The sequence below is a fragment of the Scomber scombrus genome, chromosome 6 (genome assembly GCF_963691925.1).
Source record: "Scomber scombrus chromosome 6, fScoSco1.1, whole genome shotgun sequence".
Lineage (NCBI taxonomy): Eukaryota > Metazoa > Chordata > Actinopteri > Scombriformes > Scombridae > Scomber > Scomber scombrus.
Genome location: NC_084975.1, coordinates 12,669,600 through 12,798,831, shown reverse-complemented (window position 1 = coordinate 12,798,831; position 129,232 = coordinate 12,669,600). Strand labels below are relative to the sequence as shown.

Below are 129,232 nucleotides of genomic sequence, written 5' to 3'. Positions count from 1 at the left end.
TGTGTGTGTGTGTGTGTGTGTGTGTGTGTGTGTGTGTGTGTGTGTGTGTATGTGTGTGTGTCACATATGTATGTCTAAATATGTGTGCTTTCAGATTTGTGTGAGGATGTGCATTAGCCTGTGAAAAATGACTATTTATTTGCAGGGACCCACACCTCTGCCCTTGCCCAGATTGCATGTTCTTGTACCATTCAAGAGAATGTATTGCTTGTCTCACAGTAAATGCACTTTCTTGTTCATCTTTCCCCTTGGCATCTGCACACACAAACACACAAAAACAAGGATATAGGCATCAGTCAAGGGACGCTTGCTCACATTTTTTCATTCCCCCACTTGTTTGCTTTGGGTTCAGCCAGTCTATGAAACCAGACATGACTATTACATTATCTGATGGTGTTATGAAGACTCAAAGATAGCATCACCTTCAAGTGTGATATTTTTTCTTATGTTGACTTCTGGTTGAGGGTTTCCGATGTTTGTTTGCTGTGCATTTTGGATACAAAAAAGGGGGTGAAGACCCGGAACCATTAGCATATCGACTAAGAAGATATCAGCAAAAGAGTGGAACTTCAAAAACCCATCCAATGTATAGAGTTAGTATATCAGAAAAAAGACATATCAAAATCGAATGATATCTATATTTTTAGTCACAGCCTGCTCTAACACCTCCAGTTTGTCTCTTTTTGTGTAAAATATTCAACAAAGGGCTAAAACACCTCTGAGAAAGGCTAACAGAAAAAGAATCAATCTCTTCCCAATCGTCAATTTTTGTCTCGTGAGATCCAGCAAGCGAGAAGGTGACGCAGACTATGGCCCATCCCAGACTGACTGACAGCAGGCATCTGTCAGAGGTGGCAGGTACCGACAGCTGTCTGGCAGCCCTAGCTCATGAACAATGACTGGGTGGAGACGAGTTGGCCAGGGAATCCATCTCTCGTCTCGACAGCCTCCATCACTCTTACATCCCAGAGTCAGCAAAGACACCTTAGTGCCTCTATCTTTAACCTATGTGCAATATTTCCCTGCTTGAGCATCTCACTTGGACAAATAAGGGATTTGTAGGGTAACAATGAGAAGAGACTGAAGAGGTATTGTGATCAAAAGAGCAGCAGATGGGCAGAGTACAGACTCATACCAGGGTTTAGAATGAGGATTAGAGTTTAAAATGTAGCTTGCAATGGGGAGACTCAAAACTGTTCACATGCAAGGTAATAGAGATGGGGATCATGATGGCGTGGTTGCAGTGGAAAGGAGCCAGGATGCTTGGTTTCCTCCAGCTGATAATGGAACGTGCCTCTGAATAAAATGAACATCCCGCCTAGATAACACCTACTGCTGTTGCTTCTGGGAGCTGTAACACATTATACTCTCTCTGTCACAGCTGTGATGAATCATCCGCACAACAAGGATGAATGTAGAATGTAGAGAAGTGGGAGGAAAAATATTGTATTTGCAGGCTGGCTCTCTAAAATCTTTGCCCAAAGGAACTCAGAAGTGAAAACAATGTGTCTATATTGTAATATCAAAATGGAACATTACATTTTTTGGTTGACACAAATATGTCTACACGTGTGGACATATATAACTATATAAAAATGATATGTAGTATTAAAAACCTCCAGTCCACCTGTTTCCTTCCACAGAAAAAATTAGTTTGACATCTGCCTACGGTAACTGTTCACTTAAACCTGGCAACCTGGCTTGATCGACGCATGTTTTCCCTCCCTCTCCTCCTCGGTACCATCCTTCCTCATGCCTCTCATCATTCATGCTGTGTACACAGTCTGTCCCTTTCTGGTTGCCCAGGCTCCTCCGGAGCTTGTTAATTGCGTTGGTGACACAGGTTTGTGTGTGAAGCAGCAGTAGTAATTGCTCTGGCCTGGCCTGAGGAGAGGAAGGGTGCAGTAGTCTGGCCCCCAGGTCTGCCCCAAGGCTACAAGATTAGATACACGCCTCCATGTTTGATGAGATGGATAGCATTAGTAGTTTTATCAGGGACAGGGTCTACCATAAAACGTGTGCTGCTGTCCTCTCTAGACTTTACTGCAGATACTGCATAAATACAGCATAGATGTTCTGCGGTATATACTTTGAACAGTTTACCAGCAGCTGGACAACAGTTTGTACAATATTGTGATGACCACTGGATTACAGAAGGGCCATACAGTTAAGCCCAGACCAAACTACCACCAAACTGGCGTGCATCAAAACGGCCACACATAATGTTTTTTTTTGTACAGCCTGCCACACCGACGACTAAGTGTGCATCAATCTGCTGCCCCTCCACACTTCACTCCACCGTCCTATTTAAATCCTGAATAAACACCTTTTTCCAGAGAAAATGCTGTTTTATACTTTAATACAATGCTGTCCCACCTGCAGACATCATTTACTAGTTTGTCACTTGCATTTCCCTGTAGTAATTGTAACCATATCACTTGTGACTCTATCTACAAGGTAAAAATTAATTAATTGTTGGTTGATGTACTGCTTTCAAAAAATAATCTCACTGCACAGAGTACAGGTCAAGTTTCAATATCCCTGTACTCAGAACTGGAGATACATCCAGGTAACTACTACATTGACATCATGCAGTGCAACGTTGCCTATTGGTGCTGGGGCAGCACCTCATATGACGCGCTACAGTGGAGGTGTGTCTCAGCTTTTTCAATTTATTTTGTTTCTCTTTATTCTAACACAAGGAGATTAAGTACCATCAATTTGTCTAATTTGTGGAGCCACATGCATGAGAGTGGCAGTCTTAAATGCCTGCTGTTGTACAAATAGCTTTCTCTTGGTTCGTAGCATGGTGTCAGTGGCCCCCATTCATCAGGCTATTCGAGGAAAGACTGGAGATTCTGCTGTGGAAATGATCCTAAATATATGAAAAGCAGCATTTGGATAGAAACCAGTGAAATCAGTTGATCATTTATGTATGAAACACCCAAAATTAGGCTCTTTACCGTACTGTAAAATATGCATACTTTGATGAAATTTACTGAAGAAGAAGTTGATCACTTTGTTTCACAGGTTGGGATTCTCGCACAATTTGACTCACTGGAAAGATGAATGGAGAAGTGGGAAATCCTAAAGATGAAATCTTAAGCAACACGGATAGTATTGAAATATAAAAATAGATGAAGGCACAGTAAAGGGGACTGAATATAAGAGGCCAAAACCTGCCAAGGTAGCTCAGTCATTAGCACTGTCGCCTCACAGCAGGTGACTGGGGACTTTCTATCAGGGGTTTTCCTCCTACCTCGAAAGACATGCATGTTGGGTCTCATTACCCTAGACCATAGCACTGACCTCATAACTGGATTTGGTTCGTGGGAGTTGCTCCATGGCTACTAACTGCTGCTAAATTGTCTGAATGGGTCAAATGCAGAGGACACATTTCCTCTCAGTGATTAATGAAGTATGACATAACAGGTGTTGCTTGGGTTTTCTACTTCAAGGTTGTGTGAGTTGCTGCCAAGAGTGGTGCTCTTTGGCAGTCTGAAACATGGACTGAAGGGATGTCTTTGAAATTACATTTTGGAAAGAAATGTAGAGGTAGGCGGTATTGTTTCCCTAAAACTAATGCGATCCAAATTATTTTTGTCCCCCCCTATCATAACCCTTCTCAAGTCAGAGAGGAACAATCTGCTCTATTTCACAATTTGCTGTACAGTTTTGACTAACTTCTACCGTGGAATAGCACATTTGAAATTTGCATATACCACATGCATAAACCTACCAAACGCCCATGCAGTTTGGTATATAGAGCTTGTCAATTTCTTCTGTGCAGGCTGCTCTCAGTCAGGTACTAGAAGTGTTGCTTTTGATTTGTGTAAGACCAAGCAGTTTGAAACATGATGTGTTTGCTTGACAAAGGTTTGTCCCTTGCAGCATGTAGTTGCAGTACAGAGCAACGCTTGTGTGAAAAAGCAACAAGGGTATCCATTGAAAACTTCTATTAGTGCTGGTAAATCCCTTTCATCCAATCAGCTGACTCTAAATTTATGAACGTGTAGCATACAATTACTGTTCCACGTGTGCTTTTGGTGGATTTGCCCTGATAAGCCAAACTTTAATATATGCTTCTCCATAGTGGAAGATGGTCATGTTTATGATGTGTAGTCCAATATTGCATTGAAGCAATGTCAGGTTATAATGCTAAGAATTACAGTAATATTTGCAAAAGTCAGCTACTTGTAAATGTGATTTCAAGGCTATGAAAAGCTTTTGTTGCAAAACTCTAAAATCAGATTTTACCGTACAGAATAGCTGTAGAGTAAAGATAACTAAGAAGCAAGGAAATTAGACACAAAAATGGAGAAATATCTATAAAATATGGTACAGGAAAGAAAATATCAGTAAGATTATTTGTACAGTCAATATGATATTATCCATTTAGTACTTTACTGACATGTTGAATTACTGTCTGTCCTTGTGCTTCCCGCCTACACTAAATGTGTCTTCAGCAGACTCCCCGCGGTGAGTGCTTAATCAAGATGACAAGTAGCTTTAAAATCTGATCCTAATTGGTTGTAGTGATGATAAGTCATTAACTAAACATGCACTCTTTTATGTATTCTCCAACCAAAAAAAATCTCACTCAACAAGAGCTTTTCCCTGAACTAAAACCTTCTCTCAATGCATGCTGTATAGTACTAAATATAGAAGACAAATTGCAGCATTAATTTGTCTGAAACTGTTCCTCTTCCTCATAGCTGAAGACTGTAGCACCTTTCAGTTTCCTGTTTTTTTGTTGATATATCTGTCACCTCTTTGGTGCTGCTACACTTTCACCCCAAAGCTCCTTCACATATAGAAGCAACACTTGCTGGCATAGCTGATGTGCTAATGACCCCTATTCAGTGAGGTGTAAGATAGAAGCTTCTGTCTCTGCAGCACTTCAACACTTCCTCTGCGTACTAGAAATCCAGACATTGCTCATAATACTGCTGCTAGAAGACTACAATCAAAACACTACAGTGTTATATAGTATTTCTAGATTACTAATACTGTAGCCCCAAAACTTCCAATAGACATCTGTTCACTAAATGTATATATATATAGTTATTTTTATATATATTTAGTTATTTATATATATGTATATATGTATATATACGAGCCACAAGAGGAATCAAAGAAATGAAAGAGAAATCATGAATTTTTTTCTTCTTTTTTTAACCTAGGGAGTTATTTTTGATGGATTTCTCCAAAACTAGAGCGTTAAATTGGCAGAGTAGATATTTCAGTCTGTTATGTTTGTGATTTTGCTTCTCCCTTTTAAGGGAGAGAATAAAGGTGTGGTCTCAAGGGGTGATATATTTTCTGCAGAAAAAAAACAGAACTACATTACAGGCAGAGAAAAACATAATAAATATTGTGAAGTGCAGTTTGAAAGACATGAAAAGTAAAGAAATAAGATAAGATCGTAAACAAAGCATGAGCACCTGGATCAGAACTCTACTACAAATAGAAAATGTCTTATGATGTGTAGATATGGCTAAAACATAAATATGGGTGTTATTGCATTCAAGGAGCTTTAGAATCAAGTTCATTCAGTATGCCTTTCCAGCCACACAGCAAGAAGTTTGTATTCAATCATCCTTTAATATCATTGATGCATCTTTTATCTGCAGTGGAGGAAATGGGACATTGGACTTATAACAAAGGGCAGACAATGGGAAGATGGAGCAGAATGAAAAGTAATTCTATTCTTCAAAATGATTGCAGTAAACTAAACTTATCAGGGCTCCTGCGAAACAACGGTAGGAAGCATGCTTGCTTTCAAGGCTGAGAAGCGACTGTTGTTGAATTCAAATCATGTATAATACACGCAAGAGCAAAAAGGGATTAAATGTGTTTGTGTTTCTCACTCCTGTCCACATACACCACCGGAGGCTGGAATCCTGTCTTTCTTCGATTTCATTGTCTCTCCAAAACAGGCTAACATCCATTAGTGCTGGCAGGCAGGGGATTGAGATGAATGTGTTCCAATTTTAAGCACCCCTCTGAGTGCCCTGCAGTTTCTCACAGTATACAGGAGGACTGTGAAGTGAGAGCCGGAGCTGTCCCAAGGTAGCGCGGACTGTTTCAGAGTGGCCTTGCGATCTCTACCTGTGGGTGGAATACCAAACACACATCGATGAATTTGCTTGTGAGATGTCATATGAATAGTTTCTTTCTCCTGTCCTTTCTCTATCATGTACAAACACTCACACTGTATCCCTTGAGCAGTGGTGAAAGTCAGATTTACTTAAGTAAAAGTACAATACTATACAAATACTCCATTACAAGTAAAAGTCCTGCATGGAAAATAAGTGTAAGTATTAGCAGCAAAAGGTAAACTACTTAAAGTCTTAATGTAAAATTATTCTTCCCTCTGACTGGTACAGAAGTGGACCTAATATTTTGTTGCACAAATTCAATCAGTACAAACAAGCAACTTCTGTAGCCAGCAATGAGACTTCCGCACCTGCCTGCAATTAGTTTGGCCCACTCTTCCTTAGCAAACTGCTCCTGTCTCAGGTTTGAAGGGTGCCTTCTCCAGACTGCATGTTTCAGCTCTTTCCATCGATGTTCAATAGAATTCAGATCAGAGCTCAAAGAAGCCACTTCAGAATAGAAAAATGTTTTGTTCTTAGCCATTCTTGGGTAATTTTAGCTCTGTGTTTTGGGTAATTGTCCTGTTGGAGGACCCATGCCCTTTGACTGAGATTGATCTTTCTGATATTGGGCAGTACATTTCTCTCCAGAACGCCTTGATAGTCTTGAGATTTCATTGTACCCTGCACAGATTCAAGGCACCCTGTGCCAGATGCAGCAAAGCGGCCCCAGAACATAAGAGCCGAGCCTCCATGTTTCACAGTAGGCTCGAAAAGAAAAGAACACCTTTCATTTGAACATCTGAAGTGACTTGTCAAAAAGCTCTAGTTTTGTCTTATCTGTCCAAAAGACAGACTTCTTCCAGAAGCATTGTGACTTGTGACTTGTGAATTGGATTTTAGCAAATTCAGGTCTGGCTTTTTAATGTTTCAGTGGAGTCTTCCTGGGTCTTCTTCCATGGAGCCCACTGTTGCTTAAAAAGTGACAGATAGTGCAATCAGACACTGATGTACCTTGACCTTGAAGTTCAGCTTTAATCTTTATGGAAGTTTTCCTTTGTTCTTTGTCGAGCATTCACACTATCCTTCTGTTCAATCTGGTTTCAATTTTCCTCTTGGGGCCACGTCCAGGAGGGTTGGCTACAGTCCCATGGACCTTAAACTTCTTAATAGTATTTGCAACTGTAGTCATAGGAACATCAAGCTGCTTGGAGATGGTCTTATAGCCTTTACCTTTAACGTGCTTGTGTATAATTTTCTTTCTGATGTCATCAGACAACTATTTCCTTTGCTGTCTCTAGTCCATGTTCAGTGTGGTGCATAATATGATACCAACTACGACTACTTTTCTCCATTTAAATAGGCTGATTGACTGATTACAAGATGGAAGACATGTGTTACACAAAATGAGAAAACGGTTAGTTTGAAATATTAATATAATCCAATTAATATGACATCATTAGATTATTAATACTTACACGTTAGTGTGTAAGCATCATTTGAATGTAGCAGCTGTAGCAGTTGTACAGTTAGCTTGTTTAGTTCAGTGGTTCGCAACCTAGGGGTCGGCCCCTCCTAAGGGTCACAAGATAAATCTGAGAGGTCACAAGATGATTTTTGGAAGCGTGAAGAAGAAAAAACAAAGTTCTGATATACAAATCTGTTTTCAGTTTGTGGACTATTCATCTAATCGCTTATTCTTGGTGAAATATTGTATCAATTACACATTTATTGTGAGAAGTTTAGATGGGAAAAAAATCACTATTAGGTGGAGCTGTTAACAACCCAGACTACAACACAAGTCCAAAAAAGTTGGAAACTTTGTGGAAAATGTTGTATTTTAAAAGCTTATATTATGTCAATTTTTCATCTGTAAAGTAAAGCATTCAGATAAATGCAGTGGAGTAAAAAGTACAGTATTTCCCTCTCAAATGTGAGCAATAATGTGCATGTAGACACTGAGAGCCCTGAGTGGTAACTCTTTCTTTCTGAGTGGCAGGATCTGTTTATTCAGACTGCACTTGAGTCACAGTCAAACTGTATATAGAATCCTTTCTACTTGAAAGCTTTGTCTAGGACTGAGTGGAATAATGAGTGGATACAATAAAACTTGCTTCCCTCCCCCATATTTTAACATCTACTTCGTGGCTTCTGTGGTCTCTTCAAAAGTATGTTTTAAGCCTCTGGAAGCTGTAGCCAATCACTATGCTCATTTAACCCTGTGCCCACCTCATCGCACTGGAGGCCACAACTTGGTGAGCGGGGTTTGACTAACCATGATATATGAGTCGCCATTAAGATAATGATAATAAAATGGCCGTCTTATTAAACGAGCATTGAGTCATGTTAATTGTTCTTATGATGAAAGGTCAGGCTCGGTCTGAGCCCAGGCGCCACTAGCAATGGCATTTAATGAGACTTTCTCAATTAAATTATCCATGGCGAAACAAAAACAGGTGACAGCGTTTTCTACTCATAAGGAGGTTTGTTGCCATATCAAATGTTACGGCAGATAGATTGTTTTCAATCTTTTCCAAAAACCACGAACACTTGAAGCACACATTTCAAGTATGTGAAGTTCAGCTATTGTATCAGCACAAGACGCCACATAGGCCTGAACATGCACCAAGGCTCCCTTCTTCCTAAATGCTGGATTTGGCCTTCCCCTGACAAAGTGCTGAGATGGCCCCCTCCTTTGAGGCTTAGAAACTATCAAAGTCATGCTCATTCCACGCTCACATTTCCTCCCTCCCAACAGCAGGTAGGAAACCCCCTTCGGCCCACACACACCTTTGTATCAGCCAGCAGGGTAAGCTTCAGGCATGCTTGAGAGGGTATCGGTGACACAGAAACAAGGGCATAGTCACTTTCTATTACTGTTCATAAATTCTCATAGCATTTCACTGTGTTATGGCCATGTCCTGTGTTCATCAAGGGACTCATTTAAAGGTGGAATGCGTTTTGTTTGTTTTGAATTTGAATGGCTTCCTACATGTCGCTCTGAGGCAGCCAGAGACATGTTTAGACTCTGAACCATGTAATCTTCACACTTCAAAAGAAGTCCTATATTTCAGTGATGTTCCACTTTTCTCCTGCTATTGTTTAGATGCCTCTGATGGCCGCTCTCTTTTTCAGTCTCAGTGTGTCGGTGCTGGCTTGATGTGTGTGTGTGAATGTGTGTGTGTGTGTGTGTGTGTGTGTGTGTGTGTGTGTGTGTGTGTGTGTGCAGACTGACATCACCCCTTGTCACTGTGTGTCACAGTTCTGTAACCCCTCAGCAGTGACTCTAATGAATTAGCCAAAGGCAAGGCAACAGAACAAAGCGATTTATTTGTTTGTGTTCAGGCTGTGAGTGTGAATGTATGTGTACGTATTTCTGTCTGTGTGCATGCCAATGAATGAATCAAAGATGTGCAATGAAAAAAGAGTTGATATTTGAATATAAATATTTCCCGTGGTGCTTTGGGGCTGGGGCCCAGCAGCAGTGGGCATTGAGCTGGTAATTCTTCACCCAATGATCAAAGGCCCGGCCCTCAGCAGGCCCTCTCTACCACTCTCTCTCTGTTCCCCTTATTTTCTCTTCCCACCCCCTCTCCTTGCTGCTCCAATCAGGGGCCAGAGCAGCCAGGCGTGAATTATAACGCAGTGGTGGTGCTGCTTATTATCCCTGGGTCTTGCAGATCTTACTGGTCCTGCCTGACAGGTAAACCATCAATGTGCTGACTCTAACCCCTTCAAAACCAACTTCCTTCCCTCATGGTCAATCTGCATGCTCCAGCTACACCCAGACTTAAACAATCTCTCTCAGTCATAGCCTTTTCAGAAACCTTTAGACAGCTACTATACTGCAACACTGCTGCTACCTCTATCCATACTCCCCTGTGTTTGGTCTCTTGAACAGTCTCTAACCCCACCATAATCAAGTCTATCACGCCCTTGATGAAACCTCTCTTAGTGCCCAGAACTTTCAGTTTGGTTAAGATATTTCATGCTCTCTTTTCCTCTTAACCCCATTCTCACATATCCATCTATATTTATGCACTTGACTGTTGAATCTTACCTATGGACCAATTTTTTCTTCCCTGTTTGCTCCAACTTGCTGTCCGCTGCTCCTTCTATTCTAATTCACACTTCAATTGCTCAAACATGTCACTCACTTGCTGGTGCTATACATATTCATTCTTTTCCAGCATCTCAGAGACATATAGCACTGCTGTAAAATTCTCAAGGTTACTCTCAAAGTTACCGTCCCACAAATCTGGGTCCTTTTATCTAACACAAATATAGCCTGGAGCAGTGTGATGAAAAATGCAGAATAGAGCCAGGGCATAGCAGGGAGGCAGGGAGGCAGGGAACGAGTGGCCCAGTTTGGCCCATAAAAAAACACCTGCGATAGTTGGTGGTCCACTAAATGAAAGCAGCCTGCGGATGTGAGCAGTGGGCCAAGCCAGAATGATTGCTTTAAAACAGGCCAAACCTGCTGGGAGCACTGGTGATACTTTTCATCCTGGCATTACTCATCACATGACCTTCTGGCCTTGATGCTCTTGTCTGTCCTTCCGTGCCCCTGTGCTCAGACTTATGTATGACAGACAAAACTAAAGAAGTTTAGTTCTTTAATTTGGTTTAATTCAAAAACCATTTTAATCTGGACCTTTTTGACACACCGGGCTAAGGATGAGAAATGGAATTGAGAAAGGGGGGCAATGGGGAACAATGAAGCAAGACACAAGCAATATTCTTAAAAAAGTGTGTGTCAACAGAGGAATTATTTTATTTTATTTTCTGGTTGTTATGTCTCGTCAAATTTGTTAATGTCTTGTCTTGTGTCATGTGTTGGTCCTTTATGTTTTAATTAAGTCAAGTCACTCATGTCCCGTCCAGTCATGCACTTCCTGTTTTATTTTGTACTCACCTTTTCCCTCTTGTTTCAGATCCTGACTTCCTCCCTTTGTGTGCCTTCCCTCCGTTGTGATTGTCAACCCCGCCCCTGATTGGTTCCACCTGTGTCCCCTTACCTCATGTTCAAATAGTCCTTGTCTCCCTTGTCTTGTGTCAGTTCGTTTTGTCTTGTCAGCGTCACCGTCATGCAGCCCGAGAAGCCTTGTTTCATTCTGTCCTCCAAGTGAGCGTTTTTTGTTCCCCTTTATCATCCTCCTTGAGAGCGTTTTTTGTTTAATAAATTCCCTTCGAGTTAAGCGTTTGAGTCCTCCTTCCTGTCTGAGGTCGTTACACTGGTGACTGGTTTAATGCTTACAAATGCAGTTCTGGTGCACGTGAGCTTAGAGTTTTTGACCAACAAGTAAACAGAAATAATTAAATAGTTCGTTTGTCATTACCTTCCAAAATAACACAAATCAGACAAGGAACATTTTCTGATCTTCTGACGATTTTACTTGCAGGACATTGACAACATTGTTTGTCAGTGCCTTCCAAAATAACATGACCATTACAAAACCTAATCTGCCACTTCTACGGTTATGGTTCAGTTAAGTTTGGCCAACTAAAACTACTCGATTTTAAAGACCATGGTCACGATTAAAACAAACCAAATCTTACTTTTTTAGTAAGTATTTTATTTCATGACTCATCCTAGATTTTCTAGTATTTTGTTTTATGACTAAATATCTGACAAACTAACAATTCCGGCAGCATTACTCTCCTGAATTTACCCCCAAGCACCACAGTGTCTAAACAGAGCCTCACAGGAGACAATCTCATTTTCACATACCGCCCCTGGTGTATCTGCTCTCTCTAATCAACCATCATTTAAACTCAGTTGACAGTATTTTCATAATTTAGAGTGACATCTAAGATCATATGGGGAGCTGTTTATTTTATATTTTGCCTAAAGAGAAGGACTAAATCTGAGGGATGAAACCTTGATGAGTGCTCACAGTTAACTGATGTCTACTAATCATGTATGTGAGAGAAGATGGCTCATTCTTCAGCTGGACTTGACCTTGTTTGAGGCCAATATTTAGAAATGCCACTGCCTGTTGTTTGGAGACCAGATTTGATAGGCTAATGGACCATTGTGGTCTTGAGAGCCAGTTTGCCACAGAGAATAAATCCAGCCTCTTAGAGCTTCACATTTGAACTTATTTAGATATGTATCTCAATATTAACTGCCAGTTAGTCTTCAGTTAAATGACTGTGTAGTCCTGTTTTCCAGTGTATATTTTATTGTTAAAGATTGTTCAGTGTAAATTGTTCACTCAGTGGATTGCAACAAACACTTGCCATTAGCAGACCCAGCAGTGTAAGCAACCAACTCAGCCAAGGGATTGATCTTATCATTACATTACAAAAATGTGAAGCTAATGTTAATGTTGTTATATTTATTATCACCCTTGTATTTTGCAATTAGCTATATGTAGCCCATTCCACTCTGTACATCATTTTGTAATTAAGAAAGTAGTTGTTGATGCCTCAGGCATTTCCCACTCAAATTGTTATTGGCCCTTGAAATCCCACATCAATATCTGCTCCTCATTTGATTCTCAGCCTGGGCCTTATAGATTGACAGTTTTGTGTGTGCGTGCGTTCCCATCACTTCAGAGGACATTATATTGACTTACATTCATTTCCTGGAGACTTGTCCTAACCCTAACTATAACCACCACATGCCTAAGCCTTACCTTGACCTTAACATAACCTTAAACCTACCTTAACTTTAAACCAAGTCTTCACCCTAAAATTAATGATTTACATTACGACTTGCTTTTTGTTCTCATAAACCAGATGAATCCCCACAACATGACTGTGTAAACAGATTTATGTCCCCACAGTATCAGGAATACCTGGATCATACACATGCACACACACACATGTGCACACACAGCTACCCTTTCCATCTCTTTCTGATTCAATTGTTGCAGCCTATCTGATGTCCCTGCAGTGACACCAGGCAAGACGTCAGCTTTGCTAATGTCAAAGGAACAAGCCATTGATCACATAATTGAATGATTATCTAATTAATGCATTTGGAGGAGCATGAAGGAGACATGGGTGGACATGAGCGTGAGCAAATTTGTGCACGTATGTATAAACATGTGTGTCTGTGCATGTGTTTTTACACAATTGGTAACCTAAGCCAGTATGTGAGTGTGCAGCGTGGTTTTTGGAGAGGTGTGTTTAGCTCTGAATATTTGCCACTAAAGTCAACTTCATATTGCACCAGCAGAAACACTTACTGAAATCATTAGCGTGCCTTCCCTTGATGTGTCCTCTCCTTTTTTTCTCTCACTTTTACTTTCTGACTCTGACGCTCACACATAAACAAAGATGTCCTTCACATCAGAGCGCTGGTTATTAAATGTAAGATGAATGTCAAGAGACTTGCGCTAGAGAGTGAAACTGCCATTGCCAGTCCTTTAGGGGCCTTGGCATTTCACAGCTACCTCAATGGCACCCTGACATGACAAGGACATGTCATCCTGGAGCTCTCATGAGTTGTATTATTGCTCTCTCCCCCTCATTTCACGCTGTCATTAGATAAAGTGATATATTAGCAAAGCTCTCAGTGACAGTGGCATCAGCTACTCTTGCTGGCAAAGTTACAGTATTTATTTTTAGTTATACCCTAGAGCTTGTATGTAATTATCTGAAATATCATACAGCAAGACCGTAAGTATTTTTGAAGGTTTTATTCAACTACATTTCTCCTCTTTCTCCTGATATGTCTCTCTCTTCTTTTTCACCTTTCCTCTTCCACCTCCTGTTACTTTTCTTGCCTCTGGCTTCTTTACTCACTCACTCACTGTTCGGTAAGTGCTGTTTTCTCGCTCTACACCCACTCACACACACACACACATACTTGCACACACATCCACTCCATTTGTGATGCTCCTGTTATACATTCCCTTACTTCTTGCTACATCTCAGGCTAAATCTATCTCTCTCTCACTCTCTCTCAATGCCACCTCACACCCACAGGCAAAGTCATCCCAGGTCACTACGCTCCAGCCATTTTACCAATCAGATCGTCTCACTACCTCATTTCCCAAATTTGGCCCCTAATTGTGTTTCTCCTGCGATTAAGTCAATAACAACCTTCATATTAGAGTTTAATGTCCTCTAATGAGTCCATTTGTTGGCCAGTAGCTAATTAGGTCTGAGCTGTTTATAGATAGCCTAAACTAATTGATGGGCATTACTAAAAGACTGTGTGTCAATCATTAATGTAGCTGAGTCCATTTCTGCTTTTAGCCTGAAGCCCTCGTCGGCAGACGCCCCTAAAACAGATTATAGTAGTGCGGTTCATGGATCAGGCTGTAATTTGTTAGACAGTACAGCATTAACATTAATGATAACTCCAGGGGAGCAGAATAAAATCCATTTAACAGTGAGTGACAAATGTGCTTCCTTCTAAAGATGCATTTAGTTTTATTAGTGTTGATTGTATTCAGGGTTTGTGCTGAGGAGACTTGTGTCTGTTTTTGTTAACTGTGGCAATCATTGAAGTATTAATATCTGCCAACTGTAGACTATGCTTTCACAGTACACTTGCACAATCACTGAGCATCAGTGCTCATCATAACAGAATGAAATACATAAGGGCATTCAAGGACAACAGGCCCCTGCAAAAGCTATCGAGCAGGAATCTTTGACAAAGTTTAAACAGATCCGACCGACATGCCAAGACCCTCCCTTGGAGTTTACCTCTGCACAAGGCTTTGGCTTGATAAGGAACTGTGTAGATGAATATAAAGTGAGCTGCAGGAGTCTGATATTGGGATTCATCCCAATCGTATGCCTCCAGGTTAGCATGCTATCAAAAGGAGGGGTTTGTTTGAAGCGAGGTTGTCTGTTGCACACAGCTGCAGCTCTATGATAAAGAAGAGAGGTTTTGTAGGTGAAGCCTCCTGTCCTTCCATCCCACTATGTCTCCTCTCTCCAATCCATTTCAACTTAAATTGGCATGAAAACACCACTTCCAGCCTTGTATTTCCATATGAATGTACGTGTTGTGTGGATCTGTGCCTGGACAGTGATTGTTAAATATTGGATTTCTCACAATGTGGTTGTTGCTATAGAGCTAAGTTTGTATGTTTGTGTTTGTATTTTTTTCAAATCAAGGGTTGAAGGACAAAGGATGTTGAATGCTGGACAGATTGTATGGCCCTCTGATTTGTGATATTGGGCTATAGCTTACAAATACAACTGACTAGACTTGACTTGTGTGAAAACATCAGAAATACAATGGAAAGAAAGGAATCTCTTTGTGTGTGTCTTTCTCTTGCCTTCTCTGCCAGCATGCTCACACACACACACACACACACACACACACACACACACACACACACACACACACACACACACACACACACACACACACACACACACACACACACACACACACACACACACACACACACACACACAAAGCTTTCAGGCTTTGATTTCCTACAAGTATTTGCTTCTTTTAACTTTCATCAAGGCAAACCATCTGTTAAAAGATTGCTTCAAATAGTTTCCCCCATCTGTTGCCAGTTTCCAGTGGTGTAAGAAGAATTTAGGTCTTTTCCTCCAGAAAAGGATCAATACATCAATATATAAAGACCCCATTACAAGTAAGAATCCTGCATGGAAAGTCCTACTTAAGCAAAAGTACATAAGTATTAGCAGCAAAATGTACTTAAAGTATTACAATTAAAGTACTCATTGTGTCCTTGTAACTGATATATTATTATATATGATATCATTTGATTATTAATACTGAAGCATCAGTGTGTCGAGAGCATGTTACTGTTGTAGTTTCTAGAGGTGGAGCTACTTTGAACTACTTTATATACAGTTAGCTAGTTTAGGCCAGTGGTTCCCAACCATTAACGATATGTAAAATAATGGCCATAACCATCATGACAACACGCATTAGTTGGACTCCCCTTCTTAAGCCTCCAGTTTTGCCATTTCTATCTTGGTTTTTAGGAGCCAGAAGTGATGAGAAATGAGTATGTGTGCATTCCGATACCTATTATATTATAATATTTAGTATGCAAGAAACAGATTCAGTATGTCCTGATATATAGTATGTCAAAAACAGTATGCCAAAAGTACCACAGTGTCTTACTACATCCAGTCGTATTTTGCAGTATGCAAGTCAGCATGGTTTTCTGGCTACTGAGAGAGCACAGACCAGTGACGGCACATTGACAGAAACCAGTACAATGAGATAAGCCAAGATGAAAGATGAAGTAGTATGTCTATTGTATGTGTACTGCATGCAACTACTACTACTGCTACTTCGGTATGAACCGACTTCTTTTTGGAGTTTCCTCCTGCTGGAGATTAGATAGAATGCAGGTTTAAGGGGACTTTCACAATGGCTTCACTTTTCACACCTGAGAGGCAAGCAACCCGCTTATTCCCAATTTAGGGCTCGGGCCCCCCTAAAGGGTCCTGAGATAAGCCTAAATCTGAGGGGTTGTGAGATGATTAATGAAAAGAAGAAAGAAAAAACAAAGTTTTCATACACAAAGTGTGGACTTTTTTTGGTAATCTTTGATGTTTTATGATAAAAAAAAAATATGAAAGCTATATTGGACTATTTGGACATTTATTGAAATTAAACCATGTGAGAAGCTTAGAGAGGAAATCACAATTTAGTGATGCTGCTCACAACTCATAGACATCTGAAATTTGACCTTGACCACTATATTAAAAGCTTGTTATTGTTTTATCCACTGTGTCAAATCTCCATGCACTAAACTACCTAACTAAAGCTGTCAACATAAATTTAGTGGAATAGATATATTTCCCTCTGAAATGTAGTAGTGGAGTGTAAAGTAGTATAAAACTGAAATTATACTAAAAGTAGCCTACAAGTGCCTCAAAATTGTACTTAAGTAAAATACTAGAGTAACTGAACCAGGTTACTTTCCATCCCAGCTAGTTTCTTATAGTTTCCCTGAAGTTTCCAGACGTTTTCATTGAAGGAAACCTATCGACACTCCTCATGTGGTATCAGGTTTTTTCCCCAGCTTTATTTTTGTTCCATCCCTGTGTTACCTCTGCTAAATGAGTGGGTGTTAACAAACTTTTCTGTGATTAACCGAGTTAACGGTGAACTCAATTAACGTTACTCTCAGGTTTTGCTAGCAGGGACCGTTAGCGGAACCGCTATTCCCGAGCTGGCCGACCTCTGCTCTCCGGTTTTCTGCCTCCGACTCCGCCTCTCTGAGCAGCAACACACGAGCCACCGACTCCCCAGCCTGCCTGCCTGCCGCCACCAAGAAGCCCAAACCGGACTCCACACTTCTGACCCAATACATGCCACATATACTCCTAATTTTGCCGAGGAAAAACAAAAAGTTCCACTTGAAAAGTACAACAGGCAGCAGTGACTCCAGTTAGCTGCCCCGGAGAAGTTTTTTCTTCTTCTTTTACCCCCAGTTTTTGGCCCCGCGACGGGGCAGGACAGACGGGACAGGCCTGGGGGGGAAAGGAGAGCGTATGATGTGGATCTGGTACCTTCTGCTTGGTTCGGGGTCAGGCTCAAGAACTGTTGGTAAGTTTTTAAAAGCACACGGAAACTAATGTTGTTGTCACGGCGCGGACACGCTTCAGTGTACGGGTGGGTCAGAGGAAAGAGGAGGAGGAGGAGGAGGAGGAGGGGGTCAGTGTAAAATCCTTTGAAGTGCTCGCCTTGTGGGATAAAGCAATTTTTTCCTTCGACGAGTGCGCACGAAATGAAAAGAAGTTTTGCGACTTTTGATTTCCATCGAGTGAACTTGAGTTTCTTTTTCTTTCGTGTGTCTTTAAATTGGGATTTGTAGCTGCCGCTGCAGCAGTCTGAGAGTTTTTCGTACATGTCGAATACATCGCATTGGGAGCATGTCCCCTTCACTTCTAAATTAGAATAATTTTGCTACGGACACCCTCCATGTCATATGCATCCACTATTATGCTTTACTGAGATCTCCTCCGGGCTAACTCATGATCGAGAGGTTGTTGACAGGGCAGTGTATTGACAAGTCAATCTGTTCTCCAGCCCCGCCATGGCAGCTGGGGCCCAGTGGGGGACACTTGTACAGAAGTCCTTACTAAAGTTCATACACAGGACAGCCAGTTGGCACTTTACTCCCTTTAACCATGTGGATGCACTTGTGAGCTGGTTTTCCAATCAGAAGTATCAATGCACTGGTCATTATAGCATGCTGGGTGATTAATAATATATATGTGAAACACCTTTTGTGAAAATGAGCAATTTAGAGGAATATAGCAAACCAAATATACTGCACCTGCTTTAATGATAACTCATCTACATGTAAAGGGATAGTGACTTGATTTGCATGCATTAAAGCTAAGATACTCTTATGGCACATATTTAAATTGTATGTAACAATCAAATAAATCATTCATAAATATCACTTTTCTGTTAACATGCTTTTAGCCATACCACAATCACATCCACAGTGCATCCTGATGTGCTAACCAGGTATTGCAGGTGCATTAAATGGGTGTGGCTAATAGTCTCTATGATGCTCCTGGTACCATAGACCTTTTTCACAAAATACTGGTAGACACAAGAGCACAGATAAAAAATGAATGAATTCTAAATTTAGCTGCTTTGGTTTAAGGGTCCTGGTGTTGTGCATGCTGACTCTGTTTCACGGTTTACTGGAACACTTGAATAGCATTTTACTACTATGACGTTGTCAGACTCACAACCGATGGTTTTAAATCGGAATTAAAATTGAGGTAGTCTTTTTAACTCAATGCATAGTTTTTTCTTGTAAAATCTTTCCAACTGCAATGCAACTCAACTCGATTCAGTCAATTGTACAGATTTGGGGGACCTATGCGGCTAATTCAGCTTTGGCCACCTGAAGAGATGAGGAGCAGGCTACAGAGGTCTAGTAGCTGCACTTTTTCTAACTCCACACCCCTAGATTTTTGTAGTCTTAAGCTCCCACTAATGTTGACCCTATTGACATCACTTGAGGCAATTTGCAGACATTGTGCAGCTCCCTGTGGGGCCACAAAAGACTATATAGAACTTTTTTTCACCTATACAGCACTACACACCAAGACCTGTAAACGGACTTTGATGCTTACAAATCGATGGAATTCTCTTTTGATGTTATTTGTAAAACCTATACTTTTCCTGTTATGATAAGTCAAAATGCCTGCTGTGAAAAAGACCTGTTAGTTTAGTTTTATTTTAGGATATGCCTCAAAAAGCATTTGTTCTCCATCTAAACACTTCTAAAACAAAGATTAGGATGGAAAATTTGATACTTATTTTCTTCCATATGCAGGTGCATATCACTGTGTTTTAGTCAGTGTCAGTGGGAGTGAATTGTGAATATCATTATTTTCGGTGTGGAAGAGAGCTGTATTGTGGGCTGCAAATTCCACCGTGGTTTATTTTCCACTACAGAATCTCCTGTATTGGAGCAAAGGAGCTACACACATGATTGATGTCAGAAATTTTCTCTCGGAATATTACTGTAGTTGCAGTGTTTCCCCTAGGTTGACTGCTTTTGGCCGGGGGAAGGTGGGGAGGGGGCTGAGAGCACAAACTCAGAAGAGACTCAGCAGCCAGACATTTCTCTGTTTAAGAGCAGCTGAGATTTAAGATAAAATGACAATAGCTGGTCCATGTTAAAGGTCAGTCCACCTTAAGTTTTGTTTTGTTTTGTTTTTAAATAAGGTTTGATTGATTGATTTGATTAAGTGAGACTGGTCAGTTTAGGTTATCCCATTGGTGCTAATTCTGGGGCCAACCCCCTTCACTTTTTCAGCAGTTGGGGCAACAACAGACTTTTCTACTGCATTTATTAACTAACACACTGTAGTTTGTGCTGTACATTTTCTGCCAGATTGACAACTTTCTGCTAACCTTTTCCTCTGCTCTGCTTGCGTTAACCCTCGCTTTTCTGCCACTCGCTCAACCGCAATCACTACACACACACATTAAACACTGCCCTAGTCCTTAATGGAGCTCCGCTACTCTTACCTTTCATGTAGATGTCCTTTGAAGAATGAGGAGAGGGATAATGACTCAAAACAATTTGACGATAATGTAGGGTGTTCCATGCTCACAAAGTATGCCACTGAAAATCATTAGTAGGCCATTAATATTTATGACAGTGTGAAATTTTAGCTCATAGTTTTGCTACAGAATGGATATAAGGGAAATCTGATTTGGTTTGTTCAATATCCTGTTGCTATAATGTTGTCAGCTTTTGAATAAACAAATGGTGCTTCAGCATTTTATTAGCTCATACTCTGACCAGGGTAATAATAACACCAGCTAGACTTGAGTATGTGCTGTGTGTTGTATTTGTGCCTAGACCTATAAATTACATTAGAGCACAGATATTACCAGCCAGTGTTGTCCTCTCACAGGACTTTGCTATAGGTTATTCATATTCTAGCCTACATATCATGCCAATGATATTAAATTTGATGTTCTGTCACAATATTTTGCACTTAATTTGACATTTAACCAAGAAATAAGGTCTAATACATTTCAAAATTTATTTGGGTCCCGTGGCTCTGCAATACCTATAAAAATGATAATCACAATGTTGACATTTGAAGATATGGCAACAGGCAATTACACTGGCAGCATTTCCCACACCTCACAGATTCAGTGCTAAAAATAAGTCAAAATCTGTATGAATGCAATAGAAAATATATTTCGATGCTTTGTGCATAAGCTTCAGTGCTTTTCCAGTAAGTGCTGTATAATCTAAATATTTCGCTACCTACATATAATTGTTGTCGTGAATATTGCAGAGCCGCAAATACAAAGATGAGATTATAGTACAGTAATTTCTTGCACCAACCTCATGTTTCGATCACAGAAACTGTAAAGTGAGATTGGCTGATCAGCATAAATGAGTCCTTTTAGAGATGTATGGCTCACAGTGATACTCAACATAGTGTAGATATTTTGTAGACTAAAAACATCACAGTTTACGCTAGATGTTCATAATTCAACATAAATATCTTGGTAAATTGCACAGGCTCAGAAATGTCCTAACTTTTCATCTCAGCCAATGTCATTACCCAGTTTCCCTTTTTAGAAATACTTTTAGGAGATAGCACACTGTCATTATTGTTTCATATATTTTGTCTCTAAACAAATGGAGAAAAAAAACTGTGCTCCCATAATTAAATGAAATATTAAATCCAGTGAAGATGACTTTCTTTTCATTTTCAGAAAACAGATGTTGCAGATCATTTGCACTGACTCTTAGTCTAGCAGTCTGAAGCTGAACATACACACACACCTTTCCGCCCTTGGATTTGGGACTGCCTCCGACAATTTCTGTAACTTTTCAAAACATAAAATCCATTATTCTCAAGCACTTCTTGCAGCGATTGACCATCTGTGTGTAGGTGACAAAAGAGCCAGGGTTTGAACATCTGCACTACACATGAACTTACATGAACCGGTTCTTTTCTAGTATAACCTACTGTAGTACTCGCCCCCAAAGCTACATGATATAAATCAGTGCTATTATGTAATATGAGCTTTAGACACATGCTCCAACAATATTGAAATGTTGCAATGCAGTTACAAACAAGGCTTGTTTATGATATTCTGGTATGCAGCCTGAAAAAATATTTAAGCTGTTCAGCTGGTGTGCCTGGGCTTGCATCAGAGGAAATATTGATATAAATAAAATGAGGTAAAATGTGGGAATTAATTAACTTAGCAGACAGCAGAGGGTGATTCTTGTTATTTCGAATCAGCAGTGTGATATACAGGACTAGTCAAAAGTTTGGACATACCTTCCCATTCATTTGAATGAGAAAGTTTATTGTACTGACCGTATAAACATTTGATTACACTGCAGTCATCCAGGGCTGCTTGGATCAAAAACTGTACTCTTTAATGTAAAGTCTTTTACTGATATGTGTGTGTGGCAATCAAATATACTGCATACATATTTTTTTAACTAACTCATACATATTTACAATCCATGCATGCATGTTATTGTCCGTCTCTCTGCGCTTGTAAAGCATCTGTGCATATGAATACATGCAGTAACAATTGGACTGTTTCCCTTTGATCTACACACACTAGGAAAACCTGGGGGTAGAGTTTAGCTTGCTTCCATGCGTTTAGGCTTTAAAATGAATGGAACATTTGATCCTCATGACTATTTTCTATCATTCATCATGAATAGATACTCACAGAGCTCTAAAAGCCCAGGTCTTGCTCGAGTGAGGAATTTTGGATGAAACCTTGATGACTAACATGCTGCTGTGATGCTCACCTACTGGAAGAGTTAAGGGTTTAGTCGATCCAATACAGCCATACAGTAAAATATACAAAACAACTGTCAAAGCTCATATTGGAGTTTCTGTGTTTTGCCAGTGTCTTGCATAAAACGGTGACAGGCATTACGTCTGCAGCTGTGTTACCAGGCTACACACATATCACAGGTGGTAGGATATTTTCTTTCATGACCAAAGACAGACTATTTGTATCATTTTCCCCCCGTTGGATGGAGAAGCAAAATCACATTGTCTCCTGCTTATTGTGCTTTGTTATTTCTGCACTGTGGCCTCCCAGATCCGGGCCAGTTAGCACAACAAACGGTTGTGTGTCTGTGCCCATCTTTGCGTGTCTTTGGAAAAGTAGAGAAAGAGAAGGAGATATTGTGTTTTTGCGCTGGCTGACACGGTTGATCCGCTTCCAGCCTTAGTTGCACAGAGCAGGACAGTGATTAAGGAGGAGCTTCAGTTCCCAGAGTTGTTAAACAAAGCCACATGACTGGAGTCACATTTCAGACCTTAGTAACAGTGTGGCTTTAAATGCTGTAAACACATCATTTGCGGTTTCTGTTTCATTATCCACACATTGCGTGTTTCGTAGCTTTGACCAATAATGCGTGTTTGTACATCACAGGTTGTTTGACCATTAGTTGTAAATACGGTGGTATTCTCTCTGTGTGAGATGGAGGCTCTCTGTCCATTCTCTTTGAGCATCTCTGATCTATAAGTCATGAAGCTAAATGTTTCATGGAACCTGGGGTACATGGATAGGAGGAGACAGAGAGTGAGGGGTAGAATGTACTGGAAAAAGTTAGAAGACAGCTCATTACATATTGATTTTGTATTGATCTTAACTAATTTGCCATGCAGTGATGCAGAGGCTTTGTTAATCCCAGGTGGTTGCCTCATATTGATCTAGAACGTCCTTGTTTGCAAAGATCAAACGTCGGTCTTGGATGAATCTTACTTGTTTACTGAATAGTAGAGTTGTTTTTGAAAATACAAGCTGTTAAATTGTGAATTGAAGCTTTTGTCAACTTTTGGATACGTGGTACTCTTGTTTCTCAGCAAATACAGTGTTTACCCAGTACAATGTATACTATCTATAGTTATCCTCAGTGGAGATAGATTTGAGGACAGTTTGTTCTAGACATCGATTTTAACTGTCTACAGCGACTGCCCCAAAGGGTAACTTGACATGTGCTGAGAAGTTTGTTTTAAAGTAAAACCAATGCAATGAATGTCTTGGGGGTGGGGGGACTCTGTGTTATTGTGCTGCAGACTCTGTGTTATTTTCAGCTCATGCAGATGTGTTCATACACACACTACATAAACTGTATGTGTGGCAGAACAGTTGAAAGGGGACAGCAGACTTACTTTTTCGGCATCAAGGTTTTTAGTAGACTGTAGTAAAATGGGAAAAGGGTAAACTCAACACTCCATTTGGCTTTAAACTCTGCTGTGACCGGAGGAAAGTCAGCTGAACTTAAGACCCTGTGAAATGGAGAATTGAAGTTCTCGGAAAGTTGTTACGTTCTGCTAAAAACAGTGAGCTTCACCACCATGATGTAACCAAAAACCTTTGCAGATACAGCCACCGTACATTTTTAATAGATCCCACCGCTGTGCCCTTGTTATCAATTCAAACCCCCTTTCTCCTAACCTGATATCCTATTGTTGTTCACTTTAGAATAATCCTGTAGGGTAAAGACACCCTGCATCGGCAAGATAGGAGGAACTACAGCTTCCCATTCATGGTCTTTGTGAAGCAGCAGACCACTCACAAGAAGCACAACAAGGAAGAAACGAGCATGAAGATGTTTGACTTTGATTTATTATGCATTTAATGTAAATTCAGGTCAGTTGTAACATAGTATTTTAATGCAGGAAAAAAAAACAGCCCATATGTTTCTGGTGCAGTTTCTGCATTGATCTATATCATTTGTGAATATAAACTGCAGCAAACATGGAAGCAAGCTGCAAAATGGATGATTCATCTGCCCACAAGTGGAGGTTTGTGGGAGTTCTCAGAAGCCTGGCAGCTTCCAATACTTTAAATACTAAACAGACACATAGGCGGTGTCTCCATGTCAGGGGCTGGATCCACCAAACGACAACTCATGATGAACATGATGGTAATTGTTACAAACCATTCTGCTCCTTGATGTTTTTTTTAGTTCAAAAGTGTAATTAACCCATCTGCCACTAACATGTTTTTATTTTCATTATGGACTCAGGCTTTTTGATTTATGCACCATGAGGGTAGTTAAACTTGTGGATGTGCTCCAATTCTCCCTGTAAAATATCAAGGTAAATGACCACTTAATTGTTCATTACCATGTTGACTTTTATAGTTGGACAAAACCTGTCCAGCTCCATTTGTATAATTACAGAGATTCTAGCTAGCTGATGATGTTGGATCAATGTTGGATTTTTAATTTGAAGCAGTCTGCAGCTGTTTTATCTGACCGGGGCCGAGCTGTCAGTCTGTTGTTGAGTTTGGTCCAAAGTTTTTTGTCTTTGAAATGATTAATTGTTGACCTTTTTAAAGATGCATTCACAGTATAGAAATGCAGACTTAGGAGGATCCAACCGCTGAATTAGGAAATAGCTCTAGAGTTATAGGTTATTTTGCTTACACAGCACATTTGTTCCGTTTTGCCCTGCACAGTCACCTTGGTTACCCTGCTTTTATCTTCATCCATGGTGTCCCCTCTGAGAAGAGGATGACCCGCAGGTTGTGTCCCCTGTGTTGCTCAGCCTGCAGACAGACAGGGAATGGACCCTGGCAGAATGACAGCTGGCTCCCCTGCTGTCCCCCGTCATCAGCAGTCATTTGCTGTACTGTGTCTCACAGCCACCGTGGCAGCCAGTGTGGACACTGACAGGCTATTTTGGACTGAAATTCCAGCATCCCTCTGTCAAACCAAACAAATACTACCTTAAAGGTCAACAAAAACCCAAAGAGAAACACAGATAACATCAGGGCATTTGATCCTCTGTTTGTTTGTCTACTCGGACGAAAATATACATGGTGTGAGTGCGGTTTCATATATTTGGATCTTTGTATGACTTTGACTTGTCCCTTGCGATACTGTGATGAGTGCGGCCTTTAAAATGAGCTTAGCATTGTCTAAAAAGTCAAAGAATGTCTCCTAATCACTCACTTTCTCCCATCATTAGGTGATGAGGTGTAAGTAATCTCTTATTGATTTCTGTGTTTAGTAGCAGCCTCTAAAGATAAGGTGTATAATGGGAAAGAATAATTAGTGTCCTTATTATTTTATACACTAACAGCACTTTAATGTCTACTTTTTACCATGTTTATTTTCCCGCTGCCCAATGCTGAATCATCTGCACAGAGAGATTAGCTGCCAAATGCCTGTGGTGATGATTATGCTGCAGTAAACTTTAGCGTGGATCTACCTTTTGCCCCATGCATAATTGTTTTGTAATTGTGATACAGCTCTGGCAGTTTCATCATTCCAGTAAGTGGGCTGCACTGTCCAGCAGCTTTGGATGTTGTAATTAAATGCAATTTTCCAAACATCTAATCATAAATTCATTTTGACTGAACAAGGTTTTATGATTGCAATCACAAAGACATTTTCCTCGTTTCTCTCTTGTGACTGCCAATTGTGATTACATAAGTATTCGGTGTCATGTGTGATAAATATGCAAATTGCCTTTATAGAATTGTAGGTGCATCCGGTTTTTAGAACCAGTGCGTTACTGCTAATTGATCTGTCTGCAGGATTAGATTTATCTGTAGGATTACGGAGACCCTTTCTCGTAACTCTTTTCTCCTTCTGTGACACAACACAATGATTTATGATTGCTTAGCAGGTCAAGGGTAAATTCTGTATCCGAGACTCACACCAGAGAATACTCAGATTCAGACTCTGATCTCCACATCTATCCAGGGGGAAAATCACAAGGGAGAAATGTGACCCTCTCTTCTTTTTGCACCAGATTGACATTTAGTTGACGGTGTCAGTGGGATTCTCTTCACCTATTACTGTGTGTTCATTCACACGGACACACATTTGATTTAGCAACCTCTCAGGTGAAATTCCAATCTAGGGACGCAGAGGCTATTATGCCCCTTGATGCTACTCCTCCAGGCAAGCGCATAGATGAACAAATAAGATCAATCTCAATTCAGCTCACTTGAAATAATTGCCTATTTGTCACAATTAATTTCAGAGCTTTGACTCAAGACCCCTTGATATTGATATTGAATTTCCCATTATTACATACCTTAAAATCTGCTCATTAAATGGAGCTGAATTCAAAGAATTAGTCTCTGTGTTAAATGGATGATAAAAGGGTCAAAAAAGTCAGGGATAAATCCCATGTCTGTTTTAAGGAGGAGAGGTGATCTGATCTAGAAGCTGGAAGTTAACACATGACTCCACCTCTGTCATGTCACAAACATGGCTTAACCCCTTTAGCTGTCGCTTGCATGCTTGTTCTTCTTTCTTCCTTAGCAAAGATTATGCATTTGAGTTAATGTATGTGTATGTGTAAGGTTCAGTGTGTATGCGGCTATGCGCAATAAGTATAAAGGGTAATCCTCTCTTGGACAGGGACCAAGGGAGGCGAGGCGCTCATCTTCACAGGAACTAATCACCCGATCCCGCCTGCTGTTTACAGAGGCAGTCTCGCCAGCCAAAATCAAATGCAAAGCTCATGTTAATTGCCTTAATGCTGCTTTGCTTCCCTGTCAACCATGGCTTGGCATCAGCCCCCAGCGCTAGGCCACAAAATGAATTCTTTTCACTTGTTCAATGAATACCAAAGTAGAAAGGAGGTTCCTGCTCTTCAAGAATGCAAGACAGGCATCCATTTTTAACCCTGTGATATTATAAATCAGGGAGAGCAGAACAGAGGTATGAGAGGGCAAGTGAAAGTGGATGTGGATTTGTTGAGGAGATGGTGAAATGCTGGAAGTTCAGCCCTGGCTTTGGTCATTATTGGGACCGAACTATTAGTCTTGCTTGGGTCTAGTATGTCAGAGATGGTAATTGAGTCCGTCTCTGTGCAGCCTCCTCTAATGAGGAGCTGCAGGCGTAAGATTTGACTAATTTCTTATATGCCCGGGACAATAAGTCAGCTCGGCCGTCCTGCGCCTAATGACTCCAGATAAGGATTTGTGGGATTTCCAAAGACCTGGATGGATTAATGTACTGAAAGAGTTAGTACACTCCGGTGACTTGTGTAATGACATTCTTTGCTTTTGATGTCCTGACAGGGCTCTGTGCCACTTATAAAAGTGGTGCGTGTAAAGTATATTTTATTGATTCTTGACATTTTTTTACCCATGACAGAAAAAGTAATCTATCCATGTCATATAGGTCTCTACTGTTTGATGGGAAGACAGCATATGAACTATGAACTCTTGCTTTGTAAAGAAGTTAATGGCCCATGTTAGATGTTTATGGAGCCAAATATTATGTGCCTCTGATTCTTCATGTACATCTCAGAATGCAAAATATATTTTCTAAATAAAAAAAGTGATGTGCTTGTTTGGAGTAAGTCTGGAGCCAAGTTATTCAGCTTAATAGTTGTGGCTGTTGATTAATTAGTTGCAACTACATAATTGCCAAAATTGCATATTGTATTCTCACATATTTGCTTAGCAGTAATGAACAATGGCTAGGGCTAGGTGTCAGTACTCAATACTTAACCAAAATAACCCAGTATCATGTCGTATTTAAATTTCTCCTGTCAAGCGATACCTGCATTCGATCCTTTTTGTAGCCAGATCTGGAAGAAAATGACAATTTGTGTGGTTTTGCTTGCAGCCAATTACTGCAAGTGTTCTCCGATGTGTGATTGGCCCACTACCATGGCAGCTGAATGAAGTAGAAAAAAAAACATATTCAATGAAGTATTGTATTGGTGTACCTGTCACTTTAAATATATTTCCGGGTCACTGATATAATATATTTGTTAAAGCCCTAACTAACTAAGGCACATTGATCACTGGTGATCGGATCTGATGTGCCTAAATTTCCCAAGCGACATTTCCAAGATGAAGAATACATACGTGCACCCAAAATGTCATATGCTCATTCAAAAACCACATGCTTCTATAGATGCTTTGATCTGCATGTGTTGTCTTCGTGGCCCCCAATAGAGTTTAAAATGTCGTATACCGAAACCAGTCAAGCTGGTAAACATCACATCTCACCCTCATGTGATTCTCATCTCCAGCGTGTCCGCCATGGGTCAGGAGCTCATCTGTCCTCAAGGAGCAGCCCAGCAGCTGATTATGATGGATTATGATAGATTCCTCCTTGACTGACCTCTACAGCGAGTCACTTTGTCTTTACTGTACTTGCACACACACATACACACACACACACACACACACACACACACACACACACACACACACACACACACACACACACACACACACACACAAACACACAAATATATACCTAGACACTCGTAAATTTATAGGAAGGGACAAGTGTAAATACACACGCTAAAGTGTGCACACCTGCATGTTCACCTTGCAAGTGTTGGGAAGGTACCTTCACACAAGGATGGACACACAGGACATTAAGTCACATATGGACACATTCTTCTTTCTGCATCTACACAAATACATGCACAAGGTCATGCATTGCCATTGTGCTGCTTGCAACCGTCCTTGCAAGTTAGTTAAGATCAGTATCAGTAAGTGTCTTGAACCAAACTCAATTAACTGAAACTCACATGAAAGCAAACAAACCTGCAGTGAAAAAAAAAACAATTTCCTAAACCAGGCCAATCGTGCAAGATGCTTTCTGAGCATCTGGGCCATTTGTTTTCATTTGGTTTGGTGTCTTTACTGGTGCTGCGCAGAGCACATTGAGCAGTGTGTCTCTGTCAGAGCAGCCACCTCCGCCTCCACCCACAACCACCACCCCTCGTTCCTTTACAGCAGATGGTACTGGTGTAGGTGCAGGAAGAGAAATGAGGTGGATGGCGCTAATCGCTGGTGCAGACTGACGCATCAACAAGCCACCAAAGTGCTGGACTTTGCATTTTGTCCTGCTTTTGAAATGGAGTACAGGCCGTCAGACACAACGACTTTAGTGGAAGAATGTAAGAGTAGGTGATATTGACTCAGGCGAAGCAGCTCAGGATGTGAGTCTGCATGTGCAGCAGCAGCACTCAGATGTTATGAAGTGAGAAGCAAATGTCCATCTTTGATAACATGAGCCATGTAAATGAATGAAGCTTTTTCTCAGTACATTGAGCACACTTTTTTAGCCATTACCATGACAACGTAAAGGTCCAGGGCTTTCTGTGTGAGCGAATTAAATAGAATCATGGTTCTGAGTAATGCAGCTGATTTCTCAAAGCGAAAGTGAAGCCAGATGAAGTGGACTCACCAAAAAAGAAGAATGGAGTGGCAGCGAGGACACAGAATAGGGGCTATCGACTCTGATCATTTCGAGATAGACGTAGATGAACAAATACTGTGCACACACCTGCTGGAGTACAAACAGTCAAACTCATGAACACACATTAAAGAGACAGATTAATATCTCTCACTTGCTATCACACAGAGGAAAAGAGATGAGCTTAGAGAGCCAGAGAAAGAAATATCCTCATGCTGTGAACTTATTGCCCTGACTGTAATTAGCAACTGGAAAAATTGGTGACCTAGTACTCTCATGACCTTTCTCATCACCATTCATGTATTTTCCTGTCACGTCGCTTCTATGTCTAAGTTGGCCTTTTACAGATAGCACATTGACTGAAATCTTATTGGAATGACCTTTAGTTACAACATCATCTGCCACGGTGAGAGAACTATTCATACACCGTCTACCTTTTAAACTCAGGCCCTCCATTTGACTTATTACCATTTTGACTCATTAGCATTCGGATGAGTAGATATTATATTATACAGCGAGATAGAGAGAGGGGAGACAAACGAAGAGAAAGAGGCCGAGAGTCCGGGCAAGGGCCACTGGCACTCTCTTTCCCTCATCTGCATTCTGTTGAAATAATTACATTGTAATGCCCCTGTCACTCCCCCTTTACCCTTCCTCCTTAATGTAGTGTCTCTATCTCACATCCCTTTATTTCTTCTCACGCTCACCTTGCGCTCTCTTCTCTCTGTTCCTCTGTCGCTCGCTCTGCCCCAGTGTTTTTGGCAGATATAGTTCATTTCCACTGCTTTTCAACCCCTGCAGTGACTCCATGGCCTGGCTCCACAATTAGGAGCTCATTACTTACTAATACTCAGACTAGAAGATAGACAAAGGCAGTCTGTGCCTTTTTTGTTGTGCACGCCCTGCTTCCATCAATTTGTCTCTGTCCCCAGGCACTTTAAGTAAAAGGGTGCTCTTCCTCCTTCTTCCCAGTCTTCTCATCCTACCCTCTGCCACAGTTCATCTTCTCCATGGTGCATAATGTGCTTGCGTGTGCTAAGAAGAATTAATAGTTCAATTTTAATTTCTTAAGCATTGTTTTTATGTAATTAAATGTACTCTCAGCCATATACCTATGACATTTTGAATATCTGCATGTCATTTTCCAGCTCATTTAACATCCAGAAAGCTTAACTGCTTTTTAATTCTGTTTACTTTATATTTTTTTACTAAGAGCACCGTTTGTTTTGTTTTTATTGAGAATGTCATTTCTTTATTTGTTTCCCCCCTGTCACATTCAGAGTGCAGACTGTGTGACTAGAGGCAAAGTGAAAAACACAAAGTCTGACTGGTGTTACATAAGGTCAGCTCTGGCAGCTTCCCTCTGTGCCGCTGTTTGCATCATTTTTCACTATCCGGCTAGCTCTGCGGAAATGCCAATTTGCTCAGTAAGGGGCCTCGCAGCGTAGCGGCGGATGAAGGTTGTGCGCTGTTTACCGGTGTGTTCTGCGACAGTCGACTGCATGATGAAAGAGACGCAGGGGAATGTTGACATTTAGTTTTGTGCCAGTGATGGGCGAATGTGGGGAATTGGAATTAATGGGATAGATGTGTTTGTTTGACACGAGAGGCTTCCTCCTCGGGACTGATGAGGAATACAAGCCTATAAGAAGATATTTGTCTGGCTGGTATTGTGTGTACTTTGGTGCAAAGCTCTGTGGCCGTGTGCGTTCTCAACCAGTGTCTATGTCTGTGTTTGTATGTGTGTGTGTCAACCAACACTGCTGTTTGTCTTAATTTGAGTGGTTCATCTGCAGTGCCAACATCTAAATCTCATTTTAGTCATTATTCTCCTCCTCATCCTTCCCCGCCCCCTACCCAATCTCCATCAGCTCCTCCTTTCTGTGAAGGTAATCCCAAGGTGATGTTAATAGGCTGGGATATTGTTAAAAAAAATGTCATCCCTAGGAGGATTAGACGGACAATTGCTTCTCTGAAACCCAAGCCAAGCTGTTAAAAGAAAACTACAACAAAACACCTTTTCTGAACGTGCCCTATACTGCCAGCATGCAAGCTTGTATTTTTTTTGTGCCTTAACATTACAGCGCTGGTTTTTATGTCTTCACTATAAACCCTGCATTTTAATGCATTCATCTTCTGATCCTCATTTTAATTTAACCACAGATGGAAGCATAAACAGCCAAAATAAACCAATGCTATGGGATTATAGGCTCAGTGTGATCTGTGATCCCAGATTAATGGGAGACCAGTGTGTGATTAATGGGGCCTTGCTTAGCCAAGCCAGGCTAATTTGGCCAGTCATTGTTCCAAAGATCCAAAAGCAGTAAGGCGGTCATTGCGAGGCCTGTTTGACAAAGGACAGGCTGCTAAACGAATACATAATAATAAGGCAGAGGCTAATGAAACAATCAGTGTTTAGCTCATGTTGCCAAAGAGCTGTGTGTGCATGTTTGCTTGCAAAGTATGCATCTTTATGTTTCCATTAACCTTTATGTATCCATAGGTGAGGACAGAGAAACAGCATCAGGGACTCGGGGCTAACTAATACTCTGCATGAGTTTATGCTTCAACTTGTTAAGCTACAATCTTTAGTATATGTGTGTGTGCATCATTATAATAAAAATAATAGCTGATATTCAACAGTGCTCTTCCAATGTCAACCAATTTTATTTCAAGGTTGGAAAGAATTTAATATTTACAATTATCTTAGCCCTTGACTTCCAAGGCTGAAGCTAATCATAATCGATTCATCTGCAATTTTGTCAGAAAATAGAGAAAAATAGAGGGAATGTCTTCAGTTGTCTTGTTCTATCAAATTAACAGTCCAAAATCCAAAGATATTTAGTTCACTGATTGATTGATTGATTTTTTTATTTTTATTGACGTGTCATACACCAGAAGTGCCCAGCCCAAATGGGCTTACAAGACACCAAAACAAAAGAAGAAAGGAACAAATAATAACAAATGAAAACCAGATAACAGACATTAGAGCAACTAAACATATATTTACTATTGTCTGTGATGCACATTTGAGAAGCTGCTACCGCTCAACATCTGGCATTTTTCCTTAAAGAATGATTAAAATGACTATTCGATTATAATTTTCTTTCAATTGGCTAATCAATTAATCAACTAATCATTGCAGCTCTATTGACTATGTGTCTCATAGCACATCTATAAATGGCTTTGTTCTCTGTCTCCAAGCTCTCTCTCTCTCTCTCTCCCTCTCTCTCTCTCTGAATGTCACAACAATACTGCCAATGCATCAAAAATCAATGAAACGAAATAACTAACACAACATTAAAATTGATATGTATTAATTATATATATCCTATATATGCTACGCACTTATCTGTGTATCTGTGAGTATGTGTGTGCGCTCTGCTCACTAGTGCTATTTCAGCCCACGGATGCACTATCAATAATGCAGCCTCTTTAACAAGGCTGAGGCTTTTAAGAGGCCCTTTTTAGATGCCTGCTAGTTGCTGGGTGGTCACATCTTACTGCCTACATAGCTGTAGGCAGAAATTAAATGGTAGCTAAAGCAAGAAGGAAAAACAGCTGCTCTATCATTCTATAAAGTTCATATTCTACTTGAAAATATTTAGTATGCATGTATGCAGACAGCAGAGGTCTTGTAAGGCATTGCAAACCCCAGACAGTCTCATGCAGTCAGTGAACTTTTCAGGCAAAACCCATGTGATTGCAGCCTGCTTAAGTTTTTGTGTTGTGCATGTGTCTGTTTGGATTAGTTACAATGAGACCTCAAGGACACAGAGGATGTTTGTTTTCTACATAATGCGCTCTAAAAATCAATGTTATCCCTCAACGTCTATGGTAATGCCATAAGCTATAGGAGGTTAGAATAGTTCCATTTATTCTGGCGTGTTGATTGAAAACAGCACCATGTTTGATGTGTGTCAAAAAGAGTCGCTCCAACGCAGGGAGGAAAAAAAGCAAACTTTCAGTTTCTCCCGCAGGCTGAAAACTTACTTGCGCTGGTGGCGTGTGATGGAGCGGCATGTGATGGAGCGGCGTGTGACGAATGAGTTCAGTAATAAACTTGTTAAGCAAAGGTTTATGAATAACTCTTTATATATTTTATATATATATATATATATATAAATTGAGCATATCAATAACTAAATATATTCAAGAGATCAAAATACTTAAACTTGCTTTTGATCCTGAATTGTTCTCCATAGCCTTTTGTCATGTGCCTATTTGCACAGTTAGCATTCCCTGTTGGACATTTAATTTTCCTTGCATTGAAAAAAAGATTTCTAATGCCTTTCTGTTTTTGGGGTGGGAAAAAAAAAAAGATTTTGCATTGTATCGCAATATTTCCACTTAATCTGTGCACTGGTACCAAGTATCAATAGGCTTACTTTTCTTTTTAAATTTAGGGCTGCTCAGAATTGATCCAGCTACTTTGGCTTTCCACTACCAGAGCGCCACTACCCTCTGCCTCTTTATGGAGGTGCTAATCAGACTGGTGACGGTCAGATGAACAGCAATTGTGGGTGACAACAAAGAAGAAATGCAAGTAAAAAAAACGACCATGAGCAGAGCTGTCAGACTCTCTGTGTCCAAGCTGGAAACACAGAGTCTGCTGGAGCTTTGACAGTCACCAGAGGCACATTAATGGCACTTTTAAAAGTTTATGGCTACCTGTGTTGTAGCTGAGCTAGAGGCTCTACAAGAAGCTGTCCGGTGTCTGTGTGTCTGTGGGGAAGTGTTAGTACATAGCTATGGCCCCGCTGTTTATAATGTTGATGTTTAGCCTTCTGGATATCTTGTTAAGCTCTGATGATATCACAGTTAGTTACCGGTGGGTCTTATGTTGTGTATACTGCCACAGAAAAAGGAATAAATCTTTTGGTTATTAGTGTGATGTTGCCCCTCTGATGTAATTCTACCAGCAACTCTGTGAGCACCAAACTGAGGCTACAGTCGTCATTGTTGTGATATGGATATTTGGCGTTTTTTCTGGGGCTGAAGGTCCGCTGGTGTGTATGCATTATGAATTTTGGATTTGATCTACCTGGGCAGGTCTTTATGCATGAGAAACACTGACTTAAATTGCACAGCCTGAGATAATGATTGTTTTCTGATGTTGCCGAATTATCACAGTTTTCAGACAAGCATTACACAAACAAGAATGAAAAGCCAATGACTGCCATATCAAGGGTAATTGCCATTGTTTGGAAAGTGTTGTTAATCCTCATGAGCATCATTGAATGTGTGAAATGTATGCTTTTATTGATGCATGTTTTTTATTCTTGACAGTTTCCTCTGTGTTTTATATAATAAATATGGGAAGAAGAACATCTGAAGGCTAGGCTTATATTATGTGTTTCTTCCTTGAGGAATTTACTCTGACTTACTGCCTTGAGAGCCACTGTCTTTATTTTGTTAAATAACAAGCCAAACAGTTGTCTCTGCTGTATGGCTGGTGAGTCATCTTCCTCTAGCCTATAGAGAGGAACAGCTTGTGGTCCTTTGTTTGTTCCTCTCCAGATGCAGACAGGATTTGGTGCCACCTGTGAGAGCTGGCCTGTGCTGTGGTCGATCCTGTTGAGAATCAATCACTCTGTTCTTGGCAGGCTGGTGCAGCCTTCCAAGGCCAGGCAGGACTTTTTTGGTTTGGTCAGTGGGTGTTTTTTGGGATGTCTTTGGACTACAATTCCACTCCAATTTCCCAGGGTGGTGAAGTCAGCTGGCAGCAATCAGCCTGGTTGTCTTGAGCTGGTCAAGACATGAACTTTCCATCTAGGCCATGCCAGTGTGAACCCTTTTCTGCAGTTTCTGTTTTACAAGTTGGGGTTTGTTTCATCTCATGTTTCCCCCTTTACATGTGTCAGACTTGTAATGTGTTACGCTCATCATGCATAGTTTATTTGCTAGCCAGCATTACACTTAACACGTAGAATCGACCAAACCCCTCTAGTGACATTTAAGACAAGTAAAATAATGAGTATTATGCAAAAAGTGTTTTTTTCTCTCCGTAAAAACCATGTTTGATATCCTCATCAAAAGTTCCGGTATTTATGAATATTCAAAAATGGTGATGCCTCTGGCTCTGTGGCGCATCATGTATACATTTAAGACAAGTTTAAAAATATATATATTTTATTAATGTTTTTCTGTAAAAACATTGGATATCTTCATCAAAAATTCACATATTCATGAATATTCATATATGGAGATGACTCCGGTGCTATGGGGCGCCATGTAGCACCCGCCACTTAATGTCACTGATAGGTTTACACTCCAATCTGAATGCAGTTACTGTCTTACACAGCCACACAAACCAATTGAATTTCAAATTTTGTTCCAAACCATGTGTGTTTCATGCCAATACAAGAACTTTGTGTTTTGTAATAGTTTAGCATTAAATGAGAGGAATATGTGGGTTGAAAAAGTATCTCTATTATTAATATACATTTATCCAAAGACAAAGTTGAAAGCTCTGCAAACAGCTATTCATTTGTAGTGGTTAAACAGCTGGGATCACTGACATCTGTGGACACTTATAGATTTTCCAAATCTGGTATTAACAGGTTCCACCCTGCAAAAAAACTTTTTCTCTTCACTCTTCAGGACAGCAGTGACCTCAGGGACACCAGCAGTTTCTCTGAGGTGGCCGATACTCTACAGTTCTTTTGCCTTTGTGCCTGTGCCTCCATTCTTAAGTATAATTGGCCAACAAAGTGAAATGACTCACGATTGTCCTCATAGAGTCCATGGGATATTCTGTCATTGCTCTCACATTTTTGAGTTTCCTCAGAGCACAGTTTAACCTCAGTGAAAGTCAGCCTTGTAAATGTAAAAAAAACAGAATGCGTGGATGAATATGCAGGGTGGTTAGGTTAGCCAGCAAGTTGCCCCTGACGAAGATCTCTGTGCAGTTAGATATTATTGCTTCTACAGGTGGCTAGTTTCACTTTACTTACTTTTAGACTCAGAAACAAACATTTGAAATTATTCATGTAAAACACATGTTTGGAAAGATGTAGGAGGCTTAGCAGCGTGCCATGATATATGTTGCTTTGCATGGATCCTCATTTCACCAAATCTCTATAATGGAGTAGGCGTATTGAAATTCACATGAGAGCCATGATGGCCACATTTATGGGAAATACGTCAGGTTGAAATAAACTGGAATTTCCCTTCAAATTGTGTGCATTGGACATTGAAATCATTTGTCTTAGATTATCTGCCTCAGCCACATATTGTTACTTATCTATATGCTCTAATACTGAATGCCATGTACCCGCTTAACTCAGCATCTATTATTTTGCTGGCTGGTAATTATTCCAAATTTTTCATGTTATCTTTTCTTTCCCAGTGTTCCTGTACTAACTGATAATGCAGAATGTGATTAATGACCTGTGAATTATAAAATCAGTTTAGGCAGAGAGTTTTTTTACAGAAGTGGCTATCCACGTTCCTCCCTGCAGTTTATTTATAAAGCATGAACCGCTATTCTTCATAAACAAAAAAAAAGCATAAAAGTGTTTGATTTACTAACCCCTAATTTTAATACTCGCATGTATATTCTGCTCATTTCCATTTTATCTCTCTATTTTTTACAGCTCTTTCTTTCACAAATGCCCCTTAATTTGCATCTTTATAAGAAATTGTTTCAATTTCTGCCAGAATGAGGAATGAAAGGTAATCCACCACATATGCCTGATTACCTATCAGTAATATTAATCCAATCACTCAGTCACAGTATTGCTGTGACATACTGGAACTGGGTGGCACTTGCACTAACCTATGAGTATGTTTTATTATTAAAATATCTCTGATATTTGTGTCAAATAATACTCGTTTTTTGAGAGTGTATCACGGCTTAGTGATGTGAATGAGCCTGTACAGCATACTGTGCATTGACAAAAATCAACAGCACATGCAAATTCATTTTAATTTATATTCAATGCAGCTTGTAGAATAACCAACATACATTCACAAATGGCCATTTGTTCGAGTATGTAAATGCTACACAAGTATTGTTTGCCTACTTGATTTTACACTTTTGTAAAGCCTAATTGCGTTTTGCATTTTCTTCATCTTTTGCTCTGTTTTGGATTTTACAGGGATTTAGTTGATTGACATGGGTAAACACAGCATGCATTTATTTCTTTGAACACTTCGACAATGATAATTATCTAACTTTACCTTAACCTTTCCTAAAATCTGCATTGTTCTCTCATTAAAATTTAAGTCTAAAATTAAAACAGTGTTTTTTGTTCAGTTGCTCATGCATGACTGTCATGGACGGGGAGTGCACTACTAAGGTGTGAAGCCTGTGACCCCTCCACCCAAACACACAGAATTAGGGAACCTCATCCCAGAAAATTGTTTCCATGCGTCTGTTAAGGGCTGGAAAGGCCAAACTGGCTGAAAGAGGCACAGCTTTAAATGTAGCCAGTATCATATTATTCAGGGTTTGCTGTCTGTTTCTATGCATGGCTGCCCTTTTCTGAATCACTCCCCATTAAGACCTTGTTTGCTCTGTTGCTCTGTGCTTATGCTGCCCTGCCTGTGTGTTTGGCTGTCTGTTGGGTGTCTTTAATTGATGCAGACCAGCTTCTTTACATTCATGCTTATTTTTCTGAACGCTTCGGTGAGCTGAAAGGAACAGGAAGGTGAATCTTTTTCCTCTCTCTGGGAAGCTCTTTCACTCTTTCTCTCTCCACCACACACACTGCTAAATCACCTCCACCTGCTCATTTAGCCAGCTCATTAAGAGTGGTGTGAAACTGAACTAGACTAGAGCTCCTTTTTATTTAGAGATCCCACAATATTGCCATAAAGAAGACTCCTCATCATTATGTCAGCATGACTTTTTCACACAGGACCAAACAAAGCCAACATAATGCTGTCCCCTATGTGATTTTTACACAAGATGCTGGCATTTCGGATTTAGAGATAACATTGTCAGCATATATTGTGACATTTAATATACGTGTCAGGCAGCAACATTGCTTTATAAACAATAAAGGTGGGTGAACTGTGTGTTCAGGGGCACATTACTTCAAACACAAGCAAAGCTGCTGTGTATCATATACAACAGGGGTATTCGATTAAAATTCACTGAGGTTCAGTGAATTTGTTTCTAATTATCTGTTTCTAGTGGGTAGATTGTAGACTGTCAAATAAATACAGTAGACTGTGTAAAAGGGGGTTGGATCAAAACCTAGTATATGGCTGCTATACTGTGTATGGTCATGGTGCAAAATTGTGGCCAATTTGTTGTAGGAATAGTCAGGGGTGGTGTCTATGTGAATTCCTGGATATTATGTGTCTGCTATTTTCTGTAGTAGTCCCAATATCATTTGTTGTTGTGTGTATTGTGTATTGATTAAGCTATGCTTGAATTAAAAAAAAAAAAGTTATAAATCAAGTTGCAAGAACAATACTCCCCGCTCTTGCCTTTGGATGTGTCATTTAAAAGAGAGCTTTTTTAAATTTCTAATTATTCTAACTATCTGTTAACTCCCCCTGCTCTTTCATTTGTTTATCTGCAGATGTCTATTGTTTTTTTAAGACTCAATCTGTATTGAGTGTTTTGTTTTTGAGTGGTTGTTATTCAGGATGCTTTGTCCGTGCGCTCTCCCTCATGCCTCTCAGCACATGGAGAGCTGTTTTCTCTCCTACCCTGAAAGCAAACCAATGCTGAAGGTTTTTAATGTTCAGCAGCCTCAGGCGCACCACTGGGTGAGCTGCCAACATCATCCCGAGAAGCAACATGACACTCCCCGCCGGCAACAAGGCCGCAGACCTCATGCGAGTTGGCCACAATGCCTCCACATGCTCCTCCGAAAGTCATACAGTGATGCCGTGGGAGTCCAGGTGCCGACCGAGGTAGGGCACCTGCTGACTCGTCTGCAGGGCGCTATTAACGTGTGGTAAATTTTGAATGAGCTGCAGTCAATGAGTAGGACTGCTGTTAATGCCCCCTGAGGACGTGATTGAAAACTTTTCATGCTGATTCATTTTGAAAGAGCAACGGCCAATGGGAATCTCCAAAATTTAGCCAGCTAACCAATCGTGTAACTTCATCACTCAGGTAGTCAGTCAGTCATGGACATCCACAGTTATAAGTGCTGGCCGCTCTGTTGTGGTACAGGCAAAAATAAGTTTCTATCCCTATCCGTGAAAAGGTCATTATTATTCTGAGTGAGGCCATATCGATTCACTTCTCCTTTATCCTCCAACACAACAGACCTTGTCTTCCATGTTTGTATTGACATTATCAGGCTGTAATGTAACTTGGCTTCAAATTTCACACAATTCACTTGATACTGTTTCACACCGCAAGCTGTATTATTGAGGACAAAAGCTGTGTTAAGGGATAGTTGATGAGAAATTGGGATTACTTTTGTTTACTATTATGATTGGCTGACAGGCCACAACAAAGGAGGGAGATGCAGGTCAAACTTAACAAACAACGTAACAAACTGAAATGTATTTATTTCAATTAAATTAAATGAAGATGCTGGCCAGGTGTCCCCTGGTACCTCTGTTCCACCTAGCCAAGGACCTGCAATACACACAAAACACACACAGTACACACAATACACAGGCTCTATGACCTTCACATTGACAAAAACTCCTCTCATACCCTGGCTGTTGCTTTTCACTTCTACTGAAGCTTTCAAAGTATACAAAGACCGTCCAATCATTTTTTTGGTGCTGTTTCAATCCGAGGCTCAACCTTTCACCTGGGGCTAATCAATGCAGGTCATATATCTAAGCCTGCTGTGAAAGATGGGGTTAAAGCAGTAAGAACCAAGCCAATAGTCATCTCATATATAGATTTATATGACTGACCTTTCATGCTCAGAGCACAGGGAATAGAACTCGCTTAGGGCGGCTATTACTAGGAATCTGAGGCCTGAAAATGATGTTACTGGCCACCCCTCTGTTTCTTTGTTATTGTTCCTTTTCTTTTGTATTTGTTTGATGCAACTCTTGTCCAGCTGAATCCTTAGTCTCCCTCCCTTCCCATTTGTTACCTTTCATCTCCTCATTTTTATCTTCCCTTTTCCTTCATGAGCTTACAATCTCTACATGTTTTCCGTTCGTAGTCTGGTGTTTACTCTTCATAGCAGCCTTTTTTATTCTTCCCTTCTGCCCACACTGTACTTCGAGATTAGGGGTTTTATATAGGATGTAATCAATATGCTTTAGGGTTTATTAAATTGTATTATATAGAATTTAATACCAAATTAGCAGAGCTTTCCATAAGCGACGGCCACCGGCCAAACAGCCAACTACTCAATTAAGTCCAGCCATCTACTTTATTATATTTATATTTGATTATAATAAAATATTTTTAATTAACATGCAATTCATGATGTGTGTACATTCACAACCACTAGCCTCCGCTTTCAAAACAATACGAGCATAATGATAGAGAAACGTGTCTATCTGTCTATCATGACGAGTAGAAAGCGATAGACGCCTTCGGTGTTTGACAAATATTATCAAAATAAATGAAGACAAAACACAGTAAGAATTGCATTGATTCCACAGATAGGGAGCATCTTCAATAGATGGGCTACTTTGGGAAAAACGGTGACAGCAACTTGACATTTTTGGTTATCCTGCTTTGTGTACATCATGCCATCTTACTGCCCATAGGTGTGGAGTATGTCAATAGAGAGGAAAAGGGACAGGAAAGATGCCACCCAAAAGGAAGCTAGCAAACTCATTAAAATATGCAATAATTAAAATCAGTGTATATGATGGTATAGTGGGGTTAGTATTTTCCAGATGCTACCAAATTTAAGCTTTAATGGCCCAAATGGTGCCTTGAGGGGCAAGCCCCCAGATGCCCCTAGCTGGCTACTTTTACCCACCGTGGTCTACTTCATATCGTTGTGGAAAGCCCTGAGTTAGGTATTCAGTGTTGGGGCAGCATGCTGATATTTGGTATGGAAATATTTATAAGACCTGAGAGAAACTAGCATATGTGGGTGGCTGGACCATGGGCTGCCTTGCAGTGCCTGTCTTTGCATATTTAGAGATTGCTCAGGGTGCACTGAAGTCTCTAAACTGCCATTTCCAGAATTATTATGTATGAAGTGCACTCCTGGAAAATCTTGAAATGAAAGTTGGGAACTTGCCATTAATGCATTGATTTGATTTGTGCTTGTTCAAATGGGCAACAGTGGTCAAAGATACTGAATAATTGACAACCCTTTTAAGAGATCTTTCTATTTCCAGTCATGAAAAAAGTTGAGACTGAGACACAACATTTTAATTTCATTATTGCACTTGCATGTGGGATGAGTAAGATTTTTTTCCCTTTGTTGTGACATCACTCAAAGTCAAATCTAACCCAGTAATGGTGGTTTTGGTTTAGGTCTGGTTTAAAGGTCAAAAGTGTGTTAAGCTTATTGTTACTTCACTTGGAAGTTTGACCTTCTCTGTGCAGAATGATGTATGTGCAGGTTGATGTGTGCTGATGTGAGGTGATGTGCAGACACACACATCTGCTGATGGTGGACATATTTTCTGTGTTCATCTTAAATTGAACACATGCATGCACAAGCATGACTTTGTTTCCAATGTGCAACTTACACAAGTGTGATGGAAATTTGAAGCCTCCAGTGCTCATACACTGAAAATAGAGTTTACAGGGAAGTAGGAGACATCTTGTGTCCAGTTGTTAAACTTTTAAAATAAACTATTTTTATATATTTAGAGAGCAGGATTTTTTAGGGAGGGAGTAGATTTAAAAAATTTGAACCTGGAAAAACTACATCAGACACAATTTATTATTCACAGTTTTTTTTTACTTTTGGTCTGAAAACATGCCAGGAGGGTCACCTTTAAACCTTGTGTCAACAGTGTGCTCATATTGCATGTTACTTATGACTCAACATGGGAAAAGGAAAGAATGCATTATGGAGGATTTTTGCCTTTAGAAAATATTGCAAAAATATTCAAAATTGAATTTCAATATTATTCAGAACCACAGGGAAATTAGAGTCATGTTTATGCTGGGAATTCATTTTTTATTTCATATTATAATTGAGGTAAGAGAGGTGCGCCATACAGTAACAGCAACAGCAGCTGAGTTGAAAGACGAATGAGGGAAGATTTCACCCTGGGTGAAACAGTGAAACTTGTCAAAGCTAATTAAAAAGTATCTAGCTGATGCCTGAAAGATTCTGATGATTTAACTAAATAGGACTTTAGTGGACAAAAGCATGGCGGAGGGTGGAAAAGGGTGGGAGGCAGAGGATGGATGTGCAAAGGCAAGAATAGTATAGTCAATATTTACCCTGAGTAATTGGTCTACACTTCCCCCAGCAAGATACACAGTCGTCCAGCGTCATCCCTGCCTTATCTCCTCCAGTTCTTACTCACACACTCACAGAGCCGCTAGCCATTTGGGTGCTTTAGGCGTAATTGCCAGGTTGTGCGCAACCACACCCCACCTGCCCCCCCTTCAAAAATTAAAAATTAAAAAAATTTGGAAGTGCAATCTTGTTTTATTTTCATTATAAATGTTTCAAATAAGAAAACTGGTATTATACAATAACAGTATACAACATATTGCACTATAGAACTAACTATATATCAGGCAGCAATCTATAATTATAATTCAATAATAATATAATACATTTAAAAATTATACAATAAACCAATTTTGAATAAGTAAATAGTATAAATAAACAAATACAAATAGAACTGAACTGTACCATTAGTCACACATAACAGAAGAAAAATCACAAAAGCCTATGTATATATAGGCTATATGTATATATATTTGAAAGTGCATTTGTTTTCATAAAAATAAGCCATGGAAATCTATTTTTCATTATCAATGTGACAACTGTTTTTCGGGGCACTACATTGTGTAAGAGCGAAGGCACTGAATATTTAAATTCACCCAAATTGTGTAAAAGCACATTTTTCCAAAGTGTTGCAGTATAACCAACAGGAGACCATTGATGTATGACGGGATTTCATACACTGCATACAAGAGTTACTGAATATTTTTGTAGTATGTCTTTTAGGTTTTACACATTTAGATTGTCCCTATGCACTTGTCTCACAGCCGGCTGTACATAGAGACCAATGTAATTAGTCCAGCTCAGAGGACGGTTCATTTGGATGAAAATTAGTTTTTAGCTTGTTGTCTACCTTTCTATGGTAGGAAAAAGGTGTGTGTTTTAACAACGTTTCGCTTATGAATTATTGATCCAGGACATTCAAATCTGTGACTATATTTCCAATTTTACAGAGTTGTGTTTGATGCCCCCTCTGGCACTTGGTGCCCTACACACACACTCACTGTGTGACCACAGTTGTACAGCAGTGCATAATGACTTGAGCTATCCACAACATAATAGTAAAAGCTTATAGAATGAATGAATGAATCACTGTGCATTGACACCGTCATGTCCATTAAAATTCCGTAGGTCACCTTGGGAGTGTTGCAGTGCCCACAGAGAACCTTAGTAAGTTTGTATTATGTTAACAAGCTTATAGCTGTAATGAGCTGTGTAGCCACACTTACTGTAGTAATGAGGCGGGCATGTTCGTTACCTCAACTCTAAACCACTGGAAGTAGTCAGGCTTATTACCGTATTGATGGAATGACAAGGGCATACAGAAATAATAAGGTGTGTCGAGTTTGCCAAAAGAGGGACACACAACGTGGACGTGTGGGCTGCTGCACAGGTTTGTTATTGGCATCATTGGAGACTCATGGGAAAAGATGAGCTGTCTGTCAAACTTCTTTCTTCATCACTTTTTTCGGCTGCCCCTCACACACACACACACACACACACACACACACACACACACACACACACACACACACACACACACACACACACACACACACACACACACACACACACACACACCACAGACACAGCCCTCTCTCTGTCTTCTCTCTCTCTTGTGCTCTCAAAGCAACTCTCCAATTAACCTGATGCCTCTCAAACAGCCAGCTCTTTGTAGTCATTTTACACAGCTCTCTCTTACACTTTGGTCTGTGTGGGTCTGAATGGACATTTTTGTGGTATTTTGTAGCAATGTGTTGTTGACATTGAGTGGCCTTAATCACACCACCTGCCTGTGCCTAAGTATGCACGTCTCTAAACTCTCACAAAAGCTGTTAGCTGCTGAGGGATTTTTAAGTATACACATAATGGTTGTATAGTTATGAAGAACTATTCAGAACTGGTAAACAATAGTGTAGCTACAGCCCTCTGACATTGCTTCTGTCTCTCTCTCTCTCTCTCTCTCTCTCTCTCTCTCTCTCTCTCTCTCTCTCTCTCTCTCTCTCTGTCTCTCTCTCTCATGTCTAAGTAAGAACTAAAGCTGTGTTAAAGCCATTACACTATTCGAAAACACCAATTTCCCCAGGTCTTACTCAAGCCCTCAATTAAGACATAAGGAACATGAACATGAAAGAAAAGAAAAAAAGCCTTCACTTTAACAGAAGAAGCCAGCAATGTTACAATATCCCATGTCTGAGATGAGCTTATGTTTCTCACCGAAGTGCAGATGTTTGCGTAGGTCTTTCTTTGTCAGGAAAAACACAAACAAACAAGGTGAAGCAGAGGGGGAGATTGTGTGAAGATAGTGGTGTTGTCTCACATCAAAAAAGAACTTGACATTGCAGTTTTTAAACACACCTGGATGGTTGTTTATATATCCAAGAGACTCACTGTGGTATAGTGTTGTCTACAACAAATGGTCCCTGCAGCATCATCTGGGATTCTATTTACTGAAATCGTTTACCATACAGGTGAAATTGAACTGAACTGAGAAACAGGCACAGTCTACAGTTTGTTTTAGGTTTGTGAAAGTTATAACCAGAAGTATGTGTAACAATTTTTGATCCAACGCACCTGTGATTTACACGCATGCCTGTCTAATACCACATATGTGTATTTGACATATCACATATGCGTATTTGACAGGTCCTCCCACCACTGAAAGAAATAAAAATTGGAATGCGTTCCAGTCTACATAAATTACAAGAACCTCTTCTCTTTACCAATCACTCCCCCTTTTCTATATTGCAAGAGACTAAAGAGGTGTTTGCATAATCCCCACAGAGAATCAGAAGTGCCGTGCTGTCTCATTTAAGAGAGGATCTATACATGGTTTCCACAAGCTGCTCCGGTAAAAGGGCAGCAGGAGGAGGATGATGTAAGCACAGGTGATTTCTATGTGCCAGTTACTCGGCCGTACTCTGAAAACCTGCTCCGTCTACACAGTGAATATCAACTAACTGTGCCGAACCTGCAAGCTATTTTTATGAATTCACAAACGTTCAAAGGTCGATGCCTTCGATTTGTGAGTGAGTACAACGGATCTCTCAACAGATGATTAATGCCTCGTCAAGAATGCGTCTCTGTAATGATTAAATAGAGAAGACAAACCGTTTTTTTCCTTCTGCACAAATTGAATTAACTTATCTGATTTGTTTTGAAATGATGGAAGAATAAAAGTCAAATGTTCTCTTTAAATAGTGCTACAATTGAATATAGCATCTTTATGAAAGACAGCATGTTTAAATGGACATAAACATGCTGTGTGCCATTTGTAGAAGATTAACATTAACATACGTCTGTCAGTGGTACATTTTTGTAAACCATTGACCATTCTCTGAAGTTGTGTAATGTGGAATCACAATTGTTACTGATGCACAGCATGACACAAGAAAGCTCTGCTGCTCAAAACTTTATTTTGCAAGTTTTTCATTTTTCAAAGTCAGACAGAGAATTATTGTTTCAACTCAATCATCCTATTCTGTAAAAACAGGATACAAAACACAAAGAAAGTGATACCAGATGAGGTAAAAATGACAGTATGTTCTGATATTTGAGTCTGTTGTAAACTAGTGTCAGTGGATCTAACTGAGTGTGAGATAGAGGCTGTCACAGCTGTAGTCTCATTTGTTTAGAGTAATTAAGCCAGCGAAATTGACAGTGATAATTTTCATGTAACAAAATTGCTCAGTGTAGCACCTTTCTCACATTTTTGCACCCACGCTCTTTGCAATTGGAGTCATTTAGGCAGGAACGATCTATAATGTGACCCAATCAGTCACAGTTCTGGTTAACCACACCGTCACCGTCAGGCTTAAAGGTCCAAACTTCTTGGCAGCAGGTGCAGCCCCTGCATCGGGCTCTCAAGTGTAATGAAGCTGCCTTCCAGTTGAACCGCAGCATGAAAGTGTTCACTGGTATGCGTGAGACTCCTCATTATTGCCCTATAGTTTTTTTTTTGTTTACGAGCTAAGCTGCCTCACCACATAGTGTCAAACCACAGCCAAAAGGCCATGTTTAACATTCCAGCCCATTATGCCGCAGCTGCACTGCGTCAAGTAGAAAATGCCCTAAACTAGTTCAGGGCATATGCTTTCTGCTGAATGTGTTTATTTCTGCACTGTGTGCGTATCTGTGCATCTGTGTCCCAAGGAATATGTGTGCTTTGTTTGTATGTGAGCTTTCTTTGGTGTTTGTGTCCTTATCTGCCCTATTATGATATTCCCTGGCTCTAAAGTGACGCTCACGCCCACAATACTGTTAACACTAAATGACATCCTCTGCTCCAGTATTCATGAGATTGTCCTCTGTTTATTTGCCCCTAGATTGATATGGCTTTTTAAATAGAACCACTGCCTTTTAATAATCTCTATCTTTAGAGAATGGAGATAATAACAGTCTTCCATTTTGACCGCGGTGATGAATATCGCTGGAATGCAATATCCCTCGACTTGTTTGATTTCTATACGGAGCGAGATTGTAATAGCCTGCTCTCTTTCTCCCTTTCCTTCCCTCTCTGTTTCTGTGTCATTCTGTGTGTGTTTTCAATCAGAGAGCCAGCTGCTCCCAGGGAACAACTTCACCACAGAGTGCAACATCCCTGGAAACTTCATGTGTGGAGATGGGAAGTGTGTCCCGGGCGGGTGGCAGTGTGACGGATTGCCCGACTGCTTTGACAAGAGCGACGAGAAAGGCTGCCGTAAGTCCAGTTTAGGCTTCATTATCACATCCTTTTCTTTTCTTTTTGTCTGGCCTCAGATGTGCAGTGAAGCCAGATAGCCAATTTAGAGTCACGTTATGTCTTCTGAACTCCACTCGCCATCCAACATTACAATTGTAACTCCTCTCCCTTCCCTTTCTGCAGAGCAATAAAGGCCATTTGAACCTAATTCTCTGCCAACTTCAACTTCCCTCCTCAATCCTTGGTTCTCTTTCCCCTGAAGCACACGCCTCCCCTCCTCCTCCCTGCCAGACCCTCAGCCCCAGGTTAGCACCAGGGCAAAGCTTAATAACATCAAAGCAAAGGCCGATTACTTCTGTGTGCAGGAATCGTAGCATGTGCATAATCTACGGCTACAGTAATAGTTCAGTTTTAAATCCTCACTTTTAGTTGGCTTTGATCTTTTCGGTCTGCTGCTCCTCCTTCTTCCCCATCCCTCCCAGCCAGAGCTCCACACATAGATGGGATTGCTGATGAAGATTGACTTTGAGTCCTCACCACACTGAATGGAAACACCCCCCACCCCGCACACACACACACACTGACAGACATCTCCAGATATATTCATCTCTCTAACGCTCTCACACTGGCATCCCATTTTCACAACCCTCCGCGCCTTCACTCTTTATCTCATCTGATGAATTTTGGCTTTTGGCTTGTAATTTGCTTCACAGAGGCTTGTTTTCAATTAGAAAAGCATAACCCTCTTCTTGCAGAGATTTGTTTTACCCAGCTAATTCTCTGCCAAAAGAAAATAATAATATGGTTTGTCCTCCATTCTGCCATCTTTTCTTTTCTCCTCCTCCAGCAGTCAGTTATCTCACTGTTCTCTCTTGTTGGCAGCTCAGCGCGCCAGCAGACTGCTTTTGACAAAGTTTTGTCCCATGGCATACCAGCACACACACACACGCACAGAGGCACACGCAGCCTATATAGACAAATTGCAGTCATCAATCTTCTTAGTTTGGGCATTTTATTGTATAAGAGGTGTCATAGACTTCTTTCTTTACTACACCTTTAGTTTTGAATGAAAGAAGTATGTTGCATGAATACAATTTTTAGATGGATTGGTTTCATCATTCACTGGCCTTAAACTGTCAACAACCATCAGACCTGGAATAAAATAATATTCAGCTGCATTTCAGGTAATTACATCAGAATTAAATAGTTAAATGTTCCTGTTTTATCTGATGATGCAGTTCAGGTGCCAGTTTGTCACATCTTCAATTAAATCCATCTCTGGTACTATCACTTTGAACCCACAACAAAGCAGGATTCTTTTTTTCTTTTTCTTTTGTCTTTCACTGACTCTACATGTCATACTGCTAAAGTAAAAAGCAAGTTATCATAAAGCATCACGCTCAAGCTGCCTGTCCTGATGTCAGAGGACTGTTTGTGTTTGTTTTTGTCGATCTCTACATTATCTGCTGTGGCATAAGTGGGTCTTATTATCCTGGCTTATTCTCAGTCGATATCTCTGGCGACTGCTTCACAAAATCCTCAAACCCCGGGCTCCATTAGGGGCTCTGCAGGGACAGACAGACAGACTGACGGGGGGAGGGAGGGACAGAGGGGAAACAAGGGAGTCAGGGACTGAGAGGAAGTAGAGAGGAACATTCATTATGGTGACTACAGCAGGAGTTCTGTCTGGATGTCTATTATCTGAGTAGAGCATAATGCCTGAAAACTTTCAGACTGCAGCACTGAAATGTCTGCGAGTGGAATCATAATTAGAGAAACTGTCCTCAAAGAAAACACACACAATCATGCATTAATATATATATATATATATATGTATTCAACAGAGTGGTATGGTAGATTTGCTAGTTTCATAGAAATTATGTTGACCACCAATGGTGAGTTTTAAATGCAGGCTTCTCAGAATATTCAGTTATTACAATTATTTTTATTTGTGGTAAAATTTCATCATCTGGGTGACTTTCACTACCTTTATAGAACCAAGCAGGAAATGACGCATAGTATCTGAGTTCTTTCCATCACCTTTTGTAATCGCAGTCATTACCATGGAGGCAGAGCAGTGTTGACCATCACAGGATATTAAATTTCCTCTAATCAGTAATATGAGCTGATGGCTTCTGTCAAGAGCTTTCAAGAAACATGAGCAGTGGATGCAGCTTTTATTGACCACTTTTACGTCAATTTGTGGAAAATGAGTCTGAATCTAGTGTCCACATCCATGTTAGGAACATGTAAGTGCTTTGCATCCATGCATATACACACAATAACTAAATATTTATAATAAAAAGGTGTAAACATGTAAAACTCTATGCCACATCTTTTGCTCAAGGACCAGTGCCTATTTTTACCGTGTACATTGCAGCAGAAGACAGCTGAAGTGAGAGAGTAGATCCCCTGTAAGCCCATGCTGTTGAGCCAGCAGATTGTGCTGATGTGGGTGTCTCTGATCCAAGGAATACTTGTGCGGAGCTGGAGGTAAAGGTCATATGTGGTGACATCTCCCCTGTGTCTCATTAATGAGAATTTTGTTTTTGTGAGCCATGTAGCTAAAGGGGAAACAAAAAAGAGAACAAATTGATTTGGACTTGCAAATTACATGCTAGAACATATAAGGATCAATTTTCTTTTACATCTGAATGAAACTGTAATAGCGCATACCGAGGTGCAAAACAGAACCACCCACACATGACCTTATGATCACACTTCCTGGCACGCTTTTATTTTTTACTAGCAGTTGCTTTGTCTCAGAAACTCCTTCATTTTTTTGTTGACTTGACTATATTTTATTCCAGTGGACATTCAGAAGAGAACCATGCAAACCTGGTCTACATTTACTTACTTATTGCTGACGTGTCCCAGTCTGATACGCCTGATAGGCCAGGGATTGTCTCTGAGGGAATGTTTATTCGCCTAGAAAAGACTGACTCTCTTTTCCTCCCAAGCCCTGCTGCTCCTCTCTTGTTTGTTTGTTCTTCCGGTCCCCTCCAGCACAAGGGTCAACTCAAGTCATGTAAATACTTTTGCTGGCTCTTAAATAACAGTCTTAGCTGAGAGAAGAGAGGCAACAGCTCCAGCTTGAGCCCTATTGCATTAAAGATGCAGCTTATTGTATTACTGTCCTGCTGTGCGATGCCAGGAACCCCCCACAGATCATTTTCTATAAAGTCCAATTTTTTACGCAGCGTAACCTCTGCTTTGTTCCATGTGAATTGAATAGAATTTTAGATGAAAACATTCCAGTAGTTTGCACACTATCCTCAATCTTCTCTATGCTGGTGTGCTTATACAGATATGTGTTGGCAGGTCTGAGGGGTCTTCATGCAATCATTCAGAGACATGCTGCTGACTAATTCTTCACACAAAGAGGTCAAAAGTACCATTCTGCTCTCTGGTGTCCATAACGACAGGCTTGGAGAGTGTTGGACGAAATAGATACTGACAGAGGAGCGAAGGAGGAGAGCTGACTGAGCTTACTGGGCCTCAGAGCTGGGATTAGCCCCTTTGCCCTTGTCTGAGCAGGCGACAGAGGAGAGATGTGCAGAAGGGCCGAAAGGGTGAATGGGCATGATGTAAAACGCAAGTAGGGGGGGAATCAAAGAAGGGGGAAAGGGGGTACAGAAATGCAATTGAGAGGAAGAGAAAAGACAGAGAAGCACATTTCAAAGAAATGACTGTTGTGAACTAGCGGCCTGCTGGCTGAGAGCATGGCCTCTCTGTGTGGAGTTGTCCATGTATTCACAGTTCTACACAATTTCTCACAAAACTTGTGTGCAACTTTAACTTTTCCTTAGCTTTTAACTGGAAGGGTCATCGACAGGGCCAGTGGCTCTTCCCAAAAAGATCGGGGCACATCACCCACACCAAAGGCCTGCTCATCTCCTCATAGTCTGCCCAAAACTAAGTTAAATATAACATATGTTTAATCAATGCTATTTTTCCTCTTTCCGCTTGCTCAATATCTAAATTACATCATCTGTGTTTTGTGTTGTGTTTTGCATTTAGAAGAATAAAAAACTTGTTTATTCTTTTTTTTTCTTTGTAATAATTCCTTTTTTCTTTTTTACCACTGTGTAGTTTTAACCTTTCAGGGAAGTAAGATTATGTAAGTTTTGAAAGGACTTTTGTCATGACAGCCATTTAGTCAGGTATGACCAGTGTGGTGGCTAAACTTTATATGGATATTGGATACAGATTGGATTACTGACTTCTTTACATGTTTCACTATTATCCTATGGTGGCAACTTGTGGCTGTTCAACGTTACATAGTTTGGCTTCATATGAAAAGTTTTTGAGAAGGTTGTGTTCACCACTCATAGATGAATCTGTTAAAGTTTCACACAGAAGTTTCTTTAATTGTATTCATAGTAAATGTAGAAAATAACAGTTAGAGCTAATAGTGAAAGTGAGAGTTTGACATCAAGCTAGTAAGTTATTGATACATGAAATGGAAAGTTGAGTTCAAGTAGCACTGTGTGTAACATAACAGTTTGTCTTGTGTGTCATCAGGTAGATTTTTTCATAAAATAAAGTCCAGGCAGCTCCCACTCTTTATCTGTTATATTCACACACAAAAAGGACAGTTTATTGGAGGATGTTCAGTTAGTTTAAAAGTCAATTATACTTCATAACAATGAAGGATAACCATTTGGAGTTTTCATTATGCAATGCACTGTTTATTGATCCTCTTTGTTCTTCACAACAATTAGGAGCAAAATATATTCAGCTCATTGGATTACTCGCATATTATCACATTATTGCTTTCCACAGTCACAACACAGCCAAACCCTGGAGCAACATCACTGCTGCCTTTTGTTTTTGGGTTTTTTTTGTTTTGTTTTTTTGTGTGCGCATGAATACTGACCTCCACACAATGCCCATGAGATATTAAGTTCAACAGAGCTTATAAATGCTTATCAACAACAAAGAACTCCTCGATAGCATGGGTGGACACGGCTAAAGAGACTCCTGAAACAAATTGGTTATGATGTAGATATCAAGGCTCACACACTCCCAATTTTTTACCGAACCCACCATCGGCAGGGTAGAGGTTTCTGCGTAGGCATTCTTTGCTCAGAGAGCGGGTTCATTTTTGTGTCTCTGTGTGTACATTTTAAGAAGACACTGTGGAAGGAAAAAACAGGCTGGATTGAATAGTTTGGGGTTGTTCTTTTTAGATTTGAGCATGTCTTGGTTTGCATGCGTTGTTTCAGCCTAGCTCAGAAAAAAACTGTCAACAGAGCAAAAAGAAAAAAAGGATCAAATGGAAAGAAAGTGAAGAGACTGTGGAGCATTAATAGTTGGAAAAGTACGGAAAGCAGAGGGAGGCTTAATGGGACTCAGTGTGGTGCATTCCATGTGCTTAATGGTTGACTGATCAATGAGCTGGTGTAATTAATACTAAGACTAACAGGGATGAAATATTGATTAGTGTCTTACATACAGTCTCTCTTACTCTGATTCAGTCTCTTGCTGCGTCTCTTTTTTTTTCTCTTCCTCTCACTAGTTTTCTATTTTAGACTGAATGCTATCCTTGTTCCATCGATTGTCACAAATTAGGCAAAATGATGCTCCGAAAATCTTCAAAGGAATAAGAAATGCTCTCTTGTCATTGTACAATATAACGTTGGGCACCACCAGATCAAACAAGGCAATTTTAACAGCACGTTGCTTTCTATGATGAATATTGCAGCAGGGTTATTATCTGACAAATCGCTTGCTGCTTTTTCAATATGCTCTTGCTTCCCTCCCCCCTTTTATCAGTACATGTTGAAATATTATTTTCTGCACATGCGCCTGCTGTATGGTGTATGAGCTGCACTTGCTTCCACATTTAGCATGAAGTTTGATGGCTTTGCAAGAGCACCCAGTGGCCCATGAACATATAGTCTTTGTGTTGAGGGCAGCTCTGAAATGTTGCAGTGACTCTTCCTGCACACAGAAGGTTATTGTATTATACAACTAGCGTGCAAGGCTTAGACAGTGAAATGTTTGGAGTGATTATTTTGATCCTGCAGCACCCCTAGTCTGAAACTACTCCTGCCCTTCTTGCTTACACCCTGACTCCATTACCTATTGATTTCCTCCCTTCAGAAATGCTCGGCAAGGTCAGAGAAACCTTTGAAGTCCTCAGCTGTCTCTTCTCTTTCTGAGCCTCTGTTCTCTCCTGCTCCATCTCCACTGTTTTTTTTCTTCCTTGTTAGTCTATCTTCCTCCAGTCCTTCTCCGGCATGCATCTCTCTTCACTCCGTCAATCATGCATGCCCATCACGGCCAAGCCTACCTGTGCTGAACAAGTTATTCTGTTCTCAGGGGAAGCGATGAAGGGGGGAGAAAAGGTGGGGAAGTGAGGAGAAGGGCATGGAGGTGCATATTGGGGAAGAGCAAATCATACTATCTGCAGCTGGAGCTACGCTGTCGGATTCTGCCTGACATGAATGCTGAAGTCAGGGGGGGGAGATAAAGACTGGGGAAGAAGAGACAACTGAAGTATTGTGTTTCAGCTTCGTGTTAAGTTATCAAATGATTTACTATTGAAGCCGAAGTGAGGTGCTACACTCCCTTGCCTAGATTTAAACTGTTTTGCTTGATTTGTTTAATTTGAAAATGTGTAATTTTTAATTTGCTTACAGGGACTTTTTAAAAAAATAAATAAGTATGTTTTCTAACGTCTGCATGGATATTCAGTAATACAGTATTTCCAATTAAATGTTTTGTGGAAGAAATTTTAAGCAGGTGTCAAAATAAGCCCACGTGTGCCTAGAATCGTATGGGAGATATAACAGGAAGAGAGAAGGCGTGCATGTGCCTTTGTTTGTGTGTCCTCCAGCTGTGTGTTTCGGTGTGGTGTGATCCAGCCATGTTTTTCTGTTAGTGATAGTCTTACCTCAAGGAATCAGCTTGACTGCTACCTCATTCGTTTTCATTTGTGCTGCTCTGCTGAACACTGGAACTAAGTTTGGAAGCCGTCCAACACCCTGCCTGCTTTTCGTAAATAACTTCTACAGAGGCTTAGAGAAGAGAAAGAAGATTTGGCATGGAACTAAAGCAGTTCAAACGAAGGAACAGAGTGATGACAGAGGGGATGAATATGGGATGAAATGGATGGTTATAGGTTGAAAAGTAAAGGCAGAGGTGCTGAAATTAATCAGCATTAAATGGATCAAGAGCAGAGCTTTATATTTAAACAGTAGGAGTCTAGGATGTGGAATAAAACAGGACACCTTTACAGGGAAACTTAATAAGTTTGTGCTTCTGCTATCTCTTCTGCACTGAACTCGCTTCCTGTAATTAATTTTTTGTCTCCACACTCTGAAAACTGCTCAGCTCAGGCTACAAAGGGCCATGCATTACCAAAAACAGCTAAGTACATTATCTCTATCCCTCCAACCAGCGCTGTCTCTACCACCCACGAATTTCCTTCCATGAGCGTGCCCTTCATGTGACTTTTGAGCTAATTTGAAACAGAAACACTGGGTCAGATCAATAGCAGTAGAAGCAAAAAAATTAACACCCACCAAGCATCAATGAGGGTAGATTTGCCGAAATAGTCAGGTAATAAAATATCTGGAATTATAGCTGGAAGGAAATTACTCATGTTTGTCCCTATACAGTATACACATGTGTACCATGTGTTTTTTTTTTTACCTGCGTCTAAACTTCAGGAGCGCTTGAAAGAAGCACCAGCCTCAGACAATCTAGTCCTAGTTTCACAGCACTGTTCACAATACAGGAGCTGTATTGCAGCTCTCCACCTTTGGCCGATAAAAATACGCTTGGCCGGTGGAATTATTATTTTTTTTTTTCATCTACCAGTCCCTTTGGCGAGTGAGTCATAACATTTATTTCAGACACTTAGTAGAAGTGGTAATGAGGATTGGGATGAGGGATGAAGGGAATGAGGAATCTCACATCAATAACAGAGCTGACTTTGCCAAGCCTGACAAGCAAATGGAAAGAAAAACAGTCAGTGTCTATGTCCATGAAGAGAAGAATATATTTGTATTTTCTAAGAAGACTTTATGTCTCCGAAAACACCAGAAGGTAAAAAGGTTTAAAAAATAAATAAAAATAGAAAAATACAGGCTGGCAAACATGTTAAATAAATAAAAATACTACATACAGCGTGATACTGCCTTTGTTTGTGGCTAAATTAATTTCAATTTCAGTAGCATGTTTTTGTATCTTGTCTTTTATGTGCTGCTACAGCTCAGAGGCATGTCTGTTTTTCTCCCTGGACTCTAATGAATGTGATATGCTATGCAAAATGAGCTTTGGGTGGTGAGGGCATCTGCTGTCCAGGTAAACAAAGGCTTCCCAGACCATAGACACAGAGAACGGGCTCTATCCCAGCTTCCTCCCGCGTTCAGTGGATTACATTTCATCCTGGAGATGGGCGCTTCAAACCCTCTTGGTTGTTATGCCTAGCCCTCCCCCATCGGCACACATAATCGCCGCAGCTTGAAAGAACTCATAAATCAGCCTACCACAATATATTGTAGAGGGAAAAATGTGCGCCCCTGGCATTTGAGACGGCACAATGCCAACCTATGAGCTGGCCAATTCCACCCTCTGTATTCAGCTGAGGTAAAAAAAAAAAAGACCATTTGGTGGTTCGCTTTGAGATGCTATGCTATGCCCACTCACTCTCTCCCTCCCTGTGTGTTCGAATGTGTGGGTTGCTCCATCCTATTGTTGCTCCATAGTATTTACAATGCTGTTCCCCCACTGGCATTAACTTCTAGTCTTATTTAACTAGTATCATTACAGTGTCTAAGCTGTAATTGGTAGCTTTTCCTTTCTTTGTCTCCGATGAAATACTATTACAACAAGAGCAGCTCTCACACAAAGCCAACTTTACAAGTTTAAACTGCTGTATTGTCATGCAAATTACTTGTAAGAAATATTCCATGACTAGTTTGACAAAGGCTAGAGTAGAGAGACAGAGGTCTGACAGATGACACTGTTTCTCATTCAGATGTGGGTTATTATCACAAACTAAATAGCAAAGGCTGTACACTGCAGTGTCTTTTGTACGTCTTTCTTTGTTAAAAGTCTAACTTCACAGTGATCGAGCCAAAACAAGGTCCTTTATTTTCTGATGTCTTTGCATGCATCTACCTGCTATCTTGTTTTTCTGCTTCTGCCAGGGAAGATCAATGTGTTTGAGTTAAAGCTCTGGGTTAGTGCTAAACGGAGGATGCCAAGCATTGATGTTCTGCAGGCTCGTCACTCAGTCTCAGGCCTGTCCTGTGAGATAAGACCCGTGGCCTGTTTAGGGTGATCAATGGCAGAATCCATACAAACACTCTCCCACACAATTTGCTCTCTTTGTCTTTGTCATTAACTCGTTTTCTTCTCCTATCAGTACTTTGTGCTTGGGATCTTACCTCCTTCTTGTCATACTTAAGAGAACATGAAGATAAGTCTTACATTACAAAATTGGCTGAGTAATTAATTTGTCTCCATAACACAGCAGCTGTGATTACTTGAACCTTGTACAATGTCTAGTGATTAAATGATTTGCTGTTTTAATTTTAGATATTCAGCTAAAAATTGTTCTGTCTGTTGCACCACCATCATAAAACTTCAACTTTTAGACGTTTCCTCATCTGACCATACTTAATCCCCTCATGCATCACAGCCAAGGCTAATTCTGTCAAAAAACATAATATACTGGGTTGAAATGTGCTCCATCTTCCCTCCATCACTCATTGGCTAATCCATTGTTTTACCATCTCTCTCCACTCTGCCCAACCCTCCTTCTCTCCTTAGCTAAAGTCAAGTCAAAGTGCGCTCCTACATTCTTCGCATGTTCTAACGGGGTCCACTGCATCATCGGACGCTTCCGATGTAACGGCTTCAGTGACTGTCCTGATGGGAGTGATGAGGAAAACTGCAGTAAGTCACCAGAATTCATGCAATACTATCATTACAGTTTATACTGCAGCTACTAACCATACAGCCAGTGGATGGCAGAGTGCTGAAAATACACTTTACTCAAGTAAAAAAACACATTTTCTTGATGAAACTGTTAATGTATTTCAGTGATATGCTACAAAAAGAACAAATTACTTAGCATTTTAATATTGTGTAGTTTGAATGAACCAGTGAGAGATAATCGAAACAGCACTCACTGATAAAAATGCTTTAATCTATTAAATTAAGGAGCAGCAAAGGTAGTCAGACAAATAAAGATAAACAATTCAAACAAAAGGCACCACACCCCTCTTCTCCTATCTTCTCTTCTTCCTTCCTTGTCTGTCTCACTTTTTCATTGTTTCCACTGTTTTTCCAGAGGCACAGCACGCACATCACCCTATACCTATTGCCTTTTTTTTAGATCTGTTTATGAACAGTGGGAGCGGATTTAGTTACAGCTTGTCTGTGGAAACTTTTTCAGACTTATGACCTCTGCCCTGTCTCAGTTTATCAGTTTATCAGTTTATCTAATGCCAGTACAGTATTTATTTTCTCGAGTTTGAAGAGGATATTCTTTATTTTCCTATTTTGCAGAATAAAATGAGGGAGAATTCAATTTCTCCATTGTTGCTGCCCCTTGCACTCACTAACAAATCCTGCTTTTAGTGCAGATAATAATAGTTCCAAAGTATAAATGTAGAAAAGTATGTTACCCTTTCAAAAAAGACTCATCTTTACTTGTTTTCATTGTTTGTAACCTCTGACCATCCACCCTCGGGTCTACCTACGCATTTTGTGCCTGACAATAGACAAGTTGCTGCCCATGTCCTTTTGAGCTGAACAAAGAGTGTAACAGCAGGATCTAGGTGTAGTCTACATATAACAGTATATATTATCAGAGATGTACCAGTGGGAAACATGCATCAAGCCAATCATGGTATTGTCAGAAGCAGTGTGCCTAGCCTGCAGGGCCCCATGCTCACAAATCTAATCTAGCTATTTAAATGGAGCTTTGCTCCATGCTCCCAGCACATCCTGCGTCACCACTGTGTAATTGTCTGGATCTTCTCACAAGATAATTCCACCTCATTTTGCAGAAACTACAGACAAAGTCAAAACCAGATCATATGCTGAAAAGAAGCAATGGTGTTGGGAAGGATTTAGTAATGTTTTTTTGTTTGTTTGTTTGTTTGTTTTGTTTATTTTTCTGTAGAGTTTCTGGTTGATTTTATCAAACTGACCAGATCAAAATTTCTACTAACTCACACTGTTTTTAATGATTTATTTCTTCTCTGAAAATCCTTCTGAAACCTAATATCTATGTTTTCATTTTAAATTTAATCACATCAGAGTGTTGTATTTGGGGTGGGATCAACAAGTACACAAATCATCTTCAAACAAATTGATCAAACAACCACTGGAGAATATTCATTTAATTTGCTTTCAAAAACTTTGTGTATGCACAAGAAGTTTATTTCTCAGAGGGAGAGTCACACACGTGTTCTCAAGTAACTTTGAACTGGAAACCTTTCACTGAAACCCTGTTTGAACTAACACTTGACCTCTGCTTTCACTCAACCACAGCAGGCAACCCACTGGTGTGCTCAGAGTCTCGCTTCAAGTGTCGAAATGGCCGATGTGTAGACCGCAGCTTCTTATGTAATGGCCAGGACAACTGTCAGGATAACAGTGATGAGGAGCGCTGCCTTACTACAGCAGGTAAGCCAATAATTCAAATGTAGGAGAAGGTCATGTAGCGATGAAAAAAAGTTATTTTCAAAAGGAATTTGGCCAGACGTAGAGCATCAGACACAGGAGCAGCCGGAGCACAGTGAAGTGTATCTGTATGAGACATTTTTAATCCTCTCATTGGCTTCATTGGAGATAAGATACTTTGTGATACTGGTACTCTTGTGTAAAGTTATGTGTAACATTTTGAGATGCCTGAACTTACTTGTATACTTTAACTTACTTGTATATAGTGTACTGTTACTTTTGATTATTTAAGTCAATTTTGCTGATACTGTACTTATACTTCCACAAATCTGTGAGCACATTAACTTGCTGCAGCAGGAAATTGTGAAAGAACAGAGCTAAATCCCTCACAATGCTACAACCAGAATATGTAAAGTAGGATTTCTTTATGAGAATGTGAAAAATGAATGGATTACAGCATTAAGAGGGTGTGCTTAATAGAGGCAAAACTGGCAGCAGAATTTATTTGAACTGATATAAATTAATGTACAGTATTAGTAGTATGAGAATGCTAAGATTCATGCAAAACAGTAATGGCTCATTGTATACATACAGTATATATGCAAAGTAACAAATAAGAGAAATATGAGAACATGATAATGACAGTTCACATACACTGGCATTATTATGACACCATGATTCTATTATGTGATGTACAAACATTAGACACTAAAGGCAAAATCCACAAAGAATGGATTGAAAGTAGATACTTTGTGTAGAGAATGTAAATAAGAAGCTGTTTACCCTACCTTCTTCACAAACCACACTATGAAGTTTCATTATCTCTACACAAATGTAAAATGTAGGAAAAAGAGCACATATGAATGAAAGGACTGACTGTGAAAACATTTTTTGTTTTATTTTAAATGTCTACATAAATTAGCATCATATTGACAATCACTTGATTGGTTAATGCCAAGAATGATTATGTACATGTTACTCTTTTATGGGGAGCTGTGAAGTCAAGATTGTGATTGGGAAAAACGCTGTATTGGGCAAACTGGCAGCTTCAATCTGCAGAATGCTTGCACCAAAGTTATCCCTATCATGGAACATGGCCACAGAGCACATTCACAAAAACAACAACTAAAATTTGAACTATTTCAAGAAGAGAACGAGCAGTGATTGGGTAGCACGGTGGTTCCGTGGTTAGCACTGTTGCCCCACAGCAAGAAGGTGGGCGGGCCTTTTTGTGTGAAGTTTTCATGTTCTTCCTGTGCTTGCATGGGTTTCTTCCAGATGCTCCAGTTTCCTCCCATTGTCAAAAAACACAGTTCTCCTGTCTGTGCCCTTGTCCAAGGCACTAACATATAACTGGAGTTGGTCTCCAGTCGATGCACAGTGGCTGTGACAGATAAAGTACCTTTTAACTACTGTCCCTTCAACAAAACAGACTTTGTTGAATTTAATCAGGTGGTAATTGTTGAAAATATTGGCAGTGAAGATTTCAGACAGACAAACAGATTTCAGAACAGGTGGAAGTTTGTAGACACAGTATTTAGCTTTTCTATTAAACTGGATATAATGATGACAGTGGAGCTGGAAGATTCTGTCACTCAATATGTCACATCATCTGATATTCCTGGTGCCATTACTTGGGAAATGTATTTTGCAGTCAATGCTTCATAAAGATAAAGCAGAGCAGCTGACAGATTAAATGTTATGCCAAAGTAGACATGCTGCTGTGATTTTACTCTTCCAACTTTGAGGAGCATTCTTGATTATGCCTCTTTAACACACATTAATACACCATGGCATTGTTCACGTAATGTTGTGAAACATGAGGCTTTTGATAATGTGAAACTTTGGATTGTAACATAAATAGTATCATCCCTGACAGTGAGTCTGATGCTTTCTGGTATAGAATGTCTGATTCACTGGCAGGCACCACTTACAACTGGCATACTATTCTTATTCCACTGGCAACCCTACCTCTCACAGAATGCTGCTGCCACTATGACTCAAGAGTCGACTTCTGTCAACACTTCAGCTGTACTTTCACTGGCAAGCAAGCTGACATGATTTCTGCCAGCAGCCCATCCCCGACGTGCGTATAACCTTAGGCAACCAAATGTGGACCATAGTCAATATGCCTTTTTCCCCCCCTTTTTTTAGATAGTTGCTTCAATTGGCAACTACTTTTTTATATGCTGTATCTGTATCCTTCTGTCGAGGTGCTGCTGTCACAGTGATTTATTCTGTTGGAAAAACAGTCTGTCAGAAATAACAAAACTGAGCATAGGTGTGGAATACCAAAAGAAAAAAGGTTGACGATATCAACCCATCAGCATCTGTAGCCCGCAAGACAGTAATTTTATTACCAATACTGAGATAGGCAAAGTCAGCAGAAACTTGATCGAAACTCAAGAGGCAAAACATGTCTGATAAACAGAAGAGGAGCTCTACCGCAGTCGTACAGTAGACTTTACAGTAAGTGCATATTAAATCCTGGTAAAACTTTTAACACCATTTATTCTCTAAAATAAAAACCCTGTTCACCCTGTTTGATTGACAAACTACAGATCAGATCATGGTCACATTAGTCAGTCATATTTTAAATGTTGCCAAATTAGTGAAGCTGATTCACTGATATTCTTATTATTTTTGTGTGTGTGTGTGAGAGAGAGAGAGAGAGAGAGAGAGAGAGAGAGAGAGAGAGAGAGAGAGAGAGAGAGAGAGAGAGAGAGAGAGAGAGAGAGAGAGAGAGAGAGAATCTATCCATCATCACAGACTTCACATCTCAATGCAGAGCCACAGCATGCTGAATAGAACTGTATAGTGATGCCGAAATATTGATTGATATCTGTGTCCAGTGCACTCAATTTCCTTGTAGACAAGTAAGCAGCTCCAATTCTGGTTGGCACAATGTATCTGTGTGTATTTATAGCATTTTAGGCAATAGATCTCAGATCACAGCCTTCACAAATATTTCTGGATACTGTATGATTAGCTGAAACCATCGCTCAATTGACTTTTAACAAAAAGTAATTTTCTGAGCCATTATCAGATGAACTTAAAAAAGGTTTGCTTCAATTAACAATCGAGATAAACATAGCATCCAATAATTAATTTGAATTTATTTTCCTTTGAAGTGGCACATTTTTGAAAATGCATTTTAAAGCAAACACATAAAAAATTCAGTCAATTACAACTCAAACACATTACATTATACAATGTTCATGCACCTCATCCTGGGCTCTGTGGAGATCTAAATAGAGCTTTACGATACATGATCTTGATGGCCTTGAGTACAATTATTTTAGCCCATTTCAAACTAATAGAAATTGTTCTGCCTAGCAGTGATTTTATTAAAAAGCATGCTAGGGTTGACTGAGAGACTTCTCAGACTGCCTCCACCTCTAACATTTTTTCAGTCGATCAATCAATCAAGTTTATTTGTCACATGTAATCATATTTAGGTAATCTCATTTAGGATCGTAGTGGTCTGAGGGTAGACGCTTTTCCTTAGCCTCTCAGTGCTGGCCTGGTGTGTTCGGTACTTTCTTTCCGACTGCAGCAGGGAGAAAGGGCAGTTATCTGGGAGGTTGGGATCCTTAAAGATTGTTCTAGCCTTATTCTTGTAGCATCTGGTATAAATATCATTTAGGCCGGGTTAGGCACCACATATTGTATGTTCAGCTGTCCTGTTTGGTGCTGGTTCCATACCAGGCAGTGATGTTCCCTGTCAGGACATTCTCGACGGTGCGGAAGTAGAAATTCACTATTTGAGGAGTAACCCTGAATTTCTTATCTGAAGCGAAACAGTCTCTACCTTGCCTTTCTCACTACTGAGTCTGTATGCAGTGCCAAGGTCAGACCCTCAGTGATGGGGACACTGAGGTATTTAAGGTTAACTACCCTCTCCACTGAGGGGCCATTGATATTAAGGGGGCCATAGTTCCTTCTCAGCTTCTCCCTAAAGTCTCCTGTCAGCTTATTAGTCTTGCTGATATTCAGTATTAGGTTATTGTCCTGATATCAGCAGGTCAGGTCCTCTACTTCCTTCAGGTAGGCCTCTTTCAATGTTACCTGTGATCAGACCCACCACTGTGTCATCAGTAAACTTGATGATGGTGTTGGAGTCTAAAGTGGCTATGCATGTACAGGGGACTCAAACCATAGCCCTGAGGTGCTCCAATTTAAGAATTAGATATAAGAGATGTGTCCACCTACCCTCACCACCCAGGGGTCTGCCCATCAGGAAGATCCACATGCACAGACATCACTTGACAAAACTAAGATCATGTGATATTATGTTTAATTTTAGGCATTAGGTGTTGTTAGCTAACTTGTGATAATTGCAGAGACAATTCTTCCCAAAAGTTGAGCTTAATTATTAAGAACCAGTTCTTTGAAATCAGAGGGAGAAATATTTACTATTTAATGCCATCTCTCCCCCTTTTCATGAGTAGATCAAAAACAGAGTTATTATTGCATATGTATCATTGAGGCATGACTATTATTTATAAGCTATATTAGTCACAGCTTGTCCAACTGATCTGTTTGTGACTGTCAGGCATCATTTCATCATCTATTAGCAGCAGCCTGAAAAGCACAGACACACAGAAAGATGAGCCACGGCCTCTCAGGTGCGCTCTGATGTCACAGTATTAGCCATAAGTTCAAGAGTTTAATGAAAAATAACACAAACAGTTTTTGAGTTTTTTAGATGATTTAAAGATAGGTTTGAGCATCACTTTTGAGTTGTCTTTCCCAAATCCACAAACTGAAAGGACAGAATCTCAGGTGAGGTTTGAAAACCTGAACTAGTTACAGAACAGAACATTACTGCAGGTTTTTATACACTGATAGAAAGCAGACGTTATTTTTAAATATTAATTTTGGACTCAGATTTAAGTGGTCTCTCAATAAAATAAACTGTAAAAAATAAGATAGAAGTTTGGTTGCAGGCAAGTCAACAACTGCATATTCAGTAAAAATATTGCAAAGTCAAGCACTTTATGTGTCTGTGCATGTGCACATCTGCCTGAAAGAGAAAAAGGTGATAGATAGCAAGCACACATAGTTATTTTGGCCATCCAACAAAAAATGTCCCCACTGAAGTTAAAAACCAAACATACAACCTTGGTTTTAAGTCTACAGAAATCCAACTATCTTTAAGATACTTGGCTAATTAGATTCAGTCAATGAATGTTTGTTAATGTACTTGTTCATAACAATGGCTATTAGCATAATGCGCTCAGTATAACTGTAAAATATAGCGGCTGGGGATGAGAGGGGAGTTGACCGCTGGAAGATGTCATATTTAGGCTTATGTTCTGCTTGTTCAACAGTTTGATAAATTGCTCGCATTATCTCCCTTACTGCCAGATTTTGTTGTACTTACAGCAGTGAACAGTCGTAGTCAACTTGAGTAAAGTATAACCTAAATTCTGTTTCAGTCTGTCCACTGTGGCCTCTCTGCTCTGCTGTGTGTTTGTGTTTGTATGGAACTCAGCCCTCGTGCATACAGACACTGCCAGAGAGTACAGTAGAAAGATATTCTCTCCCTACTAGCTCCAGTCAGCTGCTCAGAGTGGAGAAAGTGCATGTGGTTTGTGGTTAGCATGATTATTATGTACAATGTGAAATTTCAGCTGTGGCTTTCATCATTTAGTAATGATGCTGTGCGACACAGCGATGTAAACCTGGCCCTACACTGTGATTGCAAATTACTGTATTTATCAGCCGTCTGGCCAGTGACCCCAATTTATTTTTCCACCGTGACTCTGATTAGCAGTCACTGACCAATTAACTTGCCCTGCGTACATTTTTAGTGGCCCGAGCCATCGGGCCATCGGTTATGTCAGACCCTGTGAGGTATTTATGCCAAGTGCTTGAGCTCTGTGTCAAGCTTGGAGGGAACTATGGTGTTAAACGCTGAAGTCTAGTTAATGAACAGTAATCTCACATAGCTTGTCCAGGTGATATAAGGTGGTGTGGAGCATGTGTTCTATGGTGTCTTTCGTTGATCATTTGGGACGGAGTGTGCTGGGTATGTCAAAACACTTCATCAGCACAGAGGTGAGTGCCACTCAGCGGTTGTCATTCAGGTATGCTGGTCTTGTTTTCTCGGGCAGAGGAATGATGGTGGACTTCATGAAGCACGTAGGTATGACAGACTGAGCCAAGAACAGATTGAATATCATTGTAAACACTGGCACTAGTTGGTCAGCACATAGTTGAGGACCTGCCCACTGACACTGACTGGTCCTGCTGCATTCTTGGTGTTCACATGCTTGAAAGCCCTCCTGACAACATGCTCGGAAAGGGTGATAGGTGTGAAAAGTGCACCCACCCATCCATTAACCTCTGCTTCAGCTGTTTTTGCTTGCTGGTTGCCGATGGCCTCAAAGTGAGCATACAAGTTGTTTAGCTCACTCACGAGAGACACATCAGCACTTGACAAGAAGAGGGCGTGGGCTTGTAATCTGTCATAGTTCATAAAGCTTACAACATGCTTCTGGAGTTGCCCTCCTGGAATTATAGTTTCACTTTCTTCCCACAGTCCTGTTTTGCCTCCTGTACACCTCTTTTTACACTGTAGGCTGCTGCTTTATAATTGTCCATATAATCGTTCCTGACTGCAGCCCTAAGTTGTAGGCCGCAGTGCGTTTGTTTATGGTATCCGTGTTGGTCTGGTAATCCATGGTTTCTGGTTGTGGAATGGTTTAACGCTAGTTTTGGGTACAGTTGCTTGTGTTGTTTCACAAATTGAATCCACCTCAGACTCAGTAAATCCATTGAAGTCATCAGTGATGTCGATGGTGTTGTCCTGGAAATATGCTCCAGACTGCATCATGGAGTGTAGACCGTAGGGCGGCCTCTGATTAGCCTGACCATCTACTGACCTCTCACGCCATTGGGGACATGCGTCATAGTTTGTTTACATACTTAGACCTCAGCAAGATGGCAAAATGGTTGCTCTTCCAGAACAAGGGTAGCAATTCCACTCTGTAGCCATTTTTAAATGGCATGTAGCAGTGACCCTGAGTGTTTATTCCCCTTGTGGCACAGTCAATATGTTGATGAAGGTGAATCCGGCAACATTGAGCGCAGCATCAGGATGACCGGTCTGTGGGCAGTTGAAATCTATGCAAAGATCCAACAGGGCAGCCTCTGTATACACCTGTGGTGGGATGTAGAATGCTGTGATAATGACCGAAGTAAATTCCCTTGGTAGAAAGTGTGTTCTGCATTTTGATTGACAATAACTCCAGGTCAGGTGAGCATGAACAAGATAGCATTTGTATTATTTCCACTGTCTCAGCAGTGACTAGTGATAGACTGTCCAAGTTTTGTTTCTTTTTCTCTATTTTTCAGCAATCTGGCAGCAGTTTACACTATATATACACAGTCTACAGTATGTATACACGTTTACTAATTCAGCTTCCACAGAAAAGTGTCAGTACACCCACATCTAACCTGATTCTGCTCCGAGGAGGAGTTATATTCCCAAAGACTCACTGTCAGCACAGATTGTACAGTAGTATTTGTATGTACGTGGCACAGATGAACTAAATTTACCAATGCTTATAATGCAGCTGCATATACTACAAATATTGAGAAGTTATGAGCTCTGTGTTGCCGTGGCCTTTAAAACAGATCACGGAAGAGCAGCTCAGCTCTTTGTTTTTTAAAATTGATTTGTTTTTTTGTCATCGCTCTCTGTGCTTTCGAAGAAGTGAAGGCATCGCTGCAGTTTGACTCTCTGCATTTCTCTCCTATATGCACTCACGCTCACACTCTCCTTACATTCTGCTCTGACTTTGCTTCTTTCTATAATAAGCACAGACCTGCAGGTGACAGATAAGGTGTACAATATCCGCTCTAAGCCACCTGAGCACAGCATCCCCTTCCTCCCTTTCTCCCCTGTACCTCTACCTATCTTCCTCTGTTCAACTCATTTTCCTCCTTACCCATAATTACTTACTTCAGTGGTCTCCACATTCTGGTCCTTTATTAGAATATACAATGTTTGTGGACCAGCATTTGGTTATCCTGCCCTAGAGGTATCAGACAGTTGGATCCACAGCACCCTCCTCCTGACTTTTTTATGCCTCCAGTGTTTGTATTTCCCATCAGAGTGATTTGAAACTATTTGGCACAGCTAGACAAAATAGAGGTACACAGAGCTTCTTTTACTGTTTATCATTTTATTTGATGGGTAATTGATTGTTGAAGTAGCAGAGGGAGTGGCATTGTAAGCCTGTATAGTGAGATAAAGAAACGGGAAGGGCACCACATGAACATAATATAGTGAACCAGAAAGGGAGTCGCAAGGAGCAATGAATAGCAATGGGCAGGAAGATGGAGGTAAGCAAAGGGAGACAGGTGATTTGGCTGAGAAAGGCAGGGATTTTGATAGAACTGAGCGAGTGGTGGCGATAAGCCCCAGAGGATGAGAGCAGCATCCATCTCAAGTCGAGCCCTTAGGCCGAGCAGTATAACTCTGGAAACAGAAATGACACGAAAGCTAGTTTTGCAAACCTGAGCTTCTCTTTGCTCTTGCCATCTGATTATAGCAGGAGATAGAGAGTGCAATGATGGAGCACATGTTTGCCCCTCCGACAAATTGTTGTTGAAACAAAGCCATAGGGCACACAGGACTTGGCTAGATGCTGGGAGAGCCCTTGCAGGAAGCATTTGCATTAGTGCATGAGCATAGTCAGACCATGGTCATTTTTGGGGACATTACATAGACACACCTTTTTGTCCCGAATTGGTCAAGCCGTCCCCAATTAACTGGTCATTAGTGTGAACTTTGTCCCCAAAAGTAGCCTCTGACAGACAGATACATTCTCTCTCTCTCACTCAAGCACACACACATACTCACGCGTGTTTGTCTTTATATCCTTGTGAGGACACTCATTGACATAATGCATCCCCTAGCCTCGTACCCTAACCTTCACCACCAAAGTGCCTAATCCCAACCCTTACCTAATTCAAACCATAAAGCTGCAGTCTGTAGTTTTGAGAAAAAAAGTGGACTTAGCCAGAAAATTTGAATGAGTACAGCCTCTAAGTCCCTCCTTCTTACTCTCTGCTGCGCTGCAGCTCTGCCTTCTTAGCCCCTCCCCACAGAGGAAATTGCTGTGCACGCTGCATGCACGTGAAGGCTTGTCCCCACAATAAGAGAGGAAGCCTGTTTGACCTGCACGGGGGAGGAGCGCTGCCGAGTGAGAGCACGCGCTGTGCGGGGGGCTGCCAGCAGCGTGTTCATTGACACTCCTCCAGGCTCTGATTGGTTGTTTTACTCGGGAGCGATGGATTCTCGCAAATCATTTTACGACCGCTGGGTGGACCCAGAGACAGTGAATTATGTCACAGCTTATCTGTATCTTATTCTACTGTCAGATCATAATGAAAATTTTAGCAAATATAACACAAAAATAGTTACAGACTGCAGCTTTAACCATCAAACCAAGTCTTAACCCTTTGAAGTTGTGAGGACGGGCCAAAATGTCACTGGTTTTCAACTGAAATTGGTTCTCTCAATGATAGACAGACATCACACACACACACACACAGTCACAGAGTTCTGCTTATTTAATTGCAGAAAAAAAACCTCTATAACTTACAAAAGAAACTTTTAGAAGGTCGTCACACTGGTAAAAAAGTAGTTGAGAATTCCCATAGAGTCATTTAAGAAAAGTGATTGATTTAAAATGCACACATCAGTGTCTCTCATTACGCATTAATTAGCACAAGTAGACAAAGAGTATCAAATGGCGTGGTGACTGTGGGACAGTGAGACAGAGATTAATTCTCACATCTCCTCTGTCTCAAAGAGACATCATCATCTTGGCCTCATTCTATAGTGAAGTTGTTCTGAATTAGGATACGTGTAAGTGATATAAAGGTAGGAACAGAGAGTCGGAGGATGGTTTTAGGGCTTTAGAAGCTCACAACTGCCTTTGTGTGTTTTTGAGTATATGCTTTGCATGGTCAAAAGCAACAAAGGCATTTCTTTTGGTTGTGTGTGTGTATATAGATGTGTAAATGTGTGTTTTGTTCATTCATTGGACACACAAATGTGTCAAAATCTCTACATGTGCTTGTACATAAAAACAGTAAAAACAGAGTGAAGTTGTGGCCGTAAAACCGAATGATCCTGCATTACGTTTCATGATGTACTGCAGCTTTCCACACCTCACGAGGAAGATTTATGCTTTCACCACTGCATACTCTCTAGACTCCATTTATTTTCATATCAGTGCAATAATAGGACAAATAAAAGGTGAATAAATCTTTAAAACTGTAAAAAGTGCACAGCTTGTGGTTCATAAACACTTTAAAATCATCACAACATCAATTAGGCCTCCACTTCGAACAAAAGCGGCTACATTAATTCAATCAACCAAAACAGTTCAGAAAAGTTGGCATTCATGACACATCCTGGAATACATTTACTTAGTTTGCTGGATAAATCAATTTACATGTCATTTATATTACAATGCACTGTAAATACAATTATTTATAGTCTCTCTGTTCAAGGGTATCTTGTTTCACTCTTATAATAAAGAAATCATACAACGTAGGCCTTTGTTTACACACTGCCTCAATATGTCCTGTATAGTATGCATATTTTGTTTATGTCTAGACTCCTATAAATACAGATGCTCCCTCTACAAACCTACGACCAAAATACACTGGGGATGGACACTAGGGTTGGTCCGATGGACGATGCCATCGTCCATCGGCGGTGGCTGTCAGGCATCGCCGATGGACACCACATCGGCGATGTGCCCATCCCCCCCCGCGTGCGCAGCAGTGTCCCTTATATTGATAGCATCTCCATGACGCCCGCAAATTACACATATTCTCCCGGAATCTGGAGTGAACGAGCAAGAGCGCGCACTAGAGTGACAGTGCGTGTGTGTTTGTGTGACTGTGTGAAGTTTTCCTATTTTTCAAACATGTTATTGTTTCCTACTGTTTATATCATTGGGTGTACATAGCGCGCTTTAGCAGCAGCAGTACACTTTGTATTTCTTCTTCGGTGGTTATGCTTATTGTGACTCGGTTTTTGACTGGTGAAGTTGAGCTGGTGAGTTGATATACAATGTGATTGTAACTTGTGTTAAATATGATAAATATGTCCGTGCCATATACGTACTGAAAGAAAAGCATGTGTGGAGTTGCTAATGAAGAGAAATAAACATGTGAAAAAGACAGAGATTGAGTGTCGGAGCTGAGTGTGACACTGTTTCGCCGGTCAAACACACCCCGTGCGGTGGGATTTGTTAGTTTAACACAGTTAGGTTAATAAAAACCGTACAGTGACTATAAATGCAGCGCGTGCGAGAGCAAAGCTCTGTGTTGCCGCTTATTAGATCGGCGATGATCCGGCGCCCCCCGTAGAAGGCTGAAAATTAACATTAGTCTTCTACATTAGTATACTGTCAAAACATTGGCAGCTGACGTCACCTATGACCCTGATTGGTTTGATGAAAATTGGGCCACCCGCAAAAAATCAAGATCCGCAAATTAAGTGGCGGCAGGACTTTTTGGAGAACATGACAGTGTAAAATTAAGCTTGCCAATTTCTTTTGTACATTCTGATAAGCCTCTCAGCGAGAATAAGTCGTTTTCACAGTGCTTGTCAAGGGAATGTGACATATTGTAACAATATCTGTCTGAAACACTAACATAGCCATGAGTTTCATTTCGGCCCATCGCCACCACCATGCCCACATATTTAAAAACCCTCTATATCCCTGTCACACAAGTAGTTTTAACCTTCTGGTTTGTGTATGGAGCGCCGTCTCAGAGAAGTCAAATCCCTCATTTTAAACTCCAGGGATGCTCCCTCCCACAGAGAGTAATCTGCAGCTTTCTATTTGTTATATCCTCCTAAGGCTGTATAAGAACTACTCGATAGATCCACTAGCACTGCATCTTCTCTTTTGCATAAGCACTATATATTCAACAACCTGCCTTCACATCCCTGCCATTTACAGGGCTAATAAACAGCAGTAATTCAGTTGGGGGCTGTATATACAGTGACTGTCTGCTGACATCCAGCAGTAACTCCTGTCTCTCCATTAGCAGTGCCAGTAAACTAGACATTAATATGTAGTGTCAGTCTGATATATAGAAAGAACAAAGAATGTCACAGTGATTAAAAGTCCCTCAGCCTGTATTCACTATTGGTATCCTTTTAGCTTGTTAATAGCCTCTCGCGCAGCCACTGCCTCCCCCATTGATTGCTGCCAGCCTTTGAGCCTGAATAATATACGTAGGTGCTATAGATTAAAATGACAAGTTAATCCATGTGCAATTTTTGTGGCAGAGATGTGTGTGACGCTGAGATGTTGGTCCGTTCATGCCTTTCGTCAGTAGCACTCAAAGTGCTGGCAGAGAGAGAAAGGTGTGGGAGGGAGTGTGAAATGGCGTAAGGGAATATAATGGCAGTAGACTGAGTTGTGGGAGTGGAATGTAATAGTGCCAGTTTATCAGAGCCAACGCACACTTGACAGGCGCAAATAGAGGAGGTTGCACATGTCACCGCCCATGGATTTGAACTCTGGAAAAGTTTCAGGTTTATGCTTTTGTTATTCTGAAGCATGTTCACAAACCAGAGTTAAGGGGATCTAGGCTGCCGGTCTGCAAGAGAGGAAGGCCAAGCAGTTGGCAAGGTACTGCTGCTGGCGATGTTCAGCTGAGGGGGCGCAGCTTTCTGTTTCCTCAATTTAAATTGTAGATAAACTTGTCCAGTATAGTAGGAGTACATTTTGAATTGGAAGGTCTGGCAGGAACATTTAGTACCTGTACTGTTTGTGCAAATGAATACAGTAGATTATGTTCATGCATGCATCTGTTGTGTGAATCGTACCTCAGTGTGTTTTTTTTGTTTTCTGTGTTTAATCTGAGAATACATAGCTGCACTTCTTCCATTTTTTCTCTCTTGTCATCCTCTCTCTCCCTCTCCCACTCACTAAGGCTAAGTGTCACTTCTTTCAGAGTTGTTTAAGGGCCTCGTTGCCATTGGCTATGGCCACACAGGGGGGTCACTCCAGGGACCACACTCTGCATGAATCACCCCCGTCCTTGAATCGGGACCAGTCAGCCATCGCTGCTCAAGCTGCTGTAAATTAACAACCTTTCCCTCCTAAACCTATCCTCATTCAGTCACCATGGTGATGGTGCTGACAACCTGCACCCACAGACTGGTGGAGGAATTTCACTCCGAACAAAAGCTCCACTGTTCCTTTTGGTTAGTGTTGTACTTTGAGTACTTTGTTTTTTTGTGTGTGTGTGTGTTCATGTATGCGGGTGCATAGATGGTGAATCTGTTGTTTCCATTTTTCTAGACTTCTGTTTTGATAGGTTGTTGGCTGGATGAGCCCAAAGAAACCTCAGGTCTGTCATTAAGAAGTATAATAGCACAAAAAACCCTGGTTGAGCTGGCCCATGATTGTGAGCCAAGAAAATTTCACAAATGGGACGAAAAACAACCTTATTAGCTCACTTATTTGTGCTTCTACGAGCCTCACATTTGCATTAGAGTGCGTTAAGCCTGGCCTCAGCTACAGCATATCCTTGCTCCATCGACACTTGGTTTGAAAGACATGCTCCTCTCTGGCCCCTCAGTACACACTTATTGGTTGGCTGACAGCAGAAAGGAGGTGAGATCACCATGTAAAGTGTGCTTGAATGACTCTCTCTAACTCTTCTCTTTCCATTTCTGAACCTAACTCATTTTAGTAATTTGCAGTACCTCCACTCTTTTCACAGTACACTAGCTTTTTTTAGAATATTGCGCCTGCATAGTCTGCATTGTGCAAACTCCAATGAGGCTCACAGGGCCATTATCTTTCTTGAACAATGTCACATTAAAGAAGACCAAGAGGTTTTGAGACTGCTCCAGTACTAAATATCGACTGCTCATTAGTCACCCTGCCAGAGTCTTCAATAGCTGTAAAGTAGGGGAAGATACTTTGACTTCTTTTTTGCAAAAGTTGAGACATTTTTAATGAAGTCTTTAATGAGGAGCTATTATGCTTTTCAGTCATATCTAAAATGTTACATTGTCAGATGTTGATATTAAACATGGCCAAAATGTTAAATAATGAGGTAAATGTATGTAAAAGTAATCCCTGTTAGCCGAAAGCTCAGACTTCAGCCTGCTCTGAATGCTCAGTTTACATCATTTTTTTTTCTACTTTAAAACCAAGCTTCAACTTGGATTTGGTTTTAATCAGCTTTAGCACCAAAGCGTGTGTTTCAGCTGCTCTCGTTGGAGTTCACTGCACCACTCAGCTCATATTATGGTGATTCTGTGGCTATTTGTGCTTGTACTATTCCTCCCTAGATTATTTCAAACTTATCTGCTAAACTAAGGGCGTACTCACACTAGGCAATCGTACCGTGCCCAAGCACGTTTACCCCCTAAAATCCGGATTATTTGGCTAGTGTGAGTGCAAGTGTACCGTGCTTGAGTATGGTACACTTCCCTGGTACGGTACGCTTGGAAGAGGTGTGCTTAGGCACGGTACAATTGGTCACGCATGCGCACTAGGTATTAATATTTTTCCAGAAAATAAGACATTTTAAATGCCTGGAAAAGAAGCCAATTTTCCAGGGAATCCCGGGAAATCTACGATTTTTAAAAGGCAACACTAGCTGAGCCCTGTTCATTTCACAAGCAACACTAAATGCAACGTGGAGACATTATGCATATATGGGTTCCCAATCCAAACATTTTTTGTGTATTATTGTATCATTATTAAGGCAAAAGAACTCAATTTATGTCCATCGACATTATAATGAGCTATAGGCTTAATATTAGTTTGCATCCAGCGTGCTGCGTGGACTTCATTACATCTGCTGCACTGCTGCTACCACAATTATGAAATGGCAAGTTTATTGTCTGTGACTGTGACCCTCATAAAAGTAATATTTTACAAATCTGCATTATGTAAACTAACGAAATTCGTTAAAGTAAGTCATTTGGTGACTTCTAAGTCATTAAACTAAGTCTTACTTTTACTGGCGTAAAGAGTTGAATCAGGACGTCTGCTTTTACTAGAGTCTTTTTTACACAAGTATCCAGTACTGAATAATACACAGGCATGACTCAGAAGAACAAGCTTGCACTTTTTAATCATAATGCGTTGTGTTAATTGATCGGCTGTGTTGTGTTTTACCGGCGCACAGCATGCGAACACACACCTGTGCATGTTTTATGAGAGTAAACTGTCTATATGTTTTTGCGCAATGTGTGGAAGGTAACCGTGCTTGAGTACAGTTGGGTTTGAGTAATGTGAGTGCGGGCCAGCGGGGGACAGGGGAGGGGGGACAGCCGTGCTTCCGCATGGTACGGAACAACTGGCCCTAGTGTGTGTGCGCCCTAAGAGCTTCCAGATCTTGTTGTGTCGACTGGTTTACCAGAAGAATAGCGCCATTAACAAAGCTTGCTAAAACAGTCCTCTTGTACACTTCTTGTACATGTTTCAGTTCTTCCATTCATCAGCAGTAACATAACACAACTCAGATAAGGCAGAAAGCGATCAGCCAAAAGTAAAATAAGTTAGATATCTAAAAGTACAAACAGGAATGTAGAGAGAAAGTAAAGTTTAAAGCATAGAGATTACAGAAGCTCCATAAGTACAGATGTGTTTTTGAAGTTTATATTATGAATAAAGAACTAAAAGAAAAAGAAAAATCTGATTACTATAGTTTGTTTGCACTGCATCCAGACTCTTCCTCTAGAAGCTGCCTGAAGCTGGCCAAAATGGTCTGTTTCAGAAAAAGGCTGAACTAAGGGGCTGCCTAAAGCGCAAGTGTAAGATAAATTAGCCTTTTTTAACTGTGATTCATGCAAAGTCCAAAAATAAAAATAGAAAGCTGGAAATCAGCATAATGAATCCCCTTTCATAAGTTTTGCATGCAATAAAAAGAATTATGAAGGAAAATTGAATCACTTCTTGATTTTAAGTTTCTAGTAGGAATGTTTCCATAAGTTTATACAAGACATACAAGATTTTGTTTTATCTCTTTTGGCCCAAGACAAGACAAAAATGCTGTTTTTGCTTTATTTTATTTTATTATTGTATTCAATTAAATATGGAGAAAGTTATGGAACCAGAATGAAGAGGTGCAGTGACTATGATTTCATCCTCTTGGATGGCTTTGATGAATGTTGAAGACATTTCGATATTGCTTTTAAAAGATGGTTTTGTGCCCAGAGCCCAATTTAATTTTAACCACATTATATTTTCTTCAGACATGTCTAATGCACACATTCATAAGTAGCAGTGCAACTCTAGTTTGCTGGAGTGAATTGTAGTGTTATATCAGAATTGAGGTCACAGCTGTGCAAGGTTGAAAGACTGGTGAATAAAGCAAATAATAATGGCTAAAATGTTAACACAAAATGACAGTAATCAACACTGCCATTAGGTGTTATGTTGCATTTCATCAAAAAGAAGTGGATCCTTAAATAGCACTCTGTTCAGCCGAAAAATACAAAATCCCACTGAGAGGCTGTCGTGTTGCCTGGAATTATTTGGGGCTTGGGTCACTAAACACAACCTCCAATCTTAGTGCTGAATAGTGAAACACCATGCATGATTTCTCCATGATGTGTCGATTTATTTATTAGTCACTTGACAGTAACTAATTCAGTATTAAGTATAACTAAGAGGCAGCATTATCCCTACATGCATCTCCTAAAGTGGCAGTGGACCAAAATGGTGTGCAGCTATTAGGAGTAAATAGATAGACTCCCTTAAGTGATGCATTAGGTGGCAGTCAGCTTTCACTATAATGGGCCAGGTTATTTTCCGCAAATGTGTTTTCTGCCAATACTGTAAGTGTGCATTCACCCATGATATGGTTTAGCTGAAGGCGTCTTGACAGACAAAGAGCCATGGCAATTACAGAAGTGTGATAGAATGCAGATGGGTGTCTGGGTGGTTTGGGTGGTGCTTTGAGCTTCCTTATATGTGTTTGCCGTGCGTGTATCCATCAGGGAAATGCAAAAAGAAGGAGGGCTTAAGTGGAACGAAGGGAAAAGAACAGTGCTCTGGAGAGAGAAAAGAGGGATTGCATGTCTGAGAGTGTGAGAGACAGAAATGTGAGAGGACAGTGCAAGGGGAGAGAGGTGGTACAATATGGGATGAAAAAAGCGCAAAACGTGAATGTGAAGACGACATAGCGAAAGAGGGAAAGAAAGCAGGAGGGAGAGAGTGATAGAGAGCGAGAGGGAAGCTGATGGAGATGAGGGATTAGGGAGAGTGGCAAAGCCATTGAGGGAAAAAGGATAAAACCCTCTGGATTCATTGTGTAGAAAGACAGGGAATCAAGGGGGAGGACAAAGAAGTAGAGGGAAACAGGGAGAAGGAAACAGTAGCTGGGGAAGGGGTCACTGGTGCTGCTAAAGAGAGAAAAACCACTAAGGAGGGTGAAGAGAGGAGCTGAGTGGAGAAAACGATCAGAAAGTAAGCAGGAAATAAGGTATCTGCAGAGATGGGAATAAGCAGGCAGAAACCCGAGAGACAGGTGCAGGAAGCAGAGGCACTGTAAGAACAGAACAGAGAGGAGTGCTGTGGAATGGGAGACAACAAAGTGAGTGATCAGGATGAGTCGATTGAAGTCGAGCCAGTGTGTCGAGGTGGGAATGAAACAAAGCAAGGTAGACAAAAAAAAAGGGAGAACAGAGGGATGAAAACAGCAAACAAAATGGAGAACAGGGGCCTGAATGATGATTGGAGAGGAAAAACTGCAGGGTATGAGATTTTGACAGGAGTATACTTGAAGCACAGAGATTGAATAGAGGGTCTAGATTAGTCCCTGCATGCAACAGTGGTCTCATTTATGGTACTTACCGGATTCAGCACCATCTTTCTCAATTTCTGTCTCTTTTTTTTCTTATTGCAAACTCTCCTGTGTCTCTCTGACTCAATTCAATGGGCTTTATTGGCATGAGTGTTTCCAAAACAATATTGCCAAAGCGTCATCATCACTCTGCCCATGTAACATTAACTTCTTATCAACTATACTCAGTTTTGTCATTTCAATTCCATTTCCGTCCTTTTCTCAACACTTCACCATTTCACCTCCTCCTGCCCCATTGTCTTGTCTCCTCTCATCCTAGGCTTTCTGTTTTCTCCTCTCATTTCCTCTGGCAATATGTGGTGGTTTTGTTCAGATGGGCAAGGCTTAAATGTAATGCTTGAGATGATAATACCACTCTGTTCCTGTTCCCTTTTTTTGTATTTTTATCATCCCCTCTAACACCCTCCTCATCCTCTTTTTCTCTGCCTCTGCCTCACCCATTCTTTCTTTTTATGTTGTTCTCATTGTTTGATACAGCCATGCGGACACCTGCACGCCAGAGGCATGTTAAAAAAAACGCTGGAGATTGAGAGAGCCAAGGGATAGGGAGAAAAAGAGAGCAAGACACAGCAAGAGATACAGTGAACAACAGAAAGAGATTTGTGTGGTGTGTTTCACCTTTGGTCCTTCTCTTAAGCAGCTTTGTGTGGTGTTGTGAATGTGCAGAAATCAAGGGCAAGTTTGCCTGCAGGACAAATGTGAGTACAGATCTGTGGTGTATGCAAGCTGCTGAGCTGTTAGAACTGCAGGATATGGTAGAGATGCATATAGAGGACACACTAATTATTTTCACATTCAACAGAAAAGTTTTACCTCGGACAGTGTCCAAAATATCCATCCTTTTGTTGATTTAGTACAAAACAAGCTGTTTTTGTGAACTTTGACTTAACTTAATTATCCACTTGAATCCATTTTCATCTGTACCGTTAACTGGTCAACAACTGTCATGTGTGCCGTTGAACAAAACAGGAAATGTAAAAAAATAAATAAAAGAGGTAAAAAGTAAAATTTTTGCTTGTTCAAGACATGATAATTGAATGAATTCATAAGTTCATTGATGCTGTATTGAGCAGTTTATAGAGTTTGCAGTTTGATGCCCAGTCAATGCACATAAAAGCATTGGTGTTCATGTGGCTGATGTGCATAAAAACTTTGACAGTCCTAAAACCTCTGGTAAGTTATATTCTACACCAGTGGTCTCCAACCCTGCTCCTGGAGAGCTACTGCCCTGCATGTTTTAGGTATCTCCTCACTCTAACTCGTTATCAAGCAGCTGAGGCTCGTCAAAGGGCTTGATAACGAGTTGATTATTAGAATCAGGTGTGTTAGAGTGAGGAGATACCTAAAACATGCAGGGCAGTAGCTCTCCAGGAGCAGGGTTGGAGACCACTGTTCTACACAATAACCTTTTGTGATGTGTTAATTTTAACTGTCAGTTACAGTGCAGATAAACACATCTTGATGCATTCAGTATTGTATCTTTAATTTGATTATTCAACATAACATCACAGTTGAAGAGTGTGCATGTCAGTTTTATTGTTTTTGCTTCATATTTTAGCTTTAAATTTGTGCAGCTGTGGCAAGACATCGATTACATATAATAGATGTGTATGACTGTGTCTGCCTATGTATATGCTGTTGTTTGTATGTGTACTTTAAGTCTGTGATTGAAATTATTGGGGCATTTTGATTGTGCATTTGAGATATTTATACACCAGAATTTGGTCAATAATCTATTTTGTTCTCATTAGACGGAGTAACAGGGCTGCAGCAGTGCATTTCAGAACTATTCTTTGCAGTGTAAATACTGAACCAAAATGACTTGCAACTGGCTATTGGAATACAGTGAAATGTCTACCCTCAGTGAGAAATTACAAACCAGCCTCTTTGCCAACAAGAAATGCAGATGAAGTGTATGAAGAACCCACTCTATAACCATCCTCTTCTTCAACTTGCAAGATTCGTAAATGTGGAAAAAATAACTACCTGTCAAGTGTTTAAGTAAGATAAAACACTGTACACAGTGTAGCTCCATAGTTCTTTACAGAGTAAACTACCATCATCATGTTTATCTGCCATTCAGGGTTTGCATTGGTGCATTGACTCTTACCTCCTGTAAAGGAACCTCACACAGGCTATGATGTGCTTTTATTTGCTCTTGTAATTGTGAAATTCTGCCAGCTATAGGTGATTTCCTTGTACACTATTAACAATAGATGTGAATGTTAAGACCAACTGGGTTTATTCCTTAGAGACAGCTTTCCAGTGATGTTTTATAGTTGCTAGCCTAGTTTCTCGAAGAAAGCATCTTCTTGCCCTGCCGGTCTACTGGGAAACCTTTCAGCAGTGTTGATATTCGTAGAAATATCATCTAAACTCAAGGCTGTGATTTTATTTGACTGGTTGTAAAAAAAAATAAAATAAAATAAAAACACAACTACCCCCAGTACACTAACTACAAAAAACACCTGGAGACTAAGAAGACAAGTAATTACTGTATGTATTTTAACGTTAGTATGTATAGTTGGCATGCAGGTGAGACACACTTCTTATTGTGGTTATGCTCTTTGTGCTTATAATTGTGTCTGTGCAAGTTGAGTAAGCTACATCATCACCTGCCCTGACGTGTTATTGCAATATTCCCTCTCGCTACGGATGATGCATAGCTGTAAACTGCATTATTAATTAGATTGGTAAAAACCTTGACTCACTTGTACTTGATGTGTGTGGTCTGTCTCATCTGTGGTTGCATGGGTGAGAATATGTGCTTGCATGCCTGAGCCTGGTGATGATGGATGGGATCATCAATAAACGTGCATATTTTCAAAAGCATTAATTACACACACACAATGAAAGTGTGTGTGTGTGTGTGTGTGTGTGTGTGTGTGTGTGTGTGTGTGTGTGTGTGTGTGTGTGTGTGTGTGTGTGTGTGTGTGTGTGTGTGTGAGAATGCGAGGACAGGGATCAATTACGTTGGAAATAATGCAGCTGTGTGTGTTAACCTGTACTACGGCTGGCTGGGATTGATTTGGAGGAACCCATTAATGTGGCTGTCTAAACCATTAAAAGAAGCCCCTGCTGGGAATAAGGCGTACACAGGATAAACAGGCATAAAGCAACTGAATTGTTTCATACGAAGTGAGAAGCAAAGACATGAGGGAAGAAGAAGCAAAGCAAACAGTCATTGAGGTTTTAGTGATCAAACAAAAGAAAGAATGCTGTTGATAAAGATGGGGGTTGGTGTATGAAAGTGGAAGGGAAGTAATGAGTTAAACATACCCAACTAGTAAGCTGCATAGCATGGGTATAGTAAAAAAAAAAAAAAAAAGCCTGTCCCGCTAAAAAGGTTAAACACATACTGAGCCCCTCTGCTTCAATTCAACCAATAAGCCACAGGCCTCCAGTGCATAAATACTGTATAGTACATGCATAATTGATTTCAGAAACATTGATCCTAATTGGCTGTTGTGTTAAAGCCTTTCCCTCGAGTGACAAGAGCAGTTTCTTTTATTTTCTTCTTGTTACTGAAGCTGTGATGTTGTAAATAGCCAGGAGGTGAGGTGAGGAAATGCGGAGAATGATGTTTACCACATCTGCGCAATTTATCGAACATCGCTGCAACAGTCTTTTTGGGGCTTCAAGAAGACGCCTTGCTGCTATTTCCAGCTGTGTGCGTCACTTGATGTGCAAGGAGATGCAAATGGGAGAGAAAGTGGAAGAGAGAGAAGGCAAAGACTTGGATGCAATTATAGCGAGGGAGTATGCAAAAGACCACACAGAGATGGTGACATAATTAGTATAGCTTCTGGTGAGGCAAACTAAGATTTATGCTGGGATGTGTTTCAGCACAGCTCCGTATTGTTTGTTCAGACTGTACAGTGTGCATGACCAGTGCTCTTCACTGATTAACAGCTCCACTCTGCCTTTCCATACCTAAAAGGTCATGACTTTAAGGAGTTATCTCAGAAGACGCTCGGGGACCAGCCCTTATCTCTGACCTCCATGTACCAGCCTCCCCTCAGGCACTGATTCCCAATCTATCGATGTTTTCTTGACCCTAACTGTCCCACTCAAAGTAAATATGTACAAGCTGCCCAACTGACCATCATACTGCGTCTAGTGCGTCTTATCAGTCAGACAGAGGCCATTGATTCTACTGTTGCTGAAGAAAGATATGAGCAGGAGCCACAGACGTTCAGCAATGGGCTGTGTTGTTCTGTTGTTTGACTTTGATAAAAGACGCAGGGGCTCCTTACACTTCCACCAGCCTGACCAGGCCCATTGTTGAAGGAGAGAGGATTAAATGGTACAATGGGCATCAGGGGTCTTGCTCTATTTCTTAACAAGGAGAAGAGTAGGGTCGAACTAAAGTCAATGAAGAATTGGAATTGTATGTGAGCAATGATATTTTCAGTGTTTGTGTATGTTTGTGTCTTTGTGTGTCTGCATGGCTGCAAAAGGCATGCGTGCTCTTTGTAGACAACCTTTCTGGTGTGTGCGTGTCTGCATAGCCATTACTGTATGTGTATACACACGATGTGTATGTACAGATGTGTGTCTATGTGGGTTTTATCCCACTTGATCTGAAGCCAGATCCTGGCCTGACTCCCCTGCACCTCACTCCTCGCTGAGCTCAGGCTTATCGTAGCATGGCCTACCAGGATAAAGTGGATCTGTGATGTGGGGGCGGGGAGCCGTTGCTCACTGTACCTTTAACAGATAAGCCTTGAGCAGGCAGTCTGTGCTGGCCTTTGGCCTTGAGCAGCATTCACTTGCCTTTTTGCATACTTACAGACACATACAGAAACAAACATGCATACTGTATACAGTGTACAATATTGCATAAATATTATATGTTGCAATATGTCAAAGTTAAAAAATATCTGATTTATGCAGTATATTTAAGTCTTCAGTGATACACATGGTGAAATTGTATATACAATCAATTTCCACAGTAGCTAAAACTAGACAAGGCAAGTTTATTATTATTCTTCATACACAAGGGCAATTCAAGGGGCTTTACATAATGCATTAAAACTAATTTAAAAGATTAGACCACCTTATAAGAAATACAAAAAGTTAATAACAGAGACGCAAATGTAGGATAGATAAGGGCATGATGGTTAATGAGGAGTACTTAAGGTTCATTTTAGTTCAGAGCAGTACATAAAAGTTTTTAACCTTGATTGAAAGATGGTCAAAGTCGGAGTGAGTCTGACATACTCTAGACGTTTTTTCCATCCCTGTAATGCACAGGTCCTAAGCCATTGAGAGATTTATAGACTAGCAGCAGAGCTTCAAACTGGGCTGAAACTGAGATTTTTTTTTTTAAGTGAGAAAAGACCATTTCTGAAATTTTAAGTTGCTGGAAATGAAAGCACAGATTTGTTTCTCTAAGTCCTGTCTGGACATCAGTCCTCTCATTCATATATTTGATCGAATGCAGACTTTATTGTTTTTATATGGCTGTTAAAGTTTAATTTAAATCCAAGATTACATCAAATTTTTGACTTTGTTTTTGTTTTTCAGGGACAGAGTCATGAGTCATTTAGCTGGGGAAAAAAATCACTGATTTGTTCAATGCCCTTGCAGAGAGAATCTATGGGACTGTAGTTGTTTGGTGACATGACATGGTAAATTTGAGTGTCATTTGCATAATTATGATGGTTGATGTGACTGTTTTTTTTTTAAACTAATAGAAGTATGCAAATGTTAAATTAAAGACATAAAAAACTAACAAATTAAATCCAGGTCTAAAATAACTACAATTATTTAACAAGTGGATATTTTCAATGCTATAATTAGGAAACAGGTCTCCACAGTCTTTGATTAATCCTGCTTTTGTAACTATGATCTCTGTTCTAAGAACAAAATCAAATGCTGGAACAATACTGGAACTTTACAGCTTCTCAGTAGATAAGGTCTCCAGGAGGAATGTCTTGTGTGCTCGTGCATGTTCTTGTGTGTCTTTGTGAGAGTATGCATGGCTTTCATGAGAGCTCCCTGTGTCACAATTAAACTTGAGTATTGCTGCATTTACTTATGGCACTATAAAAATCCCACATAACAATTCAGTTTTCTTCAGTTTAATGTAACTTATAACACAATTCCTTGTGTATTTTTGGAAAGGCAACATTGAGTGCTCTGCTTTCGACATATCCTGAAACGTTTTTGTATTAATTTATAAATGGATTTTAACTCCCAGTTCAAAGTATTGCAACTTTCTACACAAACACAAAATAGATATCACAGAATGCTCACAAATTTATTTTTTTGCAGAAACAAGCACACTGTGTGAATGCAGACAACAAAAATACAGGCAAAGCACCTTTTGTGTGTCATAATTTCAGCCCTGACACAAAAAGCTGCACCACAGACACCAGTTTTAATCTAATCTATAGACCTGCAGCCACCACAGCGCTTTGGGACAAAAGCAGCAGGTGAGCCTGTGAGTGACAGCCCAAGAATCACTGATGACTTAAGTGCCACTTATGTGATCAATAAAACTGACATCTACATTGGCAACTTTAACACTCCACCTAAAACAAGCATAAATTAAAGCCGCAAGCGGCGATGGCGGGCCCTCGCTCACCCATGCCACCGCGGGGCCTGAGGCATGGCGGGGCTGTGGCGTGAAGCAGAAAGTGAGAAAAAACCTGGAAGGAGGCCAAAAATGCAATGTTTGGTTCATCCAGTAGGGGGCAGTCACAGGTAGTTACACATATGGTCTGGTGTGGTCTGGTGTGTTCAGGGCGGCCACTCATCAGTCATGTGAAGTTTGGAGTGAATTGGACAAAGCATGAAGGAGTTATGAGCAGTTAATGGTTCATCCACCAGGGGGCAGTCACCAAATGTGGTGTGGTGCGTTCAGGGGCGGCCCCTCATCACTCATGTGAAGTTTGGAGTGAATTGGACAAAGCATGAGGGAGTTATGAGCAGTTAATGGTTCATCCACCAGGGGGCAGTCAGCACATGTGGTGTGGTGCGTTCAGGGGCGGCCCCTCATCACTCATGTGAAGTTTGGAGTGAATCGGACAAAGCAAGAGGGAGTTATGAGCATTTGATGGTTCATCCACCAGGGGGAAGTAATGGGATGCGTGCAGGTGTGTTCAGGGTCAGCCCCTCATCACACATGTGAAGTTTCGTGGAAATGGGACAAAGCATGAGGGAGTTATGAGCAGTTGATGGTTCATCCACCAGGGGCAGTAATGGGATGCATGCAGGTGCGTTCAGGGTCAGTCCCTCATCACACATGTGAAGTTTCGTGGAAATCGGACAATGTTGATGCAAAAAATGGCACTTCCTGTTTCCACTAGGGGGCGACATGAGCGACACCCCTATCAGATGGAAGAGGTCTCCACCCTGGACCTGTGTATCAATTTTCATGATGATACGTGTTCAATAAAGCCATCAAAAAGCCAAACGTATTTTCATGGTGAGGAATTGATGGTAGCCACGCCCCCACAGGGACGCCATTACTCGTAGCTTCACAGTGTTCATAATGTAGCTTCACCAACTGGTTCTGCATGTTTTAGAAGTGGAATGAAGTTGATGGGGTCAACTATGTATTTTTCATGAATTTAAGTTCACTTCCTGTTACCACCGGGGGGCGCTATGAGTGACGTGGGAAGTTAATATATCGGGACGTTCAGGGCGGAGCCATCATCATGTCCAGCAAGTTTGAAGCTGATTGGATGAAGTATGTGGGCGTGAGAGCCACTCGTATGTACATGGCGAGCACGCCAAAGTTAGTTGAGCCCTGGCAGACACGCCCTTTGACCTACGGATGCGCAGAGCACAACTTAAGCTCAGCTAAGTCTGGAGATGTTGCGTACCTAATTTGAACTTGATCGGGCGAACGCTGTTGGAGGAGTAAATTTTAGGCGGGAAAAATCAAAACCAAAATGGCCGACTTCCTGTTGGGTTGAGGTCATGAGGTCAAGAGGCTTTTTTGCATATGTGGGTATAATACATATGTGTACCGAATTTTGTGAGCATAGGACAAAGTTAGCAAAATTCCCTATGGTCATTTTTGGCATTCTGCGTCGATCATGTGCGACCACCCAAAAATATCGAATTTCGGATGAGGCCGGTAGTCCGTGCAAAAGTATAAGCATTTTCGCATTTGGGAAAGGGGCGAAATTGGGGCACGAAATGTCGGAAGAATAATAATAATAATAATAATAATAATAATAATAATAATAAACATTACAATTTCAATAGGGCTTTCGCCAGGCGACTTGCAGTCGCTGCTCGGGCCCTAATAAACATTACAATTTCAATAGGGCTTTCGCCAGGCGACTTGCAGTCGCCGCTCGGGCCCTAATAACCATGTCTGATCGCTGCAGTGTGTGGATCAGGGGATAGATCTCTTTTTCTTATAACTACAGGCATTTACACAAATATATTACAGTATACAGTGCCAACTATGGTATAGTATGTACCTTTACAGCACTATTTATAGGCCTCAACTGCACGCCACTCATAACTGCTGAATATATTTGTAAGCATAAACAGTTTTTAGAATGATTTCCATTCCTAGCTAAACAATATTTTTAAAAACTCTTCATTTTTAGTGTATTCAAGGGCACCAGTACACCTGAAATGTGACAGTGAGCAGTTTATGTTTTAATGTAAGAACATTCACACATTTTTCATGCCCTCCCAACAACACGGTTTCAAGTTCCAAATGTTGGAAGTTCCATGAATACATCTCCATCGCATTACACATTCAAAACCATCAATATGATGCTTGTCACAATCTGGAAAAAGGTGCAGACCTAATTGTTAATTCAGGACAGGAACACATTTTTCAGGTTTAACAAAAAAGAAAAGCTTTTAGTTCAAGGAGTTAATATACCTCTGAATACTCTGAAGAACAACAAAGTTTTGACAGTTATGCTTTAATTAGTATTAAGCATAATACAATATATGAGAGACATAAGAATGAAGAAATAAGAATATACATCACAGATGACATGGCAGTAGTGCCCAGTCCTCACTGCTCTACTATTCAGTTATTAGAAGACTAGTCCTGTTACAGACACGCTGCTGCTTTTGTAAGACTCCTAGTAATTGAGTTTAGCTTTAAATAGTCTTTCTCTTATATTTTTATAATCATTTTTTTCAAAAATCTGTGACTAAGCACATTAAATTAGAGGCTAGTTGTAATGGATATAAACAGTGGTGCTTTACTTCAATTTCAGGTGTTTTATGGTTAATGTTTCAGATGCATCCACACATACTCTCTCCTTCCCTGTAAGCTACATATGTGATATATTATGTGAAAGCAAGGTATTTAAATTCAGTACTGTGCTTACATAAGTCAGTTCTCACTGCTTTTAACATGTGATGGCATACTTAATGGTGTTAAATCATTCTCATGACAGGAATATGTTTCTGCAAAGAATAAAAAAAATACATTCATTTTATGAAATATTCACTCTGTGTTTTCACATTTGAAGCGTATCTGTGAATGTCAGCCAGAGCTGTTCATCAACATTCAACCTCTACTAGTGCTACTTGTGTTTTGTATGAAACTTTTTTATGTTAAGTTACCAAAACCAATTTTCCCTGAACAGTCAATCATCCCATATCAGCCTCCTGTCACTGAGGCTGTCAGATGTGCCTATGACTTCTCTGTGACTCCTGCATGTCATCCTCCCTGCTGTTTTGTCAATCTAGCTGTGGGCTATGATTTATTATAGTCTCCCATCCCTCCTGAGGAGGCTGGTCTAAGCCTGCAGATTCTGTCTCTGCACATGTACACAGGCCAGAGTAGGACTTTTTATCTCCAGAGAGCTCTATCAGTCATCTCCATCACATCTAGGCTCTAGGCATTATCTCTGTGTGCACATGCGCCTGGTGCATTTAAGATCTGTTTGTGTCCACTCTCAGGCTCGCCTCCACCCCTTCCTAACTCACCTTTTGGCCCCCAAAGAATAGTTGCCATAGTGACCATGCCTGTCAGGTTTGGTGGGATGGGCTTATAGTCAAAGCCTCTCAATGATCCTGACCAACCACTCACTCTCCCCATTCTTTTCCATCCTTTTCTTTCAGGAAAAAATAGCCCACCCTGCTCAACCTTGTTTCTCAAATGTAAGGTTTTTTTTTTTTAAACTCCCACTTCTAACACAACATGTTATGAATAGAGCAATGAGTGATGTGTCCTTGTGACTTGTTCATAGCCCGTCTCTTCACCAACATCTAAAGCCTTTTATTCAGGAAAATATATTTCAGTCTTTGCCTACTGTGCCATAGCAGCAGAGACGTGCAGAGGATGTTAGAGGATCAAGGGCCTAAATTCATAAAATTTAATTTTTGCCAATGATTAAATAACCAATGACTGAGGTTTGTTCAAACACTGCTACATGTTAATTAATGATACATGCAAAAAATGAAGTGTATTTCAGTAAAATCTCCTCACATGTAAACTAGCCCTCTGACTGGCTCATACTGCTGACAAAGATGCACTTCCTCTGGCTGCATTGCTTCCTCCCTCGCCTCCATATTCCTCTCCATTGAAGGCATAATTGCTTCAGTAATAACAGGCAGTAAGAAGATGCTGATATTGTATGGCTAAGATACTATTACCATGTACCAACAAATTAGTTAATTATAACTCATATATCATATCATAATACTGAGTCTTGGAAGACATCATGGATTTAAGCCGCAATTCTTTACAGCAACACATAAGGTTTAGATAAGGTGTATTAGACACTGGTGTATTAACGATTTCAACAGTTAACATTCCTTCATCCCTTCTCACCCTCCCTCCAAAAATACTGAAAAAAGTGCTTGAACTAAATTATTTACCAAATATATGACATTTAGTAGACAGTTAACGTACAACATTCATGTAAATGTAGCTGCATTCACTGTCCTTATACATATATTCACCTGTCCACTATCGTTCACTGTTAATATGGACCAATAACGATGTATGTGTATCAGCTAGCTATATTGTACCCACATAGTGATGACATACTGAAATTAAAAACCTAACTATGGTCATTATCAGCATTATCATCATCATTATAGTAAAGCAGTAGCTGTTGTTTGCATTGTCAGATCAGTCTGATATGTTATTTGAAGTACTCAGTACTCAACTACAGCATAATTTAATCAGCTTTAGTACTTTCTTAACCCCAACCTTGCTCTTTATTGTTTTACAGTCATCATCTAACCATTTTCACATACTATAGCTGCTCCTTAAATGTACCAGTCACTTGTCTTCTTTGACCTTCCATTCAACTCTCTGCCATGTCATTCCCATCTGTCCCTCCAGTCTCCTCTTCTTCCTCCTCCTCCTCCTTCTCCTCCTTCTCTTTGGATGTTCTGCAGATGTGAAAGTCATCCATTAACTGTAAACCCCCCCCCCCCGTCCTCTGGCCGCCCACTGTAAGCTGTGACGGAGTGTTATGCTGTGACGGGGGTGAGGTTTGGGGGTCTGATAGTGGCAAGCAATGGAGCGGACAAGTTATTACAGGACAGGCAAATAGAGGTCCGATGAAGCATGAAAACCTCCCTTCCCCAAAGCGCTCTACACACGCGCACACACACACACATACACACACACACACACACACACATGTACAGACAGACAGAAGGACAGGACACCAAGACAGACAAAAACACATGCAAACACAATACAAATATACAGTCACTTTTACTGCTCTCTTCAAGGAAACCATAAAGACGCTTAGAATTTCTTAAAGAGAAAGTATATCAATATTATATTGATATCGTAATTGATATGAGACTAGATATCGGATATTGATTTTGGGTTTTGGATTTTGTGAAAGCACCTATATTCATCCCTATAATATTGTCGCAATATCAATATCAAGGTATTTGTTCAAAAAATATTGTGATATTTCGCTTTGTCCTTTCTCCCTCACACAAACACACACACACACACACACACACACACAGCCTTCCCCGTTAATTCCTTCTTTCTCTTCGCATGCTAACAAGAACAGACATATAGTACATGACAGGGCACAGCAACAGGAACAGGGTGACAGCATAGGATATGAATATTAATACAGGGATGCCGAAGGGATCTGGAACAGTCCTGTGGCAGAGCATGCTTTGCTTCCCAGCGTGGCTTGGCAGCGCAGCTTTCAGTCAATCTTTCATGTCTCACCAGGGGGAGGTTTGTTGGCAGCAAGGATTTATAAACACAATAACACATAACAGCAGACAAGGTTGAAACTAAAGTAAAGGCATACCTGGGAACATTTAGGTTTAAAAATACATGGAGGCGAGGGAAGACTGCGTAGACAGCAGCCATGCACGGTGGTGACAGATAGGTTGAAATTGTATGCTGTATGTGTAGATTATGTTGTATAGACAATCTGGCGGCTTGAGTAACATCAGAGGTATATACAAAACGTATGGATCTCTGTGTATGAAGATTATTTATAATAAAAATTGTGGGCTGTGGAAAAATTATCAGAGTTTCCCGGGAGTAACAACAAAACAGGAGCACAGCAGGAGAGAGGGTGAAATACAGGAGAAACCATGTTGGCAGGTCTGGTAAAGGGTACAAGCCCTGAATTGCTCAAGAGAATGTAAAGGAGGTAAAAATATCTATGAAAAGAGGTCTTTGGTAGTCGAGTGGTTAAAGTGCATGCCACGTAAAGGCAGTGTCCCCTGGTCCTATGCTGCAGGTCATTCCCCTCTGTGTCTCCCCGTTTCCTGTCGGCCTCTCTGCAAGCTACTGTACTTACAAATAAAGGCAAAAAAACTCCAAAAAAAATATATGAAAGTGCTAAATTTACAACCAGACATGTATTGTGATATGCAACCATTGGTTCCATGAAAACAGTTGCACAAAAAGGCTTTGGCCATGAGTATAAGTCAGAGCGATGAATTTCATTTACTGCAGATACTGTGCATTGTGTTATGCAGCCACCTAATGAAAAATCCAATGTCCTCAGTGAGAGGACCTGTATAGTGCTTGGTCTAACATACAGAAAGAACATCCAAGTGTTTCCAGGTCTCTGCTTGATAAAATATATCTCACTGGAGCACAGGTTATAAGCAGGGATGCTCATATCAAAAGCCATTTATCAGTGTTGCCTGAGCAGACATGTTTCATCTGTAAGATACAGCAGACAAACAAACACCATATATCTCGAGTGCAATAGTGAAAACAGGAGCTGGGAGGAGGGGGGACATGGATCCCATTTATGCGTGGAATTAAAGTTTGATCTGTATCTGGATGTCTTATCTATATAAAGAAAATTGTATGTTAATGGAAGGTGCTGATGCACACGAACACTATCAGCATGTGATTGAATCAAACAGACCACCTCTGGAGTTGATCTTGCTTGCAGAGTGATGGGATTGCATGAGACGGTGTAAAATTACTGTCGGCTCTGCTACCAGCCAAGATAATCTACCAAAAAAGGACAATTCTGATCTCCAAAGTCAACAAGAAAACACTGAAACATTTGCAGCTGCTGCAAAACCAACTTGTTGTTTTCAGAAAAAAAGAAAAAGTATACGCTGTACAATAACATCACCTGCCATGTTTTTGCTGAGGAACCCTCTACCTCTCCACCTGCTCACGTACTTTGAGCGTGTGTAACAAATGTAAGCAAATCCCTGTGCAGGAATAATGCAGATAACAGGAAAGCAATAGAATCACAAGTAGTAAATGCAGTGGATTGTGTTATATTCCAGATGCAGACTTAAGTTTAATAGCAGGTGTAAATTGGGTCAGAAAGACAGTAAAAGTGGGATAGTTTGAGTTTTATAATCCTTTTTAGCAAAGTTTATAGCGACCGTAGCCACAGCAGTCACTTTTAAGAGTTTGTTTTTCACCCTGTAGATTCCACTCTGCTAGTTGTGGAGTCTGAAGAGAGTAAAAGCACGAGTGCACCAAACAGCCCACAAGTTGCTGTTTGTACCTTCCCCTCCCCATTTTTTTCAGATTTCTCCACCATGTGGCATGGGTTTAGTTAGCTCACTCTGGACCAGGATGAAAGGATTTCTGGGATTTTGTTTGTATAGATGTTTTCAACTCCTGCGAGTTTCTGAAAGCAGCCTGTGTGTGGGTGCGTGCGTGCGTACGTTTGATCTGTATTTCTGATGAACTTCAGGTATGCTCATGAACGTATGTGCCTGCATGCATTGTGTGTGTGGGACTGTATGTTAATTGTTCATGTGTATATCTGTTTGTGGGTATGTTTGAAGCCAGATGGTGCCCCCTCCCCAGCACACCCCTCAACCCAGTGCATGCATGCAGTGTGTGTGTGTGTGTGTGTTTTCATGTGGCTAGATAAACATGTGAACTTTCTGCCCCCTAGTGGTTCTCCTCTCCTCTCCTCTCCTCTCCTCTCCTATCCTTTCTTCTCCTCTCTTTATGGTCCCTTCACTCATACCAGACTTAATCTGTTGAGCCACGAGCTGGCCGAACCTGTCACTGGTTATGCGCCTCATTTTATTACTCAGTCGTTGTGGGTGTAACTGTGGCAACAGAGCTGCCAAATGATCCAGCAGCCCCACACCTGTAATTAGCGTCAGACAAAGTGACTCTGTAATGAGGGAAAGCACTGCTGTGACCAACCTCTATCAGCTGAGGACAGCCGTACCCAACACGTAGCAGCAAACCCTGGAATGCTGGAGCCAGCTGATGATTACTTTCCCCCCCCCCCACTTTGGGCTCTTTTTAAAGATGGCACTTTGTGAATGTGAAATGAGTCTTCAGTGTGTAGGGAAAGTACAGCACATCTGTGCAGCCCCTATCTTTCCCCTCAGGAATGAGCCAGAGGGAGTGGGAATATCTCCATTCCCTTTATTCAGTGGAGTTTTAGGTGTGGCAATTAAGATATGTGGAGTCTTTTATTTGCCCGATTTCTTTTCATTTTATTTCACTCATTCATCCTCTGATGAGCGTACTCTGACAGTTCTTAGTTAGCACATTCAGTGGCAAGTAGCGAATCAGGATAAAGGAACAAGCTTCATTTAAAAAAAGCAAAACAACAAACAGCTTGTATCTCAGCAACTCAACGGCATGTCCACAGCTGAACTGCAGTGTAGTTTTATTAAAAACGGACAAAGGAGGGCTTCAGAGCTTGTTTTAATCACTGCATGCTCAACAGCCTATTGTTCATTAACATTGGCCCTCACTTTGCTTCAGTAGCTGTATACAGTTTTCTGTTTGTGGATGTTTATCTATGCACCAGTATTCTGTCTTATCTTGCTGTAGCATCTCTCTGTGGATTTCTGTTTTCATTTAATGTCCGCTAAGAAGTATTTATGTGCAAGCTTCCTCACATATTGCTCTTGGTCTGTGCCACAATGTAGATCTTATTGTTGATAAAATGGTATTTTCCAAATAAGAATCTAAAGGAACACAGGTTTACATACTTCTGTACTTGAATACAATGATTTTGATTATGTCATGTAGACAGTGTGGTGATTTGAGATTTTATTGATTTTCAAAAAGACACTACTTAAAATGTGTAGCTCTTCTCAGTTTGAAGACATTTTAGTGGCATGACTCTATAGATGGCAATGCCAGTCTGTGACTCCACCACTTTGATCCAGACTAAAATATCTATTATTCATATCGATATCTATAACAACTTTAGGGCAGTCTTGTACACACACACACACATTCATGGTCCCCAGAGGATGAATCCTACTGACTTTGGAGGACCTCTGTCTTCTGCTCTAGTACCACCAGCAGGTCAAAGATTTCACTTATCGTGAAAAATATCTCCTCATCTATATTGTGTACAGACATTCATGGTTCCCAGATGATGGATCCTTATGATTTTAGTAATGCTGTCAATTTTCCTCTAGTGACACCATGAGGTTGGCATGTTTGTTTTTTAGTGAAACTATTGGTTGGCATGAAATTTGGTACAGACATTCATGTCCCCCTCAGGATGAGTTGTAATCAGTTTGGTGGCGCCATCATCTGGTCTGCAAAAATACTGACATCCCATCAGTCTCAGCTCTACTTAGTAGATACTGCTGATTAACAAAGTAAATATTATACTTGCAGAATATTAGCCTTGTCAACATGATCATAGCATTAGCATTTAGGTCAAAGCGCCACTCTACCTAAGTACGGCCTCACAGAGAGGTCCCTTTGATTTTGCTGTTAAAGAATTGTAACCAGCAATATGGACATTGCAGTACATTTTACAATTAACTTGTAAATGTTATGTGGTGGACAAACTATGGCTACTACTTTATCTCAAATACATCTATATCTTTTGCATTTCTTTAAAACATGGACATACTGATGATATTAGTTCATTTGCAAGTTTTACTTTGTATGACCTTACTCCATTTAGCCTACATCGCGGATAACCCCAGTATTGTTTTTAGTTCCTTTTATTTCTCTCAGTAAAATAGAAGAAAAGAGAAAAAACTGTCAAATACAATGAGGATTGTTAGCTAGTTTTTGAAAGGATGGCATAAAGATGTAGACAAAAGCAGAACAAAAAGGGAACCAGGCAAAAATAGTGTGTTTCTGATACTGAAGGCAAACAACAGGGGATCTGTTTGACTCTGCCTGTTGTAATTTAAGGCTAGTTGGAGCAGCATGGGTGGAGAATTCTCTTAGTCTATAGCAGATGAGATGTGCGCCCACGATACTTCAAAAGACACTATGCTTATGTCCTTCCCCTCTCCCTGTGGAAACATCCACATCTGTTCCTGTCTCTGTCCTCTTTCAACTCCTCTCCTCTGTCCACTGTTGTGCTGTCTATGACCTCTCTATGTCCCTATAATTCTCTCCTCTCATGCAGGGCCCGTGGTAATAAGATTGATGCAGGCAGGAGATAATGAAATGCAAAAAGAGAGAGAGGAGAGAGAGAGAGAGTGGTACAATAGTATAGACAGAAAAGCCAGTGAACGAGGGAACAGAGTGGGATTGTGTAAAGGGAAAGAAAAATTAAGCGGAGAAAGGCTGAAAGAGGAATTTGATGTTGTTTTTTTGCTGTTGATAAGCATTTCATTGAGTGAATAATCTAGCATGAGTGCAGTTGTATATCATAAAGGCATGGTACATGTCATCTCTATGAGAGTAAATTACCAACAAGAGGGGAGCAGAGCAGAATAGAGGGTGGAGAGTAGAGGAATGAGCTCTGGAAAGCACAAAGCTGAGAGAAGGGGAGAGGGAGGCATTAGAGGAGAAACAAAGGGGGAAACAAAAGGCACCAGGAGTGGCAGGGGAGATGAGGGGAGAGTATAAGATGGAGAGATGTGGAGAGAAGGCACTCTGATGTTATTAAAGTGGCAGAGTTGAAAGGCTGCACCTTACATTCTCCATCTCCCCTCAAGCCTTCACATATAGAAGGTTTATTAGTTTATGAATACAGTATAGGCAACCTGTAAAGGGTGCAATGTTGTCGGGCAAGGTTATTAAAGTGCAGACACAAAATATTTATCCCTTCAAGAGTATGCAACTGAAATATTTTTTGAATGTCAAACAGGAAATGAAACGTATGAAATTGAGCTTGTAGGAAGGCTACTGTCACTTAACTCTGCCCTCTCTGAGGTCAACAGTGTCTGAGCAGCTCGTACACAAATGTACTCGAGCCTTTCATGTCAAGTTTGACAAGAAAGGAAAGCCTCTGGTGAACTTTGATGTCCAACTTTGATCATGACAGTTCCATCAAATAAAATTGGGTACAAAGTGTAACACAGTCAGAGCTGCTAGGAGGATCAGGCATGTTTCAGTCCTTATGGTGTGAGCGCACCAATCACAAGAGATTTGGGTGATGAAAGCCAGTATAGTGTCCCATAAGTTTGTTAATGTGTATCTATTGTAAAATATATATGATGCACAGTATGACATATGTTCAATTATCACTGGCTTTAATCTTGAAGAAGGCAATATGTGCACAAATATGAATCCATATGATTTTATGTTATGAGTGTGCAGCCGCCCCCCCTTTTTTCTTTGATTTACATTAAACATTAGCTTTATTCTGACTGTACTGCTTTGCAAGATGACAATACAACAAAATTACAATGGCACTCCCTCATATTAAAACAATATTAAAACAAAAAAAAGGTCAAAATGATCATAAAGTACAATATAATATATAATACAGAATTACCATACAAAAAAGTGCTCCAGGTGCTGTTAGACTGCAAATAAACAATGAACAGTTAGCAGCATACAGTTTAACCACAAATGAACAAGTATGGCGTGTGAGCATATTGCACAGAAGGGAGTTCAGTCAGCGGCCAACAACATCTGTGCCTGGCTCAGCTATCCAGGTCTTTGATGTGTGAATCCATTCTACACAGAAATGAAATTTACAGGTAGAAGCTAACAATAACCATCCCGAGTACTGCTATTAAAGGGCATGTCTACAAATATATCAGGTGATTTCATGTAGAGGCACTAGTATCTGATTAGGACTCCTCTCTTTTACATCTGAATTACCTGTGTTACTGTGAGACCCCCTCACTTATCTTTGCCTGGGATGATCACACCTTTCTTTGTGCCATAACTACATCTAAGAGCACGAAATGGGCTGAAACACAAAATGCGGAGCTCCATCACACACACAGTGGGGGGGGGTGGGGGGGGGGGGGGCAAACCTCTCTCTCCCCTGACTGAAAAATAGGTGGCTTCAGTTCTTTCTCTTTCTCTCTTTTCATCTCCTGTGTGATTTGAAAAGGCCTCCATCGCTAATGTACCAAATAGGCTTCCATTGTTAATGTTACAGCATTATGATTTCCTTTTGTATGTGTTTCTCTCTGCTCCCAGAGGACTGCACTGAAACCTGATAGGCAGTTTAGGGTGGCAGTGGTGGGATCTCTTTATTTGGGCTTTTGTTACTAGGTAATTATGGAAATAATTATTCTTTGTTTTGGCCTTTCTCTGCTGAGAGTTCAGTCCATAATTAATTGGTAGCGTGAAGGACTGGCCAATTTTAAATCACAAGGGAGGGGTCGAGAGGTCTTGTTTTATTGGCTGGTGCATGGTTGGGGCAGCGGGTGGGTGGAGCATCTGAATTAGATTAGATTTAATTAAGGCATGGGGCCCCTGACTTCACACTGGTACATTAATAGGCTGTATGCCAGAATGGTTGTTGTTGAGAATTCAGCAGTATGTTAGCACACACACACACACACACACACATACACACACACACACACACACACACACACACACACACACACACACACACACTACTAAAGACTCCCCTAGGCCTTCAAGGTCAGGTAGACAGAGGAAACATGCAGCATGGTGCCGGAAGAACAAAATGAAAAAACCCTGTAATGATAGCGCTCTGGTTTGTCCACACAATTGCTCTCAGAGACACCAAGCTTTGGCTGTCTCTAACCTTTTTTCTTAAAGAGATACTTTGATATTTTGAGGAAAACACTTATATAGTTTCCTTCCCAAGAGCCAGGCTATATAGCTAGAGCTATTTCCTGTCTTTATGCTAAGCTAAGCTAAGCTAAGCTAAAAGGCCGCTGGCTGTAGGCTTAGATTTAGTGCATGTCAGAAAGATATCAGGTTTCTCACCCAATTCTTGGCAAGAAAGTGAATAAGTGTATTTTCAATATTGTCCAACTATTCCTTAAAGTACACATTGTGACATCTATCAGTGCATGATTTGAATTCCACTTCATAAAAATAGAATTCAGACAGAGAGAGGGTTTCCTTTCATGGACATTTTAGTTGGTGATATTGACGTGAATTAGACCTTTAACCCAGTATAACAGTTCACACCAGTTAACTTTCTGTGGAGTTCTGCACATATGTTTCATTATCTGGGCCCCTGTTGCTCTAGCTTGTACATGTGGGGAAATCTCTAGTCCTGTACTAAACACAATATCCCCCAAGAGCCTGTAAGTCCACATAAGCCTGAAATACATCAAAAAGCTCCAAAAAGGCCTGCCTGCTGTGCAGTTTCAGGGGATCCAATATAATCCTTACAGATGGAAGCATTTTCGTACTATTGATTCAACCTCAAGATATATCATAATGGTCATTTCTTGGCAAAGATCTGAGCAATATCCTCAGCTGTCTGTATGATGGCTAAGGGGACAGAGATTTCATTCCTTTTGAGTTCATATTAGGCATTAATTCACAAAAACCTCGAACACAGAACATAGAAAGTCTTCCAATGGGTGTTTTGAACTCTTTATGAGGCACACAGAGGTTTGATGTTTACAGCCCCCTGAGGCATTAGTGTAATTTGATCTGAAACAGCAACTGTAAAATACTTTTATGTAGCTCATTCCTCATTAGCGAAACCTTGCTGTGGCTCCATAATAAATAGGATCCCTTCCACTTGCTCTCCCTCACTGTTTCTGCTTACCGGCAGACAGTACTGTCTGTCGGTAAGTGGCCGAAACACCATATACATGAGCCTCACCCCGAATGCCTGATTGAAATTCTCACACTGTAATAATAGTCAGCGGAAATGTTTAAGTGCTATTCCCTCATCCTATCTGGAATAATAAGCTGCCTTGCTCTCTGCCATTACAGTAGTCCCTCTCCTCATTTGAGACAGGGGGTTGACTGCTCTGCGTTTCTCACTGCTGGCCATGGCTCTCATCAAAAAAGTTGAGTTCCTTGAACTCCTAAGTAGTGTGCAGACAGCCTCTTCCACACAACATGGTAATCTGTGACAGCCGCTGGTGTTCCTCTGCCTTCTCTCATCTACAATGCCAAGCAACTTGAGTCGTTTTTTATCTAAAAATGCTGTAAGCTGTTTTTGGCCTCACAAAGAATTATTTAGCCTCTCTGTGCTTTCCCTGTCTTCATAATGAAGAGTTAGGGGTCCCTGCTTTTGAACTAGGGCCTCGAAAGTAGCCTCTGTACTGTACATGATGCTCCATTTGTTCTCCTTGTCTCTGGGAAGTCTTAGCTCTGCAAGTCACTGCTATTATGTACTGCTCTCATCTCCAACAGAGGCTGCCTCTGTTCAACCAGATATAATACATTTCAAAATGAACCTGAAAACAATTTACTACTTGATATTCATGCCCGTCTTCCTCACTCTCTTTCATTCCCCTGGCTCTGCAACTCCAGAGCTTACCCTCCTGTTTCGTCAACCTCCTATTCCCTTATCCATGCTTAAATTGTTCCCCTCCTCTTCCTCTACATCCTTCCTTCCCTCATCCTCCTCTGTGTGTCCCTCACCACCTCTTATTTCCCATTTTGCCCATCCTCCTACATCTTTATTACTTTGTCCCTCCTCAGTTAACTCTTCATGTGTTTTTTCTTCTTTCTTCACAGAAGCTCCTGGGCAGGACTTTGTGACACTGGACTATCGTCTGCGGTACTACCCGAGCATCACTTATGCTGTCATTGGCAGTGCCGTCATCTTCGTCTTGGTGGTGGCATTGCTGGCCTTGGTGCTCCATCACCAGAGGAAGCGGAGCGTTCTGCTGCCCAGAGGCGTAAGAGGAAGCCTGCATCACCACCATCACCACCAGCCCCTGCTGCTGTCCCGTTTGGTCATCTTGGACCGGGGCCACGTCCATCCCGGAGGTCCAGGTATCTCCCCCAGTTCCCCCACCACAGCCGCCCAGTACAGCTCAACTCCTCAGGCGCTGCAGCTGCTGTCTGGGGCCCTGTATCCCTCCGGACTCTCCATGGACTCACCTCCATCATACTCACAAGCTGTTCTGGATGTCAGGTGAAAGGACTAATGATTCTAACAGCTACATAGAAATGTGTACTCTTGTGTGTGTAGCCATAAAGTTGGAATTCAGCTGTAGGTAATGATTAAACCAAAATATGCAGAATAGAATTAAGAAGAAATAGTGATACTCAAAGTCTCTCCAGCAAAGTATAATCTGTAGAATTATAACACAAAGTAATAAAACTGAAATTTAATTTACTCAATTTTGTTTCATATTGTCACTTTTAATATACACATATCTGAACTCACAGGATCTTATCTGAAATATCAGTCAGTGTCTCTCTTAGTACTTCTCATTTTATTGGTAATGCACAACTGATTAATCCTATAATGCCATGAAGTCATTTCTTATAAAACACAAAAAAGAAAAATGAGAAGTTAGTTCAAATTACTTAATAAAATGCACAATGATACTAATATATGTAGAGAATGATTGTCCAATTTGTTAATTCTCACCAACTTCTTTTTAGAGCTGTGCTATTTTGTCAGAGACAAGAGAGCAACTAAACCAAGTCAAAAATATTCACTGAACAGTACTTTTGGCATAGCTCATGATCCTGATATCATATTCTTCCTCTGTCTGTTTCTGTCTGTCTCTCTCCTTCCCTAGCCGGCCTCCCTGGTTTGATCTCCCTCCTCCTCCTTACCTCCCAGATGGGGACCTTCCTTCAGAGGGCGAGCTGCCTCAGTACGAGGCCACACAAGATCCTTTGAGCCAGCCCACACCCAGAACTGTGGCTTCGGGCACGCAGCCGAGTTCGAACTCCAGAGAGGAGTCGGAGCAGCTGTAGGGGTTCTCTTGAAGACTGTTGATATATAGAACTGAGAGACTGAAGGACCAGGCTGCAGGGCCGCTTGAGGCCAGGACAGTCCACAGCATTGACCTGCTGAGGAGAATCAGCGGGGACGAAGAGGCTGCTTTGGCTTACTGAAGCACTGGACTGAGACTAGCTCATCCTGCTAGACTGATCTTGTATGCTGGCTCCACCTGCTGGAGTCATGGCTGCACTACATCTTCTTCCATTAATAGTTCATTTCAATTAAATTATGTTCCTCTTGAGGGAATACTGTGTATGATTCTGAACTTCAAAGAAATAGGAGTTAAACTGTCACATCATATATGATAAAATCGACAAAGTGCAGTCTGTGCTGTGTGTTACTCTGTGGCAGCGCTGGGAGAGCTTTTGTTGTATTTCTCACTGTCCTTTACATTTCACATCTACAACATTTTCCATAGTGGGGTTCATGAGAGATTTTTATTGTGTTCAAATTGTAAAATACTAGTAAAATACTAGGCAAAATCTGTGTTCTTTAAAATGACTGCTACATTTGAAGACTCGCTGTATTTAGAGAATGTTAGGCTTATTCTTATTGAAGTTGATATACTTTTAACAATAATTCAGTTGTGTATACTGTAGTGTTGTGGAAGAGTGAAACATATTTGGTTGTGATATACAAGAGCAGCTCAATCAGAGGTACAAAGATTTAAATCTGTTTTTTCAATGCTGATGTGGAAATGAACTTATTATATGGCTAGAGAAAATTAACATGTTCCAACATTTTAGTGGTACCTCAAACTAAATCCATACTAGTGTTTCCACCAAATTGTTCAGAGAAGTTTAAGATATATTTCTAAAAACTCAGTAGATGTTTTTGTGCTTTTTCTCACAACTTTTTTCACAGTATTTCTTGATCGTCCCTAATTCCAGATAATAAATGTGAAGAGGACCATTGCGATTTAATGAAATAATGCTGAGCAGAAATTATATAAAATGATGATAAGTATACATCTATATATCTTTACCATGTGATCTTCAAAAATCATTCCTCTAAGCAAAAGAACCTCCTCTGTTGGCAAAGATAAAATTGTTTTACTACATTTCTCTCTGAAGACCAATAATGTTTTTATGTCAAGACTAAAAAAGTTAACAGAAAGGATTTTGTTGAGGCCTTATTTTGTGCAAGATTGGTCCCTTGTGCCTTTGTATGTGTTACGTTTCTGGGCCCAAATAGCCTATTTAAAGCCTCTGAAAAAAGTAGCCTGATCTGGGATGTAGTAATAAGGTCACATGACTACATACATTTGAGAATATCTTAAATCCGATTGGTCAAGTTATGCTTGAGATTTTAAATGTAAATATCTTGTGTGTCATTCAGAAAAAACAGCCTTGGTAGTATTAATGACTGATGAAATCCATATCTGAAGGGTCTGTGTTCATTTGACCTTTAACATGGTTCATCACTGTAAATAGAAAATAGGCAAAGTAAAGACATTTATTTAAAAGTAGAACATTTTCATTTAGTTTAAAGCAAGTTTAAAGAAAGAGATGAATGAAGCTGTGCTTACTTTTCTATTAGAGCCAGTGATGATAATGCAGGCACAAGAAAAACAATCAAACCAAAGATAATCATTATTAACCTTCTTTCCAAGGATATTACCCTCTAAAGGAATGATTATGTGTCACAACTATTTGTACATTTATTATATTCCCCATTTTTTTTAAAGATGTATTGAGTAAAACAGATTTCATGTTGCTGTAAAACTGGAAAGCCTTTCTCAGGATGAAATTTATACCAGTCGCTCTTTTCTGTTGTTCATGTTTTTGTTTTGATTTTAGAAATGTTTAAGTTCCATTTTTTTCTGATTTGTTCTCATATGGTTAACGATTTACACATTTGTGACGACATGATCTCTTTGTCCTCTGTATTCTGTCTGTACATTGAAAGTAATATAAAATTCTGACTCAGATCTTGTGTTTATTGTGAGTTTTTCTGGAGATGAAATATAACATCTTGTCAACAACTTATTATATCGTTAAATTGTGTTTATTGTAAAGTCTGGAGCTGTAATGCCAAGCTGTGCCCTAGACAAACAAACCTCAGATCACACATCTCCAAACAATAAACATTTAATAATAGGGATGCCATCTGAATCTGAACTGTGGGAGGAGAAGATGAAAACGTTCAGTAAGTAATCACTGTTAGAAACTTTCTGCTGGTGTAAATTGTCCTTCTCTGCATTCATGTTTACTTCAGTGGCAACTGAATAGAGCCCTGCAGTTCCAAATCTCCACCAATAGATGTCACTGTGTCACCATAATGGACAAGGCTCATTGCCAGATCGCTCAATTTATTAAACTGAAACATGTCCTGCCACATTTCTGCAATCTTTCATGTCAAATGTAGGAGCAGAGTAGCTATTGTTGTGTTTTCATGTAAAAATGTTTCATTCAAGCTCTTATCTGCTAAAATCTTGCATTCATGGCAACTATCTACATCTGCTATGACAGCTAGTTCAACGAATACATGAATGAATATTATCTCACCAGTGGCCCCCTATTTTAATTGTAATGCCCCCCCAAAAAAGCCTGCATCTCATCTGGCCCCTCCCATCCCAATATCCGCATTGCATTATGATACATCAGATAACACTTGACACCATCTCTGAACAGCACACACCCATTCCTTCCCATCACTCTACCTGCTCCTCGCTTCCTATAGTCCTCTTTTATCTTCCTATTTTCACTCCCACCACCCCTCCTCCTCTCTCAGTGTCCTCTCTCATCGCCCCACTCTCCTTTACCTCATCTTAAACTCTGATGCTGGAGGCCCATGTTTGCTTAGCCCGAGCCCTTAACTACACAGACTTTAATTAAAAGCCTGCACGCTTCTATGTCTGTCTGTCCCTGACTTTCTCGCTCTTTCTCTGCACAGCAGCTGGTGAATTGGCAGGAGGGAATTTATATATATATACATAATGTGAAATAGTGTGTCCAGTGGATCAGACGATGATGTCCATTCAGTTATAGTACACAGGATATGATGCCAAGAACAGTAATGATGACAATAAGGGGAAAGGGTACATCATGGCGATATTCCAAGATGATGGAACAGAGAGACTAGTTTTACTCTCTTGGGGGTCTTTCGTTGTGCATTAAGATAGATGTTAGCTATTGGATACTGCGCAAGTGTGATAAAGCTGGCTAATATCCAACAGACAATGAAACACTTAATACTTTCAACTAGTGCTAAATAAGACTTGAAGTCACTGTATATATAGGTTTCTAAGATGATTTCTGATAATATTTCTCTATTGGGAAAAAGCACAAGAAATAAAGCACAAGTGGGCATATAAATGCAGATTTAGCCACATAAGTGTTCATTTTCACTGTTCACTTCAATCATGCAGCTCTCTCAAGGCCACTTTCACTCACATATAGATACAAACACACACACATACACTTATTTGGCTGTTGTGCCATAGCTCCAGTGAACTGGAGATAAGACCCAGTGTTTTCACATGTAAATGGTGTGAGCGTGGAGGGGAAGGAGGGCGTATTGTTAGCATGGAGCGGCTCTGGGGGGCTCTGAGGAGCTCTGCTGAGGGCTTGGCCAGCGTGGCCCTTATCAGATGAAGAGCAGGCCTCTGAGGGAAGGAGGGGGTCGGCGAGGGACGAAGGGTGGGTAGGGTTGAGGGGGCCAACAGGAGAATAGAACAGCTGGCAGAGTCACGCGTGCAACCCCAAAAACATACAGAGCCCAGACACGCTGAGCACGGTGGGAATCTCCTCAGCTAAGAGATCCACAAACACACAGCCTCTTGTGTTATTATCAGCCACCAGCCAGCAAGTCTGAGCACATAATCACACACACAGCAGCACAGAAAGAGAAGCATTTCAAACAATCACAGACACATATACACACCAAAACACAATCATCGAAGACAATCGTGGAGATTTACAAATACAATTTCCATACAGGCGTCTTTACACATCATTAGGCTAAATCACACACATGCACACAGAGAGAGAGAGAGAGAGAATGACTGAGGGTCAACACACCCAGAAAGCTAAATGACAGTTCAGATATTCACTGAACAAGAAATCAGCAACAAACACCTGGTTTCCATGTCCTGTTCCTGTTTATATGTAGCATGAATCTCAGGATAGGACAGACTCTAAAACATGCATTCATCATGATTATGTGAGAGGTTCATGCCATTATTTAATGCAATAAAGACACCAATCAACCAGACAGAAAAACTATATGTATTTTTGCTACCAAATCAGTGGATGTCACAGTGTGGTAGCCACTAAAGGACCACCAGTCCTTCCATATCACAGTCAAGAAATGTTATGAATCAACCTTAAAAGTCTCATGAGTTATGGCTTAAAAACAAGGAAAGAAATAAATGTACAGGTTAGTAAAGAAATGATACATTTTAGGTTTTCAACCTGTTTCACTCATGATATTCTCTATCTCGGAACTGCAGAGTTGTCATTAAGTCAGTCAGCATACCGATAGAAACTAAAAATTCCTCTCATCTATATGCATGTATGCGTATATATGCATAAGTCAGACCGGCATTAGCAGCTGAAACAGTAACACTTCCCTGCTTAAGAATAGGTCCGGCTTCTGGCTCTTGTCCTTTCCATTCAGGCCAGTGTTAAACACACAAACTAGCATGCTAATGGGTAATCCCTGAGGACCAGCCACCTTTGTCCCAACCCTAAGAGGATGTCTCTCTCTGGGCACTGGGTGACAGCCACCAGGCTGCCTGCTACTGGACAACCGGCATGTTCCCAGATACTGATCTCAAGCCTCCAGAGGGATGCCAGCAGGTTGACAGGTCCTGATTGGTATCTGATGGGTGGAAGATTGGCGTTTGTCCTGATTTCCGTATTGTTTTTTTGTCCTGGCTGTGATGCACCAGGAAGAGGTTTGCTGTCTTCCTTGGTGAAAGGAAAGGGAAAGTGTGGAGTAGGGGCATGTTGTCATGCAGCAGGTGGTCTGTATATGTCAACAAAGAGCTCCTAATCTGATAGACTACAGTGGGAGTGGTATGAGGTTGCTACTTTCACTGTTTGTCTTAAAGACCCATTCAATGACCTGAAGCATTTCAAACCAGCTCTGAAAACAAATAATTGGTTTACAGGATGAAAGAGCAGTAAAAGTACATTCTCTTAGAACAAGTCACTTACAACTTAAATTCATTTTTTTCAATTACCTGTCAAATAACAAGATATTCTGAATTGGATAAGTGTCAGGAGGATGAATGGCCATTTTGGAAATTGCTGAATGGTGTTCCCGGGGTGATGAGCACTTGTTCATGTATTTCTATGGATTAGGACATTCCACATTGCAAGGTGGACAGTGGGAGTGGGGATCGGGCCGAGCAGCGGGCTGTCATTGATTTTTTGAGAGGACATTCCACAGTGCAAGGTGCAATTGAAGAAACCAATGGAAGAGGTTCATCTCTTGGGATTAATAGTGTTCCTAATCCTTATGATATAATGAAATAAACAGGAAAATTACACAAGAAACATGAAATACAGAGAGGGGAGAAGCTTCAGAATTGATGGCAGCATGATGTGCCACATGTGTGGTATATGTTGTTGGCCAAAAGCTATATGATGATTATTTTAAACAATTTATCCAGCCCTGGTTCTATACTGTCTATGATGAAATATTGTAGCCTCATCCCAATTCTGCACCCTCATCTGTCTTTTCACCCCTAGAGAACTGAGCTCCACATACAGCAGCACCCAGTACATGCGCACACATACTTTACAAGCACAAACACACACACACACAAGTAACTCAGTGCTACTCTGTCCTTGTTAAAAATAATAGATATTCAGATTATTTTTGTCTTTGAGGCGTATGAGGAATGATTACCTTGAATCTCACAAAGACATTTAAGAACATTATTTAAATGTTTTTACAGCATTTTTGCCCACATTGGCTTTTTGCCAGTATTCATCAGGTTGAGAACAGATCTGCTTGTGGTGGATTTTTCTTGCAGATTCATCAGAGGAGCTGGATCACCCACGATGCTGAAAAGTGATTATTTACCCACAACACGTACCCTCATCTCCAATACAATTCCCCACACGCAGTAACATTGTTCTTCACACCTACGTCCTCATCCACATACCGTATGAACCCCTAACACACTCTTTCTCTCCAACGCTTGCTCCCTCCCCCCTATTTTTATCCAAAGTCTTTTAATATGAAACACACACAACATAGAACCCCCCACCCCACCACCACACCAGCCCTTCCACAGCCCAAATCCGCCCACCACCCAGGGCCACCCCATGCCTTGCACGTTCCTCTCAGACAGGGAGCACGACACTGGGCCCCTCCATCCCCGTCTTCCCTGTGGCCCCCCCAGCACGTCCAAGCCCCCGTGTTCCATCCATCATATCTGCCTCCCGGCCTCCATCACGTCCTCACAAAGGCAGCTAACCCAAAGAAAAGAAAAGGCAAAATAAAAAGGGGAGAAGAATACAGCCGCTACCATGCAGAACAGTGCTGGACGGAGGACCGTCTTTTGTCCCGGGCCCTGCCTCCCCTCGCCTGGTCTCAACTGCAAACACACCCTCTTCTCCAAAGGAACAACAGCCCGGAGGCTTGGGGGATGGAACCGGGGTGTGGAACTATCTAAAGCAGTATAGTTTGGCCCCCTCGATGGCCCCCTGGTCACCAGCAGACTCTGTGTGTTGAGCTGTCAAACGGGGCCGCCCTTGCCCTCCCCTTGCGTCCACTGGCACTCCCTCTGGGGGGCAGTAGGGGCCCCCAAACTCCTGACTCAGGGGCCCACAAGCCAAGGCTCACTGTGCTCGGCTGACCTGACCACTGATGCTCTTTGAAGTGGAACGGCAAAACTCAGGTGAGGAGGGGAACTAAGGGCACATCTGCACAGAACCAATGGAAAGCAGGAGATTAACATAGGTTGACATCAAAGACACCTTTGACTGTTGTGTGATATGTGCACTCAACTGTAATGCAACTGAACCACAGATTGTATTTTTGATAGCACAGAAAGAGAGGAAAGAAAGAAGAAGAAAAAAGCTTTTTATTGACGTGACAGAAACCAAAAGGTAAAAAAGGAGGTAAGATTGAGGTGGGGAGCATATAAGTGAATGGGCAGTATGCATTAAGTGCAAACAAAAGCAGGTGCCTTTCTGTTGGTGCTGATGTTCTGTCACTGGCCATCCTGCCTTTGTGGCCAAAGGAAGAGAGGGAAGTCCCCGCTTGGTCACGTTCACACCCTCTGCTGATAGAGCACCTCTCACTGCTGGTCATGGATGTTAGCGATTCCTGCAGCTGTGTGGGCACAAATGGAGTTGACGGGGGAGAGACTGACAGAGAGTCAGAGAAAAAAACAGTAATACAGAAGCAGACACCCTAACAGAGGGATGTGTAAAAGGTGGATCGGAGATGACGGACATTATTAAAAATGTAAAGAGTCAATACAGTAGAAAAGGGAAAGAAATGTAATCTATTAAAGAACAAATTAAGCAAACATTGTTGAGGAAAAGGTTTATGCAGGAAAGGTAAGAAAACAAGGAAATTATTAATAAAGAGAAAGCTCTTGTCTGGGCAAACCAAGCACATGCTAGTTTATGAAACCCCTGAGACTGGTGAAACAGATAGTACACTTGTGGAATAAGAGGGGGCTGGAAAGGTGGACAGAGGGAACAAACAGGGTTATATGTGGCACCATTATTGTTAATTACAGCCTAGCACCAGCATGAAGAAAGGTGGGGGCCACCACAAGGTATATATTCCATGTATTCTTATATTGGCAATGTTAGTAGTTAATTAAATGCAATGGTTGCCCTTTGAATATGTTAAACAGAAGAGGAATAATGGTAAAGAGTAAACAAGAGTATACCATTAGACATAATAACAAACAAAAAACATACATACACACACACACATATAAGCACACATCAGTCCTTAAACACTCAGCACGCACCCTAATGGAACCGTGACCGACCACGTTCCAGCTCTATTCAGTAAAGGGACAATAGTGTGCTGAGGCTGTAAAAAGCCAGTTGAATGTGTGTTTCTTGTTTTCTGTGTGCGTGTTTGTGTGTGCATGCAGGGCACATATACGCGTGTGTCTATACATGAAGGCTTGTGTCCAGTCCTCTGGCGCACAGATTGTGATTTTCCCAGGTGAACAACACCATACAGAGCGCTGCATCTTCAAGCTCATTAAAGACCATTCTGCACCATTAGAAAGCATTCAGCAGGGTGTGCATTCCCCCAGACTCCGGTGTCAGGGCACAGAGCCATGCCCAAAGGCCCCAGGGTGGGGACCTATGCTAAACGGGCCGAGGGAAATGCACCAGAAGGAGCTGATCCCTTTTCTTCAATGAGCAATGGTTGAGGCATAGATGGATAGGGAGGCAGGGGGCAGGGGGGTGGTATGGGGGATGCAACAGCTTGTTTAGTTCCCTTGCTTGGGGAATTCATGAATTCATAGTAACTGTTGAATAGAGCAATGGATGAATTTCGAAAATAATAATTTAATTTATCTCATTTTAAGAATTTAAATACTGAAAATAATGTAAAAACTGGTTGATAACAAGGAGTTTAAGAATGATCAGTTGTGCAACTATACATTTAAAGCAAAATCTGGACATTTGATTGGATAGAAGATGACATAAGGCCAGAGTGATTGTTATGATAGATCAGCAAAGACAAACAGTCCCCCTTGTGAACAGCAGCCAGATCCTCAAGCATCAGCCGTCTATTGATTCCACTGACTATAGAGTTGGACCACGGAGCAGTGTGATGCCATTCAGTGCCTGCCGAGCGTTGCTAGGTAGAGTGCACTAGTCCATAGTTTGGTTTGCGTATGTGTGTGTGTGAGCGTGCGTGTGTGTGTGTGAAAGAGAGATTGAGAGAGAAAGAGAGAGAGAGAGAGAGAGAGAGAGAGAGAGAGAGAGAGAGAGAGAGAGAGAGAGAGAGAGAGAGAGAGAGAGAGAGAGAGAGAGAGAAGGAGAATGAACTCAGTAGAGAGGCAAGGGTGCAGCATCCACCCCTGATGGTTATAAATGAGAGTCATGTCAGCACAGGGACCCCAGGCCATCTGTGATACTCACAGATGATCTCATAGTGTGCACACACAACACACATCCACTCTCAAGTGAAAGCTATCCTCTTGGGAGAAATATTGCAAAGAAGAGCAATAAAAACAGAGCTTCCCCAACTCTGTGTGACAGAGGTACCAGAAACTTGATCTGACAACTTGTTTTATCCTTTTTTAGGTTTATCTTCAAAGTCAGCCTCAGCTCAAAAGCATGTTTTGTTTATTTGACACTAGAAGTCTGTTTTCACACTCATCTGCTGAAAGTGGAAAGTTTGCCTGCACTCATTGAATAACTGATTGTTAGAGCTGGGATTACAAGCATGATTTGTGACTTCACAGCTAGTTTCTAATGCTGGTCCAATAGTCAACTCAAAGCTTCCAGTGCACATACACTGAGAGTGGACTTTACAACACATGTTGTGTTCAGCAGTTTTACTTCTGAAATGAACAACATTTGAATATGGCATTTTTAATTAGGGAAAATGTCATTTTAAGGATTTTATTGTGGTAATTGTACTTTCTTGTGGAAAAACCATATCAGACACACACGTCGTGATAAATGTCTGGACGGCATTTTTAAGGAAAATTCTGGCCTAGTAATGCTACTTTTGCATTCATGTTAGCTATGATAGATAATCCAGAGGCCTGCTTTCTGTGTTTTTTTGTTTGTTTTGTTTTGTTTTGTTTTGTTTTGGAAAGGAAAAATATATAGTTTTAAATGTATTGTTTATAGTTGTTTATTTTGAAAGATTTGGGAGGCTCATTATGCTGTCCCTGGATCACGTTGTTTTGTCTGAGTCCCATTTCCAGGATCTCTATAAAAGTAAATAAAGCAGCTCTTAACTCTTAACTTGCCAGCTAACTAAACTAGCCACAGAGTCCTGTTTCACAGTTAGAATGGCCACAGTGATGAGCACAGGTTGCAAAATACCTTCAACTAGAAGCTAGGAATAGAAAAGAGAGACAGAGAAACAAGGTACTGAAAGAGAATAGGTTTCTGCAGCCAAAGAAGAGCCTGCAAAGGAATGTGGAAGAAGCGGGGCAGGCTTTAGCAGCGTAATGTTTCACTGATAACAGGCTCAAATTTACTGCTGAATAAGATGTTTTATAGGATAGAGAGGATAGGCACAAACTTTTTTCTAGGTCTCTCAAAACACATGATCCATGTTCTCTTTAAGTCAATTAATCAGACGGCTTGCCACCCTGTTCCCTCTGGTAAGGAGAGCAGGAATAGGCAGAGCGTCCTCTCTCAGTGAGAGCTCGAGGAAGGAGAGTCAAATATTTATAGAAGTACACACCAGGATTCATTTCTCTCTCGTGACATTCACTAACTCCTGCTTCAGCGCATAGTGTTTTGGCAGCCATCGCTAGGTAGATGAATAGCTGAGTGTCCAATCAGATCTGAATTTATTTTAGCTCTTCTAGAAGTCAAATATAAACATCAACCGGCCCATATAAGAGAGTAAAACATGAATCATACCCAGAGGAGAGAAATTAAAAGTCAAAGTGACCTTTTGTGGAGTCACTGGAGAATACTGGCCAGAGGAGGAATGCTGCCATTTCCTCCAAACTACAGTACAGGGTGGTTAAAAGAAAAGGCAGTTGCCAGGGTAACTTGTGGCGGTATGTTTTGGTGAAGGCCGAGACAAAGCAACACGTGACAGGCTCGCCGTCCCCCTACAGCTGTGACCTGTCTCCCACCCTGGAGAGAGAAAGAAGAACAGGAAAGGAGAAGAGATGGATGGAAAAGAAAGAAAGACGTGTGGAGAAGTTCCAAAAATGGATAATTATAAGTCAAGGTGAAGAGAAAAGGGAGACTAGATCAGATGATAGTAATTTAATAATACTTTGAGTAAAAGATGTCAAAATAAGACAAGAGAAGTTTTAGTAACACACACGTCTGCAATGATACATGTCGCCACCAGTGCAATCCGTCCTGCCCACTGCTACTTCTACCCCTCCCAACAATGAGGAAACAAAGAGGTTGTAAAACACAAGCACAAAGTTGTAAAAGACAAAAAGGTTTAAAAGAGTGGAATTACAAAAAAAACTGCTGTAACACTGAGGGGTCGAAGCGGCAGAAGACCGAACTCTTGACCTCTCTAGTGACCGAGCTACCACCCATTTAAAACAATACACTCATAATCTTTCCCTCGTGCGTGCGTCCGCCCATCTTCTATGGTATGGATTGAAATACCTCCTGGTAGGCGTCTTTAAAAAGAACATCTTCTTCATCAATAATCACGTCTCCCGTCCTGCCTCCTTCTGCCCGCCTCCTCCCCCCAAAATCTCCTCCATCGCAGACTCTCTTCAGCTCAACTCGAGTGGGTTGCCTCCATCCAACAAAAGACATCTTCTTCTCAACCTCCTCCGAGCAGACAGAGGGACGGATGAGAAGATGGAAGAGTGTCAGCTCATCCCTTTAATCCAGGGGTAGACAGAGAGACTCTTCAGTGAAGAGGTGGGAAATCCACTGATCAGAGGCTTAAGATACAAACTCTACAAAAGACCTGTAGCTCCCTTTGGGGGTCATCGCAGCAGGACAGGACACCGATCTCTGTCTGTGCATTGTGGAGCACACACTCTTACACAGCATACTTGTTTCAAGTGATAATGCATATTATGCAAATACACACACACACACACACACACACACACACATGCAAATACAACAAAGAAACACTATGACTATGTCACAATCATAAATTATATTCACATATCATATATGCATAAAGTATGATTTTTGTGACATTAATCCAAATCACTATATTTGTGCAATAACAATTAAATTACCACGACATCTACCATCTATCACTTGTTTAGGGTTAATTTTGGGTGTACTGCTTTTGGCAAAGGTTAGCGTGTACTATTTTGCTCTTACATGCTTCATATCATAAAAACCCTGGTTCATTTTAAACTGGCTTAATTGTTTTTATATTCATCAAATTAATTATAAAGAACAAATTTCCAATGAAAATAGGCTCATGCACATTTATTGTAGTCCATAGACAATATTGGAGGCATAAATTATATTAAAAAGTTCATCAGTAGTAATGTAGCTTTTGAAAACCTGACTATCGTTGCATGACCCACAAATTGCATCTATGAGTTTGTGCACATGTATATAAGTATGAGCATGCATGTCACTCCATGCGCGTGTGTCATTGTGTTCTCGTGTGTGTGTGTGTAAGGTGGTGAGTGTGTGCCTGCATTCACAGTCTCCCTGCAGCTAATGAGTGGCGGCCCACCTCTCCAGCAGGCCTGGCAGTCCTTGGCTATGGGGCTGGAGCTGGCTGCTTTCTCATGGTAATCACACACTTTGTCCCGGGGTGGATAATCCTGCACCGGCTTTGTGTGGGCCCCAGAGGAGAGCCCCACAAGGTCGACCCTGCTTCACAGAGAACCACAAAGACAGAAATGCAGTAGCAGCACCCCACTCCAGGCCTACACTCCTCAACACGCACCCGTACACGCAGACATACGCACACATAAAAATGCATGCTTGCACACAAATGCACACACACCCACCAGCACACTCATTCCTTATTCGCAATTTCACCAGCCTAGAGTCATTGAAAAGGAATGCTTGTGCAAAAGACAGACATTCTCATACGCACATGCACATAAGAAAACACATGTAGCAGAACATTTTATTGCAATGGCACCATGTCAATGGGGCAAGCCAGCTAATGTTTGTTGGTGCCACAGAAGCAACACTCCCCTGCAGCAGAGTGAAAACAAGCGATGCAAGAAAAAAAAGGCTTCAAAAAAGATCATGCTCAGCCGCATCTATGGTAATGTATGAGCCATACGTGTGCATTGAGTCTCTCGTGGTTCCTTCAGTAACAATAAATAACTGTATTCAAGTATAAAAAAAGTATTAAAAAAATTAAATCCTCGAGTGAACATTTACATCCCACATAAAAATAAACTCTCTTTGATCAAAACTCATTTTTGCAGCACTTGGCTTGGCATCGGCAGCGTTCCGCTCTCTGTAACCCTGATGTGTATAAATAGGCTGTATTGCTGGAAGGGAAAGTAACATGCTCAGGGCTTGGCGTGGCGTCAGGTAAGATCAGCTCAAATTGATAACTGGAGGGGTAGAGCGAGAAAATGAATGCTGAAGCAAAGGAGAGTGGAAGACAGGCTCCCACAGGTCTCTCTTAAACTGGGTTTATGCTTGACGCAGTGTCCCCGGCGCAATGATGCGCACACCAAAAATGATGCCATTGAGTGCAAAGGCCCCGCAAGTTGTTGCGGCACTTGGTCGTGCACCTCTGATTTTTTGTGACTAGGTGAATGCTGTGTGTGCTGTTGAGAGAAACTTGCTAAAAGAATACAACAGAGACAGCTGCTCTTTTGTACATAGTTTTCTTTTGTTTTATTTGTATATGTGCAAACAACACAAAAGTGTGTCTTTAAATAAAAGATTTACTTACAATGATTGTATGTGTGTGACTTGTTTCACACATACCCACAAAAACACATAATTTGTTCAAACGCCCTCTCCAATGACTGTGTGCAGTGAAATAAAGAATTATTACACAACATTATTTTATCAGCATATTTGTACATTAGGAAGTTAAAATAGCATATGAATGAAAATGCTCTTTTCTAGAGCTTAATACATATGTGTTTTAAGCTCTTTTCTAGCAATGCCCTGAGTTCATATTCATATGGGCTAAAAGGATATACAATATATGATATGTTACAGCTGTGTGTGTTCTTTGTCCTTTTCCTCTCCTGTCTATTGCTCCACCCAAGTCATCAACACCTAATCAGTCCACAATGAGGTGCAACTGGCCCAGTGAGAAAGAGGTTAAATGCTCCAGGTCTCTGTGTCAGAGGAGAGGCTTCTTGTTTGTTGAATGCTGATATTGCTTCTCAGCCTGGGATTTTATGTTATTTATAGTTTCTGTTGTATTTTTAAGTTTTGTTAGAGAAACAAGGGTGGGGCGTAACAGATAATAATAGTAATAACTGTCAAATAAAACAGACATGTGTGACAAGATTGACATACAGTGATAAAACATTAAAAAGGATGAAAAAGACAAAAAAAAAACTAACCAACAAGACTGCCAAGACAGATATAAAGCAACATTAAATATATTGCAATACTACAACACATTGTAGGAAAGGTTAAAACAATAAATAGCACAATAAATAGCAATCATGTATATGAATCAACCAAAGTAGGAACACTGTACACAACCAGATCATCCAGCAGACACTTAAAATGATCAGCTTTGAATGTTGTGTTATGCTAGTTAGTAGCTTTATTCAAAAAGCACAATATTTAAGTTACATGTCACATTGTGAAGCTTGGAATCTAAATGTATTCAGATGGGACCTTGAAAGTCCAGAGTATCACGCTCTTCCGGTAACGCTGGTTGTCTTCTTGCTTATTCACAGAATATTTTGTTGTTGGTGAATACTTGCATGCTCATAGCTTGCGCGCAATCTGTGGTGGCCCAGACCACAGTGTCTCATGCGAGTATAAACAAGGCTCCATCTACTCCCAAATCATTAATGAGCTGGCCGGGAAGGAAAGCAGCTAATAGTAGTTCAGCCACCAACTTACTGAACTCCAGAAGCATTTCAGTAGACAGTTGCATGTGGCTCAGAACAGCAACCAGAGCTCAGTGGTATACATTCAGCCTCCCACAACAACTTTAGCATCAATATTAGCCTGCAGGCTATTAACTATAAGATAAGAAAAAGGTCTCCTCTCTGTAGGGCTTTAAAAGATCCTGCCTAGGACAGCTCAGAATAAATGATTATTAGTGGTTGCTTAGTAAAGCCAGCAAGCCTTTTCAGCAACTTAAACTTGTCAAAGTGCACAGAGTGCAATGAGCAATGTGGAAGGAAACGCTCAAGAATCCACAGATGTGAGTTTTGGATTTCCTGGTAATCATCTAGGGGTGTGCAAATGTTTTATCTGGAGGATACATTAGGGATGAGCCCAGATCTGAGGTCTGTTTTAAGGAATGAATGTCTCACTGGGTCATTAGCCAGGGGGAATTGAGCACTGTGGGCCAGTGTGAGGAGGCAAAGAGAGGGTTTGTAATCCTCTATGGCCAATGTGACACAGCCAAATGTCTGTCTAGGGACACACTAGGACATTTTTGTTCCACAAACAAGTGAGACACACACATGCAGACACACATACATACATAAATGCACACAGACACACACAACTCTAGAAATCCCACTGCTTCCAGTCTAGTAATCCTCATTGGGTATTCCGACGGAGTTGTGCTGTGGACACCAAGTTGACAGACAGAGTTAGAGAGTAAAAGAGGAACAGAGGGAGGGAGGAAAGGGGAGGAAAACAGACACAAAAAAACCCTTCCTTCTTTGCAGCTCCCCCAGCCACCATTGGTTGATGGCACAGGGTCTTTTATTTCCATTTTGCTAATTGGCCACCCAGGCATTGACTCTGGCGTGAGTTCTACCCCAAAACATGTGCATGTGCCCCACTCTCATGAAACACCCCCTGGCTATTCTCCACTCACCTTGCCATTTCAATGACTGGGGGCATGCCTGTTACCATGGCAAATGGAAGCAACTAAGACAGGAGATGGTGAAAGCATTCTGCCACAGGTGCAAAAACAGTCATCCTTTAAACCAGCTATATTTCTGTCTGCAGCCTTTAATGCAGATACTCATACAGAGCACAAATTGAGCTAAATGTTTCAGCTAATTACAGTAATTGGTGGGAAGCACATGTTGCAAATTAGACTTTTTAATACTGTACATATCTTAATTTAAATGTATGTTATGATACACAGTTTTATTGTTTTGTATTGCACACAAATTGCAGGTTTTTTCTATGGAGGTCTGGAATATATGACCCCCCAAGGGTCCTCACCTTTAGAGCACAGCATTTCCAACAGAATTCTTTAAGGCGTGATGGACAAGGGATGATCTCATTATTTCATTAACTTATTAGGAGCGGTGGAATTTGGTCACATCTTCAACTTTTGCCCTCCCTGCCTTGAGGTTTGAAAAGCAAAAGGTCTGCGATAATTTCTTTAAGAAAATGAAAGGAAGAAAGACACAAGGGGGAAGAAAAAGAGAAGAAAAAAAAGTAATTTGATTGTCTGGAGGCTCCATATGGTTCCATGGCTTTTCGGTTCACCCTGGCCGGTTGCTAGCAGACTGAGGCCTTTCACTGTTTCACAAACCAATGACAAACTTCCCTATCCTCCCTTCATCCACCTCTCAATATCCCTTCCATCCCCCCTCCAAACACCCCAAAACACCCTGAATCTGGTTAGGGGAATAATAGAAGAGGCAAACAATGAGGGGGCATGCGTGGGTGCTGCAAAAAAGAAGGGGGGGGGGTGTCAAGTGACCCGCAGAAAACACTATCAAACAAGACTGGAACTCTAAGGGGTTGACAATGGAGCGGCCTGCTCTTTTCTGTGCTGCACCACTGGTGGGGCAAGATAAGGGAATTCCTCAATACAGCAAAAAGGGAAGAAAGGGGAACACTGCTTTTGAGAGATTCAGACTTCAAATCCAAACACTCCCCCCATAGATTATAGCTTGTGTGTTTTAAAGGGTAGCTGAAATAAAGCAGCACTTTGTTGGACAAGTTAGCCTTGTTGGTGTTGATCTGTGCTGCCATTGTGAGCTGTAGTTTTATGCAGTTCTATGCAGATGACAGGGAGATTAGGAAAGGCCTGGACTACACAAGGCCTTTAAAGTTCTGATACAGAGATCTATCACAATAATTCAAAAGGTAACACAATGGCACTAACTGCTGCAGCTGTCTGAATTTATTGAGCCTTAAAACGCTACAGAATAAACAGCGGATTTAGCTGTTGGTCCCATACTCCTTATCAGACCTTTCAGTGCACTCTGTTTGACTTATGTGCTCCAAACGTCTGCTGTGTTTGAAAACCAATGCTATGGTAATATTATAGATTGACTGATCTGAAAGTCAAATAATGGGCAAGATAGTAAAGTCAGCCTTGGGCAATATAAAAGGAAACTTGAAGTTGTGGAGAAAGCGGTGTGTCAGAACTTTTAGATTTACACTGATGCATCGTCAAAACAGTCCGCACGCAGCCCGGGGCCATGGTATGATCCTGACTGCTTCACGTCAAACACGGGGAAACATTTCACCAAGTCCTGACTGTGCCAATGAACTGTCACACACATACAAACACACACAGATACACAAGCACAGTTCAGAGCCCTTTTACTGTCAGAGAATAAACCACCGCCTCTCCTGGCATCATCATAAACCTGCAGAGTACAAAGAAAAAAAGGCATCAAACCGTGGTGTCTCACCCTGCCCTCTCTGCCCAGGGTGAGACTGATAGATCTGGGTCTCAGCCTACTAACTGATTGAAAAAGTGACTGGCTAGTTAGTGTATAGCACATTACTGATCAGCAGGTTGTTTAACTAACTGTCTGGATGATCAAATAAGCATTTATTTCCTAGTTGGTTATTTGCAAGCATAGATGGATGGATGGATGACTTGCTGTCTGCTCACAGATGGCCTTCATATTTGTAAATTTAGCTATAAATCAAAGCACCCCATATCTAACCACGCAGGACATTTTGGGGACACTAAATTAATCAGAAGAATGCTTTTCTGAAGTTTCATCTGAAAGTCTCTCTCAAACATGAAGTAGTGCAGGTGAAAGAGCAGGAAGAAGAGAAAGCAGTGGACAAATCATAATCACATAACAAAACCTCAACAGAGATCCTTTTTGGAATCCTGAAGCCACCTGTTTTCCATCATTCCAGTATCTCTTCTGTCACTTTCGACAGCTATCCAACAGAAGAAAAATGTCATAACTCTTCACATCCTATCTCTGCAGATACAGACGCTGATAAACTAAACTGCTGTAAGATAAGAATTTCACAATTGTCTCTGCAATAGTATTCAAATCATTCCCAATACCAGCATATCCACAGTGATTTAATGTGTTGTGCAGCTCTGATGGAGAACAAAACGGCATGAGAGTGAGCCAAAAAAAATGACCGTTAAGACACCACTCTCTGGATAAAACCAAGCCCAGTGCTTATCTCAACGTTTGGGGCAGAAGGGGCTTTACTTTGGAGCAGAGCTGCTCAAATATGCGCTATTTGCACAGCGTACAACTTCCCAGTCACTGCGGATTAGGCAAACAATACAGCTCCCCCATACTGCCCCCTCCGCCAAAAAAAAAAAACCTCCACCCAAATTAGTCTTTCTTTGGCCAGTTATAAAGACCTGAGTATGAATGAGGGCCTCTGTTAGTCCAGGGAAGATAACACACACTCACTCACAGTGAGGGGGAACTAGCGCTGTGTATTCTGGCTCTCCTCAACATCTGATTGGCGAAAAAATAATTTATCTTGACCTACTCTCTGTTCTGATTTGGTGTGGAGAGTAACTGACCAGGGCATGTTTTACACCTGTCCAACTGTTCATCTTCATGGTGTGTGTGTGTGTGTGTGTGTGTGTGTGTGTGTGTGTGTGTGTGTGTGTGTGTGTGTGTGTGTGTGTGTGTGTGTGTGTGTGTGTGTGTGTGTGTGTGTGTGTGTATGGCCTGTCTACATATGCCCCCTCATACATGTATGACATGAAAAGCCTTCTGCTACCTCCTGATTAGGTTTAGAGCTGCCAGACCTGCAGAAAGACAGAGGAGACTGAGCCAGTCCTCCACACAAACAACACATAGCCAGAAGTTGAATGGCAACAACCAAAATCCCACTTTTAGATATTAATAGAAAAAACTATTTGTAGTTGTCTCAGATATATATATGTCTACAAACGTATGCGCATGTCTCTGTGTTTTGTCGTTCACAATAAATGAGCGATCAGGTTAAGGTGTGGTGTAAGACGCTGATTTGATTTATGGGGCTCAGACGTTATCAGCCATTTGAGGTTACAGAGACGCCCTGAGCAAATTCTTTGCAGTCAAATAAATTGTAACATGCCCTTCTCTAATCACTAAGTAGAGGAATAACACGGCTATTTTGCAATACTGCATCTTGTCTGAACTGAGTCATGAGAGAATCTCAAATCCCAAATGCACCTGTAAGGTGTCACTCAGAGAACAGTAAAATAAACATATGAGCAAACAAAGGAATGACTGACACATATTCTGATGACCTGATCTGCATCACTGACTGCTGCAGCATTTATCTGATTTTGCATCAATAATTTCTGATCTGTGAAAAATGAAATGGTTGAAGTGAGTGTGATAGATGACTGAACTTTTCAACCATGCAGACAGGTATGAGACACATCCACTGCCGGGAAACAAGGTAAACATTATTAGCATCAATACCACTAGCTGGATGCTGGAACGAGTGCATGCAGACATGGGAGAGACCTGTTGCCTCTGCAAATACATAGAAGTTGTCAAGTGGGGATCGTCTGGATTCCAAAAAGAAGCGTAGGTGTGTGTGTGCGTATATGTGCGTGTGCATGTCTGAAAGAGTGCAAGGTAGCACAGCGACACCAAGAATGTTTAATTAAATCTTGGAACAGACTCTGGGTGCTTTTGCTCTAAATGGCCCTCTAGCTGAAAGGAAGGATTAACACAGAGCATGGACAGGCCTGCAGCTACAGCATGCTCATTACTGCAGAATGGGAAGATAAGTCTGAGAAAAGAGAAGGGGGAGAGAGGGAGTGAGACAGAAGGCAAGAGAGACGAGTAGAGGGAGTGCAGCCACAACATTTAAATGTGTTTAAATGTGAAACAGGGAGATGTAAATTTGACTAAAGAGTAATACATGTGGAGACTGCAAGAAAAAAAAGGAAAAACTTGGAGAACAGCAGTATTAGATTCTCACACCTCTTTTATGACAGTGTGCAAGAAGTAAATTCTCACAGTATGTCTTTCATATCACATGCAAGTTTGTACAAATATAAAAGGTGACAGCTGTTGATTGTCAAGTGATGTGACACAAATTTGATCTGGTTTTGAGCCACTTTTTTACAGTTTAAGGTAAGGTAGGCAAAGTTATATATATACATATACTGAAACCCATTCCTTTTTTAAATTTTTTTTTAATGAAAATGTAAACTCTCACAGCTAACAGCCTCAAATATGATGAAAGGAGACAAAAGAGAGTCGTTGCTGAGTCTAATCTGCGATTTGAATAATCCCAATGCTCCGTGACTCCATACATTATTCTTTGATGTGATTTGAGGTAACATAGAGGTTACAGGACTATGTATTACTGGGAGTTTTAACAGCCTGGACTTTTGCCAGCCATCATCGCTACTGGACATGTGAAAAAAAGACAGTTAACTAGTTAAACTTCCTCTTTTCTATAATTCCGGACAAAAACAGCACTGTGAGCTACCAGTGACTCAGCAGGTGTTGGAATGGGATCTGTGCTTACGTTAACAAGCTAGGATACATGAGAGAAGGCATACATAATGTTATCAGAACACTCACACCACCTTTTGGGTGAAAACAAGCACTGTAAAAGTGGAAACACTGGAAAAACTTGCCCTATATTGCATGAATTATGACTTGAATTATTAAAAATGTTTTAATGTGTTTTATTACTTAAAATTGCCTAAATAATAGAAATATTTGAAAACAAATTTAAATTTGATTTTTTGGGGGGTAGTTGGTAAATATGGCAACAATGCACAATTGTGGAAAGTACCAAACAATTCAATTTTTCTCTAAAAACATTATTTATTGAAAACAAGACTGAAGTATCCAACTTATGTTTAGTGCAATGTATGATACAATACTCACACAGTTAAATTAATTAAATTGCAACTCTTATTTGGAATATATGGTAATAATAACCTTGTCATAAGATAGTTACATACACCTGTAATAAGTCACAGGGACATCATTTTCTTTATCCAAAACTTTTTTTTTCAATCTAATTTCATTTAATTATTCTTATTCAATACATTAATTTAATTTAGTCATCATCAACATGTTTTTCAAACAAATTCACATTACATTCTCCATTGTGACCCAATTTCACCCCCTGTCAAACTACAAGCAGGCAGGTCCCTGTCTTGGATGACGCAGAGGAATACGCATAGGGTACACTTGAAACAACTGCTCTCATTTAGGTTCAGACAACATGGTTCTCCTCATCAGTGTCCACTAGCTCATCCTCACTCTCCTCTGGTAAAAAATCTAACTTTGCCCTGACTTGCATGTTCTATGGATGAAGGCAGCATATTAAAAACTGGCTAGACTGTCAAAAAATAGCTCTAAATGCTGATTACAGGTCCAATTTTCATACCATCTGGAGTATATGTCAGAGGGCTTTTGCCACTTGTAAAGCATCTAAGATCAATTATCTGAGAAGAAAATATTTTTATGCCCTTTGACTACAAATGTACACAAAAGTAGACCAACATACTGTATAATATGGGTGGGATATTGCAGTTCCATCTGGTCAAACTATGATTTCCAATGGTGTAATAAAGCAGATAATACATTACATATATAAATGTCTAAAATGAAAATGTTATTTTTTTCCTTTTAAATGTAATCAAAAGTTGTAAACTTAGTCTCAGAGTAGTCTAGTCCTATATAAGTCAATTACACTCCAATAGGTTGAATGCACACACATCACTTCTATATTCGCATATTGTTGCCATATGGCAACACATTTAAAAAAAAAAAAACATATCACATCTAAATTGGTTTTAATGATAACAATTCATAGTTAACTTGTCCCAGAAATTATTTAATTTTTTTCCTTGTAGGTATTTTGCCTAAATATTGAACAATTAGTCAAGTTTGGGCGCCCTCAAATCATGACTTTCTCAGTGCCCATGTCCATGGAAAAAGGTAGTGCAAACAGCATTTTCTGCTAGTGTGATGTAATCAATCATTTGTCCTGTTAAACTAAAAAACTTACCTTTTCACAAATAAACAGTAAAACATGTATTTTATATTACTGCCTTTAAATAAAATCGAGATGAAGTAATTGTTGACATATGGCAACACCATGCAATAGAGGGCTGGTGGCAACATGCCAAAAAGCTGCTGTCAAACAATTTATTTATTATTTTTCTTATTCTATGCTTATTAAATTAGCAAAGACCTCTAAGTTTGTATACTGCCAGTAAAATTAGAAGTACTGTTCACCCAAAAAGGGACTGGGCATGACATAAGGGCAAAGTACCTGGATGTGCTGCTCTCATCTACTATTAACTTGCACTTTCTGAATGGAAACATTACCCAATGGGTCTTTTAAATGTTGAATGTTGTAAAGACACAGATAGTTTAAATTGCTAATGGTGTAAAAATGTTACAAGAGGCTTTTTGGAAAAGTGAAGGAAACATCATGCATCAATGTTCATAAGCTAAAGGGGACTCTGGTCAGTAACGCATCAGAATTGGACAGAAGAGTATGTCAAAAATAATGATACTCTCTTATTTAAAAAATGGAAAATTATGGACAATATAGCTACAGGATTATTATAATGTATATTTTGTTACACAAAAAGGGAGGAAATTCAAATTTCAGCTCAACTGTAAAGACGACAGTGAGAAACAGATTAAATGAGCTGCGACACAAAAAAGGAAAACAGAACAGAACATTTGCTGTTACTTTGCAACATGGGAGTTATGGAGATCGGGACCTGGCATGTCTGCTGCCACAAGGATTAGCGCTCTTCACCTCAGACATGCAGACAGGCTCTCTCTAGGGCGTCTGAACGGCTGGGCAGAGCAGAGTTCGACCCCAAGCCAAGCCCTCTGAGCCCCATCCATGTCCGTATTATAGCCACAGCCAATCTAACTGTGCTCAGTGTCAACAGCTCACACACTGGATTCACAGGGGGCAGTTTGCTCAACCTGCAGGCTATACCCTCAGACATCCTATTGACCTGGCTGCTCCAGCTGGCGGGCAAATACACACATTTACACTGTCTCCCACAAACAACACTTCATTAAGCTTCTTGAAACACAGCGGTTAGTTGAGTAAGTGCAACACAAACACATATGTACTTCAAGGCCATTCAACTTTTTTGTATAGTAAACACTCACAGGGAACGTATGTACACACTGATACATGTAAGTGTTACACAAACACCATGTTATAAAACTGACTTATTTAGTAAGTAAAATGTGATGGGCAGTGTGTGAAACTATGTTTGTGTGAGATCAACATTCCTGTGCAGAGCAAAGTGCAATGTCAATAGGCAGGGATCATTTAATTAAGTGGCTGCTTTACAAACCCTTTGGCGCAGGTACTGCTTGGGGTCCCAGGGGTACAATGTGTTGAGCGGTACACCACGGATGTGAAGCCCCGGAAAAAAAATTTGATTGGAGATAGAGAGCACAGTCACAAAATCACTATACATAAGCTTATAATGTGGAAGAGAGCTTGTCACTCATACCTTTTGTTTGGTCTAGCTCAGAGTTTCATCAGTCTGCATTGCGTTTTTTTGATGCCCTCTGCAACATTTTTACAAAAGGCTTTAGATCAATTTAAATCCATGTCTAAAGCTCCAGGGTCTCCATTTTTTAACTTTTATATCGCAATTGCCTCTTTGTGACTTTCCTAGTAGTTCCCCATATAAAATTAACTGTTATTTTGTTTCTTTTTTTCTGTCTGTTCATTATGAGGTAAACAACAATTTAGATAAGACAAAAGTCTTCATGATTAAAATTCCAGTTTTATAATTGTTTGATTTATTTTCCCGTTTCTGTATTTCTTCTTTTATCTCCCTTTCCTTACTGCCCCAGTCTTTTTCATAGCAGTTCTTATTAAGTGTTTTGACTGGACTGGCGAGGCAAGACCTTTTGGGCTCAAGCATCTTTACTGCCTCTGGATGAAAATCCCAAGCCACCATCTGCAGGATTTCAGTAACACAGTTTTCAAGAACATAGGCCTCCAGAGAGCGGCCCTGACAACTCACATGACTTGTGGCCCACCTTCGTGGGGTTCTCTCTGGGTTGCCTAAGTAGGAGTTTGGCGGCCCAAACTTTGGTTAATTTCCACTTTCGTCCCACTGATCAATTGGCAATCGTGTCTCGCCATCAGAGGGCCCCTGCCAGCCTCGTACCAGTGTTTGGGTGGGCAGTTCCTCCAGCCTGTGGGTTCGCCTCTATGGCCTGGGAGAGCCATGTGGGGATGGGATTTTTTCCTTCCTTTCCATTTCTCATCGTGCCGTCCAGTTTGTAGTGAGATCGAGATGCCCCATCTGTCCAAGTGGTACTTCCACGGAGCCCATTGCAGGTTTTGCCGGGGACCGCAGCTGGCGCACGCAGCACAGCTTCGTGCAAACACTAAATTTCTCCCTGTCGGGTCACTCTGTTGTATGCCAGTTAATGGCCGGTAACCATATGCTGTGTCCAGTGTTGGGGAAGCTACTTTTCAAGCACAGCTTGTAAAACTACATGTAGTTCAGCTTGGCAGTAGTTTGAACAAACTACATTTCTACCCCTCGAGAAATGTAGTTTGTGAAACTACAGCTAAAAAAAGTAGCTATAGCAACTACTTATACTCATTATACTCATTTAACTCAGCGTTAAATAAATCAACATGTGGTGTATATGAAACAAAATATAATAGCCTACTTTTTTAAAGAAAAAAAAGCTGACATTTTTGGTCAACATACTGTACCTTCACCATAGACATGTCGGGTAATCTATAGACATGTTGGGTAATATAAAGAGAAAATGAAAATCCTACCCCAATACCCACTTGTAAATCTGAAATGTACATCAGTCAACAAAAAATGTAATGAAAAATACAAAGAGGTAGAAATATATTCTAGATTGGTGTGTCTTGAACAACAATGTTGGCATGTCATGACATGATTCATGCCTTTTTTTTTCAAAGAGAGTTCTGGAACACAATAATGGTTACATCAAATTTATATTATATAGGTCTTTTTTTAATAAAAAATATTTCATGTTATTGGCCAAAATTGTAGTTTGTAAATTGAGTAGTTAAACTACAAAAAATGACTCGAAAAGTAGTTGAAATACTTGACGCAGCACAGAATATGAATGTTGTTTAACTACCAGCAAGTTAGAGCAAATTGTAGTTAAGCCATGTAGTTCAACTACATGTAGTTTAAGTCTAACCAACATTGGCTGTGTCAAGCTTCAGTCCCTGTTACATCAAAGCCACTGGGTGCTAGAACTGGGTGGGTTGTTAGTAGCATATGCTTGTTTTAAAGATTACGCCATGAAAGCCCAAGTAAACTTGTCAAATGCTTATCTAAGTGTTCTAAAGTGCACCCAGGGTGCACAGAAATCTCCCATGGATCAGAAAGCAAAAGCATGCTTGATTTTGATTCTTAATAATAATATTAAATGTGAAAAAGGACAATAAGTAATTGCTTTTCAAGTTTTAAACTTTCAGGGATAAACTTATCCTAAAGAAAACTGGACCATGGCGCTAAAGTGATGTCACTCATTTTTCCTATCTAGCTGGTGTGTGATGCTAAAGTAACATCGCTGTTTTATCCCACGCGTGGGTCCAAGTAGTATGAAGTACCAGGGCTACGACGAAGTATATAATGTTCCTTGAGTTTTTTAATATACTTTATTACATTTTCGCACAGAAAGTATTCATAAAAGTAAAGGAAGAAATGCAGTGCAATAATAATACATCTACAACAATAATACATCATTAAACAGAGCACCTTGGTAGATGAGTTGTTACCGCACATGCCACATGATGGCAGCGTCTCTGGCTCGATTCTGGCAATGGGTGGAATTTAAATGGCAGAGGCCACTATATTAAACAAGCTACAGGGAACTGAGAGTGTTTAGCATCATCTATACATCTCAGACGAAATAAGATTGAATAAAATTAGATATACTGCATCTTCTCTCAAAATCCTATTGTAACTGTTTTTCCATTACTGTGGCAATATAGGAATAAGAATTTTTTTTAAATCAAACAAGATTCTGGGGGAAAAAACATCTGCACAAACATTTATATATAAACATAGCACAAAAAGTAAGGAAATTTGTGTTTGGTAGATTATTTCTTTGTTGTAACAATGCTTCTTGGCAGTAAATCTTATACCGTTAGGAAGCCTGTTTATTTCCCTTTTAAATGGTGCCACATTTGTAAGGAACATGCATTTGTGGGATGAACAGCAGAGCTTAGTATGCGGGTTGCACCCATGAAAAATGTGTCAAATCTTCTCTGCCTTCTTTGGTGGAGGCAGTGTGATGGTGTGGGGCGGCATCTCCCTCACTGGAAAAACGAGGCTTGTCGTCATTGGAGGCAATCTCAATCGATATGAGATTCTGAAACCAGTGGCAATCCCATATCTCCAAAGTCTGGGACCAAACTCTATCCTCTGAGATAACAGCGCTCGCCCCAACAGAGCGGGGTTTATCAGAGACTACCTCCAGAATTTGGGAGTGGAGAGGATGGAATGGCCTGCCAGCAGTCCTGACCTCAACCCCATTGAACACTTGTGGGATCATCCTGGGCGTGCTGTTCATGCTAGAGTGACCAACACAACCACGTTGGCTCACCAGCAACAAATGCTGGTTGAAGAATGGGATGCCATCCCACAGCAGTGTGTGACCAGGCAGGTGACCAGCATGAGGAGGAGGTGCCAGGCTGTTGTGGCTGTGTATGGTTCTTCCACACACTACTGAGGCTCCTGTTTGTTAAATGAATAAATTGTTGTTTGTCTTGTTTCTTCAGACTTCAGTCATCCACCAGACAACAGCAAACAAGAGTCAATAGCAGAATTAGCTGTTTGGCATTGGCAAAGAAAGATTTGGCACATTTTTCATGGGCGCAACCCAGATGAGCACTGCTGCTCATCCCACAAATGCATGTTCCTTACAAATGTGGCACCATTTAAAAGGGAAATAAACAGGCTTTCCAACGGTATAAGATTTATTGCCAAGAAGGATTGTTACAACAAAGAAATTATCTACCAAACATAAATTTCCTTACTTTTTGTGGTATGTTTATCTGCTATAGCCAAAGTCCTGCTCATTATATGTATAATCCAATCCAAAGCCACTCCAATCCAATTTAAAATGATTTATATCACACTCTACATACAACATTAATTATTTCTAAATGAGCTTGTGAATTATGTTCATCAGCAATAGTCGCTAACTTTGTCTGGTGTTTGGTGATGAACAGTAGACACACAGTAGTAGAGCAATGGTGTTTAGACTTAATGACCAGGCCTGACTGTTGCTCACCTTCAAGTCTGTGTATGGACGTGAAACTATTTTGCTGCCGCACTGAGTGACAGACGTAAAGCAAGAAGCCAACTAAAATCAATCAATGCAAGGCCAAACCAGTACATATACCAATAAAAACTACAGGAAATGTGTCTTCAATGTGGCTGAAGCCACATTGAAGCAGCAGTTTATCTCCAGACACTTATTGATTTCTGTTAGACAGACACCAGCAGACCAGCAGAGAGTACTGAAAAGCACGTCTCTTCCCAATCACTCCTGCTTTGTGATAGCTGTGAAGGTAAAAAACCAGCCAGTGACGCTCCTTATCTCTATTTATCTAGCTGCACATCTGAATCATACCTCTGATAGACATTGTGTGCAAAGTGTCTGACAACATTGAGAGTCGAGATGAGCACAGATAGATTTCCTTGTGCTCAAGTTCAGTGGAAGACTTATGCTGAGGTAAAAAGATAATGCTGCACTGTTTTAGCTTTCTGAGTGACTGTTGGTTGTTGTTTTGATAGCTAGAAAATGTACATTGCAAAGCAGATCCCATTCACAAATCCACATTTTCCAGCCAGACTCAAACCCCAACATGCATGTTTTGTCTGTGCGCTCATCTCCATGTATGTAAGCCTTTTAAGAGCCAGGGTAAGCACCCAAGTGTGTTTGTGTGTCTCTCTCTCTAGGAGTTGCCTGTGGGATTTGGATCCAAATGAGTGGAGTGTTGGTGCATTAATGAGTAACACACAACCCTCATCTCCAACAATAACCCCCCCACCACACACAAACACACACACATTCAACACACACACCAACACCACCCATCACCTCCTCCCTCTCCTCTGACATTTCAAGGCTGTGTTGGGAGCCAGAGGAGGAACTTCTTCATTTGGAGTGTGAGACAATGTGGCAGGCCGGTTGGCTTTGTGCTCCTGACATCCCGCCGAGGCACAATATGGCTCCGTCAGGGATGATTGAGAATACACAATGCCCATTACCCACGGGGCCGTGCGGAGGGCCTCAAGGGCAGGGCCGGGATGGGCCAGTTTCCAGACTACGGGGTGTCTAGGCCACACTGAAAGAAAGATGGAAGGAGGAAAGAAGATCAGAGAGGAGATAGAGAGACAGAAGATTAAAGATAAAAGAGAGAGGAAGAGATGAGATGGGAATAAAACAGCATGCCGAAATAAAAGTTTCGAGAAAGCAGAGGGAATTTGGAAGATGACGATTTAAAAATGGGTAAGGGTTATGAGAAAGAGTTGAGCAAAAAGAGGGAGAATACAAAAGAGAGCGTATTGAAAAGAGAATAAACAAGGAGCAGGTCCTCTGCCAGAGATGGGGTGCAATGAAAAAGATAAGACATTGCCTGGGGGAGCATCTCCCTGGGGATACAGAGAAGAGAGAGGGTGAAGGGGGGGTTGGTTTATCTTGGAGCTGAACTTGGTTGCTTGATCACAACCAGTATAATGGCAGCCTTGAGCAAACAGGCCAGGGGAGAGATGCATTTTCACCTTCACTGCTGCTGCTTTGACCCCAGGGACGCAGTGGGTGGACAGGAGCACATTGGGGGTGGATGTCAGGGGCCAGAGGGCCAGAGGTGGTGACCAGGGGCCACAGAGGGGCACCTAGAAGGACAGAGAGAAAGATAGAGAGGGTGGACGTGGGTCAATGAGCCAGCTGAACTTAACCATCAGTCTCCCACGAGAATCTCCCACTGTCACTTTTTTCAACTTTCAGAAAGCACTAAACCAGTTAGCTCGACAAACAATCTGTGATGTGGAGACAGCAGTGCTACCTTCAAATGAGCAGGGAGGGTGGGAAAGAGTTGCCAAATAAATACCATGACCTCTGTGTTGAAACATTAGATTATTCCAAAGTCAACCAGCCCCACTCAGACATTACCTGTAATTTTCACTCAGTTTTAATTTCAGATCAAAGACCACAGGGCACGAAATGATCTGAGCTGTTCCTAGAGCTCCTGACAAAACATTTGCTCTCACCTTAGTTAGGGGTCAGTACAAGTCTGATTAACTGGGTCAGCGCTCACCTATTTTCAGCTCTTGCTGACAGGGAGATGCATTAGTAATCTGGGAGTACTTCCCTGGAAGGAAGGGAAAAGGATAAAACTGCTGTGCCGGTGGGTTTGCATGTGCCCCAGGAAGTTTCTCCACAAACCTCCCAATGGTACATCTTTCCTGCCATAGAGGTGCTCTTATCTATTTACAGCCTGCTCTGGCAGAAATTAAGTGAATTTCATTCTCACTCCTGCACTTGTTTTGGAGCTGTACACTG

General features: G+C 40.8%; 1 protein-coding gene across 1 annotated transcript; it reads left to right on the top strand.

Annotated features, from left to right (window-relative positions):
- The first annotated feature begins 17,221 nt into the window (after positions 1 to 17,221).
- On the top strand, positions 17,222 to 101,671 carry ldlrad3 (low density lipoprotein receptor class A domain containing 3). Its single transcript, XM_062421376.1, has 6 exons — positions 17,222 to 17,610; positions 47,609 to 47,755; positions 57,527 to 57,652; positions 59,258 to 59,392; positions 98,514 to 98,916; positions 99,533 to 101,671. Exons 1-6 carry the CDS (start codon positions 17,556 to 17,558, stop codon positions 99,711 to 99,713), a joined length of 1,047 nt encoding a protein of 348 aa, XP_062277360.1. The 5' UTR covers positions 17,222 to 17,555; the 3' UTR covers positions 99,714 to 101,671.
- The last annotated feature ends 27,561 nt before the right edge of the window (positions 101,672 to 129,232 follow it).

What these genes read in the sequence shown, in the direction of transcription:
- ldlrad3 (XM_062421376.1), top strand. Translation starts at nt 17,556, where the DNA reads ATGATGTGGATCTGGTACCTTCTGCTTGGTTCGGGGTCAGGCTCAAGA. An exon ending in GTCAGGCTCAAGAACTGTTG is followed by an intron (nt 17,611 to 47,608) that starts GTAAGTTTTTAA and finishes GTTTTCAATCAG; the next exon opens with AGAGCCAGCTGCTCCCAGGG. An exon ending in CAAGCTGTTCTGGATGTCAG is followed by an intron (nt 98,917 to 99,532) that starts GTGAAAGGACTA and finishes CTCCTTCCCTAG; the next exon opens with CCGGCCTCCCTGGTTTGATC.